At 43.2% G+C, this 142,264-nt stretch overlaps 5 protein-coding genes across 5 annotated transcripts; 2 read left to right on the top strand and 3 right to left on the bottom strand.

Annotated features, from left to right (window-relative positions):
• Positions 1 to 24,625: 24,625 nt before the first annotated feature.
• NOBOX (NOBOX oogenesis homeobox) lies at positions 24,626 to 38,020 on the top strand. The gene is given in 11 exon segments (XM_003318864.6): positions 24,626 to 24,794; positions 30,259 to 30,383; positions 32,976 to 33,035; positions 33,037 to 33,058; positions 33,330 to 33,881; positions 34,613 to 34,815; positions 35,062 to 35,168; positions 35,443 to 35,528; positions 35,747 to 35,975; positions 36,343 to 36,647; positions 37,392 to 38,020. Coding segments are annotated over 11 exon segments (2,076 nt in total). The 5' UTR covers positions 24,626 to 24,709; the 3' UTR covers positions 37,694 to 38,020.
• Positions 38,021 to 54,299: 16,279 nt separating this feature from the next.
• ARHGEF5 (Rho guanine nucleotide exchange factor 5) lies at positions 54,300 to 79,557 on the bottom strand. The gene is made up of 15 exons (XM_519460.8): positions 79,410 to 79,557; positions 69,119 to 72,284; positions 68,532 to 68,589; positions 68,037 to 68,101; positions 67,592 to 67,845; positions 63,635 to 63,795; positions 62,927 to 63,079; positions 62,530 to 62,659; positions 62,201 to 62,275; positions 61,674 to 61,763; positions 60,051 to 60,208; positions 59,265 to 59,426; positions 57,751 to 57,821; positions 56,066 to 56,170; positions 54,300 to 55,033 (listed from the first exon to the last, which is right to left on the bottom strand). Exons 2-15 carry the CDS (start codon positions 72,270 to 72,272, stop codon positions 54,876 to 54,878), a joined length of 4,794 nt encoding a protein of 1,597 aa, XP_519460.5. The 5' UTR covers positions 72,273 to 72,284; positions 79,410 to 79,557; the 3' UTR covers positions 54,300 to 54,875.
• On the top strand, positions 73,538 to 99,520 carry LOC134810637 (uncharacterized). The gene is made up of 4 exons (XM_063815954.1): positions 73,538 to 73,611; positions 79,091 to 79,573; positions 91,271 to 91,385; positions 97,591 to 99,520. Exons 1-3 carry the CDS (start codon positions 73,538 to 73,540, stop codon positions 91,359 to 91,361), a joined length of 648 nt encoding a protein of 215 aa, XP_063672024.1. The 3' UTR covers positions 91,362 to 91,385; positions 97,591 to 99,520.
• Positions 99,521 to 111,858: 12,338 nt separating this feature from the next.
• LOC744895 (olfactory receptor 2A1/2A42) lies at positions 111,859 to 116,461 on the bottom strand. Its single transcript, XM_003318863.7, has one exon. It carries the CDS (start codon positions 116,455 to 116,457, stop codon positions 115,525 to 115,527), a length of 933 nt encoding a protein of 310 aa, XP_003318911.3. The 5' UTR covers positions 116,458 to 116,461; the 3' UTR covers positions 111,859 to 115,524.
• A 17,319-nt stretch (positions 116,462 to 133,780) lies between these two features.
• Positions 133,781 to 134,404, bottom strand: LOC100609887 (olfactory receptor 2A5-like). Its single transcript, XM_054687286.1, has one exon. The coding sequence runs from the start codon at positions 134,402 to 134,404 to the stop codon at positions 133,781 to 133,783; it is 624 nt and encodes a 207-aa protein (XP_054543261.1).
• Positions 134,405 to 142,264: the final 7,860 nt, after the last annotated feature.

The following is a 142,264-nucleotide window of genomic DNA, read 5'->3' as shown; positions in this document are numbered from 1 at the left end:
GTGAATTCACACACCATAATGGTACTGGTGGCAAGTCCATCTGCAGGGAGAAGTCTGATGATGAGAACCTCATCCTGAGGCCTATGGGTCCTGGCATCTTGTCCATGGCAAATGCTGGACCCAACACAAATGATTCCCAGTTCTTCATCTGCACTGCCAAAACTGAGTGGCTGGATGGCAGGGATGTGGTCTTTGGCAGGGTGAAAGATGGCATGAATATTGTGGAAGCCATGGAGTGCTTCTGTTCTAGGAATGGCAAGACCAGCAAGAAGATCATCACTGCTGACTGTGGACAAATCTAATAAATTTGATTTGTGTTTTACCTTAGCTACCAGACCATTCCTTTTGTAGCTCAGGAGAGCACCCCTCCACCCTATTTGCTCTCAGCATCCTATAATCGTTGTGCTCTTGCTATAATTCTTTGGGTTCCATATTTTCCTTATTCTCTTCCACATCTAGCTGGATTGCAGAGTTAAGTTTATGATTATGAGATAAAAACTAACAACAAAAAAGGAGAGAAAGAAATGGTGTCATGAACTTACCCCTTTTCTCATTGCAGATAAACTATCCTCCAGGTTTGGCCCATCAGCCTCTTCAAAGCCCTTACCTTTTTCCTCCACACCATGATTCAAAGATTTGAGGGAGTGCACTCCTCTAAATCTGCTCTAGGGACAGCAAAGACCCCACTGTCACCATCCCTGGTCTTGGGTTCAAATTTCTGCTTGTTAGGTAAAGAAAATGTTGATGTGTGGGGTGAGAAGACTGAGTTGTCCACAAAGAAATAAGAGCTTCCATTCTTTCTGATTTGTTTATAGCAATGATGCTAAAATACAGATGAACACCTTAATATAAGTTATTCTTCCAAATTGATCAGGCGTTGCTATTTTATAAGTAGCAATAGTACATAACAACACATCCATCCAGCATGTAGCATTACACTGTTAATATTAACTGCCCTGATTAATGAAAATGATTTAATCAATGCAAATGGTATGTAATCTTCCAAACTCAGCTATGACATTTTACCACTGACCAGGCAAGGTTTCAAGGAAGAGAATTTTAAAATGGCTTCTCCATTTAGAATGTTCTACTGTTTACGCAAGGCAGCCTACTCTCTTCTCCCTTGTCCAGACAGATTTGATCTCTCCAGACAATTTGAACATCAACTCCATCACTGTGTTAGTATTTAAAGGTTATATGCTGCTCAAGACCAACTTTTCTTCTAAAAGCCCTGATGCTGCAATTTCCAAGCCAAACCGTGACTAGCTTTGCCTCCTTTCATTCATTGCCTTGTATTATGAGTATAAAGGTCCATTTCCTCACCAAGCTGTAAAGCCCTTTGAGGGCAGAGCCTAGATTATTCATTGTTATTTGCCTTTCTTCATTTCCGGTACCTGGCCTCTACATATTTCTTAAGTGTTTTCTCTCATTCATCTGGCTAACTCCACATCATGGTTTTTTGTTTGTTTTTTGTTTTTTTGGCGGTGGGGGGAGAGTGGGGACTTCTTTGATGCACCCAGCCCCTTTTGCTTAAATTTGCAAGAATTGATTTTTTTGACTGCACCCTGAACCCCACCTGATGTAGGCAAGGACAACCATATGCCTTCAATGCTTAACAGAGTGCCTAAGCTACCATCAGCACCAATTCACAAGAAGGAATGCGTATTGAGTGTTATACATAGTAGGAACTCAACAAATGCCTGGTTGTTAGGATATGAGACTTCTAGTTTCAGCCTTCTTTTTTTCTTTGCTACACTAGAAGGATAAGATGCAAATAGACCCCTCACTTTCTGAGCCTTTGTCCTTGTGTTCTCAAGGAAAGAGAAACTAAATTTTTGTCGTTAATGATTCAGTGTAAGAACAAGGTTTGAGGGAAATTGTAGAATGGAGTGGGAAAGCAGACAGCAGGAAGGAGCTTCATAAAAGAAAGATCTGTCCCTGGGCTGAGGAGGTGGGGAGTGTCAGTGAGGAGAAGCAAGACCTCAGAGAAGAGGACTGTGCTGCTTCTACAGAGATAGAACCACTGAACCAGTTTACAGATATCTTTTTCTTTTTTTTTTGAGGGGGGGATGGAGTCTCGCTCTGTCACCCTGGCTGGAGTGTAGTGGCACAATCTCGGCTCACTGCAAGCTCCGCCTCCTGGGTTCAAGCAATTCTCCTGCCTCAGCCTCCCAAGCAACTGGGACTACAGGCACGGCCCACCATGCCCGGCTAATTTTTCTTTTGTATTTTTAGTAGAGACGGGGTTTCACCGTGTTAGCCAGGATGGTCTCGATCTCCTGACCTCATGATCCGCCTGCTTCGGCCTCCCAAAGTGCTGGGATTACAGGCGTTAGCCATCGTGCCCGGCCCAGAATATCTTGTTTTCCTAAGCACAGAGATCTCAGACCTAAAGAGAATGTGTAGACAAGGAGAGCAGATGTCTCTGATGATCTATAAGGACAAATAACAGACAAGCAGGCGGTCTCTTCTGTATAAGGCCCAGGACCCAAAGAAACCCTCAGTATGACATGCCCAATTTCTTGCCAGCCTGGAGAGATATAGCCTACAAAGTCAAAATTAGACTGACTTGGAGAACATAAAGAAAGATAGTAGCCTGTAACCTCAGCACTTTGGGAGGCCAAGGCAGATGGATCACCTGAGGTCGGGAGTTCGAGACCAGCCCGACCAATATGGAGAAACCCTGTCTCTACTAAAAGTACAAAATTAGCCGGGTGTGGTGGCGCATGCCTGTAATCCCAGCTACATAGGAGGCTGAGTCAGGAGGATCACCTGAACCCAGGAGGCAGAGGTTGCAGTGAGCTGAGATCGTACCATTGCACTCCACCCTGGGCAACAGGAGTGAAACTCCGTCTCGAAAAAAAAAAAAAAAAGGAAAGATAGTATTTCTCACATAATATGAATATGTGAACCTAGATTAATATATATGTTATTAAATAGATTGGAAGCTCTCAGGATAAGTTCCCATATTATTCAGCTGTTGGTTGTACTGCTCTGACTGACCAGGAAGAGCAAAGCTTTAGTGTACAAACGCAAGGGAGCAGTGATACTGTGTGTTCCTACAGGCTGCCCAGGACAATGCTAATCCTTGCTCAAGGTCGAGAATAGAGATCATGTAGGCTTCTTTCTTTGGTATTTAACATTCTTGTACATCTAAGTACAAATTTACGACGTAGAATCCTCCCAGAACAAATGGTACTCTCTCACCTCTAAGCCTCCAATGATTTACTACCATCATCTTCCAACTCAGAGTTCAAAGAATCAAGGAAATTGAGGCCTACCTTTTCACCTTTTAAATTAAAATCTACAAAGAAAGTTTCAAGGTGAGAGAAGACATAAAATCATATCAATATATAAAATACAAGACAAAGAAAATGTTCTAATACTCTTAATAAAATACTGGCAGTGTAGAGGAAGGCAGTCTCCTTATTCAAGCATATCCTTCTAACCTCTTGCTTACTGTAAAGACAGAAAGTAAAGCTATACTTTTAAGCCAGGCTAGTGAACAATAGAAGAACCCTGAAAATAATTTTCTATGGATAGTTCCATGGTACAAAACAATCCTTTAAACCATCATGCCTGAAAAGAAAGATCCAAAGGAGATCATAAGGGCTGGATCATAATGTGCCCATACTGTGCCCAAACAAGAGAGTGAATATTCACCGCAGGTCACACAGAACATCCCTTGAGCAGGGCCAGGTCACATGGACAAATAATTTGACTTATGGCATGACTTGTGCAAATCTGCCTTAGTGAAAACCTGTTGGGTTGCAGAAACAGAAGTCTAGTCAAAGAGTTACTGTTTACTATGATGAGGATTCAGGCCACTTTTGCATCAGTCACCTATTGCTTCTATTCAGTATCCATTCTAAATGGTCAGTACCTGTGCCTTTCTAGTTATCTTTTTTTTTTTTTTTCCTTGAGACAGGTTCTCACTCTGTCACCCAGGCTGGAGTGCAGTGGCATGAACATGGCTCACTGCAGCCTCAACCTCCTGGACTCAAGTGATCTTCCCACTTCAGTCTCCCCAGTAGCTTGGACCACAGGCATGCACCATCGCACCCGGGTAATTTTCTTATTTTTTGTAGAGATGGGGTCTCACCATGTTTCTCAGGCTGGTCTTGAACTCCTAGGCTCAAGTGATCCTCCTGCCTCCGCCTCCCAAAGTGCTGGGATTACAGGCATGAGCCACCAAGCCCGGCCTCCAGTTATCTCATACTGTATCAACCGAAACAGCCACACAAAACTCAATTTCTGGAAATACAGACAAATTCCAAGGGATGCAGAAAGTAGAAGGTAGTTTCCCTGGCTCTCCCTGATGCTATCGCCACAGAATAGGTAGAGAGGCCTATGAGAAGTTCTGTACTGGTGATGGTGGGACATATACAGTATAAAGCCAATAATAAAGATGGCTTGAAAGTAGTCTTTGCAATAGAGAAGACATACTGTTTTAGGGAAAAGAGTGGGAAGACTTGAGAGATACAGCAGAGAAAACATTGGCAAAAATTTGTAATAGGTGAAAACCCTGTTTCCCAAAGAGCATAGCCATTATTAGTCTGAAAATCTCCTGGGCTACCTGCTGAAAATGGCAGATTCCTCGGCTTTCCTCCAGAAGCTCAAAAATCAGCATTGCAGAGGAGGGAGAGGAAGTCTAGGAAATCTGCATTTTTAACTCATTTCTCAGGTGATTCTCAAAGAAACAGTCTGAGAAGGGGAAGAAGGATGATGTGCCTGGTCATTATCCTATGTGAGTTTAGATCCCATGGAGCACCCAAGAGGATGCCCCGAATGCATTTGAAAAAACAGGAGTAGATGGTCAGAGCTGTTGTTATAGATCCGGGATGAATCAGAATTTTCTGATAAAATGGAGGCAGGCAATGACACAGGGAGAAGTTGCTTGTCTATATATTCAATATCCAAACACTCTCCTATTTTGGAAGAATCTTTACTGTGTGGATCTTGGTGGGAGCAGGGCCCCACCCCTCACTATGGGAGCAAAGAAGTCAGTTATTCCCTCCCCCTACCCTCTAGTGACCAGGATGTAAACACACATCAAGGCGAGGTCAATTAGATGCTTCCACTCAGGACATGGTGTGTTGAATTGGAGACTCAAAGCAGAAAGAGTTGAGAGATGTCCCAGCAACCACCACTCTAGTGTCAAGGTTCCCATAGTAATGCCCTACCCAGAATCTTACTGGAGTAGGAACTTCTCTTCTGCTAAGCCATTTCCCAAGTCTGGTTTTTCACTGCTGCTAGAATCTATGAGCTACTTATATATTTTTCCATAAATTCCCATACTGCCTCAGTTTATAAGATTTGAAGAAGCCTAGAGGACAAAAACAGACCCATGATAAATTCCTCTGGATATTAAAAAGAAGTACAAAGATATGAGACAGAGAAAGCACATTCAAAAAACAAAGGGTCAAATAATTTCTTGAGATAAGGATTCAGGAGAGCACAATACCACAGAAATTAATAAAGAGTTCACTGAAGAAACCAATGTTCTAGGGCTGGCCATTTCCTTTTCTCTCCTCCCAGATTACATTGATAATATTTCTATTTTAAGAATTATCATACAATATTATAATTATTTCTCCCAGTAGACTGTTGGTGCCAACAGAGTAAGAACTATCACGTATTCCCTGATAAATCCACAGGCCACTTCCAAGGGCTGTCTGCACACAGCATGTGCTCCAGAAATATGTAAGGGAGGCAGGGAAGAAGAAAGGAAAGACTGAGCCTTGAAAAAGGAAAAACAGGTGGAATGGCAGTTCCCCTGGGTGTCCTGAGATACAAACTAAGCCAACCCTGTGGGGTTCCTCTCCCTCCGCATAAAACTTTGCCAAAGCAGTACCTGGGTTCCCACCATGACCTCTTCCTCCTTGGGAAATGTCTTTGCCCCTTTCAAAGATACTCGCCTCTCTCCTCCCCACCAGACACTTTAACATCATTTACACTAATTACGCAGTGGGATAGATTATAATTAGAACTATAAGACCCCTTTCAGACAGCAGAAAAAAGCCAGAAAGTGGAAGAAGAGCTCCTTCTTTCTAGTGAGAAGAGGCCAATAAAGCAGAAGAGTGAAGGCTCATAACTTCCATTCTTGGCTTTCCAGAATGTGTTTATTGATGTTAATCTGTTCTTGTTCTTCCACTGGGTACTAGTTATATGGGCAGCAGAAAACTTGTCTTCTTAGCTCTTAGATCTGCAGACCAAGAAGAGCCAGGTCCTAATCTAATATAGTGACTATTGCATAGCACTCAGTGATCCTGGAATGGGTGCCAGATGCATTGATCAAATTGAACTTTTAGGTTGTCTATGGAAATGGGGAATAAGGAAGTGACATGGTTTGGCTGTGTCCCCACCCAAATCTCATCTCAAATTCCCACAGGTTGTGGGAGAGACCCAGTGGAAGGTAACTGAATCTTGGGAGCAGGTCTTTTCCATGCTGATCACGTGATAGTGAATAAGTCTTACGAGATCTGATGGTTTTAAAAAGGGGAGTTTCTCTGCAGAAGCTCTCTCTCTCTTTGCCTGCTGCCATCCACATAAGATGTGACTTGCTTCTCCTTGCCTTCCACCATGATTGTGAGGCCTCCTCAGCTGCATGGAACTGTAAATCCAATTAAACCTCTATCTTTGTAAATTGCCCAGTCTTGGGTAAATCTTTATCAGCAGCATAAAAATGGACTAATATAGAAAATTGGTACCAGTAGAGTGGGGTGTTGCTGAAAATATACCCAAAAATATGGAAGCGAATTTGGAACTGGGTAACAGGTAGAGGTTGGAACAATTTGGAGGGCTCAGAAGAAGACAGGAAAATGTGGGAAAGTTTGGAACTTCCTAGAGACTTGTTGAATGGCTTTGCCCAAAATGTTGATAGCAATAGGACAACAAAGTCCAGGCTGAGGTGGTCTCAGAAGGAGATAAGGAACTTGTTGGGAACTGGAGCAAAGGTAACTCTTGTTATGTTTTAGCAAAGAGACTGGTGGCATTTTGCCCCGGCCCTAGAGATTTGTAGAACTTTGAACTTGAGAGAGATGATTTATCTGGTGGAAGAAATTTCTAAGCAGCAAAGCATTCAAGAAGTAACTTGCGTGCTGTTAAAAGCATTCAGTTTTATAAGGGAAGGAGAACATAAAAGTTTGGAAAATGTGCAGCCTGACAATACAATAGAAAAGAAAATCCAATTTTCTGAGGAGAAGTTAAAGCCAGCTGCAGAAATCTGCTTAAGTAACAAGGAGCCAAATGTTAATCCCCAAGACAATAGGGAAAACGTCTCCAGGGCATATCAGAGGTCTTCTGGGCAGCCTCTCCCATCACAAGCCTGGAGGCCTAGGAGGAAAAAATGGTTTCATGGGCTGGCCCAGGGTTCTTGTGCTGTGTGCAGCCTAGGGACTTGGTGCCCTGCATTGCAGCTGCTCGAGCCATGGCTGAAAGGGGCCAAGGTAGAACTTGCCTGTGGCTTCAGAGGGTGCAAGCCCAAAGCCTTGGCAGTTTCCACGTGATGTTGAGCCTGCAAATACACAGAAGTCAAGAAATGGGGTTTGGGAACCTCCACCTAGATTTCAGAAGATGTATGGAAATGCCTGGATGTCCAGGCAGAAGTTTGCTGCAGGTGTGGGGCTCTCATAGAGAACTTCTGCTAGGGCAGTACAGAAGGGAAATGTGGGGTCAGAGCACCCAAATAGAGTCCCCACTGGGGCACCACCTAGTGGAGCTGTGAGAAAAGGGCCACCATCCTCCAGACCCCAGAATGAATGGTAGATCCACTGACAGCTTGCACCATGGGCCCAGAAAAGCCACAGACACTCAACACCAGCCTGTGAAAGCAGCCAGGACAGAGGCTATACCCTGCAAAGCCACAGGGGCAGAGCTGCCAAATACCATGAAAAGCCACCTCTTGCATCAGTGTGACCTGGATGTGAGACATGGAGTCAAAGGAGATCATTTTGGGTTTTGGACTTGCATGAGGCCTGTAGCCACTTTGTTTTGGCCAATTTCTCCCATTTGGAATGGCTGTATTTACTCAATGCCTGTACCCCCATTGTTTCTAGGGAGTAACTAAATTGCTTTTGATTTTACAGGCTCATAAGCAAAAGGAACTTACCTTGTCTCAGATAAGACTTTGGACTATGGACTTTTGAGTTAATGCTTAAATAAGTTAAGACCTTAAGGGACTGTTGGGAAGGCATGATTGGTTTTGAAATGTGAGGACATGAGATTTGGGAGGGGCCAGGGACTAAATGATATGGTTTGGCTGTGTCTCCACCCAAATCTCATTTAAAATTCCCACCTGTTATGGGAGGGACCCAGTGGGAAGTAATTGAATCATGGGGGCAGGCCTTTCCCATGCTGATCTCTTGATAGTGAATAAGTCTCATGAGATCTGATGGTTTTTAAAAGGGGAGTTTCCCTGCACAAGCTCTCTCTTTGCCTGCCACCATCCACGTAAGATGTAACTTGCTCCTCCTTGCCATCCACCATGATTGTGAAACCTCCCCAGCCATGTGGAACTGTTAAGTCCATTAAACCTCTTTATTTTGTAAATTGCCCACTCTTGGGTATGTCTTTACTAGCAGTGCAAAAATGAACTAATATGGGAGGTAAATAGGCATTCAGTGATCAAAAGAGCAGGCTGAGGCAAAGACAATACTGTTGTCCCAAATATTCCATTTTTCTCACACATTTCCTGGTTCCCTTCCAATTAATCATGACCATAGACTACTTCAGGCTAACAAAATATGAGCAGAAGGGAGGGGGTCAATCTTCAATTTCCATTCTCCCAATGAGGAATATGAATAAAGATCATCTTTTGGACCCATGGATAGTAAGTTTTCAGGAAGAATGGAGAGATAGAAGAAGCTGAGGCAGTTGAAAGGCCTTCATTTCTCCTGCTGGCAGGGCTGAGGAGGAAGATGTGCTTTCCAGATGAATGAGCTGTAAGACGGTCAGCTTGGGCCTTTGTGTACATGCAGCAGAATGCCCTGCTGACCAGTGATGGACATGTACTATGAGTGACAAATGAGCGGTGTTGTTTCAAGACTCTGGAATTTGAGGATTCATTTTTTAAAATTGCAGCATAACGTATCCTGTCCCAGTCACACTGCAGTCTTCTTTTTCCTCTTTGATAAGGTTCACCCTGTACACATCTTTAATGGATGGCTCTTTTTGAACAAACAGTGTATTAGTTTGTTTTCACACTGCTGATAAAGACATACCCAAGTCTGGGTAATTTACAAAGGAAAGAGGTTTAATTGGACTTACAGTTCCATGTGGTTGGGGAAGCCTCACAATCATGGTGGAAGGCAAGGAAGAGCAAGTCACATCTTACATGGATGGCAGCAGGCAAAGAGAGAATGAGCAAGACATGAAAGTGGAAACCTCTGATAAAATCATCAGCTCTCATGAGACTTATTCACTACCACGAGAACAGTGTGGGAGAATCCACCCCCATGATTCAATCATCTCCCACCTGGTCCCTCCCACAGCATGTGGGAATTATGGGAATACAATTCAAGGTGAGATTTGGGTGGGGACACAGAGTCAAACTATATCAAACAGTAATGAATGTTACAGTCCCAATCTTGCCTAAAAGGTTGCAAAACAACATTGCAGTCACTCTAAGCCACTTTGTACCATGTACTTTTGTCACTCCTTGAGAAAAATTCTTCAAATGCATTAGAGAAGGCTTTAAACTAGATTTGGTAAGAAAATGCTGAAGAAAGTTCCTCAGATTTCAGGGCCAGATATCCAGGATTCTTATACATTCTCAAAGGCATATGCTTTTTTTTTTTTTTTTTTTTTTAATGAAACAGGGCACCCAGTTCTCCTTCTTGTTTTATGGGAAGTTGAGCATTTGTTAGTTTATAATTGCACAAATTCCTTGATCTCAAATATGACTGTTTTCTCCTGTGCACAGAAAGAAGGACAGATCTCCCAGTCTTGGTCAACAAGTACCAAATATTCCACAGTGTTCTCAGTGTATCAAAGAAGGTCTTTGCCATTTGAGTAAAATTAGAATTATGCCATAGGCCATGTAGGGCCCTGTATTGGGGATAGAGGATGAAGGGAGTAATACTCACTGGTTCTGAACATCTAAGATGCTAGTTCTCTGATGTTCCCAAATCTAAAACTGTTTTGCAGATGCATTTGATGATTTGCCTTCCTCAGGGCAGTCTTATTTCCAACACCAAGCATTCAGAATCTTATAATAAACAGGAACAGTGTACTGAAGTTATAATAGAATCTAATTTTAAAGAAGACTATGAATTAAGGTCATATTTTGGATCTGCAAATAGTGTGTTTTTAGGGAGAAACAAGAAATAAGTTATACATGAAAAGGGGGGTGCAAGTATAGAAGTGGAAGGGACATTGTCAGAAGGAGGCAAAGAGTGCAGGAGGGTGTGCAGGGACAGTGGAGGCATGCACATATGTGGGGTACATGTAGGTGGGGGTTTGCACCACAGAAAAGCTATGAGCTATTCACTGTTTATCCCATGAGAAGCAGGCAGTGAGAGGTGACAGCGTGCTGGCAGCCCTTGCAGCCCTCATTCGCTCTCGGTGCCTCCTTGGCCTTGGTGCCCACTCTGGCCACACTTGAGGAGCACTTCAGCCCACTGCTGCACTGTGGGAGCCCCATTCTGGGCTGGCCAAGGCCGGAGCTGGCTCCCTCAGCTTGCAGGGAGGTGTGGAGGGAGAGGCGTGGGTGGTGAGACCATCATCTATTGCTGAGCAGCAAGACAATCGCCTATTGCCAAGCAGTGAGTACCATTGGACCCCTTTCACTTGCTATTCTGTTCTACTTTTCCTTAGAATTTGGAGGCTAAATACTGGGCACCTGTCGGCCAGTTAAAAGCGACTAGTGCAGCCGCCGGATTAAAGACATGGGTGTCAGGTTTTCTGGGAAAGGGCTCTCTAACAACCCCCGACTCTTCGGAGTTGGGAGCGTTGGTTTGCCTCGAACCAGCTTCCACTTTTCCTGTACTTCTGGGCTGAGCCTAGGGTTGACAGAGAGGAAAGCCATGCAGCTCCGGGGTCCCGACAACAAGTTGGTTGACCCTGCGGCCATGAGCGGAACTCTCAAAGGCATGTTGCCCAAGCAAGACTCGCCCATCTATCCTATCTATCCTGACCCTTGCCCCCTGGGTCCTAATGCCTGCCAGACAAACTTCCTCTCGCCTCTCTTCTCCAACGTTAGTCCCGCTTCTAAAAATTGCTACCTGTCTCTGGTGCTTTTCTAGTTTCTTCTATAAGAATGATTTCTAGTATAAACTCCAGGACTTTTTTACCTTCTTTAGGCACCTGGGCTTACCAATCAGAAAGACATAATTTTTGCCCAAAGCCCCATTGTACTGGGGACTACTTGGAATTTAAGATCCCTCCTCAGACTAACAGGCCTAACAAAATCTATTCCTGAAGCTAGGATATGAGGAACCTCAGAAATTGTATCCTTCCTATTCATATAAGTGAGGACAAAAGGTGTCACTATTCCAACCCTGGGATCCCTTCCCTCCCTAAGGGTATGGCCCTCCACTTCATTTTTGGGGCATAATATCTTTGTAGGACAGGGGTAAAGTCCCAATACTAACAGGAGAATGCTTAGGACTCTAGCAGGTTTTCGAGAATGCGTCGGTAAGGGCCACTAAATCCTATTTTTCTCGGTCAGTCCTCCTTGTGGTCTAGGAGGACAGGCAAGGATGCAGGTTTTTGAGAATGTGTCGGTAAGGGCCACTAAATCCAACCTTCCTTGGTCCTCCATGTGGTCTGGGAGGAAAACTAGTGTTTCTGCTGCTGCGTCGGTGAGCGCAACTATTCCGATCAGCAGGGTCCAGGGACCATTGTGGGTTCTTGGGCAGGGGGAGAAACAAAACAAATCAAAACCATGGGCAGTTTTGTCTTTCAGATGGGAAACACTCAGGAATCAACAGGCTCACCCTTGAAATGCATCCTAAGCTATTGGGACCAATTTGACCCACAAACCCTGAAAAAGAGGTGGCTCATTTTTTTCTGCACTATGGCTTGGCCCCAATATTCTCTCTCTGATGGGGAAAAATGGCCACCTGGGGGAAGTATAAATTACAATACTATCCTGCAGCTTGACCTTCTCTATAAGAGGGAAGGCAAATGGAGTGAAATACCTTATGTCCAAGCTTTCTTCTCATTGAGGGAGAATACACAACTGTGCAAAGCTTGCAATTTACATCCCACAGGAGGACCTCTCAGCTTACCCCCATATCCCAGCCTCCCAATAGCTCCCCTTCCTATTAATGATAATCCTCCTCTAATCTCCCCTGCCCAGAAGGAAATAAGCAAAGAAATCTCCAAAGGACCACAAAGACCCCCGGGTTATCAGTTATGTCCCCTTCAAGCTGCAGGAGGAGGGGAATTTGGCCCAACCTGGGTACATGTCCCCTTCTCCCTCTCTGATTTAAAGCAGATCAAGGCAGACCTGCGGAAGTTTTCAGATGATCCTGATAGGTACATAGATGTCCTACAGGGTCTAGGGCAAACCTTTGACCTCGCTTGGAGAGATGTCATGCTACTGTTAGTTCAAACCCTGGCCTTTAATGAAAAGAATGCAGCTTTAGCTGCAGCCTGAGAATTTGGAGATATCTGGTATCTTAGTCAGTAAATGATAGAATGACAGCTGAAAAAAGGGACAAATTCCCTGCCGGTCAGCAAGCCATCCCCAGTATGGATCCCCACTGGGACCTTGACTCAGATCATGGGGACTGGAGTCGTAAATATCTGTTGACCTGTGTTCTAGAAGGACTAAGGAGAATTAGAAAAAAGCCCATGAATTATTCAATGATGTCCACCATAACTCAGGGAAAGGAAGAAAATCCTTCCTTCCTCGAGTGGCTATGAGAGGACTTAAGAAAATATACTCCCATGTCACCCGAATCACTCAAGGGTCAATTGATTCTAAAAGATAAGTTTATTACCCAATCAGCCACAGATATCAGGAGAAAGCTCCAAAAGCAAGCCCTGGGCCCTGAACAAAATCTTAGAGGCATTATTAAGCCTGGCAACCTCGGTGTTCTATAATAAGGACCAAGAGGAACAGGCCCAAAAGGAAAAGCGAGATCAGAGAAAGGCCACAGCCTTAGTCATGGCCCTCAGACAAACAAACCTTGGTGGTTCAGAGAGGACAGAAAATGGAGCAGGCCAATCACCTGGTAGGGCTTGTTATCAGTGTGGTTTACTAGGACACTTTAAAAAATATTGTCCAATGAGAAACAAGCTGCCCCCTCATCCATGTCCACAATGCCGAGGCAATCATTGGAAGGTGCACTGCCCCAGAGGATGAAGGTTCCCTGGGTCAGAAGTCCCCAACCAGATGATCCAACAACAGGACTGAGGGTGCCTGGGGCAAGCACCAGCTCATGTCATCACCCTCACTGAGCCCCGGGTATGTTTAACTATTGAAGGCCAGGAAATTGACTTCCTCCTGGACACTGGCGTGGCCTTCTCAGTGTTAATCTCCTGTCCTCAAGGTCCGTTACCATCCGAGGAATCCTGGGACAGCCTGTAACCAGGTATTTCTCCCACCTCCTCAGTTGTAATTGGGAGACTTTGCTCTTTTCACATGCCTTTCTTGTTATGCCTGAAAGTCCCACACCCTTATTAGGGAGGGATATATTATCCAAGGCTGGAGCTATTATCTACATGAATATGGGGAACAAGTTACCCATTTGTTGTCCCCTACTTGAGGAGGGAATCAACCCTGAAGTCTGGGCATTGGAAGGACAATTTGGAAGGGCAAAAAATGCCCACCCAGTCCAAATCAGGTTAAAAGATCCCACCACTTTTCCTTATCAAAGACAATATCACTTAAGGCCTGAAGCTCATAAAGGATTACAGAATATTGTTAAACATTTGAAAGCTCAAGGCTTAGTAAGGAAATGCAGCAGTCCCTGCAACACCCCAATTCTAGGAGTACAAAAACCGAATGGTCAGTGGGGACTAGTGCAAGATCTTAGACTCATCAATGAGGCAGTAATTCCTCCTTATCCAGTTGTACCCAACCCCTATACCCTGCTCTCTCAAATACCAGAGGAAGCAGAATGGTTCATGGTTCTGGACCTCAAGGATGCCTTCTTCTGTATTCCCCTGCATTCTGACTCCCAGTTTCTCTTTGCCTTTGAGGATCCCACAGACCACACGTCCCAACTTACGTGGATGGTCTTGCGCCAAGGTTTTAGGGATAGCCCTCATATGTTTGGTCAGGTACTGGCCCAAGATCTAGGCCACTTCTGAAGTCCAGGCACTCTGGTCCTTCAATATGTGGATGATTTACTTTTGGCTACCAGTTCAGAAGCCTCGTCCCAGCAGGCTACTCTAGATCTCTTGAACTTTCTAGCTAATCAAGGGTACAAGGTGTCTAGGTCGAAGGCCCAGCTTTGCCTACAGCAGGTCAAATATCTAGGCCTAATCTTAGCCAGAGGGACCAGGGCCCTCAGCAAGGAATGAATACAGCCTATACTGGCTTATCCTCACCCTAAGACATTAAAACAGTTGTGGGGGTTCTTTAGAATTACCGCCTTTGCCGACTATGGATCCCTGGATACAGTGAGATAGCCAGGCCCCTCTATACTCTAACCAAGGAAACCCAGAGGGCAAATACTCATCTAGTAGAATGGGAACCAGAGGCAGAAACAGTCTTCAAAACCTTAAAGCAGGCCCTAGTACAAGCTCCAGCTTTAAGCCTTCCCACAGGACAAAACTTCTCTTTCCACATCACAGAGATTGCTGGGATAGCTCTTGGAGTCCTTACACAGACTTGTGGGACAACCCCACAACCAGTGGCATACCTAAGTAAGGAAACTGATGTAGTAGCAAAAGGCTGGCCTCACTGTTTAAGGGTAGTTGCAGCAGTGGCCGTCTTAATGTCAGAGGCTATCAAAATAACACAAGGAAAGGATCTCACTGTCTGGACTACTCATGATGTAAATGGCATACTAGGTGCCAAAGGAAGTTTATGGCTATCAGATAACTACCTACTTAGATACCAGGTGCTACTCCTTGAGGGACCGGTGCTTCAAATATGCATGTGCGTGCTCCTCAACCCTGCCACTTTTCTCCCAGAGGATGGGGAACCAATCGAGCATGGCTGCCAACAAATTATAGTCCAGACTTATGCCACCCAAGATGATCTCTTAGAAGTCCCCTTAGCTAATCCTGACCTTAACCTATATACCGATGGAAGTTCATTTGTGGAGAATGGGATACGAAGGGCAGGTTACACCATAGTTAGTGATGTAACCATACTTGAAAGTAAGCCTCTTCCCCCAGGGACCAGTGCCCAGTTAGCAGAACTAGTGGCACTTACCCAAGCCTTAGAACTTGGAAAGGGCAAAAGAATAAATGTGTATACAGATAGCAAGTATGCTTATCTAATCCTACATGCCCATGCTGCAATATGGAAAGAGAGGGAGTTCCTAACCTCTGGGGAAACTGCCATTAAATACCACAAGGAAATTATAGAGTTATTGCACTCTACGCAAAAACACAAGGAGGTGGCAGTCTTACACTGCCAAAGCCATCAAAATGGGAAGGAGAGGGGAGAACAGCAGCATAAGTGGCTGGCAGAAGTAGGGAAAGACCAGCAAGAAGGAAAGAAAAAAAGAGAAAGTCAGAGAAAGAAAAAAAGAGAGGAAGAAACAAAGAAGAACTTGAAGAGAGAAAGAAGTAGTAAAGAAAAACAGTGTACCCTATTCCTTTAAAAGCCAGGGTAAATTTCTGTCTACCTAGCCAAGGCATATTCTTCTTATGTAGAACATCCACCTATATCTGCCTCCCCACTAACTGGACAGGCACCTGCACCTTAGTCTTTCTAAGTCCCAACATTAACATTGCCCCAGGAAATCAGACCCTATCGGTACCTGTCAAAGCTCAAGTCCGTCAGTGCAAAGCCATACAACTAATATCCCTATTTATAGGGTTAGGAATGGCTACTGCTACAGGAACTGGAATAGCCGGTTTATCTACTTCATTATCCTACTACCACACACTCTCAAAGGATTTCTCAGACAGTTTGCAAGAAATAACGAAATCTATTCTTACTTTACAATCCCAATTAGACTCTTTGGCAGCAGTGACTCTCCAAAACCACCGAGGCCCAGACCTCCTCACTGCTGAGAAAGGAGGACTCTGCACCTTCTTAGGGGGAGAGTGTTGTTTTTACACTAACCAGTCAGGGATGGTAAGCGATGCCACCCGGCATTTACAGGAAAAGGCTTCTGATATCAGACAACGCCTTTCAAACTCTTATACCAACCTCTGGAGTTGGGCAACATGACTTCTCCCATTTCTAGGTCCCATGGCAGCCATCTTGCTGTTACTCGCCTTTGGGCCCTGTGTTTTTAACCTTCTTGTCAGATTTGTTTCCTCTAGAATCGAAGCCATCAAGCTACAGATGGTCTTACAAATGGAACCCCAAATGAGTTCAACTAACAACTTCTACCAAGGACCCCTGGACCGACCCACTGGCACTTCCACTGGCCTAGAGAGTTCCCCTCTGGAGGACACTACAACTGCAGGGCCCCTTCTTTGCCCCTATCCAGCAGGAAGTAGCTAGAGTGGTCATCGGCCAAATTCCCAACAGCAGTTGGGGTGTCCTGTTTAGAGGGGGGGATTGAGAGGTGACAGCGTGCTGGCAGCCCTCACAGCCCTCGCTCGCTCTCAGTGCCTCCTCGGCCTTGGTGCCCACTCTGGCTGTGTTGAGGAGCCCTTCAGCCTGCCACTGCACTGTGGGAGCCCCTTTCTGGTCTGGCCAAGGCCAGAGCCAGCTCCCTCAGCTTGCAGGGAGGTGTGGAGGGAGAGATGCAGGCGGGAACCAGGGATGCACACGGAGCTTGCGGGCCAGCATGAGTTCCGGGTGGGCGTGGGCTCGGCGGGCCCCGCACTAGGGCAGTGAGGGGCTTAGCACCTGGGCCAGCAGCTGCTGTGCTCGACTTCTTGCCGGGCCTTAGCTGCCTCCCCGTGGGGCAGGGCTCGTGACCTGCAGCCCACCATGCCTGAGCCCCCCATCCCGCCGTGGGCTCCTGCACAGCCCAAGCCTCCTCGACAAGCACCATCCCCTGCTCCACGGTGCCCAGGCCCATCGACCACCCAAGGGCTGAGGAGTGCGGGCACACGGCGTGGGACTGGCAGGCAGCTCCACCTGTGGCCCTGGTGCGGGATCCACTGGGTGAAGCCAGCTGGGCTCCTGAGTCTGGTGGGGACTTGGAGAATCTTTATGTCTAGCTAAGGGATTTTGAATGCACCAATCGGCACTCTGTATCTAGCTCAAGGTTTGTAAATGCACCAATCAGCACTCTGTGTCTAGCGCAGGGTTTGTAAATACACCAGTTGACACTCTGTATCTAGCTAATCTAGTGGGGATGTGGAGAACTTTTGTGTCTAGCTCAGGGATTGTAAGCACACCAATCAGCACCCTGTCAAAACAGACCAATCAGCACCCTGTCAAAACAGACCAATCAGCTCTCTGTAAAACAGATCAATTGGCTCTCTGCAAAATGGACCAATCAGCAGGATGTGGGTGGGGCCAGATAAGAGAATAAAAGCAGGCTGCCCGAGCCAGCAGTGGCAACCCGCTCAGGTCCCCTTCCACACTGTGGAAGCTTTGTTCTTTCGCTCTTTGCAATAAATCTTGCTACTGCTCACTCTTTGGGTCAACACTGCCTTTATGAGCTGTAACACTCACTGCGAAGGTCTGCAGCTTCACTCCTGAAGCCATCGAGACCACGAACCCACCAGAAGGAAGAAACTCTGAACACATCTGAACCTCAGAAGGAACAAACTCCGGACACGCCGCCTTTAAGAACTGTAACACTCACTGCAAGGGTCCACGGCTTCATTTTTGAAGTCAGTGAGACCAACAACCCACCAATTCCGGACACAGTAGGACATTGTGGGAGTTGCTTACATACATCATCTCATTTAATCTTCCCATTAGCTGATAAGACTGATATTTTGTTTTATATGAAAAAAACTGAGATTAAGATGAATATGTTCAGAAATGCAATGCAAAACTAAGTCTTCCCTACTGCAAAGCCCAAATTCTTTTCTTCAGCATTTGATAAATTATATTTTTGAGAGTCTTATATATATCAAATATCATTAATTTTCCCCTACCAATATACAGTTCATGTTGTGCCCTTCTCCAAGCTAAATCAGGTATGCCCCCTGCCCAAATTCTACATGGGATAAATTACATGATCACATCTATAAAAGGACAATTTTACACTTATAGCTACATGTGCATAGAAGAAGTCAAAACTGAGTGTTGGGTTCATCAAGACTGTTTCCAATCAGAAGAAGTCACTGAACAGCCATGAACTTTCAGCAAGCCAACATTCCAAGCTGATAAAGGACTCAGAATTGTGAGTAATCTGGTATGTCAGAACCTCAGTGTACCAAAGTACAGATTACTTTCTAAAATGGGACATGATTAAGCCAAACATGTATGGACAAGAACTCATTTTTTTCCATTCAGAGAGGGAGTTTTCAATCACTACTTAGTATAACCACCTTGAAGCCCTTTTCTAGTGAATAAAGCCTTTTGATCCTCACCCTGACCCCCTCCCATTAAGTATTCAGTGAATTTTGTTGACAGTGTATACTCCTTTGTCTGGCAGGCAAGTAAATAAACTCAGGAGAGAGAGAGTAAGAGTGTGTGTGTGTGTGTGTGTGTGTGTTTAACATTCTGGTGGACTTTGTTTTATTCAGAGACATACCTGATTACTCTTCTCCATCTTGAATAAGGAGGTGAGCTTCTAAAATGTTTGCTCTTTCCTAAATTGTTAGCCTTCAAGAACAGTTAAGAATCTTGAATCCTTAATATACATTATCCTGAGACACATGCCCCAGGCAGTTCAGGGCATACCTGAGACATAGCTGTCTAAGATGCTGGCTTTGGACAGGCCAGAAGTAGCTGATTCCAGCTCTTTCAGTTGAAGCTGATGCTTTGGAAGTGATATATTCCCTTTATGGAACTTCCAAGGAACAACTCTTCCTGCACTTACCTCTCCCAGACATAAGTCACAGAACTCCACCATCTGTGAGAGAAAAATCCCAGCTATTGGCTATGAATTGTTTTAATGCTGAGATAAAGGCTTAGAAGGGAACCAGCACCTGCCCAGCATCCTCTGTGATTAACATAACACAGAACACCTGCTAGACCATGGCGGCTATTCCAGTCCAAGTTTTATTTTATTTTTTTAATCATTCCCACATGCCTCCAAATAAGCAAGCCAATACTATTTTCAGAAAGCAAGATTATGCACTATGACAGGGCATTCATTCAGAAGTAGACATTTGCCAAGAACCTAAGTCAGGCACTAAGCTGGGCTGAGAGATGAAAATGTGAATAAGATGTCGAGATTACTGCCCTTGAGGAGATGAAGACATCTCCATCAGGTGTGTAAGTCAAATAAAGACACTCTATAATAGTGTTATAAGAACATAATAAAATCATATCCTGTAGCAACTAACACTCAGGTCTGGTAAAATTTAACAGAGGAACTGGTAATCGAGTTGGGTCTTGAGGAACAAGCGGGATTTGGAAAGATGGAAGATACAGGGGAATAAAGTCATCCTAGACAAAGACAAGAGCATGTGCAATGCACTAAGACATGAAAAAGTATGGATATGGTCAAGAGGTGGCATGCTGTCTTGAGTTACTAGAAGTGGGTGAGGTGTGGGTAGAGATTGTCATGAAGTCTGCTTGTAATGTACTAAGTATGCTAAACTAATGAGTTCGAACTTTATCCTGTACACAGTGGAGAACTAGTCAACATGTATAGTTTGTGGGCACTTCATCTTCCAGCCAAAATGGGCAAACAGAAACCAGATTTACCCTACCATCCCAAACAATTAGAACACTTTACAAAATATGGAAAACAATGGTTTTCAGATATTGCACAACAGCCAGTACAAGACAATCATTCTTGAGAAAAAGGAAACAAGGTGAGCCCACAATTACTGTGGCTTATTGTCTAGAGGAAAGTTCCAGATTTCAGGCCAGAGGGTGGTCTAGCTGAGTTGAGGATACAGAATTGAGAATTTGGGAAGACGAAGGTGGGTACTGGGAAGGAGAGCACCACCCGGAGAGGAGCTGAAGGAGAGAAGGATGGAGCAAGAGAACCCTCAGCTGGGTACTAATTACTACATGTGTGTGAGGAAACTACCCTAGCGAGGAAAGAACCAATGAAAAAGAAAAGGTAAAATAACCAGTGAAGTTCACACAGGGCCAGGAATAGTTTGGATTTCTACCAGCCAGAGTGGAAGGACATTGTAATTCATGGGGCATTGGGTGGAGTATTTAGAAGATATTGCTTTGGCAGTAGGGAAAATTAGCCTTAGTTGGAATCCCTCTCTATCTTAAAAAACTTAAAAGTAAGTCTTGAAAAGGTGATAGTACTTCCAAGTAACAGGATACAGAACAAGCACACAAGCACACACACACACTTACATATACACACACACCCTCTCACACAGTAAATCCGGTAAGGTAAAATTCACAATGTTACAATGTCTAGCATCTAATAAAACACTTCCAGCTACGCAAAGCAGCAGAAAAAAATGAGCCATAATCTAGACAAAAGTATTGATAGAAATAGATATAAAAATAGTAGACAAGGGCGTTAAAGCAGTTACATAATTTTATTTCATCTATTGAGGAAGATAAAGGAGAATATTTGCATGTTTAGACACTGAAGATATAAAACACCCAAATCAAATGTCTAGGGATTAAAAAAATTAATGTCTGAGATGACAAACTGGATATAATAACTACAGACACTGAAGAAGAAAAAAATATAAAACTTGAAGATATAGCAATAGAAACTCTCCAAAATGAAACACAGAGACAAAAAAACAGTTGCCTTAGGGAACCTAAGGCAACTTCAAAAGGCTAATATCTGTAAAATTGGTGGCCCCAAAGAAAGAGAGAGAGAGAAGGATGGAAAAAAATATTTGAAGAAATAATCAGTGAAAAAAATCTCCTAATTTGAAGGAAACTATAAACTCACAAATTCAAGAAGCTAAATGAATCCCAAACACAAGACACATAAAGAAAACTACACTAAGGCACATCATAAACTATTTAAAATCAGTGATAAAGAGAAAATATTAAAATCAGCTAAAGACAAAAAGTCACCTGTGCAGAGAAACAAAGATAAGAATTGTGATAGCAGCTTTTTCTTTAGTAACAATATATAAGGTAGAAGAAAATGGACCAACATCTTCATAGTAGTATTCAAGAAACAACAAAACATATCAGCATAGAATTCTATACCCAGCTTTCAGAAATGAAGACAAAATAAACACCATTCACAAATATAAAAGCTGAAAGAAATTGTCACCAGATTTTTACTACAGGAAATCTTGAAGACATTGCTTTAACATGGAAAATGATATCCTTTGGATATATCCAAAGGATAGAGCACTAGAAATGATAATATGTAAGTAAATACAGAATACTCTTTTTCCTTATTTTGAAAATATTTTTTAAAGATAACTGACCATTGAAATAAAAAATAACAATGTGTTGTGGGGTTTATAACACGTAGGAGAAAACTGTATAATGATAGCACAAAGGCTGAGAGGGGAGACACAGAATTCTAATGTTGTCTGTAATCCCAGCACTTTGGGAGGCCAAGGCGGGCAGATCACCTAAGGTCAGGAGTTCAAGACCAGCCTGGCCAACATAGTGAAATATTGTCTCTACTGAAAATACAAAAATTAGCCAGGTGTGGTGGTACACACCTGTAATCCCAGCTACTCGGGAGGCTGAGCTGGGAGAATCACTTGAACCCAGGAGGCGGAGGTTGCAGTGAGCTGAGATGGCACAACTGCACTTCAGCCTGGGCGACAGAGTGAGACTCTGCCTCAAAAAAAAAAAAAAAAAAAAGAAGAAGTCTAATGTTGTAAGGTTCTTATATTTCAATGAAGTGATTTAATGTCACTTTAAGGCACACTCTGATAAATTAAACATATATCTTGTAAGTCCCAATGCAATCACTAAAAAAAATCAATGAATTTTATAAATCAATAATATACTCAATAAGCCAACAAATGAGATAAAATTGAGTCATAAAAATATTCAATGACTCAAAAATAAGGAGAAAAGAGGAAATAAGAACAGGTGTGACAAATAGAAAAAGAGCACTAAGATCATAAATTTAAACTCAACTATATCAATAATTTTTTTTTTTTTGAGACAGAATCTTGCTCTGTCGCCAGGCTGGAGTGCAGTGGAGCGATCTCAGCTTACTGCAACCTCCACTTCCCGGGTTCAAGCGATTCTTCTGACTCTGCCTCCTGAGTAGCTGGAACTACAGACTCACACCACCACGCCCAGCTAATTTTTGTATTTTTAGTAGAGACGGGGTTTCACCATGTTGGCCAGGATGGTCTTGATCTCTTGACCTTGTGATCCACCCACTTTGGCCTCCCAAAGTACTGGAATTACAGGCTCAACAACTTTTATATGTGGTCTAAATGCCCTAATCAAAAGGCAGAGATTGTCAGACTGAATTTTAAAAAGCAAGATTCAACTATATGCTGCCTTCAAAGCCATTTTTTGGTTGTCTGTGCCCATCTTTGAAGACTGTAACAGCCTTAATGGGCTGTAGCTCTGACTATTGCTTTTCTTCTCAGCCTCTGAAAAGCAATGGCCTCTGGTGACTATGGACTTTACCAAAGTGTAATGCAAGTCTCATTGTATTCTCTAGAATGGACATTAAAATGCCACATTTTATCCCTAGTTTCTGGATTCTTCAGTTCTCAAAATGGCCAATCCATATTTTCAGGAAGCATTGTAACTTAATGTGCTTACCAAATACCTGTAATGTATCAAATTGTGAATTTCCCAAAACTGCCATTTGTGCCATGAATCTGATAATTTTCTCTTTCTTCCAACTAAAAGGTCCACATTATTAGTTCATTTATTCATTCAACAAACAGTTAACACTTAGAGCCCAGCCACTGTGCTAGATATGTCCTATCTACAGGTATACATTGTTGAAACAAACTGGGATAGTTTCTGTACCCATGAAACTTAAAATATAGTAAAAGCGATAGATTGTAAACAAATAAACATATAATTACATGTTGTGTTAGGAGTTGTAATGGAAACAAAAAGAAAATATCAGGAGGCAGATGTTAAGCAGATAATGTGGCTGAAGGACTTGACATTGAGGGATACCATTTAAACTCAATCCTGGCTATGAACTAGTCACAAGAACAAAGAGAAGAGTTTGGCCAAGCACAGGAACAGCATATGTGAACACCTTGAAATGGGAAAATTCGATCTATTTCAAGTGCTTGAAGGATCAGAAGAGTCACCTGAGATGAAGCTGGGGTGGTAAACTGGAGCCGGATCACACAGGACCACAGCGAGAAGTTTTAATTTTCCTGTAAGTACACTGGAAAATCACTGAAGCTACAAATAGGAGAAAAACATATGTGACTTAATTTACTTTTTTTTTTTTTTTTTTTGAGACGGAATCTCGCTCTGTAGCCAGAGTGCAGCGGCGCCATCTCAGCTCACTGCAAGCTCAGCCTCCCAGGTTCAAGTGATTCTCCTGCCTCAGCCTCCTGAGTAGCTGAGACAACAGGTGTGCACCACCATGCTCAGCTAATTTTTTTGTATTTTTAGTGGAGACAGGGTTTCACCATGTTGGCCAGGATGGTCTCCATCTCTTGACCGTGTGATCCTCCTGCCTTGGCCTCCCAAATTGCTGAGATTACCGGCGTGAGCCACGGCACCCGGCCTTAATTTACATTTTAAGACTTTCACATGCAAATCTCTGGAAAATGGGTGACAGTGGGCTGGGAGTAGAAAGAGGGCAACAGGAATAATCTGGCAGTTTCTATAGACGCTGTGTGTGAGAGAGAAATCAAGGGTGATTCCAGCTGGCTGGAGGATACAAAGATCGGGAGGACAGGAGGAGTGACAAGTTTGGGGGTGGGAATCAGGAATTCAGTTTGAAAATCAGGTTAAGTTTGAGAGATGTGTTTCCCTTGCTCAGGAGCCCACATCACAGAGAAGCTGAAGAACTGGACCTTGGAGCAGGATCTCTAAGAGCTCAGATCATAAACTAGTTCTCCTGACTCAAGAATGCATATCCAGTGATATCTAGTACATCTCTAGTTCCAAATATGGCTTTTCCCTCTCTGTTGCTCTGCTCTCCTTTTCCTTAGGACTGCTCTGAATGAGAGCCTGACTGAGCTCCAGGTTGCCCACTCACAACCTACACTGCCTTGCACCACCTTAATAACATGTGCAGCATACAGCAATGCAGCTTGTAAAACAGAAACGATCAGAATCCCTTTGCAAAACAAAGGCTGGATCTCATAGCCTATCCAGTTTGATTGCTTCCTTCCAAGCAACGGAATGACAGGTTTTGCAGGCCTAATTATTTGTCAGGTAATCAATCTAGTCTGCTATCATTGTTTAATCTCTACGCCTCACTAAACGCAAGCCTAATATTTCACCATTCTCTCCTCCGTGCAAAGGAAGCTGCTCCCAGCTTCTAACCCACACTACTGATCTTGCCCTCGATTGACATCAAGCAAAGGAGATATTTAAAGACAAGCTCTAGTATCTTCAATTTTACAGATCTAGAATTGTCACCATAAAGTTAGTGAGCTTAAAGTGTGTTGCCCCAAAAGGATAGAGGAACCTGCTGGCCATGACATGGCTCTCCTTTTGACACTAACATCACCAGACCTGGAGGGTACCTGGGACACCAGAGACAAGGATGGCTTCGAAGCCCAGGAGGGTGAGCTCGTGTCCTGGAAGCAACAGCAAAATTGTGAGCACCACACTCTGAACAGAAGACAGAGTTGTCTTCCCATACACTGAGGACTCTTGGTAGAGCATCCCCTCTTGGGAGCCAGTGACCCTAGACTCAAACATTGGAAAAATCTATCAAGCCACCAGCAGAACCGGTACAGCCCCAAGATACCAAAGGAGGAAAAAATACCTTGTTCAGGGACATTTCTTGCCTCTCACTAAAGCTGCCCTGCTGGCTGTCAAGTTTACGACCTTAGAATCCCGGACCCCTTCTTAAAGTTACCCTTAGCTATCCACTTGCCAGCCAGGCAGCCTGTCTATTCCTGTGAGATAAACAGCCTCATGGCTTCTCATGGGCTTGGGACTATTAAAAAAATATAGAGGGAGATGAATAACCAAGTGGAAGAGGTTTTTATTTTTTAAAAGCCATTAAGGGAAAAAGATGCAAGCTGTATTTCAAATTTGCCTTTTTAATTTTTTAAAATGTATAATATTTAAGTTCAAAAGATTGCTCCAACAGTTGAAAAATAGTTAAATAACAGTACTGCCACTCAATAAATTCTGAAGACTTTGAAACAATACAGAACTGTGCTTTTCATAGTACATTTTAAGGGAGACATGCTTGAAATTATATATGGAGTGTAATTACAATCATGAAAATCATATACAAAACAGCAATCATGGAAAAAATGCTGTGAGGAAATGTTCCAAATTGTTAATAACTGATACTGTTGTTTGATGAGAAATACCATCTTTTTCATTTTTCAGTTGTTTGATATTTACCCTTTTTTCTAATAAATTTGCATTCCTATTATGAGACATGTTATTGTTTTACTTTTAGAACAAATTAGATATAAATTCTTCTGCTTGCTCACCCACACCCCTGTTAAAGGTGTAGATATCATTTAAATCTATATTTTAAAGTTACTATTAAGCAAAAGTTAATAATGCTACTATACCAAAACATTATTTCTGTGAATTATATTTAACCAAGTCCAGGAGAACCAAACTTGTGGTCAGAACACTAGGATCAACTTTTTTCCTGCTTTTTGAGATAATTGTAGATTCACATGCAGTTGTAAGAAATAATACAGGGATTCCATATACCCTTTCCCCGTTTTACATCTTCTGTGACGCCAGTACAATACCACACCAGGAAATTGACTTTGATACAGTCTGTGACCTTACTCAGATTTCACCAGTTTTCATGCACTGGGTGGGTATTTAGTTCTGTGCAGTTTTATCTTGTGTGTAGACTTGTGGAACCACCGCTATAGCCAAGATTCAGAACGGTTCCATCACTGCTACTACGCTTTTGAACTCACAGCCACTTCCCTCCCCTGCTCCCTAACTCCTGGCAATGGTCAACTTTTTGTCACTGAACAATGATCCATCCCCCATGTGGGATTCACTATGCCAGTACAGTGATGGATACAATCAAATAAACAGTGTAGCCTAGTGTTTAGGAGTGCAGGCAGGAACCAGACTAACTGGGTTCAAATCTGAGGTGGCCACTGTCACCTTCGGAGAAGTATTAAACTCTTTATGCTACATTTTCTTCAATAAGATGGGGATAATCATATAATAGAACTTCGTAGGTTGTTAGAATTCAATGAGTTGATACTTAGAAAGCAAGAAGAAAGCACCGGGCCTGAATAAATGCATGTTACCATCTAAGAACTCCCAATCCAGTGGAGAATACACAAAACGCTAATCAGTTCAGCCTGTATGCAGTGATGTAATATACATGTAAACACAGTACAAGGGGAGGACCTAGGAGGGGGCAGTTAATTCTGGCTGTGGAAGGCTGAGCCAGGCTTCCCCAGAAAGGGAATATTTGGGTTGGGTTTTGGAGGATGAGTAAGACTTTGCCAGGGGAAAAAAAAAAAAAAAGTTTCATGCTGATATACAGCTTGATCAGTGACCCTGAGAAGGCATGGCCATTTCTAAAGGGTAAAAGCTTGGAACAAAAACCTGGAGGAGTGGGGGAGACTTTGCGGCGGGGCAGGGGAGTGGTGGTGGCCAAAGAGGAAGCCTGAGTGAAGGTTGGGGCCGGGTTTTGAGGGGTCCTTGAATGCCATGCTATAATTAGCACAGCGATTGCAATCCTGGAGAAGACTAGAATAGAATAGAAAGAAGAAAGTGCATCCCAGACTCAGGCACATCAGGAGAATTAGAATGGATGTGAAAGTACATTCTAAATTACAAAACACCAGCAGTGGCGATTAATTGTAAACAATAGCAGCAGCAGCAGAATGTTTAAAACACAGTCACCATTCTTGTTAAACGCAGATTATCCTGAGTGTCTGGGGCAAGGGCATTAGAAGTTACAACGCTAATTCACGCCAGAACTTGTCCTCGCCCTGCCCAGCAGTTTCCACTCTAGCCAGGTGTTCCTAATTCCCTTCACAGGCAACCTGAAACCATCCTTTTCTGGGCTTTCAAAGGAAGCCCCTGGGCAGATACTTTGGCAGTTGCCAGTGTCTCTCCCAGTCTCTGGGACCATTCACTTTTTCCCTGTCATCGGTCCCCAGTATTTATCCAATCATCTGGCCATTTGCCCGGGCTCTGGCAGTGCCGGTCCCTGAGCACGTGCCTGGCTCAGGCTTCCCTTCGCTCTCTCTGCTTTGGACAGGTCATCTCTTCCCGGTGGTTTTCCGGAGGCCCTGACCTCCCGTACCTTGCTGTGACTACGATCTCCCTGGCTGTGACTATGATCTCCCTGCAGATTTCTGCCTGTCTTTCACAACTTATTCTTGCCTTTCTGGTCCTAGGTGTTCCAATGACCTGATGCTGCCTACACTGGGGTGTGGCCCATAGAACAAGAACACATTACCTTGTGGTTTTGCTTCAAAAAATGTTCTCCATCAGCCGCCTTCTTCTGGTTATTTTTCTCATTATAGAGAGAGAGGGAGAAGGATCAAGAACACTTATTTCACTTACTCTTCATAGACTGAAAAAAATTAACTACTTTTTTTTTAGTATCAGACACCTTTCTTTTTGTTCTGGCATTCTCATATCTGTGAGGGGAAGAAAAGATTTTGGAAGAAATGACTCTTGCTAAGTGCATGGTGGTAATGGTGTAAAGTCTAGCTCTGAAAACTAAGAAACCAAAAAAAAAAAAAAATTAAAAATTAAAAAAAATACCTCCCTGTCCTCTAAACAAAGTTGAGTTAGGCTATGAACTAGTCAGCTGATCACAAAGATGAAATGCGACCAAACAGGACTTAGGAAGAAACAGCCCCAAGTTCCCCTAAAACAATACCTTGTTGTCCTCTATATAATTGAGCCGTCTCTTTGCTCTAGCCAGTATTTTAACTTCCATAACAAACCTCCTTCACTTGAAGTTGATCCATGTAAGATATGACTTAACAGGATATATCAAAAACACAACACCTTCCCAACAAAACTCACCAGATATTTTCCCATGCAATGTACATCTTAGATAAAATTCACTTGCAGCCAATAAAATTCTTCATGTAAATAAACAAAACATCCAACTATATTACTTGTGGGGAAAAAAAACTCATTTCTATGTTTGGAAAAATGCCAATTTTTTTTTTTCTTTTTTGAGACGGAGTCTCACTCTGTCACCCAGGTTGGAGTGCAGTGGCATGATCTCGGCTTATTCCAACCTCCACCTCCTGGATTCCAGCAATTCTCCTGCCTCAGCCTCCCAAGTAGCTGGGATTACAGGCGTGTGCCAACACGCCCAGTTAAATTTTGTATTTTTAGTAGAGACAGGGTTTCACCATGTTGGCCAGGCTGGTCTCAAACTCCTGACCTCAGGTGATCTGCCCACCTTGGCCTCCCAACATGCTGGGTTTACAGGCATGAGCCACTGTGCCCCGCTGGAAAAATGCCAATATTTTAAATTCTCTAAGTCCCTATGCCAATCTATTGTAGAGTCAGACCCTGTATCTTTCACAGTTTGTGGAAGGGTGCCATACAGCCTATGGGCAATTTGGATCTTTGCTTTCTGACCTTCACCCTGGCAGAGGGGAGCCAGCTAGAGAGAGGAAATACAACATAAACAATGGCAGAGAAGGAAGACTTATTTTCAGTTTAATGTGACAGGATAATCTGTTAAGAAATTAATTGCACCCGCTTCTCACTGCAGCAGACACCTCAGTAAAGGGCAAAAGGTCATTTCCTTTCCCCACACAGGCCCCTACCATCCCTTGCCCCTACTCCTATCCCCAGGATAGTTTTTAACTGACTTAGTTTTTGCAAAGTCTAAAAGTGTCTCAAACTCTGAAACGCACAAAAATTACCTGAGGGGATTCAAATGGATGTTTCTGGGTACCTCCTTAGACCAACCAATTAAGATTTCTGGGGATTGGAACCCCCATTTTAAACAAATTCCCTAAGAAATTCTGATCCAGGGGGTTTTAAGAACATTCTTTGAGAAACATTAGGCCAAAAAAGACATACACACACCACCACTGAAATACCCAGGTGGGCAACACAGGGGAGCTGAGGATCCAGGGGAAAGACCCAGATGTCAGAGCTTGCCATTCATCCTGGCAGTCAGGGGTCACTGTCAGGTTTTAAGTGGGACTGTGATGTGGTAAACTCCACAGCTCATAGCCCACGTGTCGCCTTCTCCAAGAAGCTTCCATCCTAGTCCAGAAGGGGTTCCTGCTCCTCCGTACTCCATAGTAGCCTTTCATACTTCTAACTCACCACTGACCACACTACCCTGACATGATCATTTGATGATCTCCCCTCCACCAGTAAGCTTCTGTGAGCAAGGACGTGCCTGGGTTCCATTTACCATGTCGCCACCAAATGGTCCTGATTTTTCACCATCAAATGATCCTGGAAGCAATGTCAGTGCCTCACAACTGCTTGCTCACTTGTCCTGGAATGCTTCATTTCTAGCACAGAAACTGGGCCCCATCTATCTGAACGCCTCATAAAACAGAAGCTATCCGCCTTATGGAAGGCATCAGAATGAAACAGCAGATGCCTGAAGTCTTGATCATATTCGAAGTTAGTTTACATTTTTGTGTTTCAGAAAGAACTAAAGGTCTCACAATCCTCCAAAGTCCACATGTGTAGGCCAAGCCCCTCAAGGCAATTAAAGGAATAGGAAAATGTACCCACAGCTGATTTCAGCATGAAAGCACGTGGTGTCCAGAGTCTTTTAAATCCTTAAAGCAAAACACCTGGATTCTGTTCCAGGCCGCCCCGCTCCCCACCCAGCTCCAAGCACCTGTTTCTATCTGACCAGCCCTCCGACTTTCTACCCCTCCCCGCTCAGAAGAGGCAAGAATTTTTAAATTCTGATTTTGTTTGTATAAAGATAGTAAGAAACATTCCGTGAACCAGGAATCATAAGGCTGCACCCCTGTGAGATCTCCCCTAAGAAAGTCCCTTCCATTCTCAGAGAATAAAATCGAAACACCAAATGGATGGAAACACAGTAACCACACCGTCCCTGGCAGGGCCGCCCCTGGCTGTACCTGAATTTCCTGTGTGTGGACTGTACCGGATCTACGGAGTCTGTGGCTCTTTCAGCTCCTTCTTCATCATCTGGTGCAGGCTTTGTGCTCTGGAGATCCTCAAATCAGTACGGGGGGCGAGCGCTGTGGCTCACGCCTGTAATTCCAGCACTTTGGGAAGCCCAGGCGGGCAGGTAACTTGAAGTCAGGAGTTCTAGCCCAGCCTAGCCAACGTGGTGAAACCCCGTCTCTACTAAAAATACAAAAAATTAGCCGGGCGTGGTGGTGGGCGCCTGTAGTCCCAGCTACTCGGGAGGCTGAGGCAGGAGAATCGCTTGAACCCAGAAGGCAGAGGTTGCAGTGAGCCGAGATCCCCCACTGCACTCCAGCCTGGGCGACAGAGCAAGACTCCGTCTCAAAAACCAAAACAAACAAAATCAGGAAGGGGACTTTGAAGCTCCTTAATACTGAGGCTTGGAGGGGCCCTAGCATGGGAGTTGGGCAACCCAGCGCTTCCCCTTTGAGGAGTGGCTCTAGAAATCGCCTTCCACAGTCCACGGGGAAGGGCTTTAGCCACGATCCAGGACTGAGTCCTCCATAGGGTGTGGGTGAGCCCCACGGCTGGGCCCAGCCCCCCGAAGACCACCGGGTAGCCTCGCTCCCGCCTCCCACCCCAGCCTCGCCCTCCAGCCCCGCCACGGGAGGGGCCGCCTGAAGGAGACCCGCACCTGGGCCTGGGCTCCTGGCTGGGGGGAGCGGAGCAGGCGGCGCCCAGGCCCGGGTCCTCCCCGCCCTCGCAGCTGCCCCAGCCGAGCCTCCCGGGCCGGCCTCGCCCTGGGGGTGGGGGTGGGGGTGAGGGGGCGCAGCCTCGGGCTACGGCTCCCCCGGCCCGGCCCGTGCGGGCTGCACACCTGCCCGCCCGGCGAGGCTTCATTAGGCCGCGCCTGTGCATCACGGGCCGGCCGCGGCGGCGGGAGTCCAGGCCATGGAACCCACAGAGGATCCCTGCCAGGGACCGCTGGGTGAGTGTGGAGACCCCGTCGTGCGAGGGGGTCAGGCTTTGGGGGTTCGGGGAAGGGGGAGGCCTGTGATCACCAGGTCAGCGTTAGCCGACCTAAGAGCTTCAGTAGGCCGAGGGCCGGGTGGAGTCGGGTGGGGTAGGGTGGAAGGAGGCCGACCTCACTGCCCCCTGTGCTTTGGGATTGCAACCCCCCTCCCCGCTCCCCCGCGCCCCCTGCCCGCCTCCAGTCTCCCAGCAGGGGAGAGAATCCTGGGAGCCCCAGGACCCTTCTAGTCTTAGGTCTGACACCCGTCCCCTTCTTACTAGCGCACATCACTCCCATAGGACACGTGCTTACGGAGCACCCACAGTGCTGGGTACCAGGCTTTTTGCTACAGTACAAGCTCTCCTAAAATGCTGTAAAACAAATTTGTCCCTGCTTCCCCACACCACCAGCCAGCTTTGTCCCTTCACTCCATAGAGGCCTGCTCACCCTCTTCACCAGCCCAGACCCTCTCATGCAAGTCGGGTCCAGCCTGTGTCCTAGGAAAGGACTTGGAACAGCACCCTTGACCATGACCTTTTTCCTTGACACTCTGTTACAAAGTCATTCCTAGGGCCAGGCGCAGTGGCTCAAGTCTGTAATTCCAGCACTTTGGGAGGGTGAGGCTGGTGGACTACCTGAGGTCAGGAGTTGGAGACCAGCCTGGCAAACATGGCAAAACCCCATCTCTACTAAAAATACAAAAATTAGCTGGGTGTGGTGGCACACACCTGTAATCCCAGCTACTTGGGAGGCAGAGGCACGAGAATTGCTTGAACCCAGGGGGCCGAGGTTGCAGTGAGCCAGAATTGCACCACGGCACTCCAGCCTGGGCGACAGAGCGAGACTCCATCTCAAAAAAAAAAAAAAAAAAAAAAAAGTTATTCCTTAAGACCTATCTCATGCAATTTTCATTAAAGTAACAGTAGCTCTTAGTCGTTACTTAGCATTCATTACAAATGTTCCAATTTAGTTGGAAATGACAAAGCAGCTCCCTGAGCTGAGGGTTCTTGGAGTTATGAGTAAGTTGGGAGGTGAAAGTGGGGGGATCATTTGATGGCCCCAGGAAGGACTCCATGTGGTGATTAAGTACACAGAGTACGTGCTCAGGGTGCTGTGTGATCTTGGACATATTACTCTGCTGTCTCATCCTCATTTCTTCATCTGTTAGAAGGGAATATTAGCAGTGCTGTTCTTGCAGAGATTAAATATGCACTATGCTAATCTTTGAAAGGTGCTTAGCGCCATGCCTGGAACATGGTAAGCTCCCAATGCATCAGTCAGCTCACAGAAAGGAAGGCAAGCTTTAGGGATGAGTGGTAGGGTTTTTAGTTCTAGCTGGGTCCCAGTTTCCTTACTCGAAAGAGAGGTTGACCAGAGAGTGAGATCCTGCTTTGCAGGGAGGGGGAGGAAGTGGATGTGCTGGATGGTAGTGGGGTGGGGGGTGTGGGCGGGGGGGCATGTATGGAGCTGAGGAGAGTTGGCAGAGACAGAGTTCCATGGTTCTCCCTGTTATCTCTTTTGATGCTCTTGCCTCAGCTGCTGGAGACAATCGAATCCTTTCTTGTCCCTTCTCCAAGCAATAATGCCTGTTGTGCAGCAGAAACAGCATCCCGCCTTGGGAGAAGCAGAATCTCTGTCAGTCTGTTTCTCTTTGTCTTCCTGGTCCATCCCCAGCCCCAACATGATCCCTTAGAGATACCTGAACAGTCCCTCAAACTCATACCCCTGGTGTCTGGGAAAAAGGGAACTCACAAGGGGTGAGTACCCCCAAATTAGGAGATACCATGAGCTAACGCCGTCTCAGAATTGCATAAATTTGTCTACATTTTTCAAAGAAGTTGGGTTATCTGATTTAATCCTCACAATAGTCAAGCTAGGAAGGTAAGTGTGGAATTATTACCCCATTTGATAGGTTGACAAATTAAAGCTTAAGATCAAACCGTTTGCAAAGCAGGAAGCAGCACTTCCTCTTGGTCCAGTTCTTCCTTCTCCCTGGTGCTAAGGTCAGTGGATGTTGGCTCCCCACAGGCCAGAAAGCTGGAGAGAAGCCCCTGGCTGCAGGACCCGGGGAGGAGGAACTGCTCCGGGGCTCAGCCCCTCATGCTCAGGACACTCAGAGTGAGGAACTGCCACCCTCCTGCACCATCTCAGGAGAGAAGAAGCCGCCAGCAGTCTCTGGAGAAGCCACCGGGGCTGATGCTGGGAGACTGTGCCCGCCCCCCCGCTCCAGGGCTCCCCACAAAGACAGAACTCTAGCCCGCTCCAGACCCCAGACTCAGGGGGAAGATTGTTCCCTCCCAGTGGGAGAGGTGAAGATAGGAAAGAGGTCCTATTCTCCAGCCCCCGGGAAGCAGAAAAAGCCTAATGCCATGGGTCTGGCCCCAACATCATCTCCGGGTGCCCCTAACTCAGCCCGTGCCACACACAACCCAGTGCCCTGTGGGTCAGGCCGGGGGCCCTGCCACCTGGCCAATCTCCTCAGTACATTGGCGCAGAGCAACCAAAACAGAGACCACAAGCAGGGGCCCCCGGAAGTGACCTGCCAAATTAGGAAAAAGACACGAACCCTATACCGCTCAGGTAAGTCCCTAAAGAGAGGAAACCGAAGAGATCTGGGGTCATCCTGGGGAAAGGTGGGGCTGTGTGAAGAATCTACCCCCAGGAGACCCGAGGGATGGGGTTAGTTTGTATGTCACTTCGTCCCGGATTCTCTCTTGGGCCGTGGTAGTGCAACTATCTCTGACCCTCAGAGGGAAGGTTGGGTTATCACATCAGAAAATGAGGCTGGAGCCAGGCACAGTGGCTCATGCCTGTAATCCCAGCACTTTGGGAGGCCGAGGCAGGTGGATTACCTGAAGTCAGGAGTTTGAGACCAGCCTGGCCATCATGGTGAAACCCCGCCTCTACTGAAAATACAAACATTAGCCAGACATGCTGGCCTGTGCCTGTAATCCCAGCTATTTGGTAGGTTGAAGCAGGGGAATTGCTTGAACCTGGGAGGCAGAGGTTGCAATGAGCTGAGATTGCGCCACTGCACTCCAGCCTGGGCGACAGAGTGAGACTCCGTCTAAAAAAGAAAAAAAGAAAATGATGTTGGGACCAGGGTAGAAGAGTAAAAAGTAAACATACTGCTCTCTGCTGTAGCACCCAAGAGCGAGAAGGCCCAGCCCAATAGGAAAAAGGCTTTGGGAAACTGTTGGGTTAGGGGCAGTGGCCCCATCTGTTGGAGATACTTGGTGAGCATCTCTCTTTCTCTTCACCTGCCTGTCACTGGCATTTGTCCTCCTCACACAAGTTTCTTCTTCTTTCAGATCAGCTGGAGGAGCTAGAGAAGATATTCCAAGAAGACCACTATCCTGACAGTGATAAACGCCGGGAGATTGCCCAGACGGTGGGGGTGACCTCCCAGCGCATCATGGTAAAGGGGGCCGGCTCACTGGTGGCAGGGTGGAGTGGCGGAGGGCCCACCATTGAAACACTCGAATTGCAGAGTGAGCGCTCAGCGGTAGCCTGGGTAGGAGCTGAATTGAGGCCTCAGATGTGGCTGTGTCCCTGACTGTTTCCAGAGTGCCACAGCCTGAGAGCATTAGGAGAGGAAGGCACTGCAGAGACTTTTGATAAAACCAGCCTGACAGAGGGCTCAGAAGCAGAGTGCTGGAGTGACCTTCCAAAGTCCTGTAGCTCCTTGTGCAACAGCCAGGACCTAAGCCTCAGTCTCTGCCCCTCTTCTCCAGTTCTTCAAGCACCTTTCCCCCCATAGGTGTGGTTCCAGAATCGCCGGGCCAAGTGGCGAAAAATGGAGAAACTGAATGGGAAAGAAAGCAAGGACAATCCTGCAGCCCCTGGCCCTGCCAGCAGTCAATGCAGGTCAGAATTCCTCCTCTTTCTGTATCATCCCTGTGGGTAGAAGTGGGGTCCAAGCTGGGATCCTGAGGGTCTAGAAGGAGACCATTGGAAGGCTAGGCATGAGTCCTAGGTTTGCCAGCTAAGATTTAGAGGGATTTTGGCTGCCATGGGATTGGGAAGTTGCCAATGCCCTGTAGGAGGCAGAGTTTGGGAATTGGTGTCTCTCCTGGCAATGAGGCACCTGTGCAAATCCAGAGACCACCAAAGCTACAGTCTTCATTCTTCCTGTCTCCAGCTCTGCAGCTGAGATCCTACCTGCTGTGCCCATGGAGCCAAAGCCTGACCCTTTCCCTCAGGAGTCCCCTCTGGATACCTTTCCAGGTGAGTTCCCACCTTCAGAGCTGGGGGAAAATGGCAACTAAAGATAATGAAGACAGGCCTTGTTTGATGGAGGTGGGAGTGACTGGAGTCCTCCAGTGTTTCAGCCAGGAGGGCCTATTCAGGGGGACCTGGGCATGGCTTGTGTCTACCATTCAGCAATGCCAAACCTGCCTCCCATTTCCTTACTGTTATAGCCCCTCTTTGCCTTCTGTTCCTAGAGCCCCCCATGCTGCTGACTTCTGACCAGACTTTGGCCCCCACCCAACCCAGTGAGGGTGCTCAGAGGGTGGTGACCCCCCCACTCTTCAGCCCCCCACCTGTGCGAAGGGCCGATCTTCCTTTCCCCCTTGGCCCTGTCCACACCCCCCAACTGATGCCACTGCTGATGGATGTTGCTGGCAGTGACAGCAGCCACAAGGATGGCCCCTGTGGGTCCTGGGGGACAAGGTAAGGAACCTACGGGGGTAGGTCACTCTAGTTATCTGGGCGGGGGTAGGGGGGTGTAGATGGAGAGAAGATAGACACAGAGAGGAGAGGGTTAACTGAGAGGAGCACAGAGTAGTAGTACAGGAGATGGGGATGAAAGGGATAAGGGGATCTGGGGAATGACCTAGGGGGATCACAGCAATAGAGCAGAAACAAGGGCAAGATGCTAGGAGCAGGAGTGGGGAGAAGAGGCAGTTGCAGCAGCCTTGCAAGGCTGGGCTTACCATGGAGATGAGGAGGAGGTGAGAGGTAGGGACTCAGCTACTGTGGTAGGAACGGGGAGCTCCCCCACCCCTGCACCTCACCAGCTGTTCCTCTGTCCTTGCAGCATCACCCTGCCACCCCCCTGTTCATATTTGGAGGAGCTGGAGCCCCAGGATTACCAACAGAGCAACCAGCCAGGACCCTTCCAGTTCTCCCAGGCTCCACAGCCCCCGCTTTTCCAGTCCCCTCAGCCCAAGTTTCCCTACCTCCCCACTTTCCCCTTCTCCATGCCCAGTTCACTGACGCTTCCACCGTCCGAAGACTCTCTGTTTACGTTTCCCTGTGGCCCCAGCGGGGGCACATCGCAGGGCTATTGCCCAGGTGCCTCCTCAGGACAGATCTTGATGCAACCACCTGCTGGGAATATGGGTGAGTTGAGGCTGGGAGAGAAGGTCCCCTTGAGATTGAGGAAGGTGGGAGGGGACAAAGAGCCAAGTTATCTGGAGGGTAGACTGAGGCAGGTCATGGGTGGTGAATGAATCCTTCTGTTTGCCCCTAGTTCTCTCTATTAAGCTCTTCTCCCTCGAATTCTGCAGAGGCTGCAGAGCACAGTGAGAGTTAGCAGAGAACTCTGGAGTTTGGCATCAGGAAAACAGGCTTGAAGTCCAGCTCAGCCAGTTACTAGCTCTCCTGAGTCTCAGTTTCTGGGACTCTGAAATGGGACTCACAGTTCTATGTCAGGGAGGGACTTGGTGAGGATTAGATACAATAGGAGTGAAAATATTTGGCCTAGAGTAGATGGCAGCTAATATTCTGCTGGGCCACTTGGACCTCTGAAATCCCAGAAACATCTGTCATATTAAAACTAGATTCTAGCAGAAGGGGAGGAAAGATCAGGTGGTTCCTGGTCTCCTTGTTGCATGTACGAAACAGCATTGGCCTGATCCATGGTTCACTTTGTGTCAATGTTACTAAACCACAGGACCTTGAGTGCTGGAGCCTGTGTGGTCCTAAGGACAGAGCCCCAGGCTAGAGTTTGACCCAGACTTACACTGAGGTCCTAAGCTGCGTCTATGTGTGTTGGGGCACGGGGGGATCTGTTGTAGAACACAGTTAATGATAGTTGATACTCTCCGTCCTGTCTGGTAATTCCTACACCCTCCGACCCCACAGGTACAGCCTCCTGGAGTGACCCCTGTTTGCCAGAGCTGCCCTTCCCTGGTCCGTTCTGCCCACAAGCTCTGGGGCATCCCCCAGGAGGGGATGGCTACTTTCCTGATCTATTTCCAACTCCATGCCCCCAGGCTCTGGGCAGGCAGCCTTCGTCAGCTCTCTCATGGATGCCTGAAGGGGCCAGACCAGGGACTGGGCCCTTACTCAGCAAGGTAAAAGAGGAACCACCAGCTGCTTCCCTGGATCAGCCCTCAGCACTGGAGGAGGCCAGAGGGGATGACAAGAATAGCCATGTCCCCTAGTTGGGGGGTCAAAGAGTGAAAAGAGGCTGCTTGGTGGGATAGGATTGGGCTCGCTGAGAGGACAGGGGTTGGGGGTTTGGGAAAGAGTGTGGACTCTGTAGACTGAGGGGAGAATTAGACATTTCCCCTGTGTAGGCTCGTCTTGTTGATATGAGAAGGAAGAAAGAGGGCTGGCGCTTCCCTTTTCTTCACACTCTGTGTGGGGGTCCTGAAGGAAGCAGGTGGCCTGTGTTACTTCTGAATGTTGTATCAGGTGTTTTTGTTTGTTTCCTATCTTTGCTTGACAAATGAGCTGGAGTGTCCACCGTAAGCAGTAAACTAGTCCATCCTGCGGTTTTCTCTGTGGTTATGTGTCTCCATTATGTGTCTCCACACTCACACTAATGAAGAGCTCCATTTTCGTCCTTTTATTCCACTTGGCTGAGCAGTTATTGGATGCCATTCTCAGGTGGGCACCACCGGGCATGACCACATGGAGGGCCTCTTCCCTGGGCTCATCTCTCCCACTAAAGAAGGAACTGGGCATCTCGGGCTTTTCCTTCGGTCCTGACATTTAACCATATTCTATTCCCAAACCCATGACTGACCCTGAGCAAATCTGAGTCTGGGACTTTCTCTGAAAGTTGGGCCGCATAGGGACAGGATCACAAGAGAAGCCTGAGAATATCTGAAGTCACTTCTCTAGTATTGTGAACTATGACTTATTTTCCCACAGCTCTTGTTTTTGTGTATGGGGGGCGGGGCTGGGGAGCACTCCGAGGATAGCAAGTAGACAGTTCTCTCCCGCACAGGAGGATGTGACAGCATCCCCAGACTATAATGGCCCAGACCTCACTGGGCCAGGACGAAGGGCCCAGAATGTTCTCTGTCTCTCCCACCCTAGCTTGCAGAGGCACCAAAAGACACTTTGCTAAGCACCTTGAGAGATCACCCCCTAAAATGATCACCAACCATTTCATGCTTAACTCTCACCCATAGACTGCAATTTTACCTCCTCCATTTGTTTATGGTTACCGTTTGAGGTTGGGTGCTAATCTCGGGAGGTTTGGTTATAGGTTGAGATATAGGAAGAGGAGGGAACAAGAGAGAACTTAACCAAAGATGGAGAATGCTCCCTAGATGTCTGCGCAAGGGGTCAGGAGCTCAGGAAAGAATGGACACTGACTGAGGATGTACCACCCTCCTGTTCCATTGCACAGAGTGATTCTGCATCCACATTGAACTTGAATAGCTTCCTTCTGTCCTCTGGTGGTGAGCCAAATTAGGCAAATGACAAATTAGGCAATGAAGGAAGAAACATCAATTAGACCTTATTGGTTCTATGCTTGAGATCCTGCTTTAGTATGTTAAGGGCTAAAGGGAGCATGAGAAGGAGGGTAAACAACCAATTTGTATAAAAAGAGAAGTGGGTGGTGCCTGGGAGAAGGGCGAGATGGGACTGAAAAGGACAAGAAAGATGAATGAAGGGTGAAGACAGTAGTATAAGAAGTAGCAAAACATTGACTGGGTGATGAAAGAGAAAGATAACCACAGAAGAAAATCTATCCTAAAATACATCTAAACAGAAAAGAAAAGGTAAGGCACAGATCTGGAGATTGGAGGAAAGGGACCTGAGGGGTACTAAAGTAGGAAAGAACAGGTCAGGAAGGGAACAAAGGAAAGAGGCTAGGGGGTGGGAGAGACAGGAGATGACACATGACTCAGGAAGTGGAATGGAAAAAGAGCAGAGAAAGACTGGGCGTGGTGGCTCACGCCTGTAATCCCAGCACTTTGGGAGGCCAAGGCTGGCGGATCACGAGGTCAGGAGATCGAGACCATCCTGGCTAACATGGTGAAACCCCGTCTCTACTAAAAATCCAAAAAAAAAAAATTAGCCAGGTGTGGTGGCAGGTGCCTGTAGTCCCAGCTACTCAGGAGGCTGAGGCAGGAGAATGGGGTGAACCTGGGAGGTGGAGTTTGGCTTGCAGTGAGCCGAGATCGTGCCACTGCACTTCAGCCTGGGAGACAGAGCGAGACTCCATCTCAAAAAAAAAAAAAAAAGCTGAAGGGACAGGAAGATGAATATGAAAAGGGGGAAAGTCAGTAAATAGTTATAAAGATCAATGTCCTCCTAATAGATAAAGAAGAGGAGTGTTTAGGGATTAGAGAGGTGTGATTAAAACCATAGATAAGTGCAAGCCAATGAGAAAATGTCTCTGAAAGAATGCAGAAATCCACCAGAGGGGCAGAAGTCAGGAGAAAACCAGAAGGTCGACTTGGCGGATATGTGATGAAGATTGTAATAGCCAGGTTTCAGTACCCTTAATTTAGGGATTAGGATATGTATTTGTTAAATTGTGAAATGTTTTATGATGCATAACAACAGAGTTTTTAAAAGTATATATTTACATATCTCATTTTATTTTCACATTCTGTCTCATGAGGCTCATGAAATGAACAGCCTAAAGACAGACATAGGGCAAAATAGATGGGAAGACTGTAACTGCTCTTTCTATTAATCACCAGAGCATTCTGTTGCTTTCAAAGCCCTACGTGGTGGCTGGATATTTTCTCCTCCAGATCTTAATTGGTTCATGCTCCCGCTATTCAATGATTAGCAGCACCTTTGTATGGAGCAAATACAGCATCTAACACCAAGAATCGAAGGGAAATCAACTTTGACATCTATCCTTACACGCAACTCTTAGATAAAAAGTGTTGATTTAATAGTATACTAAAAATAAAATGAATTGAGAATTAAAAACAAACACTAAACAAAGAGAAAATCGTGAAAACTTCTTAGAAGCATGGAAACTTAGGGGTGAAAGAAAAAATCCAAGCTCCTGACTTGCAGGAATCTCTTCTACCCACCATTGATGGGGCATCATTCAGTATTGTTTTCCCAGTGGAGGGCCCGGGGCTTGGAGCTAACTCCCTTTCACAAGAACCTGCAGAATTTTTGAAGAGCTTTATTATAAAATTCTTCTACTAGAAATAAACCAATATCTTGTTTGATTGATCTGGGTTTTGTTTTCCAAGTACTACAAAAAATAAATCACAAATCTAAGGACTGTATATCTTTCCTATTATAAAAGCTTTGCCTTCTACAGGCGATGGTGGGAGCTCTGTCTGCTAGCCCTCATGGGGCTTGGGCTCCAGGCTCTTTGCCACCCTGTATGCCTCTTTTCAAATAAATGTGAGTTTGTCCATGTTCCTTTTAGGAGTGGTGTCAGAAATGAAGCCTACTTTGAATGTGGTCTGGTCAACATTTTGGTACAGCTGTCATCTCCATTAAATAGGATACCCTACAAATGGTGTCTCTATTAAAACACATTAGCATTTTTGTGCAGCTGGTTCATATTCTTGGTCCAAAACTATGACCTCTAGGTCATTTAAATAGAAGCTGTTTTAAAGGCAGTTCACCCTCCTCATTTTGCACTTGGAGAATTAACATTTCTAATCTAAACATACAGAGATTTATATGGCCTGTTCAGTTTCATTTTGTTAATTTTAGCCCAATATTGAGCTTAAGATGCTCTGGAGTTCTTATATAATATTAGCCATTTTTTTGCAGTTTTGTTCTGCCTGCAGATCTGATCAATATGTTTTACACATTTTATAATCAAATCATTAATAAATTAGTAAACAGAATATAGGTCAGCACAGGACATTTTGGTACTCCTCTTTGAAAATACTCCATTAATGGGTACTTTTTTTTCTGTATAGAGGGTTAAACTAGCTACAAATCTTCCTTAACTGTATTATCATCCCATACCATCCTTTACTATCTCCCTCAAGGATTTAGGAATAAAACTCCTCTATGATTCAATAAAATCAAAAACATATTCTCTGTATAGCACTCTGATAATATAACATTCTTGTAAACCTAAATATATAACAAATGAGACAGATTAGTTTAGAACACCTGTTGTCTTTTCTGGCTAATTTTTACCTAAGTGTTCATAAGCCATTTTTCAAGAATCTCATAGAATTCCATAAGATTTTACATTAAATTTATTGTCCTTTAGTTTCAACAAATCATGTCATTGGAAATTAGGATATTTGCCTCTAGTAAGTCTTAGAAACCCTCTCTTGTCCTGTACTAGAAAACATATAGGATGATTTAAAAGTTATAAGGCTCCAATTTGGGTTTTTAAGTCCATCTTAGTATTATTATTTTTTTTTTGTCCAACTCTTTTTTTTTTTTTTTTTGAGACAGAGTCTCACCCTGTTGCCCAGGCTGAAGTGCAATGGCATGATCTCGGCTCACTGCAACCTCTGCCTCCCGGGTTCAGGCGATTCTCCTGCCTCAGACTTCCGAGTAGCTGGGATTACAGGCACGTGCCACCATGCCCAGCTACTTTTTGTATTTTTAGTAGAGATGGGGTTTCACCATGTTGGCCAGGCTGGTCTCGATCTCTTGACCTCGTGATCCACCTGCCTCGGCCTCCCAAAGTGCTGGGATTACAGGCATGAGCCACTGTGCCTGGCCCAACTCTTTTAATTTCTAGAATATTTTCATTTCTTTGGGAAGATAGTCTGAAATAAAACTCAAGTGCATCTGCTGTGTTTGTATTGTTTGTTGACATTATGATGTCTGCCGGCAGGAGTACATTTCTCTTTTCTCTCTCCTTCCTGTCCCAAGTTTGGCTTTATTATTATCATTGCTAGTGTTACTGTTCGTATTGGTCTTCAGCATGCTTGCAGAGCGGAGTTTCTTCCAGGCTTCTCACTTTGAGATACCGTCTTTGGAATTCCAGTGTGTGCTTTCTTTTAACTTTTGCATTTTTTTCAACCTTTTCAAGATCTGAGCTTGCCTGTGTAGCCAGCCACACTGTCACCTTTTGGATGACTTCCTTTGTCGCTGGTTGTAACGATGAGTGATTATATCTTTAGAATTTTGTTTCTGATAGTTCCACATCACTTTGAGCCATCCTCAGGTGGAAGAATCTTGCGCTTCTTACAGGAAGCTCTAGCTTTTGCTCTGGTTTTGCGTGGAGAGGGAGCAAAGTTTCTGCATGCTGGAATGGAACAATGGTCCAGGCACTCTGCTTAGAACACGAGGTAAATGCATTTCAGCCTTGCTCCTATTCCATCTGCTTCCTACCCTCCCTTCCCCCAACCCATGTCCTCCTCGTCTAACAGTGCAACCTCAGGACTTTGCAGTTGGCCAGAGCAGAATCCTTCCTGGCAAACTCCAGAAAAACAAACAAACAAACAAAAAAAACAAAAAATCTGTCCAGTCCTCCAATTTTAGCTTTCACTACTAATATCTTTCCACTAGATGGCAATCTACCACCAGTTTCACTGTGGCCCTAAACTACTCTGGTTGTTTACAGCAAGAAGAGTCCACGCGAATCTTCCTCAATTCTTTCTCCTAAATGCCCCAGAGCCCCATCCTGTCAATAATATCGGGCTCAAAGTTGTTGAAGTCATTTGGGTTATAGCTTGGTTTTCCAGATTAAAAAAAAAGGATGTGCAGTTAACTTCGAATTTCAGAAAAACAACAAATAATTTTGTAGCATAAGCCTGTTCCCTGCACTATTTGGATATCTTGCATTTTATATATATATATATTTTTTTTTTGCTAAACCTGGCAAATCCTAGTTGTGGCACTTTGCTAAGGACATCTACATCCATGTTAGTTTTGCAGTTCAAACAGATAATCCTGAAGTTGGCCTCCATGTTTTACCCAACTTTCTTACTGTTCAGACGCCTAGGCAGCCCTGGGTTCATTGCTGGCATTTTAGTAACTCCTCACCCCACCCCTCACCATTAGGACTCTCATACAGGCTCTGCAACTGTCCAAAAAAATCATTTCCTTTCATGTTCTAAAACTGTTTGATCCCCATTCTATTTTTTGTTCCTGTAGGCTGAATATTTTTTTAATTTTGAGACAGGGTCTCACTCTGTTACCCAGGCTGGAGTGTAGTGGTATGATCATGGCTTACTGCAGCCTTGACCTCCTGAACTCAAGCAACCCTGTCGCCTCAGCCTCCCGAGCAGCTAGGACTACAGGCAAGCATCACCACGCCCGGCTAAATTTTTGATATTTTGTAGAGTTGGGGTCTCACTATGTTACCCAGACTGAGCTCAAGCGATCCTCCTGCCTTGGCTTCCCAAAGTTCTGGGATTACAGGCCTGAGCCACCTCACCTGGCCCTGAATCTTTTATATTAGTTATTCAGATAATTTTATGAGATAGCCCATTAGAATTAATTTTAAATGTCTATTTAAATATTATTTGCGGAAATGGAACACAAAACAGAAACAGGCTACAAAAGACAATTAGGCTTTTGTTGGCCCCACTCCAAGTAAATGGTCTTTATTAGTCAACAGCAAATCTGCTTCCCTGGAAATGATGCACCTTCTTCATTCACCCCCAAGTGCTGATATTCGAGTCCAGAGGGCCAGTCCAGGAGATTCAGCATTCTTATGTTTGTAGTTTAGTTCATACTGTTCTTTCATAAATACCCTTTCATTTGAGTTTATAACAAAGCCCTGAGATATAGGGCAGACATCCATTCCATCAGGTGACGGGGGTTTACAGGCACAGACAGTACTGGGTGAGCACAAAGATAAACAAAATCTCGTCTCAGCTTTCAGGGAACTGCCACTCTCTCTGGGGAGTCTGACAATCACATGACCAGTTACAATACAGGGGGCCAATGCTGTGAGGTGCCAGCCTGGGAACAAAGAGTGGCAGGAACTCAAATGGAGGAAAAGCCACGTAAGAAAGCTCTAGAGTCTAAGGCATTAAAGCTAGCTTGTGAAGGAACAGTGGAATCTGGATAAGCAGAGGAAGGAAGGAAGGATATTTCAGGCAGAAAGTGTAGCCAGTATAAGACCACTGAGATTGGTAAGAGGATGAGAGAGATGCTCAGAGTGGTAGGGTTTGAGTGGAGGGGCTGGGGTGGCAGATGAGGCTGGCAGGGAGATTGGGAAAGGCCTCACACAATGCTGAGTGTTTGCATGTATTCTTTGGGCAAACAGTGGCACTGGCAGTTTTAACTCATGGGCATGACTTGCCCACATTTGTGTTTTAGAAAGTTGAACAGGCCGGGCACGGTGGCTCATGCCTGTAATCCCAGCACTTTGGGAGGCTGAGGTGGGACGATCACGAGGTCAAGAGATTGAGATGATCCTTGCCAACATGGTGAAACCCCGTCTCTACCAAAAATACAAAAAATAGCTGGGCATGGTGGCGTGTGCCTGTAGTCCCAGCTACTCAGGAGGCTGAGGCAGGAGAATTGCTTGAACCCAGGAGGTGGAGGTTGCAGTGAGCCGAGATTGCTCCACTGCACTCCAGCCTAGCGACAGAGCGAGACTCTGTCTCAAAAAAAAAAAAAAAAAAAAAAAAAAAAAGAAAGTTGAACAGAGAATGAGATTGATAGATGGAAAGAGGAGATGCAGGGACATAATCCAAGGCTGCTGAGACAGCCTCACTGAGAGATGTGTAGAGTAGGGCAGGGTGAAGAGAGAAGAGCGAACAGACTTGAGGAATATTTTGAGATGGAGTTTCGCTTTTGTTGCCCAGGCTGGAGTGCAATGGCACTATCTTGGTTCACTGCAACCTCCGCCTCCCAGGTTCAAGCGATTCTCCTGCCTCAGCCTCCGAAGTAGCTGGGATTACAGGTATGCGCCACCACACCTGGCTAATTTTGTATTTTGAGTACAGACAGGGTTTCACCATGTTGGTCAGGATGGTCTCGACCTCCTGACCTCAGATGATCCACCCACCTCAGCCTCCCGAAGTGCCGGGATTATAGGTGTGAGCCACTGTGCCCAGCTTTGATGAATATTTAAGTCAGAATCAATATAATGTGGTAGATAATTAACTGAAAGAAAATAAGACTTTGGTAACTAAGAAATGCTATAATTGAGAAAAAATAATGGAGATTGTATTATGCCATTTTTGCATTGCTAGGCTGGGTAAATAAAAGTTTAACTGGCTCACGGTTCTGCAGGCTGTACAAGAACCATGGTGGCGGCATTTGCCTGGTGAGGGTCTCAGAAAGTGCAGGGTCATGGCAAAGGCAAAGGGAGAGCAGGAACAAGCAAGGGAAGAGGAGGAGGGTGCCACACTCCTTTAAACAACCAGATGACCATATATGGCATGAAATCAAAGCGAGAACTCAGTCATGATTGCAAGGCAGCACCAAGCTATTCATGAGGGATCCTCCCCCATGACCCAAACACCTTCTACCAGGCCCCACCTCCAACACTGGGAATTACATTTCAACGTAAGATTTGGAAGGGACAAACATCCAGACCATATCAGAGATGAAGCAAATTTAGGGAAAAGGAGAGCTTCGTTTATATATGTTGAGGATAAAATTTCTGTAGTTATCTGGTTAGATAAGTGGTTATCTGGGTAGAGTAGGGTCTGTAAGTTCCCCCCATAGGGTAGAACTTACAGATCTTTGTTGTAAGAAAAATATAGAACTAGGGTCTGTAACAGAGACAAGGACTAAAAAGACCAAAGGCAGCTCTTAGGCCTATTCAGCATAGAGAACACTAGTTCAAGTCAAGAGAAAGTCACGCAGGCACAGCACGTAGCAGGAAGAAAAGTGGTCTTAGGCAGACTCACTATGTTTCCTATGGAAAAAACAACATAGTGAAGGAGCACTGGGCAGAAGTAAAAGTGGCATTGATAATGGGTCAGGGACAGCCTGAGAGTACAAGTAGAAAGAGCTCCAAGAGGTGCTGGATTGGGAAATGATCAAAAGCCCAAACAGGGCCGTAGGTCCTGGGGAGGGAGGTTGAACAGGTGTGAAAATATAAATGCAATTATCCAAATTCACAGAGCAAGAAACAGGTTTAAATGATTACCTAAAAATGCCTTAACCAAGGTCAGGTGTGGTGGCTCATGCCTGTAATCCAGCACTTTAGGAGGCCAAGGTGGGAGGATGACTTGAGTCCAGGAGTTCAAGACCAGCCTGGGCAATATAGCGAGACCACACCCCCCCCCACCCCCATCTCTATTTTAAAAATTATCTTACAATTATCTTTTAAAAAAATGAAATTAAAATAAATGCCTTGACCAAGTCTAGATAGAAGTCTTTTAGTTTTTTATTCTCCACTTCAGCAAGTGCAGATAGAAGAGTCTTGCTTTGGGAATGCTAATATATCTTTGAAAAAACTGAAAGAGCCTTAACAAGTAAAAGGCTATAAATGATAGCCAATTTTGTGTGCTTGTATGTTTTACAAGATCATCAGGAGCTGAAATAGCTTACTTAATCCAGAAATTGGTCCTTAGGCAAAATATTAATGGTGATGCTAGCTATTTATTTGGCATTCATCATGTATCTAGCTCTCTGCTAGGTAATTTTATTTCACAACCACCCTATAAGGTATTCCTTATTTGACAACTGAAAATCTGAGACTCAGAGAGATTGAAGTTATTTGCCCAAAGTTGCAAAAGGAATACATTCTGGACATGATTTAAGCCCATTCATGAGGTGTCAACTGCAATAAGCAATGTCTAGTGATAGTTTTAGAAGGAGGTGTTAAAGAAGGTCAAAAGCTGGGATTGGGTGGGACATGTCAGAAAAGAGTGGGTATAAGCTAGATTTGAGTTAGAATCAAATCTTTCCACAGGCCCTGGGTCTGTGTTTAAATAACTTAAATTCTCAGTACTGTTTAGTTTGATTTAAAAAGAAATAGACACATTATTGTGATATGTAAGAGGCAAGAGAGAATAGTCGTCAAAGGGAGCAGGAAGCTGAATGTTCCAAAACTAGAAAGGGAGTTGGGATGTGTGAGAAGAACAGGTAGTGAGGTTAGTGAACGTGTAACCTAAGGAGCAGTGTGAGAAACAGAGGGGGCTCATGGACGCTGGATGGCTAGGTTGGGCCCAGCATTATTACCTGGTAGACAACGAGAGGGGTAAATAATATAAAGTCAAATTTGAGACTGTGGAACACTCTTCCAGATAGATTCTGGGTGAAAAGACTGAGAGTAGATGGACCAGTGGGGAAGTCATTCCAGTACCCAGAGATGAGGGGACCGAGACCAAAACAGCAGTAGGGAAATAGGAAAGCAGTCAATGTGATCAATGCTGTGAAGAAATCAATGAGTTGACTGCATGAGTGGGGAGGAGAGAATGTCAAACGGACTCTGGGTTTCAGAGCCCAGGCATCTGGGAGTAAGATGTGCAAAATACACAAGCCCAGGGGAGGAGTTGGTGTCAGACCCAGGGTTGTGGCATCTACACCTTACTTGCTTCTTCATTCTGTAGCCTTTACATTTTATTTGTTTCTTCATCTCATTACCCTGGCAGGTTGCCTCACATACATTCCTACTGCCACAGTTTCATTATCTGAGAATGGAATTTCCACCCACAGAGATTCCAGGGTGCTTTCTGGTACACTTTCATTCTATTGGTTTTTATGTCATTCTTTCCACATAATTCTACCCAACGTGCCCCTTCTCAAGCTCCTGCACCCTTACCCCAACCCATATTCTTCTAGCCTGCCAGGGATACAATCCTCTGTTTCTCAAAAGCCCCTTCATCTGAGCTACCAACCACAACAAGCATTTAATGTTTCCAAGCATTCCAATTTGACTATTTCATTATTTCACTTCATTGCCCCATACAAAACAGATTGTTCATTTTAGTCTGACTTTTCTATTACTTCCTATAAATTACTTAAATTGGTGAGATCAGGTATATTTTCATACCCGATAAACAAAAAATGTTCCCAGAACCATATTCAAAAGATGACTGTCAAACACTTTAAAAAAATATACATTTGGCAGGGTGCAGTGGCTCATGCCTGTAATCCCAGCACTTTGGGAGGCCAAGGTGGGAGGATCACCACCTTGGGAGGCCAAGGTGGGAGTTCAGGAGTTCAAGACCAGCCTGGGTGACATAGCAAGACCTCATCTCTACTAGAAATCAAAAAAATTAGTTGGGCATGGTGGCACACGCCTGTAGTCCCAGCTACTCTGGGAGGCTGAGGTGGGAGAATTACTTGAGCCCAGGAAGTCAAGACTGCAGTAAGCTGACATTATGCCACTGTACTCTAGCCTGGGCAAGAGTGACATCCTGTCTCAATATATATATTCATTTCTCTTGGTTTCTTAACTGGAACACACCTTATCTTTTTTCCCTAATATTTGTTAATGCAAATATTATTTTATTTAATCCATTTTTTTGAGACAGGGTCTTGCTGTGTTGTCCAGGCTGGAATGCAGTGGCGTGATCATGGCTCACTGCAGCCTCAACCTCCTGAGCTCAAGCTATCCTCTCACTTCAGCCTCCCCAGTAGCTGGGACTACAGGTGCATACCACCACACCTGGCTAATTTTTAAATTTTTTCTAGAGATGGGGCTTTGCCATGTTGCCCAAGCTGGTCTTAAACTCCTGGGCCCAAGGGATCTGCCCACCTTAGCCTCCCAAAGTGTTGGGATTACAGAGGTGAGCCACTGAGCCCATCACAAGTATTATTTTATTTCGGGGAGGAAGCCCAGTCTTACTGCATAAATCCCATTTCTCCCAAAGATCTGTTTGTACTCTCCTCCCTTGAATCTAAGCAGCCACCTCTACACACACACACACACACACACACACAGAGGACTCTTCAGTTCTTTAAGGCCCTGCTTGTGCAAGGACAATGAACTGCTTTGAAAACACCACCTTGATTCGTGTTTTCTGGATCATGTTGCCTGACTAAGCTCAATTCCATAACCCAAACCTGCTTATTAACAATTCCACAAGTCTGACCACCACCTCCTCCTGCTCTCTCAAAAATATTCTGCCTGTGCATTTTCTGTTCACTCAACCTTTGCAGTGTATGGCAAGTCACCTTCACCCTTTGGGTGATGAGCACAAGCTCAGCAGGTCACTTGCTTACATCCTAGCAGTGGACATAGAGCTGGACAAATCTGTCCTTTATAAGCAACTGGCTGTATGACCTTAGGTAAATCACTTCCCCTCTCCAGGCTCCACTGTAACCAGTGAGAGTGTTAGACACAAAGACTTTCAAGGTTCTTTCAAATCCAGCAGTGGATAATTTTCTCATTTGCACCACACATTGATCTCAATAAGAAAGTACTTTAGAACGGGCTGGCTGAGTCCCACTTGAGGGCCCATCATTTCTTTGCTTTCTGCATTTCCCTTTTCTCCCTGAGACTGTCTGCTTCTGGGATAGCCTACAGTCTGTCCTGTTGGGCTGCTATGACTCTCCCACAATATCCCACGGTCTGTTGCTCTTGCCCACCCTTTCCCCAACAGTCTGAATGTTCTCCCTGGTGCTCAGGAGCCCCTTGGTCTGAGCAAATGCAGAGCCCCCATCTCAGCACACCATGTGGACTGGCTCCCTCTCTCCTTCTGGGTTTCCATCTGCATTGTTCAGAGCTAGTTGCCTCTCTGAAATGCTCAGGTAAACTGCCGGAAAATATTCATCTGCCCCTTGGTGCTCCTGGAGAATGCTGTGAGCCAGACGCAGCCCCTCCCTAGAGCAAGTTCTGCCCTCAGCCCATGACTCATTCATGGAGCAGCAGACACCAGCTACCCCCACCCCAGCAGCGCGGAAAAAGTTTGTAACGCACACCAACCTGGCTCCTTTCCTACACAGATGCCCCACTCACAGCCACCCAGAATCAACATCCTCACTCACTCACCTTCACTGCCCGAGTTTTGTCTGTGCCCTTAGCCTCGTTTTTGCGACGCTCCTTGGGAACTGCAGGGTGAATGGATGCTCTTCCAAGGAAGAAGCTAGGGAAATTTCCACTCCATGACTGTCATTTACAATGGGCGGGTCGGAAAAAATGGGTCAAAGACTATTAAGCATAGAGAATGTTTTCTAAATCTAAGCAAGAAGTGCATTTGAATCACGACTGAGTTTGGCATCTGTCTCTCTTCAGCTCATTTACTCATAACCTTCGGCCCTTCCACACACCTGACTCCAGAGTTAGAAGATTACCCTCAACTACAGGCTTGGAACTGCTGTAATCACACAGCCTCTGAGTCATGTTTACAGCCAGTGTGGCTCTGGGGTCACTGGACTGTGTTAGCGATAGAGCGGAGTTACCACCACAAAAGATATTTACGTGTAAGTCTGAAACATCAACAAGTATAAACCTGCACAAGTCTCAGTGGTGTGTCTTGAGGGGATGGGTGGGGAATAACTGTCTGTGAAGGGCCACTATATCAAAACACTGGAATTCTCATTTGTCCCCATAAACAAGAGGAGTTTATGATAAGGGCAACATCACTAAATACTTAAAAAGCACACAGACTATCAAGAATAGACCAGGCCAGGCACGGTGGCTCACGCCTGTAATCCCAGCACTTTGGGAGGCCAAGGCAGGTGAATCATGAGGCCAGGAGTTCGAGACCAGCCTGGCCAAGATTGTGAAACCCCGTCTCTACTAAAAATACAAAAATTATTTTGTGGCATGCGCCTGTAATCCCAGCTACGCAGGAGGCTGAGGCAGGAGAATTGCTTGAACCCAGGGGCCGGAGGTTGCAGTGAACTGAGATTGCTCCACTGCACTCCAGCTTGGGTGACAGAGCAAGACTCCATTTCAGGGGAAAAAAAAAAAGAACAGACCAACATGAGGTCCCTCAGGGAATCAAGTTTATTTAAGGGGGTAAATATGTGTGCAAAGGAAGGGGAACCAGCAAATGTAATCAGGGTTTTAAAAGACATTTTGTTGTTGTTGTTGTTGTTGTTTTTTGGGGGATGGAGTCTCACACTGTTGCCCAGGCTGGAGCACAGTGGCGTGATCTCAGCTCACTGCAAGCTCCACCTCCCGGGTTCACACCATTCTCCTGCCTCAGCCTCCCGAGTAGCTGGGACTACAGGCACCCGCCACCACGCCCGGCTAATTTTTTGTATTTTTAGTAGAGACGGGGTTTCACCTGGTTAGCCAGGATGGTCTCGATCTCCTGACCTCGTGATCTGCCTGCCTCAGCCTCCCAAAGTGCTGGGATTCCAGGCGTAAGCCACCACGCCCGGCCTTAAAAGACTTTTTAACCACTTCTATCCTAAAGGCTAATTTAAAACAAAATCAGTCATAGAACTCAGATTCATTTTATCTGTCATGGATATAAAAGTTATTTGAGACAAAAAACAAAATCAGGGAAAATAAACACATATTAAACTGTGTGCCTTCCAGATACTTGCAGCCTGGTCTTATTAAAATCACTATAAATGGCCAAGACAGAGCAAGTAGTGCAAAGCTAAAAGCTAAAGGTCATAGTTAACTTTAAGTAAAAGTTGGTAGTAAAAATAAACTTTAAAAAATAGCTTTCTAAGCTGTGTGCTTAGGCAAAAATGACAGAAGTCCAGTGTGGTCAAGTGCACAAATAAAATAATTGAGCACACATCTATATGATTTTAAGCTCCGAGCATATTACAATTCAGAAAAGGTTCTATGAATAGAACTATTTTTGTCTCCTGAAGACACTACTCAATGCATTGTTTTGCTTAAGAAAGCAACAAAATACTGTATAATCATACATGCTTCAAATGCAGTTCTGTCCAAAAAGTCTTGGTTAATGATTGTTTTCATAATCTCTTTTAAGAAATGGCCATGTAATGGTTCCAGTAATCACTGAAGAAGTTGAGTTCAATTTCTGGAAATTTGAAGACGGAGAAGACAATGAGTGAACCTATATTCAGTTTTTCTAAACCTAAAGTATAGTTCAGTAATTCAACTGAAGAGACATTACTCATATCTAAATTTCTCTTTTTCTTTTTTTAACCAAGGACTTAAAAGACAGGTAAAGCCTAATGCTTTCTAATATCCCAGATTAGGTGAGTATAACCCAGTTAAATGAATACATATTAAAAATCTAAAGAATAGTTTTAGTTAGAAGTCTTACAGAACTTATGTTCAAAAGGATGAGAAAGCCTTAACAACTTCAAGCAAAGCAGCAGCCATGCAACTCAAAAAATTATTTGCATTCAGAAGCTGCTATTGTACCTCTCTGAGAAAATAATGGAGAATTTGCCTTGAAAATAATATAGGGCTGGATATGGAACTGTTTGAGCCATATGGCCAGTATTCAAATACTAGTTTGTACAAATAGTTTGGATTATAATTACTGTTATTGCAATCAATATGAATCAATTATTATTTTATGTTAGTATATGCAAATTATAGCATATACAAATAATATATATTATTTACTTTAAAAATCTGGCTTTTTGAAAAGAGTGAAAAACCTCAATTGAACTTCTCTAAAACCATCCTGTTTTGGATATTTTAGCAATGTCATCTTGTTTATGATAAAATAATATTAGCCCACAACTTTTTTTTTTTTTTTTTTTTGACATGGAGTCTCACTCTGTTGCCCAGGCTGGAGTGCAGTGGCACAATTTTGGCTCAGTGCAGCCTCTGACTCCTGGGTTCCAGCAATTCTCCTGCCTCAGCCTCCTGGGTAGCTGGGATTACAGGCACGCACCACCATGCCCAGCTAATTTTTGTATTTTTAGTAGAGACAGGGTTTCACCATGTTGGCTAGGCTGGTCTCGAACTCCTGACCTCAGGTGATCCGCCCGCCTCGGCCTCCAAAGTGCTAGGGTTACAGTCATGAGCCACCACATCCAGCCTAGCCCACATCTTAATGGTTATGGTGATGATTTTTTTCAACATAAAGTAAACTGGCCAAACACAGTGGCTCACGCCTGTAATCCCAGTACTTTGGGAGGCCAAGTCAGGAGAATTGCTTAAGGCCAGGAGTTTGAGACCAGCCTGGGCAGCATAGCAAGATCCTGTCTCTACAAAAAAATTAATTAAACTTAAAACATTTAAAAAATAAAAAATTAAGCAAGCTAACATGTTAGGATACATTGAAAACAGTGTGTGTTATTAAAAGGATGACAAATATGTCACATCATTGTTAAGTGGGCCTAGGACAAATTTTATAGCATCATTCTTACCTTTGTACGAGGCTGCAATGCAATTCTACTTTTGAGCCTCCTAAATATGAAACAGAGTAGTAGAGTATCAAAGGAAGGACTATTATAGATGAAAAGATGGCATAAAAGATGACTATGGTATTGTTATATATGGATGCTAATGAGAAAAAAATTTAGTCATATTCTTCAACTGAGACAGGCAACCTGAAAGAAACTAGAGAATAACACATTTGTTAGAGTTAAGTAGGGCTTTGGACGATACTTGGTTCAAGCCCATGTTTTACATTTCAGGGCACAGAGACACAGAAGGGTTGAACTGTGGCAGTGTGGGGCCTGCACTTTGGGTCTTGTCACTTGGATCCCAGGCCTCTTTCCATTCTGCCTTTCACAAAGAAGAAAGCTAAAGCAGCTGAGAAGATATTTTCGCAATAATTCAGGTCACAATATAAAATCATGGATGGTCGGAGTTGGATTTGCCCAATCCACCCAAACTAGTCTATATCTATACCTTATGGGTACAGCAAAGATGGGGTTTTCATCACCTATCAATTACTTCTAACTTTTTCTACAACCTCTGAAGCTGTAACAAGCAGAAAATCTGTCCAAACTCTCAGGGGTCAGAAAGCAGGAGTCAGGAACTGCCATCACCTATGCACCACCTTAGACTTTTATGACACCTAAACCCAACAGGCAGGAACTCTCGGGATTCCATGTTTTGAACCTTTTTCAGTGCTGAGGAGTTTGAGAAGAAAATACTCGGAGAAGTGCCAAGTTTATTAGAGTGAGAGAGTATCACCCTCACATTGCCACCAACAGACATAGATCTCAGAGACACACTGACCTTGCACCATAATTATGGCGAATTTCTAGGTTGGAAGATACCTTGGAGGTCACCGGGCTGACCCTCCCATCTGATGTGTTAACCCCTCTTAAACATCTCCCTCCAGGAGACTGAGGTGAGATTCTGTTTAACATACGGCTATCACTGAAACTCTGGCCAGCTCTGAATCTGCACCCTGGAGGCGGAGAATGTTTAAGCACTATAAGGCAGTAGAAGGAAAGTTCCTTGGCTCAGGCCCCAATGGTCCCCTTTTTTTTAATGATGAAAGGTTCCCAGAGTCCAGTGCAAAGTCCCTCGAAATCCCCCCCACCAAGCACAAAGCACGAAAGGAGGCCTGGGCCGAGGGACTGGGTTAGCTGGCTTTTGTCCTTGAGCTTTGAGAAGGCCTAGTTCTCCATCCACAGAAGGCCTCTCTTGCAGGGTTCTGGGGCCAGCCCTTGCCATGAGCAGCTTGTTCTTCAGCTCACGAAACTCCTCTCAGAGAAGACTTAGGCTTGCTGTTCTACCAGCTGTAGTTTGGCAGTCTTGACTCGATGAGCTTCCTTCAGGTTCTGTGCACGGACCTCTGGGTTGGAAATGAACTCCACCTGCTGCACAGGAAACCAGCCTCGCTCCCCGTCTGAGAGCCTCACGCCCTCCAGCCAGCCTGTGGGCACAGGGTGAGTGGGAAGAATTACCTGGGAAAGGCTCACGATAGCTTCTCTGGATCACCTTCCTGGAGACTTTTCTGAATCCTCAGGCTGAGTGAACTGGGGAGCCTCCAGCATAAACCCAGCCTCCAAGTGTCCTAACATGGCGGCCCTGGGTGTGGCCAAGTCTACAGCTGTCCATTCCTGAGCCTTCACCACTGTTATGGTTGCATCGTGTCCCTCCCAACATTTATGTTGATGTTCTAATCCTCTGTACCTCAAAATGTGACCTTATGGGGAATGAGGTTGCCACAGATATAATTAATAAAGTTAAGGTGAGGTCATACTGGAGTAAGGCGGCCATTAATCCAGTATAACAGGTGTCTATATAAAGGAGGAAAACTTGGGCTGGGCGTGGTGGCTCACGCCTGTAATCCCAGCACTTTGGGAGGCCGAGGGGGGTGGACTGCTTGAGGTCTGGAGTTCAAGACCAGCCTGACCAGTATGGTGAAACCCCATCTCTACTAAAAATACAAAAATTAGCCAGGTGTGGTGGCTCACGCAGCTACTTGGGAGACTGAGACAGGAGAATCACTTGAATCCAGGAGGTGGAAGTTGCAGTGAGCCAAGATTGCGCCACTGCACTCCAGCCTGGGCAACAGAGCAAGACTCTGCCTCAAAAATAATAATAATACATAAAATAAAAAAATAAAGGAGGAAAACTTGGACACAGACACAGGAAGGCAGCTAGCCACAGGAAGACAGAGGCAGAGATTGGAGGGATGCTGCCATAAGCCAAGGAACAGCTGGGGCTACCAGACTGGAAAAGGTACGGAAGGATCTTCCCTACAGGTTTCAAAAGACGCATGGCTCTGCCCACACCTTGATTTGGGACTTCTTGCCTCCAGAACTGTGAGAGAATGCATTTCTGTTGCCATAAGCCACCCAGTCCATGGTACTTTGTCACGACAGCTGCAGGAAATGAACACACTCACAGCACTGCCCTGCCTGCAGTGCCTGGCCTGCTGCTCACGCATGCTCAGGCTTACCGTCACTGCTCTGCTGAGTCACCATCACCACGTCGGCTTTCTCCAGTGCCAACTCGTCGTTCTCTCGGGGCTTATAGGCTCGAAGGCACTGTACCTGGGGGGAGTCTTTGGAAGAGAAGAGTGTGAAGAGAGGTTAGGAGAGGCAGGGGATTGGAACACAGACAGGGACTTGGAGGGACGGGTGGCGTGGGAGGACTTGAGATAGAGACAGATTTGGGCTGTTGAAAGTCACAGACAAAAGAGGAAATTTGAAAATGGTTAATAAAGAAATAGACATACCAGAAATGAAATGGACCAAAAATTCCACTTCTCCAGAGGAGACGGGTTGAGAAATACACTGTGATCATCTCAAATACCTGAGATCCAGCTAATGACCCATCTTCCCTCTGAAACCGTCCCTGACTCTAGTCTTCAATGGGTTCTGAACTCTTTTAAGACTGCTTGTTCATGCCAAGGCATTTATCCCTTATTTAACTGCTACATGGATGTGTTTTGCCTCTCCAACTGGATTATAAAATCGGAGTCTGTGTCTTATTCTTCATTTTCTTCCCAGCACCAGATGTGGAACCAAGAAAGACTTAACTAGTGGTGTCCCAGGTTTGACCTAAGCAAGAGACTGAATGCCCTGGAGCTTCAGTTTCCTCATCTATGAATGATCAAGATGGTTACTGATCAAGGTTGATCAGATGAATCTTGAGGACATTCAAGATTTCTCTATTTCTATGTTTTTGAGAACCAGGGGACATGTCCATAGATCTGAAGCTCAAGAAAACAAGCCTCAGAGAATGCTTCACCTCTCAGTATTCCATCATATGTGGGTTTATGGCTCTTTTATGTTACCACACTGCCTTGATTCTCTTGTAAAATAAACGGAATACTGCATTACTATTTGCTTTCTCAAGATCCTCCCCATCTGCCATTCACAAGGTCAAAATGAAGGAGGAAGAATGCTCCTGCCTCCTCACCCACTGGGGAACTGAAGCCAGCAGATGGAGCGCACAGTGAGCAAGTTAACAGCGTTCAGTTACTACACGGCTCTCCTACTTCATTCCCAGGGTTCCTTGTAGTTGTTTGTTCTTTTCAGTCACTAAAGGTCCAGGGTTGAGATCAGATTCTCTCTGGATTTAAATTAGGGAATCTTTGCTGGAGGACAACTGTGGGGCTGACATGAGAGGCATAAGAAGTCCAGTCTTGGTGTGAACACAGACACATACATAATGTGTGTGTGCCTGTGGCTCCCCATGGGCACCCAGAAGCCTGGGGGGTAGGTGACCTCAGGTCATCCTCTTAGGAGAAGTGTGGTCAAGATAGATCTGGGGTGCTATCCTCTTGCACACCTCCCACCACCGTCAGGCTTTCTTCCCCTACCCCCACAAGACCTTCAAGCAGGTAAAATCTAGGCAAAATAATGTCAGCTTAGACTTAAGGGGACAAATATTTTTAAAAAGAGCAAACTATTGCCCAAGGAAGGGAATGTATGGGGAAGGGGGACTGCCATAGTGATGAGCAGTTTTAGGCGATATATTTCAGGTTTTTAAGCTCTAGAGGCCAATCTTCCACTCTGACATTTTACGGACTATCAATAAATGGAAGCCTAGAGTTCCCACCCAGCCCTTTAAACTCCTGTATCCAAAGGTGACATCTGACCCTGCTTGCTTTTCTCTCCCTCTTAGACCCTCACTCACTGTAACACTCCAGAAGGTCCAACTCCTCTCTTGGCATGGCCAAGGCTGAGATCCACCGAAGCTTTTCACTTCTGAGAAAACAAAGCAGGGTCATAGCATCAATTGTGGGGGTGTAGGAGGAGGGCCAAGGATGGGGATGGCAAAAGACTGTGGGAAGGACTTATCTAGTTCCATGACTTCTATCAAAAACTATATAGGACTCTTTTTGGTTGGAAACATGACACAATCTTGAACTATATGTGAATGTGTCTTGTCACACTTTACTTTTCCTCTTCTCTTTCCAGAATTATCCTCCTAATGGCTTCTCATATCTTCCAAGTTGGGGCGTAAAGTTCATTAGTCATAAAGTCTGGAGATTTTCTGTTTTGGAAATTGTGCTAAGCGAAGTGTTCATCTCAGTTTAGATTCCCTCCATCATTTGGCATGATTCTTGACACTCGCTTGCCTATCTCCCTTCAACCAACTATCTCAGAGATGATCATTGTTTCATAATAATAATTAGATCAGGGAGATATGTCTACTGTTTTATTTGTTGTTGTTGCACGGTGTAATCCAAGCTTAGGTTTGTAATCATCTGAAGGTTTCTGCATTCTGTTAGCCTCTGTGCCCAGTTGTGCCTAGGTAACTGGGAACGGACTATTACTGTTCCAGGCACAGTGCCCAAAGCACCAAACCAACAACATGCATCTGCCCTGATTATTTGACTTATGTGCTGTTTTGCACACAAACTCCGATACTAGTCCTTCTGTTCAATAAATGAGAACAGGTGTTATCGGTCCCACTCTGAAGTATCTTCCAAGGGACAAAACTGAAAAAGTGTCTACAACATAGGGATCCTCAAACACTTAGATACGTCAAACTTTTAAATGACTGTTCATATATCTTTTATAATAGCAATAACAGCTACAGGCTTTTACATGTTCATTATTGCAGGCACTGTGTTCCAGATTTTATAGGTACTATTAATACTCTCAAAAATGTATGTCTGTGTGAATGTATTTTATTTTATTATTATTGAAAACATTAGCAAATCAGCATTCTCAACACTATGGATTTCTGGTCAATAGAGGACTGGTTTGGAAGATGGGAGCACAGAAAGTAAAAGTCACCCAGCACTTGTCTTATTCACATCTGTGCCGACCAGCTGGGGCATAGAAGGGTTTCTGCCTCAGGCATGGAGGCATGTGCTCACAGATACCAGTATTCCAATTCCTTGCTCACTCCATACCAGTCCTTCTCCTTTCTGATACTACACAGACCTTGTCCTTCTTGAGTAAAGAGTATAAAATAGATGCTAAGCCTCGGTGTTGACTTTGTACCCTCTCCCACCCCAATCTCCTGCAAGTTATCCATTAGTTTTAGGAGTTTGAATTTCTCTATGGTGGTCCCCAGTCCAGAATGGGCTAAATGAGGCTGTGGCTGTCTTCTGGACACATTTTCTGCCTTGGTCTCACTTCTTTTCTAGGCTGCCCATCTTCCCCCACCCCCAGCTCCTCTGCCCAGCCCCATCTCACTGAGTCTCCGTGCGGAAGAGGAACTCGGCCTGGGCGCCCTGAGTGTTCTGCCGCAGAAAGAGTCGAAACAGGTTTTTGTGAGGTCCGTGTAGCTTCATTTCACACTTTTCCCCCCGAATGGAGGAGAAGGGAGCATGGTCAAATACCAGGAATCGGCTACCCCTGCAAAATACAAATCTTTTCAACCTGATTCTAGAGTTTCCATACTTCACCTACCCTCATAACCTTGGGTTCGAAATCCCTACATCTACAGCCTGCAAATTCCCACAAAAACCATAAGATGGTCCTAACTTGCTCCCAAGATGGTAGCTCCAGGGTCCTCAGGGATTTGTCCTAGTCTGGCAAACCACACACCTAGTGCAATGGATACATTACCACTTTAAAGAGGTGAAGAGATGGAATTTATATACATTTCCCAAGAACCTTAAGACCAGAGACTTAAGATCTGGAATTAGCTAAGTATCTCTAGAATAGCTGGTTGAGGCCAGTCCAAAGAAGCCACAAATAGACTCATGTGAGAATGTGATAAGCTAATTTGCTACATTTTGCTCTGTGTCTATACCATATTACATGTCCTGCTATGTGGTCTCATGATATAGTTTGATGGGATCCCCTTTTTGCTTTGGGCTTGTTTTTCTCTTCTCTAGGCTATGACCTGGGCTCTATGGGTTAAGCCATTGAGAAGGGCTCTTCTAGGAACACGACCCTTCTCTCTCCCTTTCAGACCCCCCTCTTTCCTCATCCCTTTCCCCTCTTGTGCCCTGGCCTGCCACTCCAGTCACTGACTCTCGGGGCCGAGACAGCAGCAGACAGTCATTGAAGAGGTGCAGGTGGACTGGACGCGTGTTCAGCTTCCTTCGTAGCCCTGGGGAAGCACTGAACTCCAAGGCTGTCAGCTCCCCACTTTTCACCAGCCAGCGTGACTGAGAAATGAGCGGGAATATCTACAGGGCAGAGGAAGAGAGAGAAGGCAGTGTCACAGATGGGAGAAGCATGAGGTTTGCTCCCAGTCCCACCCTCCTCCCCATGCCACTTCCATGCAAGTTCCACCTTGAACAAGCATCTCTTCCACATCTGCCTTCTGGCTCATAACCCATCACTTAGATTCTCTTTCTCTCTGAACCCTCTAACTACCACTGTCCACTGGTGTGTGGCTCCCATGGTTGTATGCTCAGGTAAATAGAAGATGCCTATGGTCCAACTCAGGATAGTGAGTGTGTGGGACAGCTCTGCCCTAGAAGCCTGAACTGAAGGAGGGATGGAAGAGTGTAATCAGGGTATGTGATGGAACAAGTCAGTGAACACTATATGTGTCTTAGAGGTTAAAATAAAATATTAGAGGCAGGTCTGGTATCAATTCCATTTTTTATACCAGAGATATGTGAGCAGCTGGAATCAAACATGGGGGTGAGAAGAACTAGGTGGGGCGTCTTGGAGCTGGAATTTGGTTAAAGATGAGGGTGTGGTCTATGCTTAGTATGTGAATAAGGGATTTTCCTTCTTTTTCAGGAGTGTAAAGATAGTATGTGTTCTAAGCACAGGCGTGGTGGCTCACGCCTATAATCCCAGCACTTTGGAAGGCAGAGGTGGGTGGATCACTTGAGGCTACGAGTTGGAGATCAGCTTGGCCAACATGGTGAAACCCCATCTCTACTAAAAATAGTAAAATTAGCCAGACATGGTGGTGCAGTCCTGGAATCCCAGCTACTCGGGAGGCCAAGGCATGAGAATCGCTTGAACCTGGGAGGTGGAGGTTGCAGTGAGCCAAGATCGCACCACTGCACTCTAGCCTGGGGCGACAGAGTAAGACTCTGTCAAAAAAAAAAAAAAAAAAAAAAAAAAAAAAAGATAGTATCTGTTCTAAGTTGGAATTTGAATGTGGAATGTCTATTTTAGATTTGTATTTCAATGAGGGATGCTGGCTCTAAATTTGGATCCAATCTTATGTGGGTTTGATTAGACTAGAAAGAGATTTGATAAAGTAATAAATGACTCAAGCACCAAAACATTCTTTTATAAAGGCTCATCCTGAAAAGTTCTCTCTCATTTGCCCATTTCTCAAATGCACCCCCCTTGTCCTCAGGTAACCACTATTCCTTTTTTTCTTGTTCTCCTTCCAGAGTTTCCTTATGCACACACAAGCAGATACCTGTATAGATTTGTATCCTCCCACTTTTATACCAAAGGTGATATAATATACACACAATTCTTTACCTTCATCTTTTCACTTAGCAGTATGTCTTGGAGACTCAAGTAGGCCTCCCAGAAATAGGACAGAACAGAAGGTGGGCAGAAATGAGGGGAGGGGCTGGGGATAATGTGAGCAAGGTGGTTCCAGGTTAGGGGGTGATCTGCAGGACATGTTAAGGGAGTTCATGGGCAGGGATGGGGTGCATGGGACCAACTCACTTTGCACTCAAACTCAATCTTCTGGCTCAGGTAGATTAGCTCCTCTGTCCGTCGCATACTCTGGACATTGTTATTGCAGTCCCGGATCAGCTAGGGGTGCAGAGAGTGAGGAAAGGGGAAGGGCACTGTGTTAGAGGCTTTGACCTTTGAGTCTCCTACAAGCAATCTGGAAATAGGTTATGACAGCCTCGGTCATTTTTCCCAGGCTGGAATTGGGCAGGCAGTATCAAGCACAAGTCCTAGGCAACTTTGTATGACTTGGTAGAACATTCCTGGACTGAGTAAAAGTGAGACTGAATGTGGGGGTGCTGGTGGAGAGGGCACAGTCCCTTGATGTGGAGTGTGCTCGGTGTGGGAGAGGTGGCCGTGGGGTGTGTATGTTTGGAAGTTTGGCGGATGCAGGGAGGTGGCTGAGCTCTCCCAACAGGGTCCCACCTCCCATGCTCCCTGGAGTCATGGGCCTAGGTGGGAAAGACCTCTCTGAGAAGAACACACAGAGGGTCAGAGTGGAGGTGGTGGCTGCCTACCTGCTCCAGGGCGTGGTGTGCCTTCGTGGCCTCTGCCTCCTCCGAGGAGCCAGGCTGTGTTCTCTTCAGAATGTTCTATTGAACAGAGAGTAGGCAGGAGTGAGATGGGAGGAAGAAATGGGAAACAGGAAGAAATGATTGGGGGCTGGTGAATGGAGAAGCCCAGGGACCACATTTTAGCAGCAAATATTTCCAAGCAAGCAGGCAGTGGGCAGCAGGGAGACAGGATGTGGACACCTGGCAGAAGAATGGTTGGTCCTTTGTTGTGGGTCTTCCTGAGGGCATCCCTTTGAGTTAAGGGGAGAGGATCAAGGTAGCATCTGCCCTACCTGGAGCAGCAGTTTGAGGCGGGTGATGCGTTGGAAGGGCAGAATCAGAAAGGACTTGAGGGAAAGGCGCTGGCAGATGGGGTCGCTCTCCAGCTTCTCCAAGACCTCCCGGAAATTGCTGTTGCTATTCCTGCACGGAGAGTGAGCCTTAGGGGAGGGGGGATGTGGGGAGCAAGGGGATGCAGTGAAGGTGCGGGGAAGGGAGGTCAGTGGAGTATCTGTGGGCTGGGAAAGAGCGGTGGGAGCTGATGTACAGGGCGATCAGATGTGATGCTGGGGTAACCAATACAGAGGGCGGAATGGGGAAAGTGTGCTCTTGGGATAGCCCTCTGGGCTGGGGACTGGTGCATGGTCACCTCAGGGCCTACATGGGGATTAAATGGGGGATGAGTCTCACATCAGGCTCTGGAAGGTGCGTTCCTGATAGGTCTGGTTGGTGACATAAGGCAGGTAGACCCGGCGGAAGTCTGGGGCGTGGTTCAGGACTACGTCACATACTTGGAAGGAGAAGATATTGTTCTCAAAGTTCTCTTCCAGGTCTGAAAGGAACCTGTACAGGATTTAAACGAGTCTCATGAGACTTCTGGACCTCAGCTAAGCAGCTGACTGGCCCCTGATGTACACTGAGCTGGTGACTTCTTCACTCCATTAGCCAATAACTTCTATTGACTCTCCGCTCTGTGCTCCTTGCTATGCACTAGAATTCACTCCAAAACTGTCCTGAGTTTGAGCCTGATTTAACACTTTTATTCTAATATTCCATTTCTCATTCTTCTTTTGACCCTGTTCAGGTTTTCTGATCTTTAGATGGTTTTTCCACCTCATCTCCAATGCAGTGCATGACCACAGTAATCCAAAACCTCAACCCAGGAAGCATTGCTCATTTACTTATCCATTAATGGATCTATCCACCCACAGACCCTCTCCTCTTCTTGCCATTCTTCTTCCTATAACCATCGGGAATCATGGAAGAAACTGAGGCCCAATTTCTTCCCATAACTGTGAAAATGAAAGGGTTTCTAAGAGGGGAAAAAAATAATGGAACATTTAAAGCCTAACAACAGTGAGGCTGAGTGAGTGGTATTTAGGAGAAGGGGAGTCTCACATGGCGCTGACGTCTCGCACATCCTGTAAACGAGAGAAGAGCCATTGGTGCTCCTGGTTGGAAAGTGTGGCCCGGAGTGAAGTTGAAAGTTGGAAATGATCCACAGCTATGTTTAGACTGCGCAGGTAGGAGGCCTCTGACACAATCAGCTCAAATTTGACCTAGGAGGTTGGAGATGAGGAAGATTAATTAAGGATTTTATTTACCCCCTGGAATATGCCAGCCACTGTGTAATGTTTTGGGGATAGAGCGGTGAGCAAGATCCTTTTATGGTTCACAGTCACACCAGAACCTAAGTTGATCTGCGGGGAGGGGAAGAGCATTTGAGTAGGATTTAATCTAGGGTACAGGTACAGGCCTTCAAAGGTATAAAAGAAAAATATGCTTTCAAGAAATCTAAATAACAAAAACAAGAACAAAAAATGAGTAACAAAGTGAGATGAATATGTTAATTTGCTTCACTAGGGTAATTCTGTTACTATTTATATGTAGCCCATAACATCATGTTGTATATCTTTAATATACACAATGAAATTTATATTAAAAAAGCTAAGTAGACTGGGTGCAGTGGCTCACGCCTGTAATCCCAACACTTTGGGAGGCTGAGGTGGGTGCATCACTTGAGTCTGGGAGTTCAGGACCAGGCTGGGCGACGTAGAGAGACCCTGTCTCTACAAAAAATACAAAAATTAGCCGGATGTGGTGGCGTGCACATGTAGTCCCAGCTATTTGAGAGGCTGAGGCGGAAGGATTGCTTGTGCCTGGGAGGTGAGGTTGCGGTGATCCCAGATTGCACCACTGCACTTCAGCCTGGTGACAGAGTGAAACCCCATCTCAAAACAAACAAACAAACTAAACTACATAAATTGAGCATTTTTTGAACCAAGTGTACAGCAGTAGTGGCCAGGGATGAAGCTGCAGCAGTCGAGGAGGCCTGGAGGGTAATGTAAACAATGTAAAATTGTTTGGACTTAAGACAATGGGACAATGAAAACAGGCTTTACATAGGAGAATAACTTGACCAGATTTGTTTTATATAAAGTTATTTTTTTTATTTTTTGGAATTGAGATGGAGTCTTGCTCTGTCACCCAGGCTGGAGTGCAGTGGCACGATCTCAGCCCACTGCAACCTCCGCATCCCAGGTTCAAGCCATTTTCCTGCCTCAGCCTCCTGAGTAGCTGGGATGACAGGTATGCACCACCACGCCCAGCTAATTTTTGTATTTTTAGTAGAGACAGGGTTTCACCATATTGGCCAGGCTGTTCTCAAGCTCCTGACCTCAGTTGATCCACCTGCCTCGGCTTCCCAAAGTGCTGGGATTACAGGTGTGAGCCGCTGCGCCCAGCCTGTTTTTCATAAAGTTATTTCTAAGCAGAATGAGAAGAAAAGATGAAAAGAAGCAAAAGCCATCCATGTTAAGAAACTGTTGTAATAATTCCACATGAGAGATGAAGGTCTGAATAGCCATGGAGCTGAAGAGAAGTAGATTAATTTTATAATTATTTATGAGGTAGAATTGGAAGGGTTGGATTATTTGCTAGAAATGGGGCCTCAAAGAGAAGGAAGGTTCAAAGCTAATGTTTTGTACTCACAGCAAAAGCTTTTTGAGTCGGGCACCTGGGTGAATGATGGAGTCATTTACCGAGCCAGAGAACTTTGAAAAGGCATAGATTTAGGGGATGAAGGTGATGAGCTCAGTTTGAGGTTTGAGGACAGATGAGAAGCAGGAGACAGAAGCAGGATATCTGAGAACAAGATGGCGCAGCTGTGGTTTAATGCATGCCCAGCATGTGAGAACTTGTCTGGAGGTTCCAGCAGGGGGCGCTATGACTCATGACCATGCCTGTAGCTGGGCTCCTCATGCTTTTCATCCAAGCATGTGGCCTCAAGAGAGATGCCTGGATAGAAAAGAGAAAGGAGACACACCCTGGTGATGACTTGGATGACCAATGACACAGCCAGATGACCCTCCCATACGACAACCCTAAACAGGGACACTGAAGGCTCATTTGCATCCTTGCTCTAACATTCACTACACGACTGACTTTGGGTGGCTCATTTAACCTCTCTGAATCTCACTTTTCGTGTCCTTTTATGTGGATATAGTGACCCCCATCTCACTGTGGAAGATGCAACAGTCGAAAGAAATGGAGCCTGTGAAAGCACTTTGTGAACCCCAGACGTACTACTTTATAAAATGAATATGTGTGTTTAAGAGATAGAAATGTAAAGCCCTTTCTTCTCACAAACATGAGACCAGGGCTGGAATAGGAGCCCTGCTGGACTTCCCAGCATGCTGGAGTTGGTAAAAGAGAGCTAGAACTCGTGTCATCTCCCACTGTTTGGTCAACAAATATGGGGAAGATGAGTTATTTTCTAAATATCTTCTCTGTGCTTAAAAATTTGCAGCCACAACAGGGCTCTCAAGTCTGAACTTTGCAAAGTCTAAAAATGTATTCTCTCTCTGACTTGGTAAAAGCATTGTCTATCCATAAGTCCCCCTGGCCCAAATTTTACTCCTCCCTGCCTCTGAAAGGCAGAGAGTACGGCACTAATATTTATGAAACTATACATCAAATATTACAGCTAAATTAGATATGCATTATTTCATTTAAACCATTCAGCAACCCTGAAAGGCAGGCATTATTATCCTCAATTTGCAAGTGAGGAAACTGAGATTTAGTGATGTTGTAAGGCTGCCTAAGCTAGTAAATGGTGAAGTCATGTTTCAAACCTAGGTCTGGCTTACTTAAAATGAAAAGTCAACATTTTTTGAGAAATTACTATGTACCAGGCATTCATGTTTCTTGATTCTTGCAGTAACTGTTTGTATCTCAGTTTTACAAATGAGGAAACCTCAGTTTTACAAACGAGGCTTAGAAAGATCATGTCATTTGGCCAAAGGTAAATTGGAAATATTAAAGTGGGCTCTGGGGCTGGGCTCAGTGGCTCATGCCTGTAATTCCAGCACTTTGGGAGGCCGAGGCGGGAGTATTGCTTCAGCCCAGGAGCTCGAGACAACTGGGCAACATAGTGAGACACCATCTTTTCAAAAAATTAAAAAATTAGCTAGGCATAGTGGCACATACCTGTAGTCCTAGCTACTTGGGAGGCTGAGGCGGGAGGATTGCTCGAGCCCAGGAGGTTGAGGCTGCAGTGAACAATGATTGTACCACTGTACTCCAGCCTGAGTGACAGAGCAAGACCCTGTCTCTAATAAATTAATAATTAAAAAAAAAAGTGGTCTTCATATCCAGGTCATTTCTTCCAGAACCTAATTTCTTAAACATTATTCTATTCCATTGTTCCATACTGTCTTTCTGGGAAGAAAGGTTTTACCCCATATTTCAGACAAATTAATAAGAGGCGCTCTCCATGTAAAACTTACTAATGGTAATAGCTTAGAATCAGACAAACAGCCTCTAGTTCAGTCTTGCTGTTGGGAGTAACAACCAAGCAGGGACTGATGATCACTCTAAGGCCCCTGTTAGATTGATGGACCACAGGACAGCTGCAAGGGGCCCTCTTCAAGGGACCCAACAAAGAGCCCCAGAATGTGCCTTGGCTAAAGAGGAAAACTGTAGTGTAGCCTGAAACCCTGGTTGAACAGGGAAGTTTTCCTCTACCCTGAAACAGCAGTGATGATGGGATTAACTCCACATTCTTCCACACAAATTCAGAGGCAATGGCCACCATGTATAGCCCAGACCAACAGCAGGTAGGAGCAAGTGGCCTATGGCATGAGGAGGTGAGGATGAAAGGGGAGGTGGTGAAATCCAGAAAACAATTCAACTTCTTCAGAATGGACATGACCCACAGCTGTGGCATGTACACGCGCCTGTGTGGTGGGGACAGCCGACTCTTGGTGGCAGTGGTGAGCAGGAGAGAAGGATGCTAGCAAACAAGACCTTGTCATCTTTTCTGTAGCCCCCTCCCCACCGTGGCCTGCCCAGTACCTCTTGCAGCTTTTGGTCTTCGTGGGTCATGGAGAGCAGCACGGTGCTGTTGCGCACCACGGGGATTTCCTGCCAGAGGGAGCCACTGGAGGCCATGGAGAGCCGCTGCAGGTACGACTCGGAGGAGACCAGGGCCTTCCGAGGCTGCCGCGGAGAGCTAGGCCCGGGTGTCTCGGACAGGCTCTCCAGCCGCTGCTGGCTCTGGATCTCCTTATTCAGGACAACATCACTATACTCCTGGTAAAGCAGCTGGGCTGCAGGGCAAAGAAGCATGGGAAGGAAGAGAAGCAGGAAGAAGGGACGGTGAGCGGAGGCAGGGAAACAGATCTTCTGCAATGCCTTCTCGCTAGGGACATCCCCACCCCACTGCTGACAGCCACAAGCCCCTCTCCAGTGCTGGGCAGAATGCCCACCTGGGTCTATAGTTCCACTTCAAGGTACTCACAGGAGTTGATGAGTTTGGAGCAGCGTCTTGAAAAGCCTCCCATCACCTCCTTTGGTTTTTTCTCCCTGTGGAGTAAAGAAGGGCTCTGGGGTACCTACTGGCCATTAGACACAGAGCACCCCAGGTGACTGTGGGGGACGAAGTCTCTAGCCTCTGGGATGTGTGCTGGGATGTCAAGACCAAATCCCCCGGAGAGGCACAGAGTTGCAACTTGACCCACTTGGGCTAACGTGGAGCTTTTGTGGGGTTTAGTTCACAGCCATAGGGCTTGGGAAGATGGATGACTCGTAGGCTCAGCTGACCGAATGAGGTAGATAAAGACAATCTCCCTAAACTGGCATCCCGGCATCTCTCTCTTCTCCTTACACCAAGAAGAAACAGGAATGAGCCATTCGGGGTCTCAGAACCCTTATCAACTGAAATCCTCACTAGGGGACTCTCAGTATCCCAAGTGAAGAGAGTACAGTGTGGCTGTTAGGGGAGAGGGTGACTTACCGAAAAACAACAGTGTCTGAGGGTCCCGGATGTTTCTCCACGGCTGGACCTCTTGAATCTAAAAGTGGAAATGGGGAAGATAACTGAGATTTCAGAGGGATAGAGAGAGCCAAAGAAGATCTAGAGCAGGAGATGTAGGGGTCCAGAAGGGAAAATGGGCTTTATTGGGAAACTGGGAGGGAAGAAAGTGGCAAAGCAGAGAGCGTGAAAGAGATCAGTACCAGTGACATCCCGAGCCACGGGTCAGGATGGGACTGGGACAAGTACAGAAGGCCTTTTCTACTACCCAGGAGGAGAGCAAGCAGGGACTGTAACTGAAGAGTAGAAGGGAGCCCAAAATAACCTTGGGACATCCAAAGAAGGTGCTGGTTGAGGGAGAGACAGGGAGATAGAGGGGAAGAAGAAGGAAGAGCATCCCAAGGAGCTTGGAGGGCACTTCGGGGCTCTCTCTGTGTTGAGGTTAGGCACACGTGAGCGAAGCCAGCAGAGAGAATGTTAGGAACCCTAGGGACAGAAGATGGGATGAGGTGGGAAGAGCTGGGAAAAGCTTGGTCTGATGTGTCACTGTGGTCCTGGTTCTTGCTCACCTGAAGAGCCCTCAGGCAAGATGGAAGGTCTGCGCAGGCCCTGCCGGCTCCAGCCCTTGTGCTTGTTGGCCCCCTCACTAGGAGCCACAGCCTGTCCACTGCTGTCCCCTGGTGGCCTCCCTGAGTCCCGCCTGTGGGGCCAGCTGGACGCCTTCTCCAGGTGCAGATGGCTGGGTTTTTCTGGCTGCCTTGCTTGGCCCACAGGTGACCTCCCTGGGCCACTGGCTCCTTGCTGAGGGGTTGTCCTTCTCAAAGGTTCTCTCGCAGGGGCCTCAGGGTGTTCTGAGACCCCTGCTTCATCCTTAGAGGTGGGTCCCTGGAGCTCCGGAGTCCAGGGAGTGGTAGGGGAAGAGGGGCATAGGAAGTTTGTCATGTTGCTGAAAGCCATGCCAGGGGACACTTCGCTCTTACTCCTGCTGGTGGAAGTGAAAGACTCTGTTGATCTAGCTGTGGCTGGGGGCCAGGAGGTGCGTCCAGCAGAGGCAGGGAGGGGGACTGTCCAGTCTTGACAAGCAGGTCTTGTTTTGGCATGACCCCCTGAGTTCATATGTCCTCCCCGAGTGCTCCTGCTCCTCCCCCTGGACTTTGGGGGCAATGGGGGTGGTTCGGTGGGAGGGTCTATGATGGGTAGTGGGGGTAGAGGCCTGTAGATCCTTGAGCTACCAGGAGCAGAAATGGAAGGAAGGTGGGGCTGCGGCAAATCAGGGGTAGGGGGTAGTGGCTTGTTGTATCTCCACCTGGGGGTGGCCTGAGCATGGTGGGAGCTGTCTAGGGTAGATGGCAGAGGTCGGTGCTGCCTGGCCACAGCAGGGTCAGAGGCTTGGGGAAGTGGGCCTTTATGGGGGGCATGCAGCCCTGAACCTAGGGCCAATGGAGGACGGTGGCTATGCTGCTTCAGCGTGGGAACCACTACACGAGCATGGCCATCTGTCTCCACCACGGAGGGATGGGTGTCCCTCCTCTCTGGGGGAGGAGGGGGCAGAGGTTCGTGGATCCTCACATCCTCCATGGAGACAAAGGATGGGGAAGAACCGTAGGCGGGAGACTCTGTGGCAAAGGCTGGATTATGTGGGGAGACCCAGGGCTGGATGCTGGGAGGACTGCTGGGTCTCTCTAGATTTGAGATGGATTCTTGAGAGTCCTGCTTCAGCGTGGATAAGGCAGTAGGGGATGCTGAAACGGTGCTGTAGTCCCTACCACTCCTTCTGTCCCTTCTTGGGGTCACAGAGCTGTAGATGGCAGGTTTGGGGGGCCTCTGGGGCAGCTCTGAGTGGGAGTAGGAAAGCAACATTCCCACCAGGTCTGGAGTCTGCTCTGTCCTGTGAGAACCAGGGAAGGAGTCACTCCGTAAGTGCTGGACGGTGCCTGTGGAGTTGGCTGGGGGCCTCGGAGGGCTGGTCCCGGTGGAGGGGAAGCCATAGAGGACAGCCGGGCACATCTCAGAAGTCCCACAGGGAGATGGGTCATCCATTGAGAGAGGGGCACTGGCAGTTTCTGGAGCACGTGCAGCACAAGAGGTTTCCCTCCCGGGAAAGGCAACTGGGGGCCTGGCAGATACCGAGGCAGGTGTGATGGGGTAGGCTTCAGCAGGACTGGGAGGAGCTGAATCTGGTGTCCTTGGAGGAGTCACAGATGCACTGGCAAAGACCACCTCAGTCCCTTGGCTGGACACTGTTCCCTTCCTCAGCCTGGATCCCTCTTGCTGGCTGTTTTGATCTATTTCCTTGTCAGGTGACTCCTCAGTCAAAAAGGAGCCCAGTAGAGAAATGGGCTGGTGAGAGCATCTGATGGGCTCTAGCAAGGGAGACAGAGCTGCGGGGGACAGTTCCTCAGCCCTGGACTCTGTCTGAGTCCCGGGAATCTGAGTCACGAGATATGAGGCACCTGGAAACAGGTCACAGTGAGGAGAGTCCTCAGGGGCGATCAGAGCGGGCATTGAAGGCCCATGATGCTCATTCTCCTCTTCCCTGCTCCTCGCTCTTCCCACTGCCCCCAGCCTGCCCCCATCCCAACTCTCTGGCTCTTTTGCCTCCTGCCCGCTGACTGGCACCCCTTTCTCCTTTATACCATGATCTTCTTGCTTTCCAGTTACTTCCTCTGATTTTCCCAAAAAGGTTTGACTCTTTTCGTCCTGAGAGTCCGCCCTATTCTCTTCTGGCACCTGCAGCTCCCTCTTCCTCTCTTCTCCCTGTTCTGGACCTCCCTGACCCTGAGCCTTCCTCTCCATATCCTCCTGCTCCCACTCACCGTCATTCAGACCCTCTGGTTTCCCAGTGAGCCCCATTCTTTCTCCTTGTCTCCCAAGCATCACATCTTGTACCTGTTCCTGTTTTTGCTTCTGTTCTCCCTTTTCATCATTAACCTGCTCTATCATCTGTTCCTCCCCTAATAGCCCATCGGCACAAACATCCTCCCTCAGAGTTCCTTCCCCCCGAAATCCTGCTTCCTGCTGTCCCTGCTCCTCCAGAACTTGGACCTCCTGGGGATGCAAGAGCCCTTGACTTTCCTGCAGCTCCTCAGATGGCAGCTCTTCCCCCTGCCTGATAGTCCCACTTTCAGAGCCTTCATTCTGGTTGGTCTCTGCAGGATGCTCTTCGCAGGGAGAATAATATCTGGTCTGACCAGAGTTATCTGAAGAGGTTTCCTCTTCTTCTTCTGCCTGTCCAGATCCCAATGTCAAAGAAGTAAGTCCTGGCCAAAATTCCACCTCCTCTTCTTCGCTTCCCAGGTCACTGGAAAATGGGGCCATGTCTAGATGCTCACTCTGAATGGGGCAGGCCCAGAGCTCTGGGGGAGCTAGAGTCCTTGCTTGTCGGCCTGCTAGGCTCTGGGGTATTGCCTCCCAGTGTTCCGGAGTGTCACAGGCCTCAGCCACAAGGCTTTCCTGATTGGGCTCCACATCTGCAGAACCTTCCTTGGGAAAAGAGGGCATCGTCTCAATCGCATAGTCACACACATCCCTTAACTCACTCTGCTGAGTTGCTGAGAGTCTGTGTTCCTCTCTCCACTTATAGGATGGGTCCTCATCTTCTTGAGCTTCAAGCCCCAAGGCAGAGACCTGGCTGCTCCTCATGGGAGTCTCAGGGATAATGCTGAATTCCTCTATGGCAGAGATGGGAGGAGAGGCTCCATGCTGGGCCTCCTCAGCCTCCATCAGGGCTGAATCCTAAGGAGGAATCAAAGACAAATGTTTCTAACAACTCTGCTTTTACCTATCAGAGGAAGAGACCATCAAAAAGAAGAGTGATGCATTTATTTGGTTCCATTTAGGGTCATTCTTTGAGACAACAGGTTCTCAACAAAATAAGCAATAGCCTCTAAAAAACTTGTCATTGATGTATTTATTTCATAAATATTTTCCTAGCGACCCTGTTAAGTGTGGGGCATTCAGTAGTGAATGAGACAAAGATCTTGTCGTCATGGAGCCTGTGGTCTTGTGAGGGAAACAGGTCATAATGAACAATTAAATTATAGCAGAGGACCATTGTCAGAGAGTGCCCAGAAGCTCCCAGTTGTTAGTTCTCTCTAGACTCCATTATGTCATCTTCTGTCTCTCCCTGTCTACTCTTCGGACACTAGGAGTGACTCATCCTCATATAACCCCCAGACACAGCAAGGGACACACCTCAGATCTATTAGGCCAGAGAAGCAGTGTCAGGAGAGGGTCTTCCTTTTAAGCTGTGGACATCAGTTAAAATAGGCCAGGCTATGATAGCCAATGTGTGAGGTGCTATGGTTTCATCTTCTTTACAGAGGGTTTGGAGTTTACTCATCTTTCTATTTTACATAGTGTCTACTACAGCATTGTAACTAACAGTTTTGTTTCCAATTCTAGAGGCAGCTGTTGTAAAGTGGGATGATAACAGCCTTATTGGATTAGTGTTGAACTAGACACATTACCACCTTGAAGGAAGACCACAGAAGGGTGCTTTCTGCATCACCTTACTCTCCCCTTGGCCTCAGTATCCATATGAACTCTTCTCATTAATTCTTTTGACCTTCCTGTCTTTTGATTTCGACCTTCCTGCCTTTCTTCTCACTTCCAGCAGAACACCTCATCTCCTATTTTGCAAAGAAAATAGAAACTGATGGAACTGGGTTTCTCTCACCTCAATTTCTTGCAATCCAAAGCAACCTGTATTTCCACTCTTTCTATCTTCCACCCTCAGTCAGGAAAAGACGTATCCCTCCTTTCCATGCTCTGTCATTTCTAGCCTGCTTCCCCAGGAACCCTGTGCACTCATACCTTCAACATCCCTGCTGAACCACCCCTGGGGTATGGAAGCATTCCCACATTCTTCTCATCTTTCAAATGACTAGAAGGAGTTGCTCTTATCTGCTGTCTTCATACTCTCACATCCCACCTGCCTCCAACCGAGCTTTGATAGCGGCATTCTGCCAATATTCCCTACAATCGACATGTTGTTAGTTCCAAAGAAGACCTTATGGATCTTCATTTTGGGTGGTTCTTGTCAGTATTTGACAGTACTGAGGTTAGAAATACTCTCTTGTTACTCGTGGTATTACATTTTCCTGGTTTTACCCCTTCAGTTTCCTCCAGTCTTTTTTCTTTCTTTCTTTTTTTTTTTTTTTTGAGACGGAGTCTTGCTCTGTCACCCAGGCTGGAGTGCCGTGGCGCAATCTTGGCTCATTGCAACCTCCATCTCCGGGTTCAAGCGATTCTCCTGCCTCAGCCTCCTGAGTAGCTGGGACTATAGATGTGTGCCACCACACCCAGCTAATTTTTGTACTTCTAGTAGAGACGGGGTTTCACCATTTTGGCCAGGATGGTCTCAATCTCCTGACCTCGTTATCCACCCACCTCGGCCTCCCGAAGTGTTGTGATTATAGGCGTAAGCCACTGCACCCGGCCTCCCCTGATCTTTTAACTAGGTTAAATTGTACCCCTCTTTGTAGCACTTACCAACTATAATTCACTTTACTTTTCCTTTGTAGCATTTATACAATTATAATTATATAATGATGTGTGTATTTTGATTTACCCTCTATTGCAACCAATAGATAGTAAAATTTATGAGATTAAGAACTATGACTTGCTGAATTATCCATACTTAGCCTAATACTGGCCTATACTCAGTGTTTAATAAATATTTTTCACATAAAGAATAAAATTCAGGTCAGAATAAAATGTGATCCTTTTACTTCAATGGAAAATGCCCACCTTTTCCTAAAATCATGATTAACAGTTTACACAGAACTTTAAACATTTAGAGCTGTATACACAACAAATTAATTTTTCTTATTTTTCATTCTGAAACACTAAGGTTTTCCTGCATACATGTCATTAAAAATAATGAAATGCTTCTTTAAATATGTATATGCCATACATCTAAGAGTCATCGTATAAGATGGGTACCATTATTCTGCCCATTTTACAGATGAGAAACTGAGTTTCCCAATGCACTTTATATATATAATCCTGACACTCTGGGAGGCTGAGGCAGGTTGATTGCTTGAATCTAGGAATTTGAGACCAGCCTGGACAACCTGGTGAAACCCTGTCTCCACAAAAAATACAAAAATTAGTGGAGCATGGTGGCACGTGCCTATAGTTCCAGCTACTTGGGGGCTGAGATGGGAGGATCCCTTGAGCCCAGGAGGCAGAGGCTGCAGTGAGCCAAGATCACATCACTGCACTCCAGCCTAGGTGACAGAGTGAGACTCTGTCTCTAAATAAATAAATAAATAAATTAAAATAAAATAAAATTCTTGTTTCCCTCCTGGCCCAGATTCCCCATATCTAATCAATCACCATGTGCTATTGACCTCGTCTGCTAAATATCCCTTAAGACTGTCCACTTCTGTCCCATCCCTCTCCACTGGTGCATGCTGCTACCATCTCGCCCGGGCCACTGCACCCGGCCACAGCTTGGGCACTGGCCTCCACCCATTTCACGCTATTCCAGTCCTTTCTCCATACAGCACCTAAGTGAGCTTCAAAAGCACCAGTTCTAGCTTAGATTCTTCGGCAGCCTCTGAACGCTCTTGAGATGAAATCTAAATCTTCAGCATGGGTTATACTCCCTGCACAACCTGGCTCTGCCTTCTTCTCTAGCAGCCTATTCACCTGTCACTATCTGTCCCTGCCCCCATCTCCCCTCTCCCACTGGCTTTCAGTGTCTTTAGCTCACTTCTCTGTCTCTCACCTGTAGGCCTTTGCAGACACTGCTCCTCTGCCTGGAATCCTCTTTTGCAACAGAGAATCCTTTGCTTCTCCTCAAACACACCTTGCACTTGTCATGTCATATTTAATGTCTATTTTCCAGGCTAGATTATGAGCACCATGAAGGGACAAACACTGCCATATAACCCCCTCTGCCTGAAGCCTAGTTGGCCCTCAACAAAGATGTATTGTATGAATGAATGACGGAAGAATATAGAGTTAAAAGAGTGTGGATCAGTGTTTGGTTGTGCCTCTCTGGTATCTTTGCTGGTTTTAAGACAATTGTAGAAACCATTAAATTTATTTGAACATCCATTTTCTTATCTTTAAAAAGGAGATAAAAGGATTCCTTCACAGTTCTAGTAAAGATTAAATAAGGTAACATAAAAATGTACACTGCTATCTTTAAGGGTCATAGAAATGGTGGCTGTGGTAAATACTGTTGACCTGAGAGACAGAGAATAAGTGTAAGAGAGAAACATAGGATTCATAAAGCTGGAAGGACCTTCAGAGACACACAGAAACTGCTCAATTTACAGATGAAGAAACTAAAGGTCAAAGACCCTAGACCCTTGCTCAAATCTCCTAAGCAAATGGTATGGGCAAACCTGAAGCAAAGTCGCTTGACTTAAGTCTCCTGTAAGCACTTAGAGGGGTCCTACTGAAAGAAAGCTGGCAGGCCATCAGTCCAGAGAAGACCCCAGAATTCTATGGACCCAATGCTGCACCTGACTGTGCACCTTTCTTGTCTGGTCCAGGCTTAAACTGAAAACTCACCTGCTCAGAATACTGTCCTGCTTAGCCACTGTGTACATACACACACACACACACACACACACACACACACACACTGAGCCATCCTTACAAACTCTTGCAATAGAGCCTGACATAACCAAACAGGCAGGTCCCTAGCACACTGCAGAGTAGTATGTGACAAGATTCTGGCCATCCCAGAGACAGAGATACCATCTATATGGGGCAAAGAGATATGTCTGACATAATTGTACACAGGCAGAAGGACTTTTATGTCCTTTTCCAGTTAACTGACACCATGTGCGATTGGCTCCCTATGTCTAGCCCTTAAGTACAAAATACTATAATCCCTATGGGTGATTCTGTGATGTGGCCCTATTCTCTCAACCACACATCGAATAATATACTTGCTCACTTTAAGACACTTTCTGAAACTTGGCCTAAGGAGACCATGGGACTAAACCTGTAGTCTCTCCTCACTTACATCTGTATGGTTCAGGCCCTCTCCTCCATATACACCATCACGTCTTCAAAACAAGTAGCCTCTAAATAAAAGTGTGTTTCTGCCATATCTAGGGTATATCTATAAATACCATGTGCTACCTGGACATTTTCTGTTCCAATCTAGTGGCACAGTGCATGCCTGCCTCTGCAAGCCCATTGACACCGTTTCTAACTGTCTTTTTTCATTTGGAAATATCAGTGGTCACCTGCTCAGCCACCAGTTACCGCAAAGGGAGAACATACCCCACGTTCCCTATACTTGATCCTATCTCAGTGATCCCGTTGCAATCAGGCATGACAAAGCTAAAATGTGACAAAGTGAAAGGAAATCTGTAAATCATGGTCTTACTCACGTAAAGGCATCAGGAGGGAGTTTTTTGCAATGCTCATTACGTTAGAGTGCAAACATCCTCATCTCCTTCTCCACTGAGGGTGAATAATCACTGTTTATCTGTGTACAGGCAAAGCCAGGGCATGGGATTATGGGGATACGGCCTTGCTTCAGACCACAGACATTTTGCATCCACATAACCTCACCCACGTGTGACTTCTTGAGAGGCAAAGCTTCAAGTCATCCCTTTAACACAATGTGTGACAGAGCTCACTATCTTCCCTAGAGCCCCCCCCAACACCTTAGCTCTTGTCTATTTCTAGTCACTAGAAACAACACTGTATTTCAAGGATACAACCCCTCCCCAATCAAACTGCCAAATCTTTGAACTGAGACTCAGTGCCATATATATATTTTTGAGGACCATGCTTCCTGGATTTTCTAGCAAGGTTGATTTCAAATATTCTGACTTACAAATCACTAAAATAATATTGAGGTTAAAATAAGATCACCACATAGATATATAACTTTATTCACTGTTCGACATCACTGCCCTCAATACTACAAAGATATCAAAACAGGGGTAGCTTTCTGGACCACTGACTACTACAATGTGTGTTCTATCCATTGCAGGAAAGTCCCACCATGCCAGTGAAAGCTGTAATACACATTTATCTATTCTCTAATGTCTGAAAATGTCACACCAACTGCCTTATAGACCAGATGGTTTATATAAGAACATTATTAGTGTCAATGCTGACTTACACTCTACAATCTCATCTGTGGTCCTGGTGGCATCCACACAGATAACATTAGTGTGAGTGACGTGTTTGTGTATTAACATAGACCTTGAGGGTGACTTTGTTCCAGTCTACCTTGCAGGCACTATAAGTGATCAGCTCCTGCTTACTCCACAGACACTGTGAGTGACCCAGCCCCTGTCTACACTAGAGCTGTTGGTCACCTGTTTGTCTACACCACTGACACTTGAGTAATGCTGCTCCCGTTGAACCCAAGACCCTACGAGTGACTCCATTCCTGTCCATACCACATAGCGACTGATCTCTCCAGACACCACAAATGACGTATTCCTGTCTATCCCACAGACACCACGTGTAATGTGGCCACAGAACCTCAGACAGACCGCGTTAAGGGCATGATACACTCTCAGGACCTCTAATATATGAACACTCTTCTCTCTATTGAGAATCACTATATTCTGTTGATGAGAGAGATTCCTTTGCACTCCTCCTGATTTCTCTCTCCTCCCCACTAGGACCATGACATACATTCCTCCTGCATATCAGTCTCACCCAGAACTGACACGCCCTCATCCCATCTTCCCAGCTCCCCAGGACTCCTTCACTAGCCATGGCTTCACTTTTAGGCCCACAGATTGGTTAACAAATGACACCCATTTTGCTAAGGCCTATGCCAGGAACTTCTTCATGCTCCAAATGTGGATAAAACAAGACGTCTGAGACAGAGGCCACATCAAGAGCTTTTTAGCTGGAGCTGGGACCTCTGGATTAGGCCCAAGATGCAAGGCCAGACAGTGGAGTGCAGTAGGGGAGCAAGCTAGGGAGGAAGCTCGAAAGGAAAACCACCCTCTCTCATCTGTTTGACACACCCTTCTCTCTGAACCAGACAAGAGTCCTGGCCAGAGTTCACTTCTAGGTAGACAGGAGGGCAAATCTGTCTTTGGAACCCAAGATCCAGGAAGGGAAGAAAGGGACTGAGATCTGGAAATGACGTAGTATCACAGCTGGCTCTCCTCCGGTAGTCTTGCCGGAAGGCAACTGCAAAAGATGCTCAGGGGTTCTAGAGCTCTGCGTCCGCATTCTAGCACCCCAACGCCTACCTCAGCCCCCAACTCTAAATAACTTCTTTCCACCTTGCTAAGAATGCAATGTTGTGATTCACATCAAGCTTTAGGAGGCTCCCCATATGTAGGGAACTGGGGTGAGGGGCAGGGCAGGATTCACTGTTCCAGGTTACGGAGCTTTGGTTAACACGGAGAGAAGCTACACATAGACTCACACAGTATGCAAATACCTATGGAGATACATAAGGAAAGGCCCCGGCCTGGTTAAGGAAAAGGAGCCGATAAAACCTCTCCAGGTAAGGAACAGCCTAGAAAGGGAATCTCAGTTATTCCTTCTGATATGGCTTAGCTTTCCCCAGGGCGCCTACTTTGAAGAAAGAGCCCTGATTATTGGCCTGGGGAACGTCTGGGGGCAGGGTGCCCATTTCCTAGGCGGGACCCGACCGGAAGCAAACTTGTAGGCAACAACATTTCCTCTAGTTCCTCTCCTCTTCCCCACCAGGGTCCTCAGCCACACACCCCGAGCCCTGCCTGCGGGCCCAGCCCCCCCATTTCCGGAGCCTGCGCCCCGGACCCAGCGGGGGCTGATCCCTGGGAAAGGCCTGGCTTCCTCTTCCTTCCTGTCCCTGCCCCACCTCCGCCGGGCTCCACAGCCGCCGGGAGCCCAGGGCCGAGACGGGAGGAGGGCACCCACCTGGTCGGTGTCACATGCTGCTTCGGCCCCAGCGTCCCCTCCAGGTCCCGGCGCCGGCCGCAGTCCCCAGAGCCGTCCCCAGCGCAGGCCCGGCCGCCCCACCCGCGGCCCGCCCCTGGCCGCCCGACGGGAGGGAGGGATCGGGTTCTCCTAGGAAGTTTCAGGTGAGGAAACAGGGACACACCTTCCCGGAGGAGGGGCAGGGCCCCTCTGCGCGCGAGCCCCATTGGTGTGAAAGAAGCTCCCGCGTCAGAGCTGGGAAGTGCCGGGCCGGCGGGGAGGGGAGCCCGGGCGCACGGGCCAGGCCGCGGGCTGTCCCAGGGAGCCCCGAGGGCGCGGTGCGCGGGCGCAGGTCGGGCGCAGGCGGGGTGACCCGGGGAAGGGGCGCGCACAGAGACAGAGGGAGCCAGCCGGGCCCCGCGGTGTCCTCGGACGCCTCCGAAATCTCCCTGCGTGTTTGTTTCTTCGGAGCTTCACCGGAGCCTGACTCTGGACCCGGCCTGTCTGCCTGCTGCAGTCTGTATGTGTTTGTCTTTTTTGCCTTGGCCGTGCCTCTGGAAGTCTGACATCCGTGGTTGTACATGTGTCTTTATCTTCAGGCCTCATTGGTTTTTGGTTTGTTCGTTGTTGTTGTTGTTGTTGTTGTTGTTGTTGTTGTTGTTTTTTCTGAGACGGAGTCTCGCCCTGTTGCCCAGGCTGGAGTGCAATGGCGCGATCTCGGCTCACTGCAACCTCCGTCTCCGGGTTCAAGAGATTCTCCTGCCTCAGCCTCCCGAGTAGCTGGGATTACAGGTCCGCGCCACCATGCCCGGCTAATTTTTGTATTTTTTAGTAGAGGCCGGGTTTCGCCTTGTTGGCCAGGCTGGTCTGGAAACTCCTGACCTCAGGTGATGCACCCGCCTTGGCCTCCCAAAGTGCTGGGATTACAGGCGTGAGCCACCGCGCCCGGCCAAGGCCTCAGTGTTGATTTCTCTTCCGTGATGTCTCCTCCTATAGAATAAAGAGTGTCTCCTCCATCTCCTCCTCCGCCCCCTTCTTCGTTTCTCTCTCTCTCTCTCTCCCTCCCTCCTCCCCCCTCCCTGTCCCTCTCCCTCTGCCTCTTCCCCTCCCCTCTTCCTTCTCCTACTTAGGGCCTAGAAGTGTGCCTCTCTGAAAGGACATGCCCGTGTCCTTCTGTATTCCCGAGTTTATTTTAGAATGAGTGCATATCTCAGGGTGTATGTTCCTTCTAGGGCCTGTGTGTGTGTGTGTGTGTGTGTGTGTGTGTGTGTGTGTGTATTTAAATCTCTAAGCCCATGTTTGTGTGTTTTCTTATGCTTGTATTTTTTTTTTATTCTTTCAGGGAAACGTTGTGTTCTGTTAGTCTTGGAGGCCAAGGCTGAGTGGGTTTATCTCTGTGCCCCTCCAGTGACTTCAAAGAATGCCAAAAGTCTCTCGAGTGTGCCTGTGTGCACACACAGACACACACAAAGTAGGAATCCTTTACTTGGGGGACAGAGATTTCTGTTATTTTTGGTTGAATCTGACCACTCCCCAAAGCCATTCACTACTCCAGGGGTTTCCATGGTGACATAAGTCAAGTGAAATATTAATGGACTCCTTCCTTGCCTATTTTGCTCTTAGGAATGCCATGGTCTACAGCCCAAACAGCTTGGCTAGACCATTTCCAGATCACTGTGCCCATTGGCTGTTGCCAATGATCCTGGTTGAACGTGTTCACTAGTTATTTTGAGGTGGCTGTAGAATAGAATGTAATTAAGGAAGTATAGCCTCTTCTGTAATAGAGTCCTGAACAGCTTTATGTTAAAAAAAAGTGTGCTACTTCTGCCATGTTACTCTGAAGGATTAAGTCTTAAACAGTTCAGCAGTTTTCAGCCTACTCTAAGCTGCCATGGAGTGTATGGGAAACTATAGGAAAAATTGGGATTAAGACTCAAAAATCTGGATTAAGAAGGGCAGGCCTTGCATGTGTCCTAGGCTCAGCAAAGGGGTAAGAACTGGGAGTACAGAAAGGCAAAAAGTTCAAACTGGGACTGGCTCTACTTCTAGGCTGGAATACAAAACTCATTCCCAGGTATGAGAGGGTCCTTGATTTATACCGAGTGAGCAAAGTGAGTAAACTTCTGATCTAGGGCAGAAGCTGTTGACCTCTGGGTCGGGTGCGGTGACTCACACCTGTAGTCCCAGCACATTGGGAGGCCTTGGCTGGTGGATCACCTGAGGTCAGGAATTTGAGGCCAGCCTGGCCAAACATGGCGAAACCCCTTCTCTACTGAAAATACAAAAATTAGCTGGGCTTGGTGGTGGGCACCTGTATTCCCAGCTACTTGGGAGGCTGAGGCAGGAGAATTGCTTGAACCCAGGAGGCAGAGGCTGCAGTGAGCTGAGATTGCACCACTGCACTCCAGCCTGGGTGACAGAGCGAGACTCTGTCTAAAAAAAACAAACAAAAAAAATTGTTGACCTCTGGCATATTTCATGCTGCCTACTGGGGGTGGGCAATGGGGTCAGAGGTACCAGAACTGCCTCCTGAACCAGCCTGGCTATTCTTTCTGCTTCCCTCCAGCTTCAGTTGGTTCTCCTTGATTACAGCGCTCTCTCTCTCTCTCTCTCTTCTCATCAACTCGACCTCCTCTTGTTCTGCCAGCTCTGACTTGTCAGCATATTTTTTTTTGAAGTCACAACCCTGGATTCTTGTGCGCTTGTCCAGAGAGTTAGCACACAAGGCTTTTCCTGACTTTTCAACTAGTAGGAAAGTTACAACCGACCATTTAGGGAGTTTGCTCTTCCCATCAAGCCTGTTCCTGTCTGCAGGGTGTATTTGCATGTGGAGGTCACTCTAGCTCTCCCAGGTATTCTTCCTTTCACTTTGCAGACTATGGTTCTCAGCATTTTATTATTTTTTTTCTTTTTCATTTCTTACTGCGTGGTCTTGGTGACTGGGTTTCTTAATCAAGCCTGTCATCCCATCCTGAGATTTTGATATTTTATTTGGGCCTATATTTCCTCTATAAAGGCCTAGAGAGGAGAGAGAATGATGCCATGGAAAGAGAATGAGATTTAGATTCAGACAGGGGTAAATTTGAATCCTGCATTCCATTTACTTAATGTGAAATCTTGGGCATATTCACCTTCCTGTGCTTTCTCTGAATCTTCCTACGTTTCATTTCCCTAATGTCTTAATTGGGGATAATAATATGTAATGATACCTACGTCACTGGATTGTTGTGGTGATTCAATACTGTAATATATAGAAATCACCTTAGTATAAGTACCTGATGTGTAAAGGTGGTCAAGATGGGATAGTTTCCTTTCCTAGCAGTGCCTGTCAGTGATGCATGTGGAATGAATATATTTATAAGAACAAAGTGATAGGGGCTGGGAACAGTAAATAGATTCAAAATAAAGCTATTTTAAAATGAAAGCCCTATTAGACGAGGCTGAATAAAAATAGCTTCTGGAACTTGGGACTACTTTAATTGACAATAATGCCTTTAAGATCAAGTTATGGGGCTTGGGGAGAGGCAGGGAACAATCCTGTATAGTTCTAGGTATCAGGACTAAAGGAATGACAATGACCTTTTTTGAAGCAGGAACTCATCAGCATTATCCCTGGGGCTGTCATTGTCCTGACTAGATACTGTCATGGTGCCACCATCCCACATGACTGGCTGCATTGTTCCCACGTGGTGAACTCTCTCTGACTCTCAGCTGGTCCAGTGCTAGTTCTTGGAACACTCCTAAGGCCTTTCTGCCTCTGCTTTTTGCCTGATCCTGTGACCCAACATTGAACCTTTCGAACTGATTTTGAACTCAGTTCTTCTTTTTTTTGAGATGGAGTCTCGCTCTGTCGCCAGGCTGGAGTGCAGTGGCGTGATCTCGGCTCATGGCTACCTCTGCCTCCTGGGTTCAAGCGTTTCTCCTGCCTCAGCCTCCTGAGTAGCTGGGATGACAGGCATGTGCTGCCACACCCGGCTAATTTTTGTATGTTTAGTAGAGATGGGGTTTCACCATATTGGTCAGGCTGGTCTCGAACTCCTGACCTCATGATCTGCCTGCCTCGGCCTCCCAAAGTGCTGGGATTATAGGCATGAGCCACCGTTCCTGGCCCCAGTTCTTCTGTTAATGGGGCTGACCGTGGTCTCTCCATTCATCTCTGTTGAAGCCAGGCTGGCTTGGCCACTGTGGTTCTTAGCTATCTTCTTCTATTCTGTTTTTTTGTTTTATTTTATTTTATTTTTCAGAGATGGAGTCTTGCTCTGTCCAGCCCAGGCTGAAGTGCAGTGGCACGATCTAGGCTCACTGCAACCTCCGCCTCCTGGGTTCAAGTGATTCTCTTGCCTCAGCCTCCCCAGTAGCTGGGATTACAGGTGCGCACCACCACGCCTGGCTAATTTTGTGTTTTTAGTAGAGATGGGGTTTCACTATGTTGGCCAGGCTCATCTCAAACTATTGACCCCAAGTGATTGGGATTACAGGCGTGAGCCACCGCGCCCAGCCTATCCTCTTCTATTCTCATGAGCATAGTTTTATTTTCTATCCTTGGCTTCCCCTTATTTATTTTCTCAACCTTTGCACATTGATTGGCATGAGCCTAAATTTAATGCCATTCAAGGCATACATACTAATTGCCTCATTCATTTTTTCTTCTATTCATTTACTCAGTATGCATTCTTAGAAACCAGATATACAAAGACAAGATCTCTGCTTTCAAGAAGCTCTCAATCTGATTGAGGAGAGAAACAGGTAGCAAATAATGACAGCAGAGCATGGTAAGTGTTATGTTGAGATGGACACAAAGTACAATGGAAGCGTAAAGGAGAGAGTAGGTGGCACTGCTTGGGGAATCAGAGAAGCCTGAATGGATAAGGTGGATTATATATATTTTTTTCTTTTTGAGATAGGGTCTCACTGTGTCACCTAGGCTGGAGTGTAGTGGCGCAATCATGGCTCACTGTAGCCTCAAACTCCTGGGTTTAGGTGATCCTCCCACCTCAGCCTCCTGGGGCTGGAACTAGAGATGTGTACCACCATGCACACCTGGCTAATTTTTGGTATATTGTTGTTAAGACAGAGTTTTGTCATGTTACCCAGGCTGGTCTCGAACTCCTTGACTCAAGCAATTCACTCACCTTGGCCTCCCAAAGTGCTGGGATTACAGGTGTGAGCCAACGTGCCCAGCAAAGGTGAGATTTGAGTTGACTTGTCTTTTAAAAATATTCTATTACTGGCCGGCATGGTGGCTCACGCCTTTAATCCCAGCATTTTGGGAGGCCGAGGCGGGCGGATCACGAGGCCAGGAATTTGAGACCATCCTGGCTAACACGGTGAAACCCCATCTCTACTAAAAATACAAAAAAAAATTAGCCGGGCTTGGGAGACTGAGGCAGGAGAATGGCGTGAACCTGGGAGGCAGAGCTTGCAGTGAGCCGAGATCGCACCACTGCACTCCAGCCTGGGCGACAGAGCGAGAATCTGTCTCAAAAAAAAAAAAAAAAAAAATTCTGTTAACCTGGTATAGAGGAGGATATAGGAAAAGCATACCAATAGCAGAAGTGAAATATGCAAAAATACAAGCCTGAGCACCCTCTGTTCAGGGATGTGCAAATAGTGTGGGTTTAACATGAGATGTGGTGAAGAGATGGCAGAGAATGAAGTTGGAAGGGTAGTCGGGCAGCCAAATCATGAAAGGCCTTGTAGGCCATTCCTGCTACTGAGTTTGGACTTCATCCTTCTGGGGATAGGCCTCCTTGGAAGGGTTTCAAGCAAGGTCATGATGAGATCAGATTATAAGGTTAGATTTAGAAAAAAAAGCTCTGGGGGCAGTTGAGAGAATGGACTGATGTGGATGGTGAAGTGGAGGGGCAAGGAAGGCAATCAGCTGTTGTAGCAATTAGATGGATATTGTAGTCATGGAGGTAAGAAAAGAAGACACCTTGAACGAATGCAGGGGCAATGGGAAAATAAGACAGGGAATGGATTTTAGTATTGTGCTGACTGTTTTTTGAAGATAAAATGATCAAGTCAGATTTGAAGAATTGACTGTTGGAGGTGAATAAAATGATGTCCTCTCTGAGTACTTCTCTGTTTGTGAGAGGACTCCTTGAGGAGTTCTGCTCTTGATTTTGCAGGGGCTGCCTCTAGAGCTCTGTGTTTTATTTGCAGAAAGAAGCTTAACTATTAATACTTTGCTGCTTGCTTTGAACTTGCATTTCACAGCCTGGCCCTTTTTTTTCTCAATGTTGCTACTTTGCTTTCAAGATGTAGAGGCCTACTGGCCAGATAGACACATGAAAGAGCCTTGCCTAGGAGTTTAGTCACAGCTGTCATCATTTGTGTCCAGGAGCCATGGGCTTCAGCTTGCCCGGTTTAATTGGCACTACCTGTTTTTCTTTTTTTTAATCAGTAGTGGTAAGAATGGTAAGATGGGTGGTTCTGGGAAGGGTTACTGAGGAAATGGTCTGTTTTGCTTGTAAAAAGAATGTTTCTATTAACTCAGACATTTAGAAATTCACTTATTCTCAGAGATATTAAGTCATGGGTGTAGGAAAAGGATGGGAGTTTAAGAAGTGAAAGAGACCACCTCGACCTGAATGAATGAATGAATTGTGAATTTTTAATAATTCACAGTTGTGTTCACTTGTGAATTATTAATAATGTATATAACAACTAAGTGTGCGGAGGGTCTCAAAGTATAGTTTGTGGATGCGCGGGTGATCCGGCTGTGACATCTGCCACACCATAGATCAAAGTGTAGTTTGTGGTACACCTGCATTGGAGTCTCCAATTCGCTTTGCGAGTCATTCTTTTTTTTTGAGATGGAGTCTTACTCTGTTGCCCAGGCTGGAGTGCAGTGGCGTGATCTTGGCTCACTACAACCTCCGCCTCCCAGGTTCAGGCAGTTCTCTGCCTCAGCCTCCTAAGTAGCTGGGGTTGCAGGCGCCCGCCACTACGCCTGGCTAATTTTTTTGTATTTTTAGTAGAGATGGGGTTTCACCATACTGGCCAGGCTGGTCTTGAACTCCTGACCTCGTGAACCACACACCTCAGCCTCCCACGGGTCATTCTTAAGCACAGTAAAGCTTAGGACTCAGGGTGTTCCAGCTTGTATAGAAGGAAGAAGTACAGTGGACTGCAATGCCTGCTTTAAGGATATTAGGGAAACAAGAAAAGAAACTTGTGCCAGGCCACTGGGTATAAAGTTTTATGACCCGAGGATGGAAGGAAATTAGAAACAGGGATTGTAAGGCCAACAGGGAGAAAAGCAGAGCAAGTATTCAACAATTTTGCTAGACAGTACATGTAATCAGTTGTAGTTTAACACTGGACATGCATGTGTGATGTAATTTTTGAAGTTATGAAAGTGTAAGCAATCTTTTGTTCCGAGTTTACCCCTGGATGCTGTGGGCAATGAGGGATGAGCCTGGTGCAATGAAGAAGTAAATTGCTGCATAGCATGGTGCCTCAGGCCTGGAGCTCTTTACATCCTTTAGAGCTGGATTAAGAGATGCTGTGTTAGCTCCAGCAAAGGTCACTAGGAGTCTTTGGGTTAAATTTTTTTTTTTTTAATCCACAAATTCTTGTAGTTCACTGAACTTCTTTAAGAGGAGGAAAGCCCAACTTGGGGTCAATAAATGGTATAGTAAATATTTGTTCAAGTTCTAAAATGGACTATCATTTTAAAGAGTTGATTAGCAAAGTTGAAAATACCTGATATTCTCCATGGTTTGTATCTGTGGGAGATGTTTGGTGGAATGGTCAGGAGGAAGAGATGGAAAGAGTGCCATTGCCTTAAAAAAAAGAACAGCCCTGGCCGGGTGTGGTGGCTCACGCCTGTAATCCCAGCACTTTGGGAGGCCGAGGTGGGCAGATCACCTGAGGTCGGGAGTTCAAGACCAGCCTGGCCAACATGGCGAAACCCTGTCTCTACTAAAAAAAATACAAAAATTAGCCAGGCTCAGTGGCTTGCACCTGTAATCCCAGCTACTCGGGAGACTGAGACAGGAGAATTGCTTGAACCCAGGAGGTGGAGATTGCAGTGAGCCGAGATTGCACCATTGCACTCCAGCCTGGGCAACAAAGCAAGACTCCAGCTAAAAAAAAAAAAAAAAAAAAAAAGAACAGCCTCTTACCAGCTCTGCTGGGTTCTAAAAGATGAATAGGTTGCCTACCCTGATGTCAAGGAGCTCACAGTGTAATGGATGTGACAGATGAACAACAGTGTTGAAGTGCAGTGCACTTTATGCTAGAGGTGCCATGGGAGTTTGGAGGAGGAAAAGATTATCTTGTTGGTGAGTTTATAAACCAGTGCCAAAGTGATGATGCCTCTGTGTGATGCTAATAGGTCAGCAGTTACACCATCACTCTTCCTAAGTCTCTAGACTAGAGGCTCATATTTTTTGAATCTCCTGTACAAAGACATTTTTAACTTGAGTGAATATATCATAGAAAAATATGTATGCTTCCAAATCTCATTCAGTTGAACATTTCCAAAACATCTGGTACATAATGTCTGAGAATGCCCAGGTCCTCCTGGAGGCTGGTTATAGCTATGGTGAGGCGTTGCAGTCATGAAGAGGGAGTGGGTCCTTGCCTGCCTGCCCTACAGTGAGCAATCCCTACAAGCATTGTTATTCAGGTTGTCTTGCTTTTTGTCTTTTGAAATGTTTGGATTTGGGATGTTTTGGAAATTTCCCCATCCAAAATTTTTGGAAGATAGGGATGGGGATGGGAATGATCCCTGTTCCTTATTTTTTATTTTTTATTTTTTTGATACAGGGTCTCGCTTTGTTGCCTAGACTGGAGTGCAGTGGTGCTATCATGGCTTACTGCAGTCTCCACCTCCCAGGCTCAAGCAATCCTCCCACCTCAGCCTCCCGAGTAGCTGGGACTACAGGTGCACACCACCATGCCTGGCTAATTTTTGTATTGTTTTGTAGAGATGGGGGTCCCACTTTGTTGCCCAGGCTGGTCTCAAACTCCTGGGCTCAAATGATCCACCTGCCTCAACCTCCCAAAGTGCTGGCAAGATTACAGGCGTGAGCCACTGCACTCAGCCAATTCCTGTTCCTTTGAAATGGAGTCTCGCTCTGTGGCCCAGGCTGGAGTGCAGTGGCATGATCTAGGCTCACTGCAAGCTCCACCTCCCGGGTTCATGCCATTCTCCTGCCTCAGCCTCCTGAGTAGCTGGGACTACAGGCGCCCGCCACCACGCCCGGCTAATTTTTTGTATTTTTAGCAGAGGCAGGGTTTCACCGTGTTGGCCAGGATAGTCTTGATCTCCTGACCTCGTGATCCGCCCGCCTCAGCCTCCCAAAGTGCTGGGATTACAGGCGTGAGCCACCGCGCCCAGCCCAATTCCTGTTCTTAAAGAGACTATAACCAGTAAAGTTCATTTAGTGGAGTTCTGGCTCTACTGTATTTGTTACCAGAAAGAGGTTCTGATCCCAACCCCAAGGGAGTGTTCACGGGCCTTGCACAAGAATGAATTTGGGGGAAGCCCATAAAGGGAAAGCAAGTTTATTAAGAGAGCAAAGGAATAAAAGAATGGGCTGTTCGACTGAGTATACTTACAGTTATTTCTTCATTATATGCTAAACAATGGGTGGATTACTCATGAGTGTTCCAAGAAAGGTACAGGCAGTTCCCAGAACTGAGGGTTCCTCTCCACTTTAGACCCTATAGGGTCTAAAGTTCAGACACTGCCTGGCATTTTTAAGTTGTCATGGCACTGGTGGGAGTGTCTTTTCGCATGCTAATGAATTATGAGTAGCATATAATGAGCAGTAAGGATGACCAGAGAGGTCACTTTCATCACTGTTTTGGATTTGGTGGGTTTTGGCTGGTGTCTTTACTGTATTCTGTTTTATCAGCAAGGTCCTTGTGACTTGTATCTTGTGCCGACCCCTATCTCATCCTGTGACTAAGAACGCCTAACCTCCTGGGAATGTAGCCCCATAGGTCTCAGCTTTGTTTTATCAAGTCCCTATTTATGATGGAGTCACTGTGGTTTGAACACTTCTGACACAGTGGCTCCCAAACCTGGCAAATCAGCAAAATTTCCTTAAAATCCATCTGTCTATCTATCAATCTATCTATCTATCTATCTATCTATCTATCTATCTATCTATCTATCTATGAGACAGAGTCTTGCTATGTCGCTTAGGCTGGAGTGCAGTGGCGTGATCATAGCTCACTGCAGCCTTGAACTCCTGGGCTCAAGCCATCCTCTCACCTCAGCCTCCCTGGTAGCTGGGACTACAGGTACACACCACCATGTACAGCTAATTTTTAATTTGTTTGTAGAGATGGGGTCTCACTACTCTCTATTTTCCCAGACTGATTTTGAACCCCTGGCCTCAAGGGATCCTCTTCCCTTGGCTTCCCTGGGTGCAGAGGTTACAGGCATGAGCCACTGGGCCTGACTGTTGTTTGTTTTTAAGATGATTATGATTAGGATGAGAAGCCAGGTTTAGGAATCCTGATAGAAAAGCAGTGGTTCTTTAGCAGAGGCTTCCATCATAATCATCTGATCAGCATTCTGAATTTGCCATTGCCCTAAACCCACGGAGTTTTAATTCTGTAGGTTTGGGGTCAAACAGAACTATTTGAAAATAGCTCCTTGCTGATTTGGATGCCTAATAATAGTGGAAACTCTCTGACCCACAGCAGTGATTTTTAAACATCTTTCATCCTACCTCCTGTCAACAAAAAAATTTTGAGCAGGCATTTCCCCAATATATGCATGTTTTATTTATTTATGAATTATATATGTGTACTTCTGTATGATATGCAAACACAGATGTTTTAAAATAATGAGGTACAAATAAATGTCATTGAAAGTTCTAATATTTTTATCTCGTTCCCCCAGTGGATACACTGAAGATCCCATTGTGTAGAACACTGAGAGAAAGAACAGGGCCAGTGGTTCCGTAATTGACCCCAACTCTTATTTAGCTGCTACTATCACGGGTAGCTGTCTGAAACAGAATCACTGGTTCCCACCCCAACCAAAGCACTCCTACTCCATTCCTTAATTTATGCAGTCATTCAACACATGTATAGGTTTAGCAGACCTAATCCCCAAATCCCAAATCCAAAATGCTCCAAATTGTGAAATATGATACTCAAAGGAAGTGTTCATTGGAACATTTGACATTTGGGATTTTTGGACTTGGGACGCTCAACTGGTTAAGTACCTGCAAATATTCCCAAATCCAAAGAAATCCAAAATCCAAAACACTTCTGGTCCCAAGCATTTCAGATAAGGGATACTCAACCCATATTGTGCAAAGCGTTGAATGAGGGGCTAGGGATATAGTTGTGCACATGGTCTTTGATCTCAAGGACCTAGGTTATGCCCGCATAAACATTAAACAAATGATTACTTAATAATAAATTACTATAATTTTGATGGATGCTAAAAAGTGTGAACTCAAAAGTACCTGAGACAAGTCTCAAAGAAAGTTTAGAAAGTTTATTTTGCCAAAGTTAAGGATGTACCCATGACAGGGTTTCAGGAGGTTCCGATGACGTGCCCGAGGTGGTCAGGGTACAGCTTGCTTTTATACATTTTTGGGGAGACATAATACATCAATCAATACATGTAAGATTTACATTGGTTCAATCTGGAAGGGTGGAACAATTTGAGGGCGGGGGTAGGACGGCTTGCAGGTCATAGGTAGATTTATAAATTTTCTGATTTGTAACTGGTCAAAATAATTATTATCAATAGGAATGTCTGGGATATGTTAAGGGGTTGTGGAGACCAAGGTTTTATCATGTAGATGAAGCTTCCAAGTAGCAGGTTTCAGAGAGAATAGATGGTAAATGTTTCTTTTTTTTTTTTTTTTTTTTGCCAGGTCATTCAACATTTATTCAACCAAAAATACTAAGTCAGCTCTATACAAACTAATGGAAGGATACAGCTATGCAAATACAGAAGAACACTAAACTGTTACATGACAGATGTATGAGGTAGGTATTATTTTCATGCACGTCCGTGTGAAGAGACCACCACACAGGCTTTGTGTGAGCAACATGGCTGTTTATTTCACCTGGGTGCAGGCGGGCTGAGTCCGAAAAGAGAGTCAGTGAAGGGAGATAAGGGTGGGACCGTTTTATAGGATTTGGGTAGGTAAAGGAAAATTACAGTCAAAGGGGGTTTGTTCTCTGGTGGGTAGGAGTGGGGGTCGCAAGGTGCTCAGTGGGCAGGAGTGGGGGTCGCAAGGTGCTCAGTGGGGGTGCTTTTGAGCCAGGATGAGCCAGGAAAAGGACTTTCACAAGGTAATGTCATCAGTTAAGGCAAGGACCGGCCATTTACACTTCTTTTGTGGTGGAATGTCATCAGTTAAGGTGGGGCAGGGCATATTCACTTCTTTTGTGATTCTTCAGTTACTTCAGGCCATCTGGGCCTATACGTGCAAGTCACAGGGGATGCGATGGCTTGGCTTGAGCTCAGAGGCCTGACATTCCTGCCTTCTTATATTAATAAGAAAAATAAAACAAAATAGTGTTGAAGTGTTGGGGCGGCAAAAATTTTTGGGGGGTGATATGGAGAGAGAATGGGCGATGTTTCTCAGGGCTGCTTCAAGCGGGATTAGGGTCGGCGTGGGAACCTAGATTGGGAGAGATTAAGATTTTAGTTTCCTGACTCGGGACATGTCGAGTAAAGCTAATTTGCCAGTCCTGGGTGGGGGCAAATCCTCGAGCTTGATGTGTAGGGAAGGAAGGGGGCCTGAATAATCCCTGAGGAATAGTAGAATAGCAGATGGAACACTGAGAAATTATTTCCTTGAGGATAGATTTCCATGATGGAAAGGAAATGAGAGGTTCTGAAAGGCGGGCTAGTGGCTTGTACTATAGCATAGCCTGCCTTTGCTGGTGTGTGGCGATTAGGCCTGGTGGAACTGCCATCAATAAATCAAGCGTGATCAGGGTGAGGAACAGGAAAGATATGGTAAATGTTTCTTATCAGGCCTTAGGTCTGTGTTGATGTTAGTGCCGGTCGGCTCTTCCTGAATTCCAAAAAAGAGGAGGGCATAATGAGGCATGTCTGACCCCCACTTCCATCACAGCCTGAAACAGTTTTTCAGCTTAACTTTGGAATGCCTTTGGCCTAGAGGAGGTGTCCTTTCAGATGGTTGGGAGGTCTCAGAATTTTGTTTTTGATTTCTGAAAGTATATATATATATAACCTGAGAATGACCTCTTCTGGAGGGTTTGAGAAATCTGTAATTTGGAGGCAGGAGTGTCATTGAAGGAAAGCTAGAAAATTTCAGATCTGGAGGACAGAGGTGGAAATCCCATAGCACAAGATGAAACTGAAGATGTGAGCAGAGACCAGGGATCACATGGGCCTAGTAGACCATGTTAAGGAATTTGATCTTTATTTTGAGGGCAAGGTAATCCATTGAAGGATCTAAGGGAGAGTGACAGGGCCAGATTTTCATCTCAAAAAGATCACTTAAAGGTGCAGCAGGTTGTATCAATTCTTTTCCTTCTTTCTCTTTTTGAGATAGGGTCTCATTCTGTCACCCAGGCTGGAGTGCAGTGATGTGATCATGGCTCACTTCTGCCTCAACCTCCTGGGCTAAAGCCATCCTTCTACCTTGGTCTCCCCAATAGCTGGGACTACAGGCATGCACCACCACACCTGGCTCATTTTTAATTTTTTTTGTAGACATGGGGTCTCACTATGTTGCACAGGCTGCTGTCAAACTCCAGGGCTCAAGTGATCCTCCCACCTCAGCCTCCCAAGGTGCTGGGATTGTAGGTATGAGCCACTGCACCCAGCCTATTCTCTCCTTTCTTATCTTTTGCTTGTATTTAGAAACCTTTGCTTTTACAGTTGCCCTCAGATTACACTCCCCTTTTCCCCACTTTCTATGAACTCTTACAAGTCCTCCAAGATTTATCTCTGTTGTTACCTTCTTGGTGAAGCCTTTTCTTATTCTCTCCTCCAAACATCCACACTCTTTAGAGCTAATGTATTTTATGTATGTATTTTTTAATTTATATGGTATACGTGCTGCTGAAGCGAGCACTAGAGCTAACCTCTATAAAGGCACTTTGTAGGTTTTATTGCAGTGTACCTATTTTGGTAAATTGGGGGAGGACAGTTGCAGAAAATAGAATTCCTTGAAATCTTCATGGCACGGTATCATTTGGTTTCTTTGGTTTGTTCAAGCTCCTGCCTTATTTTACTTATTCCTTTCTTATTATAACGAATTCTGCACTGTTTGTGTGTGTTTTTAATTTACATAAATGCTGTCTTTTATCGACTTTACACTTTTTACTTTTTAAAATTAGGACGAGTTGTAAACATCTACTCATTTTCCTTTGTGTATCTGTAGTCTTTTGCTTCTAACCAGTGCTTTTGTTCCACAGTCTGAATTCATCATATTTTACCTATTCTCACTTTCAGTGGTGGCCACCCAAATCCTTTCACCTTCCCTGTATCACAAACGATGCTGTAATGGGCAGCCTTGTATACATCCTTTACGGACCTGTGTGAGAATTTCTGTGGGATGTGAACATCCAAGATCAGAATTCTGGGGTTGGAAAGCGATGGTGTGCTTATTTAGCCAGATCCTGGCTGTTGCTCCCTCGAATGGCTGCACTGACTGTGTGTTCATCACAGTGCAAGAGTCTCTGTAGCCCCATGTCCCCAACAACACTGGGCATGTTTTGATCAATTGAGTAGCTTCAAAGCGGTATTACACTGCTGTTTAATTTTCATTTCTCTGGTTACTAGTGGGTTGAGGATCTCAGTAAATTTGTTGTCATGTGATTATTCACATTGCCTATCATGCCTTTGTCTACTTTTCTGTTGAGTTACTCTCATTTTCCTGTTGCCTTGCAAAACTTTCTTGTATCCTTGCAAAACTTTCTTGTTGCCTTGCAAAAGCCTAGGTGGAAGGATGGCTTGAGCCAAGGAGGTTGAGGCTGCTGTGAGCCAGGATCATGTCACTGTACTCCAGCCTGGGTGACAGAATGAGACCCTATCTCAAAAAGAAAAAGAAAAAGAAGAGAAAGAGTAGATACAGTTTGCTGCACCCTTAGGTGATCTTTTTGAGTTGCAAATCTGGCCCTGTCACTTGTATAATCTCAATGTTAGTTATCTGTAAGTTTTAGATATTGAAAACATTGTCTCCTAGTAATCTGAACAGAAATGTGTAACAATTTTGCCACACATTAATTCTTCTATATTATCTTAACAGCTTTATTTTCCATCCTGAGTCTATTTTTTAGTCTAATGATATTGAGTAGATACTTAATTATGTCAGTCTATTATGTCAGTTTTTAAACTCCAATGTTCATCTTTTCTTGATTTATGCTACCAACTTTATTATGTATTACATTCTTATAAGTAGATGAGTCTGTTTCTGACGCTTGCTCTCTGTTCTGTTCTACTTGTCCATTTAAATGTTCTTGCTCGAAATTGTTTCTATGACAGTGGCTTTGCAGTACATCCATGGATTTGGTTGGGACACTCCCTCCCCTACTTCTACTTTTCTTCTCTTTCTCAACGTTTATTTAGTTATTTGTGGACCTTTATTTTTCCATGTAGATTATAGAGGTTTTCAGAGATCCTCAGAAAACCCAACTGAAATCTTACTTGAGGTTAATTTGGGGGAGAATTGAGATTTTATGATAATAAACCACCCTTCCCAAAAGTATAGACTGTCTCCCCAATTATTCTTCTCATCTTATATGTTCTTTAGACTAATTTAAAACTTTTTCTTTATTTTTTTATTAAATAAGATTATCAATACTTTATAGATTTTTATGCTATTGTGAATTAAATCTTATTTTTGAATTCTGTTTTTCTAGTGAGTTTTCCTTGTCTAGAGAAATGTTCTTGATTTTAATTTATTCGCTATGCTGTGTTTCTCAAGAGCAGAGGCTGCATCTTTTGTCTCTGTATTCCCAGTGTTTAAAACATTGCATGGTAAGTGATCAATGAATGTTTGTTTGTTGAATGAATGAATGAATGAGCAGGATACATAAAGCAGAATGGGCTGCTATGATATTTGGGTCCATATAGAGGCTTCATGGCAACATCCACGACAGTTCCAGTAGACACCCCACCACAAGGACCAAGGGAAGGGGCAGCCAATTCCTTTACATGGCTATCTTCCTCGGTGTGATCAATTAATTCCCCAAAGTGGCTCAATTAGCCTTAGTTGGTACCCTCCCCAGTTTTCCTCAGACCACATAGATGTTTTTGAACATAGCTTTTTGCTATTTACTATGGCTTCTTCTGGACACCCACTCTTAGCTCAAATTTACACATGCATTTTGGAAGCCTTCACTGCCAGAGTGGTGGTCAGACTAAAAAGCTTGACTTGGGTCTCCAAGCCATAGTTATGAAGTACCATAGGATTGGTTGTCTTCCTGGTACTTTCTTCTCCTCAGAAATGAAGCAAGCACTTAGACCTCTTAACTGCTGATGAGCTGAGCTTGGATCCCTAAAAGCGGAAAAGAGAATTTGAATACCAAGACCCAGCTCCCCTTAGGACTGGAGCAAGATTGGACACAGGTATAGGTGCTCTTGGTAATGTTAGACAAAGGCAAAGGCAACACACAAGGAAAGTTAGGCTTTTAAAATGACAGTTCATTTATTTTACAAAAATTGTACTGAGTGCAATATAAAGGCCTTTCACAGTCTGACTCCTGCCTTCATTCCCAGGCTTCCCCTTGGTCACTATCTTTTTCTGTCTCTACCATACATGCTTTGTGCTCAAGCCATACCTGATTGTTTGTCAAACCATTATATGCCAGTTCTTTTTTTATTCCTGGATCTTGCTAGACAGTATTCTCTGTGTCTAAAATGCTCTTCCTACCTTTCTCTATTTATCAAACCTCTATTAATTCTTTTCAATGATGAATTCATGTTGCCTTATCTCTGAAACTTTTCCTGACTTCTCCAAGTAGAATGGTTATCTTTCATTCTGTGGCACCTTAACGTATTCAGTATAGCCTTCTGTTAGTACATTTTTAATGCTGTGATATTGTAACTAATTTATTTTTATTTTCTTGTCTGCTTATTTTCCATTGCAAGCTTCTTAAGATTTGGGACCATACATTCTCTGTCTTTGTGACTGAAAGCTGAGCATAGCTTCTAGTATGCAGTAGGTGATCAGTTAGCAAATAATTGATTAAGTTGAACAAATAATTGAGTAAGTTCACCATGAAGAGAATGAGATTTTGATCCTATACTGGTCATGTGGTTCTAGAAAAGCAACTAATCTTTCTATTCATCCGTAAAATAAATTTATATATGTATTTGCTGAATTGTGAAGATGTTATATTAGTCATCTTGGGTTGCTGTAACCAAATCCCATAGGCTGGTTGGCTCAAACAACAGACGCTTATTTCTCACAGTTCTGGAGGCTAGTAAGTCCAAGATCAAGATGCCAATAGATTTGACTCATGATGGGGGCTCTCTTCCTGGCTTGCAGATGGCTGCCTTCTCATATTCTGCAGAGAGAAAGGTCTAGTGTCTCTTCCTCTAGTTATAAGGGCACTAATCCCATCAAGGGGGATCTACCCTCCTGACCTCATCTAAGCACAATTATTTTCCAAATGCCCCACCTCCCAATACCATTGCATTGAGGTTAGAGCTTCCTATGTGAATGGGAGGGTGGAGGAAAGAACACAAACATTCAGTTTATTACATATCTTATAAAATATTATGAATCTGGTTAAAGTATTTTCAAAGAAATGTTTTAACTATGGAGACCAGATGAGTGAACAATGAACCTTGCCATAAATATGACAGCAGAGAAAAAATGACTATCCTTGATATGGTTTGGCTATGTCCCCACCCAAATCTCAACTTGAATTGTATCTCCCAGAATTCCCACATGTTATGGGAGGGACCCACGGGGAGGTAATTGAATCTGAAATGCTCTTCCTATCTTTCTGTGCTTATTTATCAGTCCTCTGCTAATTCTTTTCAATGATTGATTCAATGATGAATTCCCATGCTATTCTCATGATAGTGAATTAAGTCTCACGAGATCTGATGGGTTTATCAGGGGTTTGCACCTTTACTTCTCTCTCATTTTCTCTTGCCACTGCCATGTAAGCAGTGCCTTTTGCCTCCCACCATGATTCTGAGGCCTCCCCAGCCATGTGCAACTGTAAGTCCAGTTAAACCTCTTTTTCTTCCCAGTCTTGGATATGTCTTTATCAGCAGTATGAAAACTGACTAATACAGTAAATTGGTACCAGTGGAGTGGGGCGCTGCTGAAAAGATACCTGAAAATGTGGAAGCGACTTTGGAACTGGGTAACAGGTAGAGGTTGAAACAGTTTGGAGGGCTCAGAAGAAGACAAGAAAATGTGGGAAAGTTTGGAACTTCCTAAAGACTTGTTGAATGGCTTTGACAAAAATGCTGATACTGCTATGGACAATAAGGTCCAGGCTGAGGTGGTCTCAGATGGAGATGAGGAACTTGTAGGGAACTGGAGCAAAGATGACTGTTGTTATGTTTTAGCAAAGAGACTGGTGGCATTTTGCCCCTACCACAGAGATTTGTGGAACTTTGAACTTGAGAGAGATGATTTAGGGTATCTGGCTGAAGAAATTTCTAAGCAGCAAAGCATTCAAGAGGTGATTTGGGTGCTGTTAAATGCATTTCATTTTAAAAGGGAAACAGCATAAAAATTTGGAAAATTTGCAGCCAGTTGATGCAGCAGAAGAGAGAAACCTGTTTTTTGAGGAGAAATTCAAGCTGGCTGCAGAAATTTGCATAAGTTACAGGGAGCTGAATGTTAATCTCCAAGACAATGGGGAAAATGTCTCCAGGGCATGTCACAGGTCTTCATGGCAGCCCCTCCCATCACAGACCCTGAAGACTAGGAGGAAAAAATGGTTTTGTGGGCCAGACCCAGGGTCCCCATGCTGTGTGCAGCCTAGGGACTTGGTGCCCTGCATCCCAGCTGCTCCAGCCATTGCTAAAAGGGCCGAGGTACAGCTCTGCCCATGGTTTCAGAGGGTGCAAGCCCCAAACCTTGGCAGCTTCCATGTGGTGTTGAGCCTGCAGGTGCATGGAAGTCAAGAATTGAGGTTTGGGAACCTCCATCTAGATTTCAGAAGATGTATGGAATCACCTGGATGCTCAGGCAAAAGTTTGCTCCAGGGGCAGAGCCTTCATGGAGAACCTCTGCTAGGGCAGTGTGAAGGGAAATGTGGGGTTGGAGCCCCCACACAGAATCCCTACTGGGGCACCACCTAGTGGAGCTGTGCGAGGAAGGCCACCGTCTTTCAGACCCCAGCATGGTAGATCCACCGACAGCTTGTACCGTGCACCTGGAAAAGCCACAGACCCTAAACGCCAGCCCGTGAAAGCAGCCAGGAATGGGGACTATACCCTGTGAAGCCACAGGGGCAGAGCTGCCCAAGACTAAGGGAATCTACCTCTTGCATCATTGTGACCTGGATGTGAGACATGGAGTCAGAGGAGATCATTTTGGAACGTTATAATTGGACTGCCTCGCTGGATTTTGGACTTGCATGGGGCTTGTAACGCCTTTGTTGTGGGCAGTTTCTCCCATTTGGAATGGCTGTATTTACCCAATACCTGTACCCCCATTGTATGTAGGAAGTAACTAGCTTGCTTTTGAGTTTACAGGATCATGGGTAGAAGGGACTTGCCTTGTCTCAGATGAGACTTTGGACTACGGACTTTTGGGTTAATGCTGAGATGAGTTAAGACTTTGGGGGACTGTTTGGAAGGCATGATTGGTTTTGAAATGTGAGAACATGAGATTTGGAGGGGCCAGGGGCAGAATGATATGGTTTGGCTGTGCCCCCACCCAAATCTCAACTTGAATTGTTATCTCCCAGAATTCCCAGGTGTTGTGGGAGGGACCCAGGGGGAGGTAATTGAATCATGGGGGCCGGTCTTTCCCATGCTATTTTTGTGATAGTGAATAAGTCTCAGGAGATCTGATGGGTTTATCAGGGGTTTCTGCTTTTGTTTCTCTCTCATTGTCTCTTGCCGCTGCCATATAAGAAGTACCTTTTGCCTCCCACTGTGATTCTGAGGCCTCCCCAGCCATGTGCGACTGTAAGTCCAATTAAACCTCTTTTTCTCCTCAGTTTTGGGTATGTCTTTATTAGCAGTGTGAAAATGGACTAATACGATCACCCTCTTCTTTGTTCTCCTTTCTATTTCATCTCTAATTTTTTTTGGCATTTGGAGGGTGCTATACATTGCAAAAGTTGGGGACTCACTAATTCCACTGCTCACTGTATATCAAAGTAATCTGTCAGGGGTTTGGTTTTATATAAGAAACAAATGAGTCCCCAGAACATTCAAGTTAAGATTATTCAATCAAGGGAGGCAGTCATTACCCTTTAACCTCTGAAAGAAAACTGCAAGTAGGCATCAAACTAACCCTGAGATAGGAGAGAGTAGAAGTTCCCACACCCAGTGAATTGTAGGACATTAGGTAATTATTGGTGGGAAGTAAATTTGAGTGGGGAACTGAATTTCAACTGACTTTTATCTTTGAAGATGGTGCTTCTATTTTCTCAAATTAGAAGGTTATGAAAATTGCATCTGAACAACAAGTTGTATTAGCATAAGTTCTAGAAGAAACTGAGAAAGCAAGGCTAGTCTGAGGAAAATTTATACCGCTCACATTTCCCTTCTGAATTGGAGAATAGAATTGAATAGCAAAATTGTAACCTACCTTTCAAAGATGCATTTTATAGTGAAGTATATTTTGTGAACTTTTATATCTTCTATTCTTATTTTTCTATTGCCCTATTTTAAAATCTATCTTGAATTTATTAAATGTATATGTCTCTGTTTATATATTTATGAGTAATATGGTAGTCTTTTTGGTATCAGATGAGAACCCAACACACACAAATACATACTGACACATACAAAGATGTTTATACTGCCTCTTACATCTGTCGGAAGAGAGAGGGTTCCAAGAATTCCTGTGATGAGGGCTTAAAGCCAAATATTTTTGTTATCATTTTATACATATATATTTTATTTTTTTTCTATTTGGGAGAAGCTAGAAAACACACATTACTTTTTTTTGTATCTCTTCTGTTTTAGACTAAAATCTGCTGCTATTCAAAGAATAAATTGTATCTTTGTGTATTCTGATAGACATAATAAGTAAGTTGTGTAAGTTATAAGTATGTATAAGTAAGTTGTATCTTTGTGTACTCTTCTTCTGATAGACATAATAATATAAGACAAACCCAATAACAGCATGCTGTTTATTTTGAACACAGAAATGTCTTTAGTTCAGCCTAACTCTGTCCTTCCTTTTTGCTGATAGAAAGTCTTCAGCCTCATCCCTCATCTCACGTCCTTGATGCCTATTTCTTGAGGTGTTCCATCCACTGTCAAAGTCCCCAGTCAGTGATTGTTCTTAGGTATGAGTATTCTTTTCCATCCTAATCCATATTATCCCACTTATCTTCCAAAAGGCATCCTCTACTCCTAGAGCAGCACAACAGGTTTCCTTCTTTACTCTTGATGGTGAGCCCAGAGTACCCTGTTGTCTCTGTGGCCCTAGGATTCCACTTACCCTGCCCTTACCTCTGTGGCAGTGGAGAGGATATGGTAGCAAAAGAGAGCAGGAGTGATCCACCATGTCCAGTCATCCTAGGGGATTGGTTCCAAGGACCCTTCCCACCCCCTACAGATACCAAAATCCCCAGATGCTCAAGTCTCTGACATAAAATGGCTTAGTCTTTGCCTATAACCTATGCACATCCTCCTGTACACTTTAAGACATCTCTAGATTAATACCTAGTACAATGTAAATCCTATGAAAATAGTCGTTATACTGTGTTGTTTAGGGAACGATAACAAGAAAAAAAGTCTGTACATTTTCAGTACAGACACAACCATCCATTTTTTTTCCTGAATTTGTTGATCCATTGTTGGTTGAAGCTACGATGTGGAGCCTGTGGATAAGGAGGGCTGACTGTACAGCTATGTCACATTTTTGACTGCCAAGGCACAGAGGCACAGAATAAAATAGAGAAAAATGGAGACAAGAATAAAGATGAGACCAGTGTAGTGGCTCACGCCTGTAATCTCAGCACTTTGGGAGGTGGAGGTGGAAGGACTGCTTGAGCCCGGGAGTTCAAGACCAGCTTGGGAAACATAGTGGGACCCTATCTCTATTTAAAATTTTTTTTTTTTCTTTTTGAGACAGAGTCTCGCTGTGTCACCCAGGCTGGAGTGCAGTGGTGTGATCTCAGCTCACTGCAACCTCCACCTCCCAGGTTCAAGCGATTCTCCTGTCGCAGCCTCCCGAGTAGCTGGGACTATAGATGCCCACCACCACTCCCGGCTAATTTTTGTGTTTTTAGTAGAGGGGGGTTTCACCATGTTGGCCAGGCTGATCGCAAACTCCTGATCTCAAATGTTCCACCCACCTTGGCCTCCCAAAGTGCTGGGATTACAGGTATGAGCCATCACGCCTGGACAGAAAAAATTTTTTTAAAGAATAAAGATGAATAGGAAGGGAGGTGCCATTCACTTCAGCAGAAACATCCTTCTATTTTCCTTGTGATGCAAATATTCCCACCTCTATGACTCTGTCAGGAGAGGGATACTGAAGATGTTAAAGTCATTAAAACAAGATATTAAAAAAAATCAGAACAGTTTAATCCTGTCCTGGTAGAGATGATCAAACAACTCCAAAGAGGTGATGACTTAACATATTTCTAGGTCCAAGTAGTGGCCAACCGGGGCCAGCATCCTCCCAGTCACCCAGGCTGCCAACCAAGGTGGCTGAATACTTGCTTGAGATTGCCAGCATTTGTGATATCATCACTGTGCATAATTTCAAGGTAGGATCCTCATTGCTGTGGGCTATAAAATGGGCTCTGCCCGCCACACACCCCCCCGCCAAAACTTGGCACACTTAGATGGAAATGGAAAAATGGTATTCTAAAACATTCTGTTGCATTATTATTTGTACCCCTAGGCAGGTGTGATTCATGTGGGACAGAGTGGCAAGGAAAGGCTCTATTGAAGGGGCGAGCCTTGAGCTGCCCCTGGGTGGAAGTGTGGGTGGCCATGGGAGCTGCAATTCCATGGTGGTGGGAGCTCTGGGCCACTCCTCAATCCCATGTCTGACACACACACACACACACACACACACACACAAACACACACACACCCACTCCTGATAGTAGGAAGAGCAGTATTTTGGACAAAGAGGAGGCTGAAGGCTGCATGACGCCTTGAGACATCAACTCAGGTATGTGTGGAGGTGGCGGAAAGTATTATTACCTGGAACAATCTTCACCCTTTAGGCCTAAATCAACCTCCACCTCCACCGGGACGTTTTTGCACAATGTGTTTCTTTGACAGACTCACCAGAGCGTATGCACATTTGGTTCTCAATTAGAAACATATTTTGTATTTCTAGTTCCTAAAGGAAATGTGAGTTTTGTACTTAGCAGAAGCTATAGCACCATCTTGTGGAAATAAATGCATTGGATCACAAGCTTGCTCTGAAAATTTTAGTCATCTTAAAAAAAAAAGTAAATCTTGATATGACTTCATAGCTCTAAATCACTCTTGGAATGCACAATCTATTAGTAGCAAAAGACTTCTCATATATTCTAATTGTATGAGGGTGGAGTTAGCATTCTCCACCAGCTGCAGCTTTCTTTCTGTTTTGCTTTCGAGGTAGGGTCTTACTCTGTCCCCCAGGCTGGAGTGCAGTGGTGTGATCATAGCTCAATACAGTCTCGAAGTCCCAGGCTCAAGCAATTCTCCTGCATCAGTCTCCCGAGTAGCATAGTGTGCCACTATACCCAGCTAATTTTTTGTAGAGATGGGGTCTCTCTATGCTGCCCAGGCTGGCACTGGCGACTTTCTTCTTTTTAGAATAATTACCGTACTTAGGATCCAATATTCTTCCCATCTCATTTGTTTTAGAATGTGTGTCCTCAGGTTTGGATTTTAACCATGTCCCAAGGGATCTTGCCTTCTAAATAAAGGAACACTCACTGGGTACCAATGTTCTTTTCTGTCTCCTCTGGTGAATCAGACACCTCTCTTCTTAATAGAGTTCATTGATAAAGGGCTTGGGAAAAGGAGGTCCCTTCATTATTGAGAATCTAAAGCATTGGATTGGGAGCCCACAGAAGAACTGGAACAGAGGCTGAGGCAGGAGGATCACTTGAGCCCAGGAGTTCGAGGTTGTAATGAACTGTAATCGCACCACTACACTCCAGCCTGGGTGATGGAGTGAGACCCCATCTCAAAAAAAAAAAAGTCCCTGGAAAAGGTTTTATTTAGAATCACGAAATCATTGAATCATTTAATAAATAATGAGTCTTTTTAATGTAAGTAGTATACCCTCCAGTGGAGGGGAAAAAATGCCCAATGTTCTCAACCTTTCTTATCCCTAGTTTGATCTGCATCAAACGTGGAATTGATGTAAAGCTTTGGGGCTTCACCAGGCTCCCCTCTGAACAGTCTCAGGCTTGATTAGAATTTAAGGCTGGTGTGAATTTTGCAAATTTTAAAGATCTGTGTTTATCTTCAAAACATATTTTGAAAAAATTACACATTGACATCCTTCAAAAAAGCTAAAAGCACAGAAGTAAATGTCTGCCTCCACATGTTTCCCAGCTATCCAATTATCTTCTCTCAAGGCACCAATATTACAAGTTGTTTGTGAAATGCTTCCAAAAATATTTTGCACTTACAGGAAATATATTACATCAATGATAGTCCACAAAATATTTCAAAACTTGCATTTTTCATTTAAAAATATAGGTTGAAGATTGTTCTATATTAGCACATAGTTTCCTTATTTATTTTTCAGCTGTACAAGATTTTATTGAATGGGTGTAGTCTCCTGCTGAGGTTTTTCCCAGTAGTTTGGCAGTACAAACAATGCTGCAGTGAATAACCTTTACATCTGTTGCGTAGCACACATGCTAGTCTACCTGTGGGCTATATTCCTGGAAGTAGAATTGCTGTGTCAAATGGTGCATTTGTAATTGTGGGAGACTTTGGCAAACTTTTCTCCATGGAGGTCATTTATACCAAATTACAGCAATGTATGACACTCCATGCCTCACTAACTGTATGTTTTTAAAACTTTTTTTTTTTTTTCTGAGGCAGGGTCTCACTCTGTTGCCCAGGCTGGAGTGCAATGGCGTGATTACAGCTCACTGCAGCTTCGACTTCCCAGGCTCAAGTAATCCTCCCACCTCAGCCTCCCACAGGAATGCACCACTATGCATGGCTAATTTTTTACTTTTTGTAGACAGAGTCTCCCTATGTTGCCCAAGGTAGTCTTGAACTCCTGGGCTCAAGTGATCCTCCCACCTCAGCCTCCCAAAGTGCTGATATTACAGGCATGAGCCACCACACCCAGCCTTTAAAACTTTTTGACTTTGCTAATGTAATAGGTGAAATATTATATTTCAGTGGTTACTGTTGTCATTTTTGCAGTGTTCCTTTTATGAATTTGGTTATAGGAACTCAAATTTTTCATGAGGCCTGGTCACCTAGTCAGTTATCTTTCTCCAGAGCTATTTTGGCAAATACATTGATTTTTTTAAAATTAAATTTTATGAATAGATATAAATGACTCAGATTTCAATCAGCTTTCAAAAGTATTTTTTTTATATTCTCCCTTTCCTACTTGTCCCCAGTAGTGGATTTACCATGAAGCTAGCAAAGCTTAAGCTTAGAACCCCTTCCAAGAGTCCCTTCCAAAGCTCTGAACTAATTTTGTATTCATACATTCACATTCTGTTTCTTAAAGAAGCTGCCCCAAATTGTATAAGCTTCAGGCCTAGATATGCCGCTGCGTGTCACCATCTTCCCTGTTTTCAACCTCTCTCTTCTTAGTTTCTTCTGTATTCCTCTAGAATGACTTTATGCATATGTAAGCACATCTAGATAGAGTTTATCCACTCCCTTCCTTTTTTCTTGCTTTTCTGAATGGGTCTTGGAGATTTTTCAATGTAAGATCCAGAGACCATCCATATTGTTTACTGTTGGTTGATAATTTTATGGTATTCCATTGTATGAAGATACTGGTCTTTACTTAATCAGTCCTGTATTGGTGGAACTTAGTGGACATTTGTTTTGTTTGTTTTTTGCATTAAGAAAAGCTCCTGGCAGGTTTCAGAGACTTAAATGACAGCTAAAAATCTGGTAGGATTACAGGTTTCAGAAGTGATAAGGTTTAAAATAGATGAAATTGTTGGGGGAGCCCTAGCCTCCCTTCCTGCACACCCTCTTCAGGTATCTAGGACTCGAAGTCTTATCAAAACAGGACACTTATTACCTGCTAGTCACAACCTATCTATATGAACATATACATCGGCGTGGGAAGTTTGTCTGTGATTGTGAAACAAGATTGTCTTGCTGAAGACATTCTGAATATGTGAAGGCAGGAGGGAGAGATAATTGTAAGGCTTTGAGTGCCTCTAAAATCCTACTGGATAGTTGTTGGCTTCAAAAAAGGGCAGATAGCTTCTGAGGTCATAGTATTCCATCAGTGGCATTGCTACAGCCTGCTAACTGACTTTCATTGCCCACACGCTAACATTTTGTTCTGCCGTATCTGATGGGGAAGGGTTGAGCCACGCAGGCATGGAGTGCTAGATGTCTTCTGCATGCCAGAAGAGTTCATTACTTAGTATTTTAACCCTTCATTTACCTGATTTTATTTATTTATTTATTTTTGAGATGGAATCTCCCTCTGCCACCCAGGCTGGAGTGCAATGGTGCAATCTCGGCTCACTGCAACCTCTGCCTCCCGGGTTCAAGTGATAATTCTGCCTCAGCCTCCCGAGTAGCTGGTTTTACAGGCATGCGCCATGACGCCCGGCTAATTTTTGTATTTTTAGTAGAGATGGGGTTTCACCATGTTGGCAAGGCTGGTCTCGAAGTCCTGCCCTCAAGTGATCCACCCGCCTTGGCCTCCCGAAGTGCTGGGATTGCAGGCATGAGCCACTGCACCTGGCCTTTCATCCACCTTAGTCATCACTTCCTTTCTTCTCTTCCAGTTCAATGCAAACACCATGGGAAACACATTTGGGATAGCTGGAAATTCAGCCTGTTTATTCTCTCTACCCACTTAAAGCATGGAATGGCTGATCTCCTATCACAACCCACTTTTTGAGAAGAAAGGATCATACACCTGTCTGATTTGGTTACCTCAAATCCAGTCCTATTGCCCAGTATTACCTTTTGTTCATATGTCCTCGTTTGGCTCTTTCCTAGAACTGCCTTCCCTGGGACTAAATTGTAGTGGGTTTTAGTTTAAGATACCACATTAAATTTTTTAAAACATTTTAAATATTTGTGGGTACATAGTAGGTGTATATCCTTTACCTCTTTTATAAGGGATCAGGTAAATAATACATAGAGAAAGTAAGGAAGGAGAAAACAAAGGTGAGAGAAGAGAATAGATGGATCTCAATGCTTCATGATTAAGAATAACTTTTAGTACTTCTTTCAGCTTACAAAGTGCTGTGTATATTACCTTTTGTGAAGCTCACATTTCCTTGAAATAAATGGGGTGGTGTCTTATCACCATTTTACAGACAGGGAAGGAAAATAAGGATAAGGCTGATCATGGCGCACCTGAATCCAGGTTTATAGGATTTCCCAACATCTTGAGACTTGATGGTTCAGGGTTGACTTTGTCTGGGTCCCTCAGAAAGTAATCAGGACAGTAGCAGTTTCAGAATTTTTGTACTGAAATGGGGGCTAGGGGATTTGTCTTGAAGCTCTATTTGGATTGTATTTCAGATAAAATTGAAAAAAAATCTACTGTCTGATAAAATTGAAAAAAATTCAGATAAAATTGAATTCAGATAAAATTGAAATATTCAGATAAAATTGAAAAAAAATTCTATGGAGGTGCTGATGATGGAGATCTGTGGAGGAGTCTCAAGTCTCTTGGTCCCTCCACTTCTTTTGAGTTTTACTATTGTCCTGAAGAGGCAGAGAGCTAGAAACTCAGAACCTCTGATTCCCTGTGGCACAGGCTGCTAGATGTTTATCATAATTGTTCCTCTTATGCCTGGGTACACGGACCACATTTCTCAGAATCACTTGCATTTTTTATCGCCATGGTGACCAAATTTTAGCCAATGGGATGTGAGCAGAAATGAAGAGTCCCCTTTTGGGCCAGGTCACTGAAACTTTCATGCTTTGTCTTCCTCCAACACACATGACAATCATGGGAACCATGTGGAAATGAGGGCAGATCCATGAGGTGTAAGGACCCTGGGTCCCTGAATCACCAATTGATGACGTGATGTCTGCTGGTCAGGAAAACCTCCTCTGAACAAGGAATGAACATTGGTTTACTGTAAAATTTTCAAATAATGCAATATTCTTTCCCGTGGTTCAGTCTACATTTTGAGAGGTCTCTTCTTTAAGTCTTTAATGTGTATTATTTTAAACATTTTCCCATGCTTTAGTATATGTCTCTCTATATATTCTCACACATACACATATCTATGGGTTTTTAAGTGAATGAGAAAGCACAGTATCAATATACTTTGTTTCCTCACTTCACATTTTGTGAAAATTTTGCTTATGGTAATATTAGTTTATATGTTAACTGTACATTAATATCTAATTAGATGTTAATATACTAGTAAAACTTATTTATATTAAGAGTTGCATAATATTTCATTGTATATATTTGCAATGTTTTATTTAATAACCTCACTATTGATATTAGGTTATTTATCAATTTGCAAGTATTGCTTCTGCTTAAAATATATTTACATGTATATATTTATGCATATGGGAATATTTCTGTAGGATATGTTCTTAGAATTGAAATTGCTGCATCAAAAGGTATGCACATTTTATTTTTTGAGGCCGGGCACAGTGGCTCATGCCTGTAATCCCAGCACTTTGGGAGACTGAGGAGGGAGGATCACTTGAGCCCAGGAATTCAATACCAGCCTAAGCAATATAGACCCCATCTCTACCAAACAACAACAACAAAATTAGCCAGGCATGGTGGCTTGCACCTGTAGTTCCAGCTACTCGGGAGGCTGAGGTCAGAGGCTGTTTTCAGCTCAGGAGTCCGAGGCTGCAGTGAGCTGTGATTGCGTCACTGTACTCCAGCCTGGGCAACAGAGTGAAACCCTGTCTCTGAAAAATCAAAACAAAACTAACAATTTAGTTTTTGAAGAGACATGACCAAATTTCCCCGAAATCTATTAAGACTGTGGGGAAGTATCCACTTGCCTACATGCTTAGCGATGCTAGAAAGTATCCATCTTTTAATTTTTGTCCATCTAATGGGTGAAAAATGGTATCTTGTGCTTTAAAATTTATTACTTACCAGAGGAACTATACATCTTTCATTACATTTATTATTGTCTGTCACTTGTTCTACTGTAAATAGTTTATCTGTCTCTACTTGTATCTATGTGTTTTTTTCCAATAAAAAACTGGTTTGTGTATTACTATTTTGCTTGTTATATATATTGGGGACTATGTTAGCTATATTTTAATCATTTTCTTAAAGCTGATTTTCTTTTCTTTGTGTGTGGTAAAGATGGTGGACTTTTTAAATGTTTTATTTTTTTCTGCCGGCTGCAGTGGCTCATGCCTATAATCCCAGCACTTTGGGAGGCTGAGGCGGGTGGATCACCTGAGGTCAGGCATTCAACACCAGCCTGGACAACATGGTGAAACCCTGTCTCTATTAAAAATGCAAAAAATTAGGCAGACATGGTGGTGGCCGCCTGTAATTCCAGCTACTCAGGAGCCTGAGGCAGGAGAAGCCCTTGAATCGGGAGGTGGAGGTTGCAGTGAGCCGAGATTGTGCCATTGCACTCCAGCCTGGGCGACAAGAGCAAAACTCCATCTCAAAAATAAATAAATAAATAAAATTAAGTAAAATAAATGTTTTATTTTTTAATTGACAAAATTGTATAGATTTACCATGTAGAAAATGGTATTTTGAAATGTATGTACATTGTGGAATGACTAAATTGGGCAAATTACCATATGAATTATCTAACACCCTTGTCATTTTTATGGTGAGAACACTTAAAATCTACTCTGTCAACATTTTTCACAATACAATCTATTGTTATTAGCTATCATCACCAAGTTGTACAATAGATCTCAAGGCTGATTTTCTTGATCCTTACTTAACTGTTCACAGAAAAAGATTCTGTAAGTCCAGGATAGAGGGAGGCCATATGACCCAGTGGTTATGGAGTCAGGCTCACCTGGATTAGAGTCCAGGTTATGTCAGATACTTGCTGTGTGACCATAGAAAAGTTTCTTACTATCTCTGAACCTCTATCTCTTCTTTTGTAATAATAATAATAATAATAATAATAATAATAATAATAGTACTAGAATTGTTATGAAGTTGAGACATGATAATGATGCATGTACCTTAGCACAATGCCTGACATTTCATAAGCTTTCAGCAAATACTAGCTCTTAAAAGTATATCTACAATGTGGGTAATATGGGTACAAAACTAGATATTTATGTTTTAGTCTAGTTCCTAGAACCATTCCCAATAAAAGTTATTCCTAGTAATATTCTTTCCTTAAGGTGGGCATTTCGTGTTAACTTTTAGCCAGTCTTATGAAATTTCTATTTCCCAGAGCACTAAAATAGTCAACTAATTAATTACTTCAGTATGTACTATTTTTTTTCCTTTTTTGAAACAGAGTCTCCCTCTGTCACCCAGGCTGGAGTGCAGTGGCATGATCCCGGCTCACTGCAACCTCTGCCTTCCAGGATCAAGCAATTCTTGTGCCCCAGCCTCCCAAGTAGCTGGAATTACAGGCGCATGCCACCATGCCTGGCTGGTTTTTGCATTTTTAGTAGAGAAAAGGTTCATCATATTCGCCAGGCAGGTCTCAAACTCCTGGCCTCAAGTGATCCTCCTGCCTCAGCCTCCCAAAGTGCTAGGATTACAGGCATGAGCCATCATGCCTGGCCAGTACGTATTTTTGGGGTTCTACTGTATTTAAGGTCAGAGAGATTCAGTTAGCCTCAGAAGTCCATTTCATTTTCTCTGTATGGAATTTATTTTATACTCCTTTGACAAAAGTGAAAATCCGAATTAATATGAAATGTGAAGAAACTAATAAAGACAGGGAATTAGAAAACAAGAGGCGACCTTAAAGTTTTTCTAGTTCAATACTTTATTTTATATGTGTGGAAATGGAAGTCCAGAGGAGTTAAGCAACTTTTCTAAGGTCACACAGTGTGTAAGTGAGGGAATTGTCGTGAGAGCCCAGACATTCTCATGCTGAGCCAGTATTCTGTTGACCAAATCATACCGTGTTCAAGGATTCACTTCTTCTTTTGGCACAACATGATTTCAAAAATTAAAAACAGAGAAACACAGCTTGGAAAAACACAGATAAAAATGAGCCAATGCTATTTAAAATTTATGAAGAAAGCAAGGGATGTAAGACACTTCTCTGCTGGCTGTGAAAACATGAGAGCTGTGAAGTCCAGTGAGACAGCATTCCAAATGTCTTTCCTTTTTGTCTATTCTCAAGAACCTGTATTTAACAATGGTACTCTACACTCACAGCCAACAGTAAACACCAGTCCTACAGGTCGGCAGTTGGCAATCCCTGGTCCACATGCCAAAGATGCTGCAGGTGCCAATCTCAGGCGGCAAGGAAACTGACTACAACACACAAATTCCCATCCCTTTCATTCCCAGTAGTTATTGCCTACAGTTGTCTCCACCCTCTTGCCAGAGTTTTCAAGATCAACACCCTGACATGACTTCCTGTGTAGCACCAGTACCATCCTGGCCTTCTGGAATCACAGTTTCAGTCATTTGGCACACTTCTGTGAGAAGGCAATGGCCATGGACTCCTACGATAAAACATAAATAAGTATTCCCAGCATTTTTAATAGTAAGTGCTAAATTTCAACCCTAAATTGTTTCTTTTCTTCTCTGTGATCCTAGAGCAATAGGATATTCTTGATTATTAATATCTACTGCATAAGAATATGCCAAAAGGATGAATTGGACAAACCAAATGCACAAGATATCCAACCTTAAAAGAATAGGCCAGGCATGGTGGCTCGCGCCTGTGTTCCCAGCACTTTGGGAGGCCGAGGCGGGTGGATCACCTGAGGTCAGGAGTTCGAGACCAGCCTGGCCAACATGGGGAAACCCGCTCTCTACTAAAAATACAAAATTAGCCAGGCATGGTGGCCCACGCCTGTAGTCCCAGCTACTCAGGAGGCTGAGGCAGGGGAATCACTTAAACCTGGGAGACAGAAGTTGCAGTGAGCCAGCAACTGCACTCCAGACTGGGCAACAGAAGAAGACTCCTTCTCAAATAAATAAGTAAATAAATAAATAAATAAATAAATAAAAAGAATAAAGGGTAACACATCCCTAGGCCTATATGATGTGAGTAGAAATTTGAACACAACCACTCATTTGTTCATTTAGTCAAAGTTTATTGAGTGTCTACTATGAACAGGCCTGTTGCCAACCATTCAGGAGATGAATATCAGGAGGTCCTCTACAAGAGAGTGGCTCAGAATTTATTTACAGTCAGACTGCCTGGTCTTGATTCATGTTTCTACCACTGAATGATTTGGCGACCTTGAATAAATTAATTAATTACACTAAACTTTATTTCCCCCCCTTTAATGTTAGGATAGTATTAGTACCTACTCCACATATTTGATGTAAGAATTTTTCTAAAGCATTTTATGCAGTGCCGACCACATAGTAAGTGCTCAATAATTATCAGCTACAATTAAATTTCTACTGTAGTATAACCTAAAATTAGAGGGATTTAAAGAAGTTTAGAAATCAGAAGATGGCTCAACACTGAAAATTTGGAAATGGGGTCAACAGATAAAGTGTCCTCTATGTATTCCATATGTTTTTTGTGAGTACTCACTCTGTGCTAGGAATGTATAGGTGTAAAGAGATGAACCAGTGCTTGTCCTTCCCTTTGTGAAGCAATGAATGAAACATAATTGAGACATGCACTGTAAATCCCAGGTTGAGGATTACAAAAAGTTGGAAACCAAAACCAAAATCTGAATTCCTTGACCATGGGAGAAGTGTCCTGTTTTTTCCAAGTGAACGGGCTAGGACCAGATTCAGAGACAGGCTCCCCAGGAGCCTTTGCCAGCTGACTCACAGAGGTTCCCTGAGTCTGGGCCACAGCTCATGCTCCTGGTCCAGCTATGCCCTCCAAGAGTGAGTGGCCTCCTGTGCCTCTAGGGGGGACATGGGGAAGCCATGAGGGCAAAGGTGTAGGCGACCTACCAGCACCAATGCTCTTCCTGTTTAAAGAGCAATTTTGGTTCCAGATCAGAAAGTTTAGCAACCCCGACAGGATTAAAATAACTTCTGACAGCCGGGTAATAATAACAGTTTATCTTATGTTCACATAGCACTTTTAAGTCTTCAAAAAAAAAATGTGTCCATTTGCATCTTGCTTTGGGTTTTCAGTGGCACTCTGGTGTCCTAAACAGCTTCCATATGCATAATTTTCAGATGAAGGACTGAAGCTTAAGCAGTTTAAGGGACTTCTCTGCAAAAAACACAGTTAGCAAATGGTACATCTGGAACTAGAACCAGGGCCTCCGGTACGCACCTTGTGTATTTAAGGGGTAGGCAGCATCGTGGGCTTCCTGGATGCCTGGGCCAATCCTAAGAGAGGACTGCACACAAAGAATTTAGGGTCCACACAGGCAACCGCCTGAGCATGGTTTCTGCACACCATGATTTCCTGCTGCTCCTCTGGTACCAGGGGAGTATTCATCCCTTGAAATCTACCCCTGGTATTAGAGCTCCTCACCTTTGTCCTGCCACTTGAATGTATCCCTTCCCAGTGTTAGTTGCAATGCAGTATGCAGCATCTGCCGTGAAACTAAACAACCGTTTAAAAACTGTTCGGCAGCAATGGAATTACAAATTGTATATCCAGTTTGGGTAATTTTAAAAATTTTAATAAATTATTTTATTTTTATTATTGTTGGAGACAAGGTCTCACTCTGTCACCCAGGCTGGAATGCAGTGGTGCGATCATGGCTCACTGCAGCCTCAAAATCCCGGGATCAAGTGATCCTCTTGCCTCAGCCTCCCGAATAGCTGGGGATATAGGCACACGTTGCCATGCCCGGCTAGATAATTTACAAAAACACTTTCTAATGTTCTTCAATTGATGAACCATCAACTTAAAACTTTTATCCATTGTTTTTGGTTTCACCATCCTGCCCGTCAAGAGGCTCCTCCTCCATCTCTGACCCTTGGAGTCACAGTTCCTTCTTGCTACCACCTCATCTCATTTCATGCACCAGTATAAAAAAAGCTGTTTTTTTGTTTGTTTGTTTGTTTGTTTTTCCCCCAGCTTTAAGTACTTTTCTGTCTGGAGCCCAATGCCTATCTTTGGCTAGAGATTGAAAATTGCTTTTCATCTCTCCTCCTCTTCATCTTTGGACATTTCATGATCTCTTTGATTTTTATATAATGGTTACGATTATAGGTTCAGCAGTCATATTGCCTAAATTTGATTCTGGACTAGGTACTTATTAGCTGGGAGCATTGGTTAAATTATATAATCTCTCTATAGTTCTGTTTTCTCGCCTAAAAATAGTCTCTACCTCATAGAGTTTTTATGAGGACTTAAAGAGCTCTTACTTGTAAGGTTCTTGGAATAGTGCTTCACTAAGCACTGTGTGTATATGTGTGTGTGTGTGTGTGTGTGTGCGCGTGCATGTACGTGAGCATGTGAGTGTTGTATGTGAACTAGAGATGTCTTTGTTCTGGATCTTACCACCCAGAACCAAGTACAGTTCTAAACTTACTCTCTAATCTCATTGAGAACAGCCTCTACTCCCACCCTGTCTGTGTTCTGTGTTCCTCTGAATCTCTTAACCTCCTTTGCAGCCATGCCCACAGGACTCGTCAAACAGGATAAGAAGCCTTCCATAAATAATCTCTGACTCTCCTGGCCTCATCATGGCACATTCTAGATGGGGAAGAAACCCACATTCACTTAACATATCCTACGTTAGGATTGGTTAGACTTATTCTTAATTTGAAATGTTGCTAATAAAGTCCCACATTGTCCTGGTTAAGTAAAGAAGGCTTGGGAGCCAGATTGTTTGGGTATGAGTCTAACATTTTCCATCTGCTTAAAGTTCACATCTATAAAATGGGATAATAATGGGAAATGAATTGGCTATAATGATAAACTGAGGTTATCTCTATAAAGTACCTATCAATGTGCAGTGGATGGTGCAGAGTAATTTATAATAATGCTAACTATTAACATTATTATTAAAATGCTTTTTTCCATTGAATTGTCTCTGTGTGGGGCTTTCCATTCATCCCCAGCAGTGAAAAGTTGTGTGGTGGTACTAACTTCCTCTAAGTGAAGAGCATGTGCTTATTCAGAGACAATCATAGACAGTCCCCTGGAGGAGGTGAGAAGAGTAGAAACAAGTGACCATCACAATCTCAGGGCAGGTTGGAAAGTGGATTTTGTTGTATAATTGCTTCAGATTGCCAGCTGAATGTTTATGGATTCACTCTTTCTGACAACAGAAATTGTCAGACAGTTTGTAGGATTTTATAAAAATCAATTTCCCTCCAAGCTGAAGTAGGCACTTAGGTACATTTACTGCTTATAAGAAAGGAAGTACAATTGAGGGGAAACATCCAAATGAGGATGAAAATGGACAGAGGTATCAATGGGTTCTGGAGTCTCTGCCTGTGGCTGTATTTTTAAAAACTTTTTGTAGATATGACTTTATCTGGTAATAACTGCTATTCCTCTACTACTGAGCATACCTGACTAAGTCACAGGTGGAGTGTCTGTTTTAAACTTCTGGACTCATAGCAGTGTACAAAATAAATCTTTCCCCGACATTCTCAACTCAATAAGTGCTTAAATTAAAAAATGTTAAGTATAACAAATGCATCAAAAACTAAATACTTCCCAGGCAGGAAAAAGGAATGCTTTGCAGAGTCTCTTGGTTCATTCAGTCTCAGATATAAAGAGAGTAGTGAACTTAGTTGGTGTTTGGTACCAAGATTCCAGGAGATGACTTAGGAGGGAGAGTCAAATGTCACACCAGTTAGGAATGACTTTCTTTGCCCAGTGCTCTTCTCAGGGCACCCTTGACCTCTGCGTTCCTCAGGCTGTAAATCAGGGGGTTCAGTGTTGGGTTGAAAAAACTGTAAAATAGAAAAAAGACCTTCTGCTGCTCCTCAGGATGGCGGGACTTGGGGGCCATGTACATGATGATGGCACTGTCAAAGAAGAGTCCCACCACGCAGAGGTGGGAGGAGCAGGTGGAGAAGGCCTTTCTGCGGCCCTCCCCAGACTGGATCCTCAGGATGGCTGCCAGGATGTGCGAGTAGGAGACAAGCACCAGGCTGGCTGGCCCCACCAGGAAGAACACGCAGGCTGCAAAGATGACCACCTGGTTGAGCCAGGTGTCAGCACAGGCCAGCCTGAGGACAGACAGGATTTCACAGAAGAAGTGGTTGATTTCATGAGGCCCACAGAAGGGCAGTCTTAGGATGAGAACCACATGGACCAGAGCCAGGAGGGAGCCACACGTCCAGGAAGTGATGGCCAGGGTGATGCAGACTCTCCAGGTCATGATGACGGAATATCGGAGAGGGTGGCAGATGGCCACGTAACGATCGTAGGACATCAGAACCAGCAGGAGACATTCGCTGTGTCCAAAACTCAAACAGAGAAAGGTCTGCGTCATGCAGCCAGCAAAGGAGATGGGCTTGGCTGGATGCAGGAGGTTCGCCAGCATCTGGGGCACCGTGTTGCAGGCGTAGGCGATGTCGACGACAGCCAGGTGTGAGAGGAAGAAGTACATGGGGGTGTGGAGTATGGAGTCCAGTGAGATGAGCCCCAGGATGGCCCCGTTCCCCAGCAGGGTGAAGATATAGAACAGGGAGAAGAGCCCAAAGAGGAGAATCTGAATCCTTGGGCCCAGGAGAAATCCCAGTAGGAGGAACTCTGTGACCATTGTCTGATTTTCCCCCATTTCCCTGTGAAAAAGAAAAAGATCACTTAGGACCAGATTGTCAAAAAACACCTAGACATTATTTTATGAATTTAGTCATTTTTAAAAGATAAAGTTTTAACATTAGTGATTGAGCTACACATTAAGTTAATTACTGATTGTAAGTATCCAGTGTTATAGAAGGGATTGTGTCACCAATGATAGGATACATAGAGCCATTGACACATCATGGGAAGAAAGAATGTCGTACCAAAAGTGGAAGTAAAATGACCATCTAATAAGGATTGTCTTGAAGCTGCACATACAAAAATTACTGAGAGAATTCCTGAAGTGTAGAAATAATCAGTAATGGAAGAACTCCAAATATGGGAATTAGAGTAGTCCTAGAAAAAAAATGATGTAATCCCAATTTCTCAGTGGAAATATCAACTATTTTGCTTTCAACATCTGAAATCAACCTTTGCACTCTGGAGCAGTTTATATAATAACAGAAGAAGTAGAAAGACAAAAAACAACTTTAATGACATTGTGATTGTTTGGGTTCCTAAGAAGGAACTAATGGATGTGCTACAAATGGGTTCTAATTGCAATCTTTATTTTACAATGGGTCATAAATAGGAACCGATAATTGGTGATTTGGCAGTTAATCTACTGATTGATGCACAGTTACTGATTTACCAAAAACTGGTTTTGAATAACAACTCACACAATTTGTAGAAATTAGATTTTTCTGGGCTAGTTTGTACATATGTATCATTTAAAACATTCACAATGCCTGAATGTTATGTTTGCCACTGCGTTATGTATCATTTCTTTTCTAGTCTCTCCTTTCACTTTTGCCAACCCTTTGGTAAATTTAATCCATTTGTGTTTAAGTAAGATGTTCTTTTTACATGTAGAATGAAAGAAACTATGGAGAAAAAATTTAAATGAAGTATCTTTCAAAAACACCAGAAATGACCATTCATAAAAAATTAATTGTGCTTCAGCAACATAAGAATTGCTAAACACTTTACAGGTGGCTAATTAAAACTTTTTTTGCAAAGAGCTAATTTAGTGACTTCATTATTTTGCAGATTATTATAGCAATAAATTGTCAGGTAATTGGTATTTGTGAATTGGTGATGTGCCAAATAATATTTGGGTTTTTGTCCTTAAGTCCTAGATAACATTTTCCTTAATATACCATGTAGAAATCCAGTATTTTGCCAGTGCAAATGTTTTTGTTAGTGCCTTTGCTAGGCAAAAATAACCTGCGGCTGAGCCGTTGAACCTGCTTATCTCTGAAGAAAAAGCTTCTCTGGATTAAGGAGAACTTCTCCAGATTAAGGAAATATGCTGCTTTTGATAAGACCCTGGTCCAGCTGTCATTGGAGCAAAGACATGGAATCACCCTAAATGTCCACCAACGATAGACTGGATAAAGAAAATGTGGTACATATACACCATGGAATACTATGCAGCCATAAAAAAAGAATGAGATCTTGTCCTTTGATGGACATGGATGGAGCTGGAGACCATTATCCTTGGCAAACTAATGCAGGAACAGAAAACCAAATACCTAATGTTCTCACATATAAGCAGGAGCTAAATGATGAGAACACATGGACACATAGAGGGGAACAACACAGTACTGGGGCCTATCACAGGGTAAAGGGTGGGAGGAGGAAGAGGATCACAAAAAATAACTAATGGGTACTAGGCTTAATATCTGGGTGATGAGATAATTTGTACAAAAAACCCCCAAGACAGAAGTTTGTTTACCTATGTAACAAACCTGCATTTGTACCCCTGAACTTAAAAGTTAGAAAAGAAAAAGTTAAAAAACTAATTAATTGGAACCCTAAAGAACGTTCCCACTGGATCCTTTTCCAGTGGTAACAAATGATTGTATACTTATAAGCATTATCAATAAATTGTTGATTATTATCAGCAAGACACAAATAAATTCTAGTGAATATTGTAACTTCATAACACATGGCCAAGGGTTATATTTTTTTTTCAGGATTCTATTAAAAAAATACTCTGCTAGGCCAACCTTCTACATTTAATTGGAAAACACGCAAAGCATATGAAATATTTGGTTGTGAAATGCATTTGAATTTACACCTTATAAAAATCTTTATTTATTTATTTATTTTTTTGAGACGGTTTCCCTGTGAAACCTGCCCTGGAATGCGGTGGTGTGATTACGGCTCACTGTAGTTTTGACATATCAGGTTCAAGTGATCCTCCCCCTCAGCCTCCCAAGTAGCTGGGATTACAGGTGCATGCCACCATACCTAGCTAATTTTTTTAAATAAATATTTTTTGTACAGACAATGTATTATTATGTCACCCAGGCTGGTTTCAAACTTTTGGGTTCAAGTGCTCCTCCCACCTCGGCCTCCCAAAGTGCTGGGATTGTAGGCATGAACCATGTACCCAGTCTACATCTTATAAAAAACTTAATTTCTTTATTTAGTCCTTCATTATTTCCTTTTGTAACTTCCCAAATGATTATACAAAGAAAAAAAATCCACTATGCACAAGTATGAATTTCTTTGAAAGCTAGATGGAGAGTCAAGAAGAAAGGAGAGCTTGGTGAAGACACTCAGATTCTTTAAGGACAATTGCCACATGGGTTGAAACCCTGATTTCTTTTACAGGACTGGGTTGTTAACACACTCCTTGTGAACAAGGAAAAGGTGCTCTCACTTTTGTAATCCTGACAGTAAGTACTTACTGTGTGGACAAATTAATCAATAAATACAAATGAATAAATGAATGAATGCATAGTTTTTTTAACCATCCTTTGACTGAATCTGGAATGTCTACTATAATCTGAATACTTGAAAGACACTTTTATTTTCTTTTTCTCCCCCATAGTTTCTTTCATTCTACATGATACAAAGAACATCTTACTTAACTCAATGGATTAAATTTACCAAAGGGTTGGCAAAAGTGAAAGGAGAGACTAAAAAAAAAAATTAAATATAACCCAGTTGCAAATGTAACATTCAGGCATTGTGTATACTTTCAGGGGTGTCCAATCTTTTGGCTTCCCTGGACCATGTTGAAAGAAGAAGAATTGTCTTGAGCCACACATAAAATCCACTAACACTAATGATGGCTAATGAACTTTAAAAAAATCACATAATATTTTAAGAAAATTTACAAATTTGTGTTGGGCCACATTCAAAGCTGTCCTGGGCCACCTGCAATTTGGACAAGCTTGCTTTAAGTGATATATATGTACAAGTTAGCCATTTAAAAATTTGGCACATTATTTGATGACTAATAAATTAACCAACGTTTCCATGGCTTCTAAGTAAATATGTAAGACTGAAATCATTTCTTTACACATGATCAAACCTGTCTACTTCAAAAGGTAAAACTTAAGATCTGATGAGCTGACAAACTCCTTTCTAATGAGTCACACAACATTCTTAAAATGAAAGCTGTTTTTAAATCCTCAGGTCAAGTAAAGTATTAGATGATTTATTTCCAAGAATCAGAAATATTTGAGGCTGGGTGCGGTGGCTCATGCCTGTAATCCCAGCACTTTGGGAGGCTGAGGCAGGAGGATTGCTTGATGCCAGTAGTTTAATACCAGCCTGGGCAACATAGTGAAACCCTGTCTCAAAACAAAAAGTAAAACAGAAACAAAAAAAAGTAGCTGGGCGTGGTGGCACATGCCTGTAGTTCTACCCGCTTGGGAGGCTGAGGCAGGAGGGTTGCTTGAGCCCAGGAGTTTGAGGTTGTGGTGAGCTATGATAGAACCATTGCACTTCAGCCTGGGCAATAGAGTGAGACCCTGTCTCAACAAAAAGAAAAAGAAAAAAAGATTATTTGTTAAAACTAATACACTCATAACACTCCTTTTTTTTTTTTTTTTTTTCTCTTTTTGAGGCAGGATCTCATTCTGTCACTTAGGCTGGAGTGCAGTGGCGCAATCATAGTTTGTTGCAACCTCAACCTCCCTAGGCTCAGGTGATCCTCCCACCTAGCCTCCCCAGTAGCTGGGATTACACGTGTGCTCTACCATGTCTGGCTACCTTTTTTTAAAAACTGTTTTTTAGAGACAGGGTCTCACTGTGTTGTCCAGGCTGGTCTCAAACTACTGGCCTCAAGCAATCCTTCTGCCTCAGCCTCCCAAAGTGCTGAGAATACAGACATGAGCCGCTGCACCTGGCCTCAAATATTCTTATTACTCGGGAGTAAAGCATCTAATACTTTATTTGACCTGAGGATTTAAAAATAGCTTTTATTTAAAGAATATGATGTGACTCATTAGGAGTTTGTTGGCTCATCAGATCTTAAGTTTTACTTTTTGAAATAGACAGGTTTGGTCATCTGCAAAGAAATGATTTCAGTCTTACATATTTACTTAGAAATCATGGAGATGTTGGATAATTTATTAGTCATAAAATAATTTGCCAAATTTTTAAATGGCTAACTTGTACGTATATATCATTTAAAACATACACAATGCCTGAACATTATGTTTGCAGCTGGGTTATATTTAATATTATTTTTAGTATCTTCTTTCACTTTTTTCAATCCTTTGATGAATTTAATCCATTTGCATTTAAATGAGATTTTCTTTGTATCACATAGAATGAAAGAAACTATGGGGTGGGGGTGGGTGGAGAAATAGTAGTGTCTTTCAAGTATACCGATTATAGTAGGCAAGATATAAGCAAGCCAGAAATTCCAGATTCAGTCCAAAGATGGTAAACAAACAAACAAACAAACAAACAACAAAAAAAAAAACAAAAAATGATATTTAGGCATTCATTCATTCATTTGATTTATTGATCTAGTAAGTGACTAAAAAGGTGAAATACATTTGACTATATATTGTGCCTGGAATATGGTAGGTGTTCAATAATTATTTATTGACTAACTAGATATCAATTTGATTAAATATGAGAAAGCAAAACATTAATGAACTCTCCACATTCTTCTGTGAATCAGGTTCTCAGGCAGAGTAAACACTGAAAGAAACAAAAAAAGTAGCAATTAAAGAGCCATGGGCTTAGTGGTCAGATGCACATTTATTAGTTATATGACCTTGAGTGCATATCTTAGCCTCTCCAAACTCGTTTCCTCTTTTTTAAAAAGGAGAAAAGTGATAGTACCTATTTTATGAGGTGGTTGTGAAGATTAATTGAGATGATCTGTGTTATACATTGAACACATTCCTGGTATGCAGTGAACACTTAATAGCTGAGATCAATTATTATCAGTCTTTAACAATTTCTTGAGTAGCCTGAAGATTGTATGAACCTGACAAGCATTGCCTCTTCAAGGTTCACAATAGTCCCTTAAAACCATGATCCTCTAAAGCTGATTTTGTAGTCTTGATTATGGCAGTGGAAGTCAACATGTTAATTTTATGGATGATGTATTCTTTATTTATTTAAATCTGGCATTGATGTTTATAGCTTTGTTGCTTTCATGCAGTTACTTCTCCATCATATAAAAAATTAGCTTAATTCTCTACATACATACATTATTTGTGATAATATGTTCAAAGAAGTTAGCATGAACTTTCCCTCAAACTATCCCCATTGCAGAAAAATAATCAGCACATATTTAGAGAGGAGTGAATTTCCTTACCAATGTTTGTAGTGGATGTGAAAGTTAACCAAGACCAGGAGCTACAACATGTCTAGGAGGAATTCATGGTAAAGTAAAAAAAGGCAACCTGGTTAGCTCCCACATTTGGACTCAAGGATCTTAGAAGAGTGAAGCACCTGAAGGTTTCTGGGAGTTTCTGTGGGAGCTGCAGAATCTTTGCTTCTGTTTCTGATTGAAAATGTATCAGAATCCTCAGAAAAGGAGGTGGTATTCTCTGATGTGCTCAGCCTGGTTGACAGCTGAGGGATCACTGGAGGAGCTGGGCCATGAAACCTCCTGCATGCTCATCTCCTTGGGGAAGGAGAGACAAGACAATTGGCTTTTTCTATTTCTGTTCTTAACCCCAGCAGGATGCACAATTAAGAAACACAGACAGCCACAGAGCACACCTCTGAGACAACATCTTTCATTATAGTCCCGGAATGCTTGGATTTCATGAATCCCAGCACTGCCCTTGTTCCCCAAGCTTCAGATGGTTCAAGTGAACCTGTCAGGAAGCAGAACCAGTGTGACAATGAATAAGCTCCTGGCAGGAACCTCTGTAGCTCAGCCTCTCCCTGATGTAATCTGGGTTACTTGTGTTGCAGCAGAACTGGGAAGAAAGGACCCTGAAAAGTTAGCTTGTTCCAAGTGACCCTCCAAGGTATGGAGATGCTTTGGGGAGCTGGTGAGGGAGGCACAGAGCAGACTGGGGAGTCCACAGAGGGGCCAAGGTGTCCCAGTGGGGCTTATTAGAACCTGCCTGAAGGGAGGGTCTCCTAAGACACAAACCACCACTGTAGATCGTGTATTGGAATTATTCTCTAATCTTTATTCTGAAAGGGGAAGAGTGCTGGATTCAGAGCCCACCTCAGGGGAAGACAGGACGCTCTCCAAGATGGTTTCCCTAGAAGCTACTACCTCTCCCTGGAGGGTGGAGATATTTGCTGGTCAAAGATATTTTCATGTTTATTTCTACTTCATTCTTCTACTGGACATAGGAGGATTATGAATTTTATATTAAGCAATTATGCAATTTACAAACTAATGAGTTTATTACAATGTGGTCTTTGACCTGCTGGGGTTATGGTATAAACCCAAGGAAAATCTTGCCCAGGTAATCAGGGTGTGAGAACACGCTCACCTGTGTTCCAGCTGTATATGTCCACAGTGAATTGCTTTGGGGACACACAAAAATGCTCCTGATCATATGAAAAGTCTAGTGCCTAGTAGGCCATCCATAAACATTAGAATCTGTTCTTTATTTTTCTTTCCACACCCCGGTGAAGTGCAACAGATATAAATGACAAGCCTGTGAAAACAACAATTTTAGAACTTTTTTCCATATTCCTCATCATATGAACATCAGTTAGAAAAAGTCATTTTAAGGTAGAAAACAGAAAATGTGAGCTAAAACAAGTTAAATATAAGGTTTTTATGATGCCAAACAAACTAATTTAGGAAATGCATTGCCTCAAATTACATGATTTATCACATATCAAGTTGAAGAAGCTTAAGCTTCTAAAAATGGTCAGAGTAAACACATAGAAAATGTAAAAGTATACGAAGGAAAATAACAGACAGAACAGTCCGATCTTAGTAGAAATGGATATGCTTACAGATGTTTGCATGATACGCCAGTATGCAGAAATCAGGAAACTGCCTTTTGGGAGCAAGTAGTCAACTGAAAGTTCTGTGAATAATGGCTTTAGAGAATTCATTTCTATATAACCAACACCTTAGGAACATTGGTTATAAACACACATTTGAGGGTATAAAAATTAAAAAGATAGAAAATAATTAGTAAGTAAGTATAACATTTGGGAATGTCACACAAACAAAAACTTAGCAAAAACCCTTTAGGAACATGAATATCAATAGCTATAACTCAAAATTGTCAATATTCTGTTAAAATTAAATTGAAATAACTTATGTTGAAGACAGTAAAAATGACACAAAAGTATATGAAAGAACTCAGCACATAAATGACACAGCCAATATTAATTGAAATGAGAAATATTAAATGATCTTCCAGCATTGGGCATTTGATTTCATTGAACATGTATAAATTCTATGCTTAAAGTACTTTTAGAATTTGACCACAGAGTTCATTTGAGAGTAATACAGACAAAAGCTAACATAAGATGGGTGGATTTAGCCACCTTACAGAGTAAATTATCATAAGAGATGTTTTATAAAAGAGCAGCTAATAATGTTCGGAGAAACAGCCAAGACATAGGTAAATATATCTTCAGGATGGCATGACAGAAATGGAATGAGAAGAGAGTGAAAATGCTAATGTTCTCAATTATATTTCACAAATAATTATGAGTTAAAAGGGCAGAAGTTCATCTGAAATCCTTTGAAACAGAGAACAAAAGAGAAATAATTGTAAGGACTTACTTTTAGGGTTTGTTTCAGCTGCTAGTGTTACCTTAACTAAGACAAATTCCTTAAAAGATGTGGGATCTTCTTCCCTTGCACAATTGTCTCTGGACTTAACTGCCAGTATGGGATTGCATTTCCCAGCCCTTTTATATTCAGGTGGAGTCATGTTCTTACAAAAGTTATACAAGCAGAAGAGACTTGTGCAGCTTCCAGGGCTGCAGTGGAAGGAGGGCATGCATGGAGGAGGAGGGTATGCCTCCTCCATGTTTGGCCTTCCCATCACTGGCTGGAAGTGAAGGCCTACAGGGCTCTAGGATGGTGGGACCATGAGATGGAAGGTGCCTGGGTCCCTGCATCACCACATGGAAGGCTGTCATCCCTGCCTAGGACTTTACATGAGCAAGATGTAAACTTTTATTTTTTTAAATCACTGTGATTTGGGAGTTTACCTGTTGCTGTTTATCCTACCTAATACATTATTTAACATTACTATGGCAATGAGAGGAATGAGGAAGGGCTAGTAACTCTAAAGCTAAGGTATTAGGAGCTCTCGAGATCAATTCATATTATAAAAAGCATCAACATATGGCATGAAATACTGACTTTTTGCTTATGTCATGCAGTTATCGTAGAGTCTGAGGAGTCATGGTTTATTTTGTGTGCTATTTGGTTTCTCATGCAAACTATTTTAATTAATAATATAGGTTAACTTACTTAAACATAGCCCAATATTGAATAATAATGTAAGTGATACAAAATGATATTTTTGAGGAAACACTTTGATACAATTTAGCAGAATCCAACAAGATTCTAAACTGCTTTTAATAATTGCTTAATTTTGGCTTTTACTAAAATATATGAGAAATGTGTACTGTTTTGAGAACTTAAGGGGCCAGACGTTTTTTGAGAAAAGGCTTTTTAGAAATTCTAACATTAATACATGTTTCCTGTAATATTATTGAAAAACATAGAAGTGTTTATTTCTCCTAGTTCATTCCTCTGCCTAAAGCAACTTCTGTTGACTACTTAATGTGCATCATTCCAGATCACGAAATTAAATACAGATGTATGTAAACACACATGTGCATATATGTGTACTCACATACACATATACAGGTGTATGAATTTATGTATAGCTAGGAGATTTCCCTGCACAAATGACAAAGTCTTATAAAAATGTTACTTGCTTTTTTCATTTAGCTATATTTGATGAGCTATTTTCATTGCAGCTCATTTTAGATAATACTTGTTCTATTTAATAGCTGTGTAACATATTTTTCATAATTTAGTAATTTCAAAATTAACACTTGATCTTTTGAATTTTTGAAATCAATTTAATACCAAATCCATGTACACATTTCTTTGTGCAGTTACATATGTAAGTATTTCTGTAGAATGGATTCTTAGAATTAGTATGCGTGTTTTAAATGTTGGGTAAATAATTTCAGTTTTTTAAATCCAAAATGTGTGCCAATTTATACCTCCACCAACAATGCGTGAGTGTCATCAACATCACATGTAACACCATTTTCCCCTCACAATCTATTGAGTAAAAAAATGATATCTCATTTTATAGTAGATTTCCTGATTGAGATAGATGACATTGTCATATTTATTGGTATGTTGTGTTTATTCTGTTGTCTGTATCTACATATTTTTGTCCATTTTTCTCATGGATTTGTGTATTACCCTTTTGTTTTTTTCATATATGTTAAAATATATTAGCTGCATTACTATCCTCTTTCTTAGGATGAAATTTCAGGCCAGTCCAAAATTCAGGCTCATTTTTCTCAAGCTTTTAATCATGGGTAGAAAAGACTCCATATGTCCAGGCTGGAGGAGATTGGTATAACTTAGTATAATAGTTACAGACATAGTCTCTGGCCTTTGGAACACCTAGAGAAAAGTCCTCCTGTGCCACCTACTAGCTGTCTGAGGTGTACTTAACATCTCTGTGCCTTGATTTTTTTCATGTATAAATTGTATATAATAGTAATACTTCCCTCTGGCAATTGTTATGAAGATTAGATTAGACATAAATGCATATGTGTAAAACATTGTTTGATATGAAACAAGTACTCAATAAATGCCAGGAATTAATATTATTATGTCACTTGTGCAATGCCAGCACAAATGTGCAGATCTGGGAAACTGTGAATAAAAGTTATTCTTAATCTTTTTCAAATAGGGTAATGAAACTGTTTTTACTTCCTTAGAGAGGACAGTTAATGTGAAACTTCTTTTGCCTTATTCTGCAAGTCTTATGCCATTCATAGTTCATACAGCATAAATATATTGAAATCAATAATTAATTTTGTGGTTACTCTTGAATTCCTACTATTTGTGAGGCTCAGGAGTTCGTTATATTCAATTATTCTCAGAAATTCCATTTAATTTTGTCTCCTATGTAAAAGAAAAACAACATACATTCTAGGAAGTTAATAAAAAGGCATAGAATTTGAGAACTAAAAGGAACTTAACAATCATCTAGTCCAACATTTCATTTTATATGTGGGGAAACCAATGTGCGGAGGAATTAAGTGACTTCTCTAAGGTCATGCAGTGAGTAGGTGGTAAATTGGGAGAGGAACCCATAATTTTGTGAAATATATATTTGGTCTTTGTCCCCATTTCTTGGCATACAGTTTCTAAAACTCTAGGCATCCCCAGAGTGATAAGAGTATCTTTTGTATGTTCTGTGGTTTGAATGTGTCCCCCAAAGTTCATGAGTTGGAAACTTAATCTCCAATGTAACAGTGTTGAAAGGTGGGACCTCTAAGAGGTGATTAGGTCATGAAAACTCTGACTTAATGCATGGATTAATGGTGTTGTCTCAGGAGTGGATTTGTTATGTGGAGATTGGGTTAGTTACAAAAGCAAGTTTGTCCCTCTCTCATCCTCTCACCTTTCACCATGCAGCAAGAAGGCCCTCTGCAGATGCTGACACCTTGATATTGGACTTCCCAGATTCCAGAACTCTGAGAAATAAATTTCTATTTTAAATAAATTACCCAGTCTGTGATATTCTGTTATAGCAACACAAAATGGACTTAGATGGTATGCTAATGAGATGACTGCTGGCAGGGAGCTCTGAAATAACTTTAGGATAGGGGCTGGTTACTACAAAAACAAAGGCATGTTTAGTGGGTTGGGACTTTCAGCCTCAACCTCTGGGGAGCGGAGAGGGCCTGAAGTTTGAGTTGATCACTAATGGCCAATGATGTAATCAATCATGCCTGTGTAATGAAGGCTTTACAGAAAACCAAACAGGGTTTGCAGACTCTCTTGATTGCTGAACACATGGAGGTTCCTGGAGGGTGGTGTGCCCAGAGAGGTCATGGAAGCTCCATGCCCCTTCTCCAGTACCTCACCAGATGCATCTCTCTCATCTGGATGTTCATCTCTATCCTTTGTAATATCCTTTGTAGTAAATGGTCAAACTTAAGTAAAGTGTTTCCTTGAGTTCTGTGAGCCACTTTAGCAAATTAATTGAGCCTAAGGAGGGGGGTCATGAGAGTCCCAATGTATAGCCAGTTGAACAGAAGCACAGGTTGCAACCTGAGGCTTGCAATTGCCATCTGTAGTGTTGGGTGGGGGGAACAGGCTTGTGGGATCTGACACTGTCTCCCAGTAGATAGTGTCAGAATTGAATTGATTTTTAGGGCATGCAGTCAGTGTCCATTGCAGATTGCTAGGTGTGTGGGGAAAAACCTCAACATATCTATTGTTAGAAGTAAATTGTTGAGTGGCTGTGTGAGTATAAGCAAAGGAGTAGGAAAAGCACCTTTGGTTTTTTCAATATTTTAGAGAATCCAGATGTCTTGGCTCTGAGCCAGTCATCTGAGGACCAAACCAGGCTGTGCCTAGTAGTGAACCTCTTCTCTTGACCCAACAAGATTACAAAAATTAAAAACAAACAGATAAACAGAGACAGGTCAAAAAAAGTAAACAAAAACCAAAACAGCAAGTCAAATGAAAGCAGGGCTCTTAATCAAAGTTCATCAAGCAGGTAAGAAAAATTGATATGGTCTGGGAAAACATCAGAGCTGTGAGACAGCATTCCAACTCTTGTTTTTCTCCCACTTTTTCTTTTTTCTTTTCTTTTCTTCCCCTCCCCCTTTGAGACAGGGTCTTGCTCTGTCACCTAGGGTGGAATGCAGTGGTGCAACCATGGCTCACTGCGAACTCAACAACTCAAACTCCTAGGCTCAAGCAAGTTTCCCATCTCAGCTTTTCAAGCAGCTAGAACCATAGGCGTGTGCCACCTCACCTGGCTAATTTTTTTATGTTTGAAGTTTTTTGAAGAGACAGAGTTTCACTATGTTGCCCAGGCAGGTCTTAAACTCCTGGGCTCAAGCAATCCTCCTGCCTCAGCCTCCCAAAGTGCTGAACTACAGATGTAAGCCATTGTGCCTGGCCTTCACTTTTTCTTAGGAACCATAGATTTAACAATGAGTCTCTATATGATTAATATTCAAAGTGTTGTCTATGGATCCGCAGCATCAGCAAGGTATGAGAGATGATAAGAAATGCAAATCTCTGCCTATTTCATTTAGACCTGTTGAATCAGAACCTGTATTTTTGCAAGATCCCTGAATGATTAATATACACATTGACGTGTGAGAAGCACTGGTCTACATTACCTAGCAAAGAGTAAAGAATGGTCCTACAGGTCAGTGATGGCAGTGCTCACTCTACATACCAACGACACCATGGGGGGCAATATAAGGTGGCGCATGCACTGACTTCCACTCCCAGGGTGTCATCTGTGTCATTTTCAGTAATTACAGTGCCTAATACTCTACTCTTTGGCAAGACAGAGGAGGGGAACACTCTCTCCATGGCTACTGTGCCAGCACAATCACGTTGTGTCATACTGTAACCATAGGGTTTGGCAATTTGGGACAGTCTTTTTGAAAGACCTATAACCTTTGTTCTGTATGATAGGAACAAATATATATCATCCTAGTTTTCTTTTATATTAGTCTCGAAATATCCTCTCTGAATGTGTTTACAATTTCTCTGTGGCCACTGACAGATGAGATGTAGTTTATTAATATTCATCTCAGAAGAAACTTTTGCAAAAACTGAATGTATCTGGAGCTAAACATGATTAAATTGACTGACATTGTATTTAATTACATATTTTATGGAGATCCTTTTTTAAAAATATAGAAGTGTGGACTACATGATTACTCATTTATTTATTTAGTCAACATTTATTGAGTAACTACTATGAAACTGGCCTGGTCTAGCCACTGAAGATACAAATATCAATAGGCCCTTTCCAAAAGAATGGTTCTCAGTTAATGTAGAGTAGATTGACTGGACTACAGTTTTATTTCTACCACTTGATATTTCGTTGACATCGAGTAAATTAATTAATTCTCTAAACCTCAATTTCCCATCTATAAATGAGGATATTATTAGTACTTAATTCACAGTGTTGATGTGAGGATTATATCAAAAACATTTAACATATTGTCTCGTACACAAGTGCTAAATAATTTTTAAGCTACAATTACTTTCTACTATTCTGTGTTATTCAAATAAAATGATTTTTATTTTTATTTTTATTTTATTTTATTTTTTTCTGAGATGGAATCTTGCTCTTTTGCCCAGGCTGGAGTGCAGTGGCGTGATCTTGGCTCACTGCAAACCCCGCTTTCCAGGTTCAAGCAATTCTTCTGCCTCAGCCTCCCAAGTAGCTGGAATTACAGGTACATGCCACCATGCCTGGCTAATTTTTGTATTCTTAGTAGAGACGGGGTTTCTCCATGTTGGTCAGGCTGGTCTCGAACTCTTGACCTCGTGATCCACCCGCCTTGGCCTCCCAAAGTGCTGGGATTACAGGCATGAGACACCACGCCAAGCCCAAGGATTTTTAAAATACAGAAATCAGAATATAGTTTAACACTGACAGTTGTGTCTAAGTACTCAGCAGATAGTTAAAGGTGCATGAATTGGTGCAACCAGTGCTTAGTGAGTGCCTACTAGGTGCTAGGCAATGTGCTCATGTTACTGATAAATGAATGAATGGATTCCAATTCCTACTGTTGCGGAGCTCCCCATCTTAGATGTGAAATTTGATACCTACCTGAGCAATGTTCTCAGGTAAACTTTCAGGTAAATACCACCTGAAAGATTATAACCATTTTTAATATCAATAATGAAACTGAATTCCTTTTTCTTGGGGCTGTTTTTAGATAAAATGCTATAAAACATCCATTTTAGTTCTCATCAATTGGTAAGGCACTGCTGTAACACTGCATTGTCGGTCTTCTCTTTCAGTGTTGTCTGTTTCACTCTCCAGCTCAACCCCAGAGTCCTCACGGCCATGCATCCCTGACCCTTGGAGTCACAGTTCTTTCTTGCGACCACTCCCCCACTTTTTTCACATCTATGTTTAGAGTCAAGCTGCTTCCTTTAGAAGATGTATACCCCTTTCTATCTAAAGCTGAATATCCATAGTTTGGTCTTAATTATGTGTTTTCTTTCACTGTCACGAGTTCTTTGATCTTTATTCACAGATATGCTCTATAGAGGCCGTGCTGTGTAGTGGTTATGGCTATAGGGTCAGGGATCAGATTGTCTTAGTTCAATCCTGGACTGGGTAATTGTTAGCTGTGAGGTACCGGGCAAGTTGCTTAATCTCTCCGTGCCTCAGTTTCTTTATATGTAAGGTAGGATATTGATTATCTTCTGACTCAAAGTGTTATTTTGAGGATTAATTGAGGTAATACATGTAAAATTCTTAGAGCAGTGACTGGCACAAAGTAAATAAGCTCTGTGTGTTTGTGTGTGTGTGTGTGTGAGAGAGAGAGAGAGAGACAGAGAGAGAGAAAGAAAGAAAGAGAGAGACTGACTATGGGTGTGTTGGTTCTGGGTCTTAGCTGAACTAAATAGCCAGTCTCAGTGAGAACTACCTTTATTCTCATCTTCTTCATGTTCTGCATTTGTCTAGAAGTCCAGTGCTTTCATGTGACTCAGCACATAAGAGTCACCATCCAGGACAACCAGCCTCTCATACATGAACTCTGGTCCTCCACGCCTTAGAGAGAACAGATCAGTTCCCTGTGGCATACATCAGACTATAAAGAAACTTTCCTTCTTTTAACAGTTCTGCCTTGGGATACATTTACCTTATCCTTTATTTGATAACATAGATATTAAAATTCTACATTGATGTGCTATGTACAGAGGCTGGGAGCCAGACTATCTAGGGATAAGTCTGACACTTGCTGCTTTCTGGTTTGTGCATACATAAAATAGTGACAATAGGACCTTCTTCCTGGATTTGTTATGACTAAATGAAATGGCCCATGTAAAGTGCTATTAATATGTAGCATATGCCATTGAATGGTGAATCAAAATGTTAGCTATTATTACAAAAACTCATTTTGTTTTTACATTTAATAAGTTCTGCCTGGGTATCTTCACCCACAGGGAATAATAATGAGTTGGGTGGAGTACTTGTTAACCCCTAAGTGAAAGGCATACACTTATTTTGCTGAAAAAGTATTAACATGCTCTCTTATAGTAAAATTGAGAAAGACTCTGGAAGCAAGTGGCATCCTAATCTTAGGGAAGGTTAGAAAGTAGAATTTATAGGTAACACTCTGGGCAGCCACCTAAAATGCATGGGGACTCATCTCTAACCATTAGATTTGTAGTGAAGATTTGTTAAAGAAAATTAAAATGGAAACCAGACATGGAGAATCACTTAGATGATTCAGGCTGGGTTAGGTCACTTATGGAATCACTTTTCCTGGAGCAGTGAAAGCCAGTTAGGCCTCATAAGTGACCTAACCCAGATTGATTTGCAAACACAAGTGAAAATTAACTTGAACTATTTCTTATAAATACTTGTATTAAAGCAAAATGAAATTTAAGATTAACCACTCAGAAGCTGCCAAATAAGTTATATAACTAAAGATTTTCCAGCAGTATAGGCCAAATAAGGCAATTGTATAAAGGTAACCAATCAAATATTTTCTTTGCTTTAGTTCCATGGTTGTCCTGTAAAAGCCCTCCCCTTGCATTCCCTTAGTGGAGCCCATGAACCACTTATAGTTTGGAGCTGTCTGATTCATGAATTGCTATTTGCTCAAGTAAACTCTTTAAAATTTTATCATGCCTCAGTTTGCCTTGTAACAGGAAAATAGATTGGATCAGCAAAAATTTCTTCACCACCATGGTTGAAGAGCTAGCTACATACCTACATTGTCTGGTGAAATTTCCTTTTTCAGGGGTAAGACATTCTAATGAGGGAAATGATCCACAACTGGACTAACCAAGGTGGAAGAGCTGATGAAAAGACACTGGAGAATCACACTTAGAGACAGATGTGCATATGTACAATACACAGCTCAACACTCAGTGTTTTCTGAAGAAGCCATAAATAACCCAAATAGTTTTCTTGGATACTCATTTTCAGCCTTTTCAACAGGGAATGCCCAGTTTTGCCGCTTTGCCAGCTACTAGCTACTGAGTTTACCCTGAACTTTTTAAACACTGTTCACTGTTCCCACACGATCTGTAGCGTTCTTTTGCTTCTCTTCTCTCTTTTCCCTTATATATGTTCTTTTTGTTTTCCTTTTTTGTTTTCTTTTTTGAGACAGTGTCTCCCCATCTCCCAGGCTGGAGTGCAGTGGCGCAATCTTGGCTCACTGCAACTTCTGCCTCCCAGGTTCAAGCAATTCTCATTCCTCAGTCACCAGAATAGCTGGCATTACAGGCGTGCACCACCACGCCCAGCTAATTTTTGTATTTTTAGTAGAGATGCAGTTTTGCCACATTGTCCAGGCTGGTCTTAAACTCCTGGCCTCAAGTGATCCACCCACCTCAGCCTCCCAAAGTGCTGGGGTTACGGACATGAGCCACCGTGCCTGACTTATCTCTTCTTTTAAGTTTGTTCCTCCACTCAGCCTACTAGTTAACTCCTGTACATGAGTTAATAAGTTTTACACAAAATTTCTCAGCGCATTCAACCCAACTAACTAAATCCCTCTATTTAACAGGGAAAGTGCAATTGTGTGAGAATGGACAAGTGTGCTGCTGGGTTTTGGGAATCACTTCTTTGGCTGAGCCTTTTTATTTTCTTTTAAATCTTATGACATATGCCGTTAGTGAGTTTGTATAGTTCGGTGTATTAGTCTGCTTTCACTCTGCCATAAAGAACTACCCAGGACTGGATAATTTCTAAAGAAAAGAAGTTTAATTGGCTCACAGTTCCACATGGCTGGAGAGGCCTCAGGAAACATACAATCATGGCAGAAGCCACCGGGGAAGCAAGGCACATCTTACCATGGCAGAGCAGGAGAGAGAGATCAAAGGGAGAAGCGCTGCACTTTTAAACCATTAGATTTTGTGAGAACTCATTCACAAAAATTTCATTAATCCAGGTGTCTGCACAGGCCGGTTTGAGGACAGACAGAATTTCACAGAAGAAGTGGTTCACCTCCTGGGGCCCACAGAAGGGCAGCCTTAGAAGGAGAATTAGATTTATGAGGGCCAGGGAAAATCCACATGCCCAGGAAGTAATAGCCAGGACTGTGCACACTCTCCAGTTCATGATGACAGTGTAATGCAGGGGATGGCAGATCGCCACAAATCTGTCATAGGACATCACCACCAAAATCATGCACTCTGCAGCAGCAAAAGTCAAATACAAAGCCATCTGCATAATGCAAGAGATGAACGAGATAGTTTTTTTGTGTTTCACTAGGTTTTCCAGCATGTTGAGCAAATTGCTGGAAGCATAGGGTATGTCAATGATGGCCAAGTGTGAGAGGAAGAAGTACATGGGGGTGCGCAGTCTGGGATCCAGACAGATGAGCCCCAAGATCATGCCATTTGCCAGCAGGCTGAAGAGATATAACAGGGAGAAGATCCAGAAGAGGAGCACTTCCATCTCCACACTGAGCTGGAATCCAACCAGGATGAATTCTGTGACCCGTGATTGGTTGTCCCCCATTCCTTAATGATACTTTGTAAAGGACCAGAGTGTGATGAAAGGTCAGGGTTGGAGAATCAAAGAGAATGAGTTATTTATTTCAAAATGAGCTGAGAGGAAGCACGTATATATTTGTGCCTACTTGACTCACCTTTTCCCCCAGTGTTTCTTTCTGTTTTTGTTTTTAACTTTTTATTGTAAAGTAATTCAAACCTTCAGATAAGTATCAAGAATTAGAAACAATACTCTCATACACATTTCATCTAGATTCAACAATTGTTAATAATTTTTTTCATATTTGCTTGTGTTCTCTTTTTGTCTATATTAATATATATTATTATTTTTTCTGGGACACTTAAGACTACTGTGTATCCATGATACCAGTTTACTCCTAAGTTCTCTATTTTATCCAAGAACAAAGGTATTCACTTATCTAACCACAGTACTATTATCAAAATCAGGAAATGTGATCTTGACATAATATTCTTTTCTAAATAGAGCATCTTCTGTCCTTCCTGTCCAAGATGTGATGCAATATCCCACAGTGTAGTTAATCTATTCTGATCTGGCACTCTCCCTGTGTCTAGACATTAATATTTTTGAAAAGTACAAACAAGTTGTTTCACAGAATGTTCTCAAAATGAATGGGTTTTCTATTGACCCTCCATATTTTTATCCAGACTTTAAATTTTTAACAGGAGATGAATCTATGTGTCCATCTCAATGCCTTCTATTAGTAGGCAGATAATGTTAATTTGCTCCAATATTGAAATCGTCTATCTCCATTATAAAATTATCCTTTTTTTCTAGTATAATTTCTGGGAAATATATTAAAACTAATATATACATATCTTGTTTTTATTAAATTCTCAGCCACTCATTAAAGCATCTATTGATTATCTTACCTGACTCCATTATAAGTAATGATGTTTGCAAAATGTGTCATTCTAACTCCCTCATTCCTTTTATATTTATTAGTTGGCTTTACTGTGAGAATGAGCTTGATCTATCTGCCTATCTGCCTATTTTCTTTCTTTCTTTCTTTCCTTTCTTTCTTTTTCTTTCTTTCTTTCTTTTCTTTCTTTCTCTCTCTCTTTATCTTTCTTTCTTTCTTTCTTCTTTCTCTCTCTCTTTTTCTTTCTTTCTATTTATCTGTCAATCAATTAATGTGGACACATGGAATTTTTAATTCAATGGGTTATAACCATTACTGTCTAGCAAACTAACAAAAAATCAGATATATTACCCTGGAAGAAACTAGTTATTGGTAAAAAGCCTCTGACTTAGCAATCAGGGCATCATACTCTCATTCACCTTTCCTATGACATTGTCCTACGTTTAGATTTTCAGCTTTGACATGTTGACTCTCAGAGGTTAATTGGTCATTGGCTAATTGGTCATTGGTCCTGTTTTAATATACTTCCGTCAAACCTGGGATAAAATCCACTGATTACAGCTTTATGGGACATTTTACTATTTCTTACTGCCCAGGATCTAGACACTTTCTGTGAAAGTCGTTATCTCAAAACTATTCAGGATTTCCTTCCTAGACATCCTTTTACCTATATAATTAAGAGCAAATTATATGTCTTTTATTTTGCATCTATTATTTTATTCTTAATTTCAGTTCATGGCCCATGAAGAACTCCTGTTTCCTAGATAAGTGACATCTGGAATGACTTGATTTTTCAGATCCACATCATCCATTACACAGAGATATCTTTACCTATACATTCATTACAGTGTAAACAACATTTTAATATATCAATGCCATAGCTTTAAAATACATAATATTGCATAACTGTGATGTTATTTTTATTGCTCATAGTCAAAGTATATTTTCTACAGAACTAACATATTCCCAGATAAATATGAATTATTTCTTTTACAATGATGGATGTAATTTAATTCATGTTTATTATTGACATTATTTTTTATGTTCTTGAAAGTGGGATGGATTTAACAATATAAATATTCTGGAAAATATTGCATATCACTTTGGAGAATACCAGGCATAGGTAAATGTAAATTATGAGGCAGGCATATTTGAAGCTAGAAATTGAATCTGGATTATTCAAAAATACTAGTGTTGTTACTGTGCTTATCAACTACCTCATTGTATAATCCACAGGGGTGGCTCAGAGAGCAGCAGAGACACAGCGCTCCTCAAGTTGGGGGATTCTTTTGTTTGTCTACAACCAGCTACCATAGAAAGGAAGGTGATAGCCTGTTTCCTTACATTTCATTGAAAGTCTATGTAATCAGCGTATAAAGAGAGTCTTCTAGGGAATGAGAGTAGATTCTTATAAGGAAGCTCTTCAGACACCTATTAAGTGTATAAAGGTTTGTCAGTAAAAACTGTGAAAAGAGTTATATTCCTATTTTGAAGATATGTTGCATGCTCAAGATAAAATTAAAAAGGAAGAGGGATTTGATACCAAATGTCATCTATTTGAGCTGATATGACTTCTATAATCAGTTATAAAAGTCTTATGGATGGGTTATAAGTATTAAACATCTTTATGGCCCTGATAATAACTAAAATAGTATTAGATGAAACAGGAAAATAGAAAATGCTAGTTAAACACATTGTTATATTTAGTTGAAAAATACATATACTAGTGTCTTCTATTTGTCAGTTTCTATCAATTACCAAGACATGATTTTAACTTTACTAGGAAACGTTCAGAGTTAGAAGTTAATCATTCGAAAATGGATTTATTAAAATGTCATGAATAATCCACATAATTTGATAGACATTATTTCTATAGGATATACTTGAATAAGCTTAAACAAATGAACTGTATTATATCTGTAGGGAAAACTGGTCATACATAAATAGTTAATGTCTTATACCTGCTTTGAATGTTGCATATAAGAAGACAGTTTCAGGATAATTGCTTTATTGGAAAATTAGTTTATAAGAAGGTAAAATAAAGTAAAAAGGGACCTTGAAGACCTTGAAGGCTATGTTGTGAACTTTTGCAAAATATCAGCCTTAGAGAGGCATATATTTTATGGCAGTGGCATCTTAAGAGCAATGGCTCAAACTCAAATGAGGGACAGTCTTAGATCTATAAATATGAATATATTTTGGGAGGTTTATATAAATGTGCATGAAATTCGTAACATGAATTTTTGCTACAACTAAAGAAAATTCCTGTAATATAAAAATGGATATAGTAACATCTTAACTTTTTAGTTTATTTTTTTCTCTGAATTATTAAATCCTTTATCTCCATTGCCATCTGGAGATATTTCACTGTTAAAAAATGAACATGAAAATAATAGTGAAGAAAGAGCAAAACTTTTTAGAAGGTGCAGCAATGAAATATAGGAGAAAAATTTAAGGTACCTAAATAAATTTTTTCCTTCCAAATAGAGCCAATAAAATAGTAGAAATGCGGAAAACAATAGTATGAAGGATCAGTATGTAAAATACTCCCCGCCCGGGACAGTCCTGTAACTGAGCTGTAACTGTGCTTTATCCTATTTCTTCAACTCTGATCAGAAGAATTGGCACTCATTCTGCTCTATTTTGTGTTAGGATGAATCCCATATCACACACAGTAATTTCTGAGTTGAATAATTTTTGACAGTGAGAGTAATAGTTTAGAAAATTTCAAAAAGAAATAACTATATTACAAACTTACCTCTTACACTGTTTCTGCAAGGGAAAGAATTTACTGCAGCTGCTACCAGAATTTTATTTTCTGGTAACAGAAGTTTCTTCGAATATCTTCATTTGTGATAGATTACATATGTATATAATCTATATAATAAATATATATTATCTATATGTAGTTCTCTCTCTCTGCCTGCCTGTCTAGTTAATCTATCATCTATCTATCTATCTATCTATCTATCTATCTATCTATCTATCTATCTATCTCATCTATCTAAGATCCTTTCATCCTTTTGGCTTATCCAAAATATCCTTATCCAGAGGCATTGTCTGCATTTGAAGCTCTCTTACTTTTAGTTGCCTTCTCAATTAATAGAGTTGGGCCAATTTAGATGACCACCATCCCTCCGCACTGGGAGGTGATGGAGAGAAAGTTGCTAAGCAATCAGAAGGCTCCTGGCCATGGCACAGCAGGCAGAACCTCCCAGAGCTGGGTGGGAGTGGGGTGCATCTATATTTCTATTTCATCTACCTGGTACACAAACTTTAAGTTAGGAAGAACTTAGGATATGCCACCCAGGAGTGTCATTCCTCTCTGCATAGCCATGAGGATTTTTGCTGCCACTCTGTCCTACTTTAGCAGTACTGAAAACCATCTCACAGTGCAAATAAATCTCTTCTGCATAAGAAGGTGTAAGCACTAGATATTCCTCAGGGGTAAACTTTGAACTAGAATAAACACTACATAGATGAGTTATGTGCTATAAGAAACTCTAGCTGACTCCAGAGGAACAAATCCCAGATTTGGCAGCATATACTCCACTTGCTGATGCTATCAAAATAGAGTATGAAGCTCTAAATTAAACCTCAAGGAATAAGGGTTTTATTTAGAATTAGCTAAGAAGTAAATTCCCAGAAGGATTATGAGATCTCATATCTTTCTACCTTCTCCCTAAGGGGAAAAAAATTGTTCCCTGACTCTTCTCTCTGGAGGAGAGCAAAGATTGTGTCTGATTGTCCTTGGAGGAAAATTGTAGGAAAAAGGAGGGACACATCTTGGCATCACACTGTATGCATACAGATTTTCAAATATCTCAAGAGTAAATAACTTGAGAGAAATATCACAAATTATAGTATCCAAACACATAAAATTGCTACAGTTTTATGAATTCACACACCTCTTTAGTTCTCATGAAGGTATAAGAGAGGTTGTGACTTGGTTCCCATAGAACCTGTTATGGCAACCCTAAAAAGGAATTGATCTCCCAATGCCAAAGTGTATCTCTGTCTGAAATGGAATATGTATATGCTCACAATGAGGAAGGGAAATAATAGCCATAAACAACAGTTACTGAGCCCTTATTAAGTTTCAAAAAACAAAGTTTTTCTCGTAAGAATTTAAGATATCATTAGTTTTTCCTACTCTTGTTCTCTTGTGAAGGTGTAACAGGGTATTCCAGATGTTATGTGACATTTGAAATTATGAAAAATCAGATGCAGCAGAAAACTTACAAATCCAGTCATTTCGTAAAACAGACAAAGAATTTTATAAAAATGTGAAACAATGCTATCTTTTCAGTTTATTTGGCTTTATAAAAGCCATTTTTAATAAATGTTATATATATTATCATATAATGGGATTATTTTTTAATGAATAAAAACAAATACTTTAAAATGATGTTTTAATTTGTAATATAATAATAATTATCATCGAATACCCACATAAAATCTCTTCGAGTCCTTGGGAATTTTTAAAAGCGTAAAGCCATCTTATAACCAAACAATTAAAAAAAATCAATGCAGGCTGGGGGCAGTGGCATGTCTTCAATTTGTTTAATCAATGTTTTATAGTTTTCAATATACAAGCCTATCATCTCCTTTGCTGAATTTCTTTCTAAATATGTTATTTTATAAGCTATTGTTAATAGGATTATTTTCTTGATTTCTTTTTCAGATAGTTTGCTGCTAGTGTATGGAAATACTACTGATTTTTGTATGTTGATTTTGTACCCTACAACTTTACTAAATTCATTTATTAGTTCCAACAGTTGTTTGGTGGAAACTTTAGGGATTTTTAAATATATAAGATCATGCCGTCCACAAACAGGGACAATTTAACTCCTTCCTTTTCAACTTGAATGCATTTTATTTCTTTTTATTGACTAATTTATGTGGCTAGTACTTTCAGTACAATTTTGACTAGAAGTGGAAAGTGTGGGAATCCTTGTCATGTTCTAGATCTTAGAGGAAAAACTTCCAATTTTTTTCCATTGAGTACAATGTTATCTGTGGGTTTGTCATGCATGGCCTTTATTGGGTTGAGATATATTCCTTCTATTCCTAATCTGTTGAGAGGTCTTTTTAAAAAATTATGAATGGATACTGAATTTTGTCAAATGCTTTTTCTGCATGTATTGAAATGATCGTTTGGTCTTTGTCCTTCATTCTGTTAATGTTGATTCGCATATGTTGAACCATCCTTGCTTTCCTGGGCTGATTCCCACTTGATCATGGTGAAAAATCCTTTTAATGTGTTGTTAAATTTGGTTTGCTAGTATTTTGTTCAGAATGTTTACATTATGCTCATCAGGTGTATTAACCTGTAGTTTTCTTTTCTTACCACATCCTTGTCTAGTTTTGGTATCAGGGTAATGCTGGCATTAAAGAATGAGTTTGGAAGTATTTCTTCCTCTTTAATTTTTTGGAAGAGTTTTTACTAGTTCTTCTTTAAATATTTGGTAAAACTCAGCAGTGAAGCTATCAGGTCCTGGGCTATTCTTTGATGACAGATTTTTTATTGTGGAATCAATCTCTTTACCTGATCATGATCTTTTCAGATTTTTTATTTCTTCATAATTCAATCTTGGTAAATAAAATGTATCAAGAAATTTGTCAATTTCTTCTAGATTATCCAATTTGTTGGTGCATAATTGTTTATAATTGTTTCTTATGATCATTGTAAGGTCTCCTTTTTCAATTCTGATTTTCTTTATCTCAGTCTTCTCTCCTTTTTTAAGACTAGCTAATAGTTTGTTGATTTTATTTAACGTTTCAAAAAGAAGACTTTTTTGATGTTTTTATTGATGTTAGTCTTTACTTCATTTATTTCTGCTCTGATTGTTATTATTTTATTTATTCTACTAATTTGGGGCTTAGTTTAGTCTTGTTTTTCTAGTTCCTTAAGGCACAACAGAGATTGTTGGTATGCAATATTTCTTCTTTTTTGATGTAAGCATTTATTGCTTTAAACTTCCCTCTTAGAACTGTTTTTTCTATATCCCATGTGTTTTGGTATGGTGTGTTTCTGTTTTCATTTGGCTAAAAAGATTTTAAACATCTTTCTTAATTTCTTCATTGACCCATTGGTTGTCAGGGAGCATATTATTTAATTTCCATGTATTTGTAATTTTTCTGAAGTTCCTCCTGTTATTCATTTCTATTTTGATACCATCATGGTCAGAAGAGCTCCTTGATACTTCAGTCTTCTTAAATTTATTATGAATTGTTTTGTGCTTTAACATATGATTTATTCTAGACATTGACATTGTTTCATGTGCAGTTAAGAAGAATGTGTATTCTGCAGCTGTTTATGGAAGATCTGTATATGTCTGTTAGGTCCATTTGGTCTGGAGTATAGTTTAACATTTTCTTCCTGGATAATCTGTCCATTGCTAAAAGTGGGGTATTGAAGTCCTCTACTATTATTGTATTGAAGTCTTCTCTCTTCTTGGATCTATTAATATTTGCTTTCTGTGTTTAGGTGATCCTGTGTTTGATATATACATATATATCACGTGTATATATATATATATCTATATATATATATATCTATATATATATATAGAGAGAGAGAGAGAGAGAGAGAGAGAGAGATCAGGAAAGAAACCGTAAAAAAATAAAGAGAAATTCTGGCACCAAAAACCACATTGACAAAAATGAGCAACTCTATAGAGATCTTCAACAGCACACTCCATCAGAGTATTGTTATACCCTCTTGCTGAATTAACCCCTTTATTATTTATGTAATGGCTTTCTTTGTTTCTTTCTACAGTTTTTGACATGAAGTCTATTTTATCTGGTATGAGTATAGCTACTCTTACTCTCTTTTGGTTTTCATTTGCATGGAAAATCTTTTCTCATACCTTCACTTTCAGTCTACATGTGTCCTTACATGTGAAGTGACTCTCTTGTAGGCAGCATCAAGCTGGGCCTTGCTTTTGATGCATTCAGCCACTCTGCCTTTTGATTGGAGAATT

The sequence above is a fragment of the Pan troglodytes genome, chromosome 6 (genome assembly GCF_028858775.2).
Source record: "Pan troglodytes isolate AG18354 chromosome 6, NHGRI_mPanTro3-v2.0_pri, whole genome shotgun sequence".
NCBI lineage: Eukaryota > Metazoa > Chordata > Mammalia > Primates > Hominidae > Pan > Pan troglodytes.
Note: the sequence above shows the minus strand (reverse complement) of the source record. Positions and strands in the feature narration are given on the sequence as shown.

What these genes read in the sequence shown, in the direction of transcription:
- ARHGEF5 (XM_519460.8), bottom strand. Translation starts at nt 72,272, where the DNA reads ATGGAGGCTGAGGAGGCCCAGCATGGAGCCTCTCCTCCCATCTCTGCC. An exon ending in TCAGACACTGTTGTTTTTCG is followed by an intron (nt 68,102 to 68,531) that starts GTAAGTCACCCT and finishes TTTACTCCACAG; the next exon opens with GGAGAAAAAACCAAAGGAGG. An exon ending in CTCTTCCGCACGGAGACTCA is followed by an intron (nt 57,822 to 59,264) that starts GTGAGATGGGGC and finishes TTGTTTTCTCAG; the next exon opens with AAGTGAAAAGCTTCGGTGGA.
- LOC134810637 (XM_063815954.1), top strand. Translation starts at nt 73,538, where the DNA reads ATGTTGTTAGTTCCAAAGAAGACCTTATGGATCTTCATTTTGGGTGGT. An exon ending in CAGTATTTGACAGTACTGAG is followed by an intron (nt 73,612 to 79,090) that starts GTTAGAAATACT and finishes CCTACTTTGAAG; the next exon opens with AAAGAGCCCTGATTATTGGC. An exon ending in GTTCTCCTAGGAAGTTTCAG is followed by an intron (nt 79,574 to 91,270) that starts GTGAGGAAACAG and finishes TTTTTTTGCCAG; the next exon opens with GTCATTCAACATTTATTCAA.
- LOC744895 (XM_003318863.7), bottom strand. Translation starts at nt 116,457, where the DNA reads ATGGGGGAAAATCAGACAATGGTCACAGAGTTCCTCCTACTGGGATTT.
- LOC100609887 (XM_054687286.1), bottom strand. Translation starts at nt 134,404, where the DNA reads ATGGGGGACAACCAATCACGGGTCACAGAATTCATCCTGGTTGGATTC.